The following is a 144,179-nucleotide window of genomic DNA, read 5'->3' on the forward strand; positions in this document are numbered from 1 at the left end:
AGCCCCTGCAAGCTTTAACATGTCTTCTAAACCATCCAATAGGGCATTAAATCATCAGAGGAACAGATCATCCTCCAATCCAACAGGAGACTAAGTCCTTCTCTGTGAATGAGGGCTATGTGGCCTAGGTCTAAGTGAAGGGGGATAAGTATGTTTCTAGTGGGTAGGTTAGTGAAGAGTTGTATAAAATGGTTCTCCACCAACTCCATATCGCATACATTCTTGTGCCCCCAAAGTTTCCATCATACAAGGATCCCCCCAGTGCTAGTAGGTTAAAATATGTGGAGGGCTGAGGATATTGGACAGAAGCTGGAGCACTGGAGGGCCCTCAAGATGCCTCCGGTGTAGTGCTCTAGCCTGAGTTTACCCTCTTATATCTTGAGCCAAATTGCTCATTGAGAGTGTACCCTAGGTATTTGAATGTACAAACTCTCTCCAAGGTAATGCATTAAACACTGGGTGTAATCAAGTGGTGTGGGAAGGGTTAAGACCGTGGTCTTATTAAGGTTGTTCTCCAAACTTCTCTGCCTGCAGAAAACACCAAACTAGTCCTAAATTGTTAGATACTCATAGGGGATTTTGAGACCAGTGAGGTGCTGGGACCTTCCTGTTCCCAAAACTCAGGGTATCATGGTTACATAGCACAAATTGGGCCACGAGGTCATTAATATATAGCAAGAACAGGGTTGGGGCTAGAACACCCCATTGTCTTACTCCTGACACTGGGATATGTTCTGTCAACTCCCCATGGGAGCCACATCTGACCTGGGCATAGTTGTTCAGGTGAAGCCTAGTGATGACATCCTCAAGGTATTTTGGAACACCCAGGTCAGTCAGGACTTTCCTGGTGGCCTCCCTTGGGACTGTTTCCAGTATGTTCATTGTAATCAAAGTACTTGATCAGTAGTGCTGGTCCCTGCCCTGAACCCAGCTTGCAAGGGGGGTCATCACACCTATGTCCTCCATCCGATCATGAAGTCTATTTATCAAAATTTGTCTAAAAAGCTTCTGTGAGCTATCAATGAGACTAATTGGTTGATAATTGAATAGAAGAGACCTTAGACCCTTTTTGTAGATTGGGATGATCTCAGCCTCTGCCCACATATGGGGCATTGGTTGCCCGTTCATAATGCTACTGAAATACAGGGCAAAGTACGGTCCCCATATCTCCTTCTTGGCTTTGAACAAATCCCCCAATATCTTGTCCAGCCCCGGCGCTTTCCCTGGGGTGAACCAGTCTATGACATTGGCAATTTCACTCATAGTAATAGGGCAGATTACATTCTCATCCCGTCTGATTGGGACTGTCCCAGATGATGTGTTAGATAAAAAATCTTCTGCTACCGGTTCTACTGGCACAACGTTACCGCATTCAGAATGGGGCACAACCATAACTTCAGACAGCCCACAACGTGAACTCATAGCAGTTCCTGCAGCTGGTAGAGTGTCCATCTCATGGGACACCAAATCACAGGCCTGTAAAATGATCAACCCAAGCAGCAGCTGTGTGATATTATTTGTAATATGAAGCTGCAGGTTCTGGGCCCCTATCAGCCACAATTTGCTAAATGGATCTATGGTCTTTCCCTTTTACTGCTGACAATGGTGAATCCCATTTGGCGATTACATACTCTTGTTTGCACTTGTCTATTGTTGCCTTGTAAGAGGCCCTGGACTCCTGAATTTAGGCTCTTATTCCACTTTGAAATGCAACTGTCATGGCACGCTTTGCTAACCTGCAAACCTTGGTGTACCATGAACCTGCTTTGGCCTGGTTGCGGAGAGACCTATACTCCACCATAATACTCAACTTTAGGGAGCAGAACAGGGTGTTATAGAAGGAACTATAATCCTCCCACAAGGCAGTTACAAGAGCAGGGCCAACACTGCATCCATATCAGTAACAAGTACATCATACAGCTGCATCTGGATAGTAGTCATGGTAGAATTAACATTCCACTTCAGCTTATAGTGGTTGCTGGTAGTAAGAATCCTCCCGTCAAATTGTTCATAATCATAGGATCGTAGTCTTAACCAAGTGAACTCAGGGATTGATCCACAGCATTATGGTCACTATATTGCAGCGGAATCACCTCCATATCTACTACAAGTGACCTTAGCCTAATATAATCAGTATATAATACTTATGGCCAGTGCCTCCTTTTTGATTTAAGGTATCCTTCCCCTCCTTATCCGATAGTGTTCTCCAATTGCAAGCTCTCAGACCATTGTTGAGGGTTTAAGCATTTATTTTCAGGGCAGCGTCAGACCCTTTTTTAATGAGTGTAAGGGAAAGCCCAGGGACTACTCACACTGCATCCTCTTCTTCACTAAGTATGCTAGTAGCAATGCCAAGGGGTTCAAAATTACAGTTTAAATCACTCAGCATGTTTCTAAAAAGGAAGGGAGGGATAGCAGGGGGGCATGAACCATATCAATGGTGGCTACATTGGCCTTATTGCCTTCATACCTATAATAACATTAAACATACACAATGAAACCCCAGCAAAGAAATGTTAGATTACACACAATACATCAACCCAACCCTCTTTAATCTTTACAGGACACCACTTCTCTCTCTGATGGCCGCTTTTGATGTTGAATCTATTGCATACGCAGATTACACTCAGATGATCCTCACGCTTGACAAAAATTCCACAGTGGTGGAAGAGAAGTTTCACCACTGTCTTACAGCAGTGATGGATTGGATGAAATGGAATCCTCTTAAATGTGATAGCTCTAAAACAGAAATCATGCTGTTTGGAAAGACCAATGTAATTAGGCCCAATCAGTTGTGTCCCTCAAACTCAGATCCTCCACCCACAACAGTAGATACAGTCAGAAATTTGGAATAAAATTCGACCCCATACCATCTTTCCACAAACAAGCACTGGCTATCGCAGGCATGTATTTTCAAACTATAAAAACTCTCCGAAAATTCTTTGACCTACTCCTGATGCCAGCTAGAAAGCCGGTTGCAGCAGATCTAATTTTATCTCACTTGGACTATTGCAACAGTCTTTATGCAGGAAAGAAAATTACAGTTGTGAAAACATTGCAAGTGGTCGCGACTAGTACTCAAACTGCCTAGAGACACCTCCTCAGCAGCAGCACTTAAAGCGCTTCACTGGCTACCGGTACATAAGATGATCCTTTATACAATCCTGACCACCATTACATACAAAGCCATAAGCGAAGCTGTACCAGAATATCTAAGATCCAGAATCAAGCCATACACCACCAAACGTACTCTGTGGTCTACTGCAGAGAAACTGTCAACAGTACCCGATTTAAAATTGAAAACCAGGGGTAGAACGACTTTGGCAGTACTAGGGACTAGGGACAAAAGCCTAGAACGTTCTACCCACTCAGCTGAGGCACACACAAACTGCAATCCACTTGTTAAATTTAAGGTAATCACATTGCTGTTGGTCTAAATCGAACTGGGTCAGTGTTGATATATATGAAGCAGTAAGAATTTCCTGTTTCTCTCCAGTTGTAGCAATCCCTTCACTGATGAAAATTCCAGATTGGTCTTGACACTTCCTAGCCACAAAACCTAGAAGGTAGTGTTTGGATATACTTTACAATTTGTCTGTAAACTTGGGTTGGTGACCATCAGCTTCTTAGATCCAATAAATGTCACACATGTACCTGATCTGAATCATTTTCAAAATTTATTTTTGAAACTTTCTAAAACACCTTCCTAATTTCTGTTCACTTACCTTCTTCTTTTTGCACAATGTTTTTAAAGAGAACATCACTTTTCAGTTTAACTTGGGATTTCTAAGGACACATTTAATACAATACTGTGTATTAACACATGCAAAATTTGATGATAACAATTATGGTCCTGATTTCAACAACTTTCTGTTGCAGCCTTGAGGAAGTTACTTTTCAGAAATGAAACACGTGTCGGCTGCCAGTTTCATCTTTTCCTTTCTGGGATTTCAGCACAGAAGGATCTTTGGCAACAGCAATTTGTGTATTATTACAAAGGACTGCACAGAACAGATATATATATATATATATGTATATATATATGTAGAACAAGTTTTAAAACATCAAAACCACTCTATGTTTTGGATGTTCTCTCTATGGTGAAATATTGGTGCTGTGTATGTGAAAAATCGTTGGTCTTGACTCCCTAAACATGCCAAGATAGGGAACAAACTCCCCTAGAAGCATTGGCTTGGGATCTGAGTGGAAGCTGACATCTGAGGTAGTGGGATGTCAAATTTTACCTTGAGGGGCACCGTTTTTTGCATATCAAACAAAATTCAATTGATAGTTTCATTTTTTTTTACAAAATCAAACACAGGATTGGAAAGTATGACAATCTAAGCCACCACTACCTTTGTTGTGTTATTGACAAACTGAACCTACTTTCAGGAAGCTCCTCAAAACATGGATGTTTGTTACCCCAGATCACCTGGCGCTATCTCTTATTTAAATGCTTCACTCAGTCTTCCCCTCATCTGTGAAATCTACTAGATGTTCTTTTCCGCTAAGCGTCAAGATGCTCCTTAGAGTGAACATCGCGCTATACAAAAACTCTTTCATTCATTCATTTATTCATTCAGGAGAGCCTAGATCAATTACTTTAGATGCACAGACCAAGGTTGTGTTGGTCCAATTACAAGGCCCCCCAACAGCTGGCCTTTCCTAGGAAAGGAGGCAGGTCAAGCAAGGCAAGCAAACCCAAATCAAAATGAGGGGTGACAGACAAGGTCTCCCTAAACATAGATATATCAAATTGGTCCACAAAGTTTCACCAATCTGAACAAGCCAATGTTTCAGGAGAAAAGCTTAGAAAGAGTGTTGCCATTGGGCAACACGTCACAACTGGTGGACTCACCAGGACCATTAATTGCAAGGGATTGGGGGCCATAACCTGCAAGAGATTGCAAAGTATTGTCAATGGGGAGCTATGGGCATCAGGAGCTGGATGTGGGAAATCAGCAACATCAGAGAACGGTATTGCCTGCCTGTTGGTATACCAGGTGCCCTCTGTTGGTCCAGAGATTGAGGAAGTCAGTCTTTAGCATCCAGTTCTGAAAGGGGGAGATATATATTGTAAGTGCCGGCAATAGAAGCGCCAAGTGCATCCACTCAATGGAATAAGATCCCTCTCTCTCTGGGGTCACTAGGTGGGATCGGTCTGTAGAAGTAACCCAATAGAACAATACTTGCTGCTGCATCTATGTTGCCTGGACATACAACCAGTTTTTTTTTTAAGTTTGAAAGCTTTATTAGAGTAAAATCAGATATTACAATAAGGTGACATCAGCAAAAATATAAGAAAAAGTTAAAGATTGGGATAATTAAACATAGGTAGCCAATATCACAGTGAAAAAAAAACTAAGCATTTTGAATTATTTACGGGGGGAGGAGGGGGAGGGGAGGGAGGTAAATAAAAGCATGGTATTAGGATAAGGAGTGAGTAAAAAATAGAGAATACAATAAATGTCAGTCAAAGAGTACAGTAAAATGCACAATATTTAGCGACTATTCGAAATAAGAACCTTTAGCAAAAAGGAAACAAGTATAAAGTTAAAAGAAAAATCACAATAGTGAAATTGAAACATCATAAACTATAGGCAAGAGTACATGTGTTCAAGGGGGTTTGAAATTATCCGAGGAAACTGGAGAATATGTCTTTTTGGCAGATTGATCTAAATATAAAGTGAGAGGTAACCAGTAAAGTTCAACATTTCGGGAGGGTTTGCAGGAGGATGCAAAGGCAACATCAAGTCTATGTGATTGACATACTAGATTCCACCAGGATTTCCAGTTAGAAACAATGTGCTATAGTGCAAGGGCTAACATAAGGTCAAAAAGGCCGTGAGAGTGTGAAGGGAGTTCCAAATCGTCTGAAAGGCTACCCAGAAACACAATGGAGGTGGAAAAATGGGTAGAGATGTTGAAAATACGGGAAAGGCGAGAGAATATCTGAGTCCAAAAAATGCGAACTGATGGACAGAGGAAGAAAAGGTGTAGAAGATCTGCATTGGGAGCATTACAGGTCCAGCAATTAGGGATAGAATTGGATTGAAAGCGAGAAATGGAAAGAGGAGAAAGGTAGAGTCTGTGATAGAAGAAAAATAGGGATTGGGTAAGAGAGGCAGTGCGGGAAATCTTCAAAGATCTGGCCCATATTTTGTCCCAAAGAGAAATTGACCATAAAGAACCCAAGTCCTTCTCCCAAGACAATTCTAATTTCGATTTGAGGCGGTCTGGATCAGGGGCTGAGAAATATTGATAAATAAGGGAAGCTTTAGGAACAGTAGAGAGGACGGTAAGTAGAGAGGAAGGCGAGGCTGGTAGGCTTTCAGGAGGAAGAGAATAATAACGATCTAAAATAGTTTCCATAAGGATGAGGAATGTCTTTGCAAAAGAAGAAGGGCAGTGGAATTGAGATTGGAATTGAGGAAACGAACAGGGGGATGAGCCATCAAACATATGACGTACCCAGATGATACCTTTCACTCTCCAGGAGGGCCATGCAATAGGTCTGTTGTTTATTAATATGAGTGAGTTGTACCATATAGGTAATAGTAGGAAGGATTCCTGAGAGATCGAGGTAGAGGAAACTAAAGGCCGTAGAAGAGAAGAGGTATGCTTGAATAAAAGGGGGTTAAGACATGGGGCTTTAGAGGTGAAGCGGATTACCTCGTGTAAAGAGTAAGGAAGCAATAACTTCTGTTCGACAGAAAGCCAGAGGGGAGAAAAAGGGGAGGTTTCCTGAGATAGCCAGCGGGAAGCTTGTCGAAGTGAGAAGGACTTATGATAAAGGCGAAAGTCTGGAAAGTTGGTTCCACCATTAAGTTTAGATTTACGAAGGTGTAGGAGAGATATACAAGCCTTTTTCTGTTTCCAGAGAAACTTGGACAAAACAGAGTCAATGCGGCGAAAATATGAATTTGGGATACGAATTGGAAGCATGGACAATAAGTAAATCAAAATTGGGGCAATCATCATCCTGATGGAATCAAGACGACCCCACCAGGAGAGAAACAAAGGATTCCAAGAAGCGAGTAGTGAATCTATTCTAGAAATGGCAGCGTTCATGTTGAGTTGAATAGAAGAAGAAATAGAGTTAGAAAAAAGAACACCAAGATATTTAATTTTCTTAGAGTTCCAAGCAAAGCCGTTGGCCGTAAAGAAGTGGGGAAGGCAAAATTTGGTTAAAGGGAGAATTTCTGTTTTGTCAGAATTTATTTTATAACCTGAAACTAAAGAACATTTTTCAAATTCACTTAATAAGGAGGGGACAGAGGTGACTGGGTCTGAAATAAATAAAAGGATATCGTCAGCATAAGCAGATAATTTAAGATGTTGATCACCATACGGGAATCCAGAAATGGAGGGATTGTTACGTATGGAAGTAAGGAAGGGTTCAAGAGCCAAAATAAATAAAAGAGGTGACAAAGGACAACCCTGATGAACTCCACGTTGAAGTGTGAATGGGGAAGTGAGTTGACCATTGACGAGAATAGAGGCCTTGGGCATAGAATATATTAAAGTAATATAGGAGATAAATTTAGGACTGAAGCCATGCCATTTCAAGGAAGCCATGAGAAAGGACCAGTCAACCCGATCAAAGGCTTTCTCAGCATCGACTGAAATGGCTGCAATGGGAATTGATAGTGAGGGGGCTTTACTTAAAACATTAAGGAAGAGTCTGGAGTTATCCGAAGTAAGGCGGCCCTTAACAAAACCACATTGCTCTTTCCCTATGAGGTGTGGTAGGAGTGGGTCGAGGCGAAGGGCTAATAATTTCGCAAAAATCTTATAGTCCACATTAACTAAAGAGATAGGTCGATAATTTTTACAAAACTTAGGATCTCTACCGTCTTTAGGGATAAGGCACATGGTAGCGTCCTGAAATGAGCCTTGGGCCGATCCAGTAGAACAAAAAGACTGAAAAAGAAATAGAAGTTTGGGTAAAAGGAGATCTGAAAAATGTAGATAGAATTCAACTGGAAAGCCGTCAGGTCCTGGGGTCTTGCCTTTAGTGAGGGAGGATAAAGCAGTGGACAACTCTGAAATAGTTAGATCAGTATCAACGGCCGAAAAATTAAGGTGGGAGGTGTCTGGCTGAGGTATGTTATCAAAATAAGATTGAATAAGTTCCGGGGTGGGGGGGTTCTCAGGGGTATATAAAGATTCATAAAAAGAGTGAAATTGTTCCAAGATTTCTGCATCTGTATGAAGAAGAATGTTAGAGGGGGAATAGATAGAATCAATATCAGTTCATTCTTTACGCGATTTTAGATAGTTAGCCAATAGTTTACCTGATTTATTGCGACCTCCATAGTATCGGGCGCTGCTCCGAAGGAGAAAGGAGGAAGCTGAATCTGTAGTAAGCTTGTTAAAAGCAATCTTAGCCTTAAGGAGCTCAGGAGACATATGTTTAGTAGAGGAAGTATAGAATTGATGTTCCAGCGCTTTAATGTGTGCAAGGGTAATTTTACGTTTTTGAAGGAATTTTTTCTTCTTTTTAGAGACAAAATCAATATTAAAACCTCGGGCTGTGGCCTTGAAAGAGTCCCAAAGAATATGAGGGGGGGGTATCAGGTGTAGAGTTAAGTTGAAAAAATTCAGAAGCAAAAGAACGAAAAGAGGAGGAAAAAAGAGGATCAGTAAGAAGAGAAGGGTTGAAACGCCATCGAGGAGATTTAGGAGTAGGAGGAAGAAGGTCAAAAACAGTAATAATAGGAGCATGGTCAGAGATAACAATAGGTTCAATAGAAGAGGATATAAGGTGTTGAGATAGAGATGAAGACAGAAAAATGTAGTCCAAACGAGAGAAAGACGCATGAGGAGGAGAGAAAAAGGAAAAATCCATAACGTCTGGGTGAGTGAGTCTCCATGAGTCCACAAGATGAATTTGAGTGATAGTGTCAAGGAATTGTTTATGTGGTTTGTGAGGGGAAAAACGAACAGAAGATTTACGGTCTAAAAAGGGGTCAATGATTTGGTTACAGTCTCCACCTAGTAAGAAAGAATCATCTTTATATTGAATACATTTTGCTGTAATGGAGGGCCAAAAAGAGGAGTCAAAAACTGTAAGGCCGTAAATATTGAACACAGTAATTGGGATAGCATTAATGAGTAGTTTGGCTAAAATCCAACGCCCCTCATCGTCTTTTTCTTCTAGCAATACTTTACATTGAAGGCGTTTATGAATCAAAATAGCCACCCCGTTCTTTTTCTGAGAAGCAGGAGAGAATAAAACAGTGCCAACCCACAATCGCTTTAGTTTTAAGGATTCAATATCTGAGAGGTGGGTTTCTTGAATAAGAACAATATCTGGATTGTAAGAAGATAGGTGTGAAAGTACTCTTTGTCTTTTGATAGGGTGATTAAATCCTTTCACATTCCAGGAAACAACTTTGAAGGCGAAATAGTAGTAAATTTACATACTGTACATTTAGTAATTCAAACTGTAGAGAGATAATAACCATAACCATAACCATAGAGATCATTAAAAAGGTAGAAGGAAGGAGAGGTAGAAAATGAAAAAGAGAAAGAAAAGGGGAAGAGGAGAGGGGTAGAACAAAGGAGAGAAGATCAGTAAAGGAAGGAGAAGGAAGAAAAGAGAGAAGGCATAGAAGACAGTACAAATCCAAAAGGATGACTGTATTGAACATACCTGGAGGGGGAAGTACACACAGGGGGAAGGTGGGGAAGTGGTGATGCGTTACAAGACGGACGGACCAGGATCAGGAGCAGAACCACACCGAGACCGCACAAAAAGGAACACAGGATGGGATAAAATGGTGAATGGAGCGTCCAATACATATCCATCTGGGGGAAAAGGAAAAACTGTTAACATACATACGGAACATGTGACATTAAAAATAGATCCAGAATTTAGAAAGAGACGATAGATGAATAAAGAGACGCAAGAGAAAGACAATCAAGGAGAAGATAAGGAATATGAAAAGGTGAAGATTGAGATAAGGAATGTAGAGAGGTACATGAATTCAGAGAAAGATTACTAGAGAACAAAACATGAAGACAACAAAAGTCAAAGTTCAGCCACTGGTCGAAGCAGAGGAGGAGGCGTCCATTCCTTCTTCGGTTTGTAAAAGGAGAAAATTCCGAAGCTCTCCAGGTTCCTGAAATGACCAAGTCTTATTACGATAAGTGACTCTGAGAGTACAAGGGTGAAACAGGCCATATCTGGCTCCCAGAGAGCGTAGAGAAGGACGCATAGCCAGAAATTCTTTACGTCTTGATGCAGTGACATTAGAGACATCTTGAGATAAGTACACTCGTTGACCTTGCCAAGTCACTTGTTTTTTGTTCCTTGCTGCTGAAAGAATCAAAAGAAGATCCGTGTACTTCAAAAAGAGGATGATGACTCCACGAGGTTTGGAAGTAGAATCTGTTCTTGCCCCTAATCTATGAGCCCTCTGTATACTGATGGATGTAGAAGGGGGCAAGTCCAAACGTTTCGGTAGGAAGGTGGTAAAGAAAGACACTGGATTGTCACCCTCAAGATTTTCCGGAAGATTGTAAATACGTAGGTTGTTTCTCCTATTGCGATTTTCCAAATCTTCTGTATGCTTTTGTAGGGAAAGGACAGTCTTTTCCAATGCCACAATGCGCTGTGTGTTGGATTGAAGTTCAGGGATATGAAGCTCAACATTAGAGATTCGGGCATCCATGGATTCCCATTTGTCTTTCAAAAGCAGCATATCCGTACTCGTCTTTTCAATAAAGGGACGCATTGCTCGCAGTTCCTCCAAAATCTGATCAATAGATGAAGCCGGAGGGTTATCTTCTGGTGTCGGAGAATTTTGTTTAAGGCGCTTGCCTGAAGTAGCCGGTGGAGAGGGCTTACCAGCAGATGAGTGAGCCAAAGATGATTTTTGAGACGACATTTTGGCAGAGCAATGCGACTTAAGTGTACCAGATGAAGCACCCACCAAAGTGTTCACAGAGGGTGTAAATACAAATTGAGGTTTACGTATCCGCACCATAGAAATATTTGATCGTGCCAGTAGGTAATCTCTGCTTCGAGAGAGTTGAAGCGCCGTGGGATAGAAGACGTTCCCAAAAAAGATAGCAGATGTAGAGGAGAAAGTGGAGGTAGCTCCTGAGGAGGCGATTGTAGTCGTAAAAGAGAGCTTCAGGGAAGTGGGGTGAAAAAATACTGGCAGCTGAGAGAGATAGGGTGGTGCGTCATAAGGCAGCTGAGGCAGAAAGCAATGCGTAGAAAAAGTCCCAAAAAGAATTAGGAAAGCACCATGAGGAGGAGTATGAGGAGTAGCGCTGAGGGTTGAAAAATGCTCACAGAAGAAAAGGCGGGTCTCCAAGGTGAACCGCTACGTTAATGTGCGTCAGCAACTTTGCCTCAGGAAAAGGAGAAAAAGGAAAAAATACGTAGTAGAAAGTCACCACATGTGAATTTGCTCACCGCCTAAGGCTGCATATCGTGGGTCGTTGGTGTCCAGAGACACGTCGTGTTGTTGTGCTGTGGCGAGGTCCGAAGATAGAGGTCCGGGGGATGAGGGGACCTTAAAATGGCGGCTCCGTGAGGAGCAGTCGGCACATCGCGAAGACGGACGAAAACGGCACCTTCAGAGCCGAAAAGCCGCTCCGCTTATTCCCCCAAGGCTCCGGTAGCTGAATCCGGCAACGGTGTTCAAAAACAATCCCGTTCACATGGGAAAGTTCGTTGCGGCGCTAAACGGTGTAGCGGAGCTCTGCAACTAGCCGGCCATCTTGCGCGGCACCTAAGCCACGCCCCCCCATACAACCAGTTTTAACCAGGTAGAGTTCCATGACTGGGTACTCACAGTTTATTACCACACAATCTCCTTCATATGTTATAGCTGATTGGCCAATCCACCCGTCCTCCTCACCAGTAGTATGTCCTTATACTCAGAATTGTCAAAGGAAGTGCTCTGTGAAGGCCAATAGCAAAATTTACTTTTAAGTACCAAATATGGTTGCTCGCTATTAGATGGAAGTTACTGTACTCCAGCCAATACCGCCACATATGGGCAACATTCAGGGGACAAATTCAAACATGACTGAATGCAAGTCGAATGTGACTGTGGAGATGGTCTGTTTGTACTATAACTCCAATAGAGTCTTTTTGTCAATGCCCAACTGAGTATCAGCTTGTTGTGAACATAGGCCCTGCCCCAATGCTGAAATAGGAGTTTTTACATTTGGAACAGACAATTCTCCAGGGGACGGGAGCTAGTCCCTTGGCTGGGAGGTTCTCAACCATGTGGTTGCATGGTGGCTGTGATTGACTGAAGATAGTTCAGTTTAGAAGATATTTCCTGAATAGCCCCTTCCAGTGTACACAGCCTCTTCACAAGTCGAAGAAATCACAGATGTCATAATAGATTTAACTTGATCCAGAACACTTTCCCAAGTTGATTTGGCCCCCCATCTCTTGCATCAAAATTAGTGATTGGTACCAATTCCACGTGCGGAAGATTTGGGCCAGCGCATTTCTGTCGACTGGTAGACAAACTGGCAATAGACCCCTGCTTCTTGAGGTGACCAGGGATAGCCCTTGTTTGGTTTTCCTCTACTTCTTTGCAGATGGCTCACAAAACCTAGTGTTCACAGGCACTTCTATAGAGGGCACCTTATCCAAGGTTATCAGGGAAGCATGGGTGGCAGCCTTCAAAGGGGGGGGTTAGAAGTAAACAATTTACAGGGGCTACCTCTGAGGTACCAGAGGTGCCAGATGATGATAGATCCCTACTTGATGAAACAAAACTGGACTTCTCCCAAAATCTAAGGCAACTACACTTACTGCTTGAACCAGGAAAGTGTCCAACATTGGGCCAGCTTGAACATTGACATTGGCACTATTCTTCCCTCCAGTCACTTTGTGCTTGCCCATAACTAATAGCTGTCTCAACAACCAAAGAGTCCAGTCAAAATGGACTGACCAGGATAGTTGCGGTGCAACAAGCGCTTTTGAGCACATATCCTCTTGGGCTTCCCAGGCCCAATCTGCCTGGATGGAGTCTGGGGATGTAGTCCCATACAAGACCGGGCGACAACCAAGAGTTCAGGCAGGCAGCGAACCATTGTCATAACCCTCTATGGAGTATTTAACCCCTCCCATGCTGGTGACGAACCCCAGCCGTCACGCCCCGTGGTGGGCGTGTGCAAATGACGGCTGGGGTACATCACTGCCCCGCCCTGTTCTTTTGTTTACCGCACAGCGGTAAAATCGCGGCCGCAGCGAAGGGGTTAACATTGATGCATCCCCTGTAAGTGATGCTCCAAGAAAGCTCATTAGAAGGTACTTGTAAATATTTATTGATAATTATGTGTATTAGCTTTTACAAAATAAATGGACCTTAAGATAATATGATTTTTTTAAGCAAGAAGGCAACATTGGTGATAAATAAAAGTCTAACTTGACATACTTAATAAAATGATCAGTAAAAACACAAATATTAGAACAGTAGTTTCAATGTATTTTGACCTGCAGCAGCTCAACCTACTCATACAGCCGCACCACAATCTGGTGTAAAGCAGGTCTTTAAGGTCCACTGTAATGTCCGGAATAGAAGAAGTGCATGAAACTATCCTTATAGCAGTAAAATGCTAATCATTGAAAAAATCTATGAAAAAAATTCATAGAAAGCAACAGAGGGCTACCACTGAATTGAGTGGATGAGTATCAGAATTAGATAGAATAAATGGTAAAATTAATGCAGCCATTATATCTGGCTTCAAAGAATTAAAAATGACCTGACACTGCCACTGACCTGGGAGGTCTCCACTTGGGCTCCTGGACTTCCGCAGCCCCAGCGCTGCTTTGCTGCAATAGACACCAGGCTCTCTGCCTCCCTGCTGCCCGCCGCTTACCAACTATCGCGGCGAGGCGGCAGAACGGGGACTACATCCCCCAGCACCGCTTGCGCCTAGGAAGGCGTGCATCCTGTCCCACCCCCGGAGGTGCGCTTAAGGTCAGCGCGAGCCCCCGCGTCGCGGGATCGCGCGCGGGTCGGCGTCCGGGGCTAAGCCCGGGCAAAGGGCGGGCCCTCTGTGGCCCTCAGCGGCACGAGGAGGACGGGGACGGGCCACTCCCCTTGGCATCAACTCCAGAGAAGGTATAGTGCCTAATCTTATTCGTCTGCGACTTATGGACATTCTGTTTCACCATCATAGCCATATTACATAAATCATGCCATCCAAGGGGGCCTATCAAAACTTCTTTCAAAAACAACGCCCGGCCCAGGAAATGGCCACGCACACTCAGAGCCATAGGACCCTTACCGCTATCAGCGAAACAGATACTGATGATTGCCGTCAACCCCTAGATCCAACTCAAACCCTCCGACAAGCCCCTGACAGCCCGGAAAAATTGTCTTACTGGGAGGAACTAAATGCTTTGTGCGGGACTAATTTTCTTCCAGTTACAGCTCCTTCCCCCGTAAAAGGCTCTACTATTGACACTTGCGCCGATAGACCTTGCGATCCACCCCTATCACCCAAGGAGGATAGCAGCCAAGCTATTGGATTGTCACAGGGCCAAAGTGCGAAAAGGAAGCACGACGGGGTTAATGATAATGATTATTAAACAGAAGCTAAAATACAAAAACTTTGTACTAACCCCTCATCATCTGCCATAAATCCTATCTTTTTCAAGGTGCACACTGAAACTCTGAATGATGAAGTAGCATCCCCCCATCTGCAACTATTGCCCCAGCTTGAACTGATGTTAAGATCTGTAATAGCACCCCTGCTTGATCAAATCAACATCTTAGGGGATAGGTTGACAAGCTTAGAGACTATCATTAAAGCCAACTCTTCCCCTCCTGCAAAGATTGTAACACCTAATTGTTCCACTCTCCCTACTGCTCCCAAAGTGTCTCACACTACAAAAATTGTCCCAACTGTAAGTCAATCTCCCAACTGCCTACCTCTAACAGTTACCAAAATCGCCCACAAATCTGTGACCAATACAACAAAAAATGTCCCAACCAATAGACAACCTCCCAAGAGACAACCCCCAACTGCCACCAAAATTGCCCGTAAACCTGCGTTAACCAACTACTCTGCTATTAGAGCAGAACCAAACAGAGTAGCTTGTATAGATTTGCCTCCAGAAGCCGCCCCCTTTGTGCTTGTTCTTGCAGGAGTACCTGCACCCATCCACGGGAAACCTGAAAGGCATCAGGACCTACTGTATAAGGTCCTGTTTTGGTTATCAAAAAATAGACCCCTCCCACCCAACAAAGACGGTGGCATCCTGAGTGTTAGAAGGGTGGGCTGGTTAGGTTCATCATCTAAAGAAATTCCCGGGGACCTAGTTCTAGTTAAATTTAGGGACAGGCCCACAGTCCCCTACCTACGATCCTCCCAGCCCCACGAAAATGACGGCTCCATCTCCGTTTGGGATTTGTACGATTTTTACCCGAGTACCCCACCTATCCCCCCACCAAGATCAACAGCCCTACACAAATATTTCCTAGGTAGGGGTACCATAAACTCTCCTACCCCCTATAGACCTGACTTCTTTTACAAATATTGTAACGTTTGAGAAGCCTTAATAAAGGGACAAGTTTACATCTCAACCCAGTCGGTAATGCTGTTTTTATGTACCTTCCCTCCGAAAAAGAAAAAGGTTCCCATAGGCTGGGTATATGTCTTTTTTACCTTGTATATATCATTGTTTATATTATTTTCTTATGCTTGTATGCTTATATTGTTTTATATGTATGCTTTTATGATTTTAATCTCAAATCGAATAAAGCCAAGTGAAAAAAAAGACTATAAAGTATAGGTACACACAAATGGCACATGACAGCAGCATACAGGCTTCAACAGAGACAGATGAGCCTTCGCTTCCAAACATTCGGATGTTCTGTGTGGTAGAACTGCTAACTGTGTGTGGTAGAACTGCTAACAGTCAGGGTGAACTAGAGGACCACATTAGTGGTGTAGTTTGGAGTTTAGCTCAAATAACAAACACTTTAGAGGAAATGAACACTACGGATGCCGGAATTAGGGCAACGTAGTTGATTAGGGAAGACAAGGAGGACTCGTGTGAAGCTGTATTTCAGTTGGTGAGCCTGCTATATCGAGGAGCACTACAAGCGTAGGACAGCAAAGTAAGGCCACACAAAGTTCCATAGAAAGACCATGTATTGGATAACAGCGGAGCGCATAGAAATGTTCTGAAAGTTAAACAAAAAAAATTTATATTTTTGTTAAACAAAAACATTTCTCATAATCTGAATCAATATGGTCATATTTAAACTGTGTTTCATCTTCAGATGAATCTATGTATAAATAGAAATAAAATATATACGTTTTGTTTTCCCAACATCATCTTCACTTGCAAGATCCATTGTAAAGTCTCTCCTGGGTGGCTAAATTTTGCAACACGTGGCTATGATTTTAAAAGTGGATAATATTTTAGGGCAAACACACTTTTGTGCAGACATTGTAATCTGCCTTTGAGTAAGCCAAAGGTCTGATCTATATTAATTATGAACAGCCTTCTCCCGCCCTTGTCTAGATGTTGGAGGGTTAATGTATGCAGCCATTATCCAAGGTCACCATATATATGCACTGCAATGGAAATTTTACAAACTTACTTTAGATTTTTAATAGGATCCAAAAATTGACATAAAGGTTACATTAAAATAGCATTTACCTAGCAAACCAGCATCTCCAATCTCTGCTTTTGTTGGTCACTTATTTAGTACACAGTTTCTAAAGATGTAAGAGTCATGAATGCTCCCTCGTTGTCAAGCAACTATGTCTGTGATTAGGGATGTGAATGTGTGGGTGAAGAGCGCACTCGATTAATGAGTTTATACTGTGTATAACGGTATGTGTGCAATGTTGGAAATATGCCTGCGAGCATATATAATGTAACGTAAAAGTGGCCTAACCCCAAATGGGGACTAGGGCTCCAACACGCACTACTTATTAAACAATACACATATTCGATGCAAATACATTTTTTATGCACAATTCTCTTAAATTCATTTGTGTTACATACACATGAAATTTTCCTGAGTTTATATGTTTTTTTCACATAAAAACAATAACAGTATTATAACAGACTTTGAACAAAAAAAAATTAGATGGAATGAGTTGCAATAAATTGCAATGACTCAATGCATTTCGGGACTCAAGGTCCCTTCATCATGGGTAACTTTCTTTTCACAGCTGAGAGCTGTGGTCTCAGTGCTAGATACCACTCCTGGAAATTTCAATCGATACAGATAATGTCGGACAACACCTTAAAGGAGCTAGTCAAGATATCAGACGCGATGATGACACGAGAATCGTGTATGTGAAGCTCTACAATGTTCCTTTAGTGCCAATACGCGTGGAGATGGCGTTTACTTCTGTAGTCCTAAACCTCCGATGCCACCTTTCTAATACTCTGCTTGACCGTAGAATGCTCCAACCGAAAAAGTGTGCTTGCCTCTCATCTTGCCTCACAATCTTATGTGAAAAAAACATATAAAGTCAGGAAAATTTAATGTGTATGTTACACAACTGAATTTCAGAGAATTGGACATTAAAAATGTATTTGCATTGAATATTTGTATTGTTTAATAAGTAGTGCGTTTTGGAGCCCTAGTCGCCATTTGGGGTTAGGCCACTTTCACGTGTGATTAGGCATGTGACTTTCCACACCATTTGCATATTTATTGAGTAGTAATTATTATTATTATTATTATGTTTCTTATATAGCGCCTGAATCGACCCCCGAAGGGGTATCTCCGCGCTTGCCTTGGGAACCCGTCCTGGCTTTTCCCTGTGAGATAGCCCCTACAGGGCATCCCCAAGGTGAAAGCCAGGCATCCCGCCGCGGGGGGGGGGCGTTGTGGAGATTAAGCAAGCTTAACGGCCAGAGTTGCAGAGTGTGAACCCATGATTAGGTCAGGCACCGAAGCGAGAATTATCGAGTCCATGGACATTTGAGCACAAGACCCTGCCGCGTCGGGAATTGAACCCTGGTCCCGGGTCTGACCTCTGCTTCAGGGTCTGCCTGCTCTAACCAGTGAGCCACACTTCTCCACTCCACTCCACTCTTTCTATTCCAATACACATAATCTACACACATACATGGAGTGGTCTGGCTCACTGGTTAGAGGCGGCAGACCCGTAAGCAGAGAACGGCCCGGGACCAGGGTTCAATTCCCAATGCGGCAGGGTCGTGGATCAGGGTCAAACGCACTTGATATTTCTGCCTCAGTGCCTACTCTAACCAGGGAACACACTCGGTAACTCTGGGCATTAAGCTTGCCTCATCTCTACAACGGCCCCCACAAACTGCGGAGATGCCTGGTTTCACCTTGGAGATACCCAGAAAGGGACCATCTCACAGGGAAAACCAGGACGGGTTTCCCAGCGGTCTTCAGCGCCACGATACTCCATGGAGTCGCAGTGCGCTTTACAAGTACACCCACATTTACATTTACATTTACATTTACATCAAAAAAGGCATTTGGTCAGACAACTTGTCCACGACAGAAAATCAAATAAAGGTGTCTGATGAGAGAATAAGAATGCTCAGGCATGAAGCTTTTGCACTCAAATTGTGGATATTTGCAAAGGTGAGAAGGATTTTCTCAGTTCAAAGTCAGCAAGAAAACTCTCTAGTGCACAAGAGTGTGCAGGAGTCAGAGAAGAAAGGAGTCCTCCTTGTCCAAAAAACACACACTACTATATTTCAACAAAAACACTGATTGCAACATTTCAGCTCATCCTCACTCTCTTGACCAATCAGTTTTCTCCAAACTGTGGGAGCAGGTATACTCCCTAGTTTCATGTCTATACAACGGTCAATGCATGGCTATGTCCTCGTGTTGTTGCACCAGACAGACGTTTAGCGACAGCCAGCTCTTTCCATGAGTATCCCCATCTTCTCCTCCTCCCAATGGGAACCTCACTATCAGTTACCTAATACATAACACATGTATATTCACTAGCTAAGGACAAGGCAACTGGAAAAATAAATGGGCAGATTTACAAGCTCCTTGAGCCACTTTTGCGTCACTTTTCCCATGTTAAAAGTGACTTAAATGTGGCGCAAGGAGCTTGTAAATCTGCCCCAAAATATTTGTAGTGGAAAGAAAAAACGCATAACATGCAAAGCAAATAGATACAGATTGAGCAGGCCTTTCAAATGTAAAATCAATATTTAGACTGGTATTAATATTAGGCTCACTAAATTCATTTAAACAGTATTAGCTCATGTGTTGCTTATAATGGCTAAATGCAGTCAACTATGCTAAATTATATGAATAATGTGCACAAATTGTACGACATGTTAAATCACACTTTGCTAGTAAATGCATTTGATTATGCAAATGCTTCACCACTGTCTACACAACCAGTAACGTTGAAAATGAGATGGATTTTTGCAGCTTCCAACTTAGCAGGGGTACTTGGAAATGCAATGTCAGATTTAATTCTTGACAACTTTGCGTCCTAATTACCTTGCATAAGGCACTCTAGGATATACCTCTGCTACTGTGCTAAACTGTGTAAGCCACACAAAACCTGTGGGGAGGAATTTCTCCACTGCTTTGTGTTACACTGCATAGCATGGATTCCAATTCATTAGTTAAAGTAAGTATGACATCTGCTAAACCTGGACTTTGCATACATCTCCTCTTCTTTTTGGTAAAATAGAGTCACCCTCTGTAAGAATAGTGTCTCCCTCCTCTCTTTCCTCCTGCTCCGTTGGGCTCCAATAATTCACTTCCACATCAGTTCTCAATAGAGTGCAGCCACTGTGAATGACTGTAATTCATTCTGAGCCTCTTTTTCTATTTTGGATCTGGTTACTACCAAATTCTAATTGATGTCATTTTGTTAAATGTCCTATTGCTTAGACAAGCACTCTAGATAATACAATCAGTCGTGCATATAGGGCAATATTCCATCTTCCTAAAAACTCTTCGCCCACACAAATTCGTCTTGAATTCGGATTGCTGAAACAATCAGTGGAGAGGAAAGGTCAATATATAAAAAGCTGGCGTAAAATTAAAGAGGCCGAGCAAGGATCCTTAAACGCCAACCTATAGATTGAACTTACTGCCAAAGAAACTTCACCAGCAAGGGCCTACCTAACCAACTCACTGGAGAGCCTAGGCCTAAAAACGCTCTGGGAAACAAGAATGGATTTTGGGACCTTTACAAAAGCTGTGTCAAAAGTCATCAAATTGGTCTCATCACTTGAGTCAGTGAGGTGGAGGCATAGTTGTCTTTCCAGGGGTGAAGCCTGGACACCGATCTGTCCACTTACTGGCACTCATTATTAATAAATGAATGATGACACTCAGCTCAAGGATAGGTGGGTAAAATGTTGTTTTATCAGTACCGAAAGAAATATCTGAAAGCCACTCCAGATGTTATTACGGAAACGCTCTCAGTCTATAAGGGGTCATTTGAGGACCGGCAAACCTCGTTTTAATCCATGAATGCACCTGTGTTGCTGCTTAAAAATCTATGTGAATAGTTGTCCCTCTTTAGGAGAGTTTGGGTCTGCCTGTGCCCCTCACCGGTGCGAGCATCGCTCTCAGTGATGCGGTGCCCGGGGTTATTGGGACTGCCACACACAGCTGAAAGTGAAACCCTGTTCTTGGCACTGCTTCTATGCCTGGTGTGGGTCCGTTGAGTGTGGCTGTGACGGGACCAGGCACTGCCCTGGGGAGTGCTGACTGTCCTATGTGCCAGGCTCCCTATTGATGGAGTGCCCGGGCCCCAGCCCATGAGGTAAGGGGTCCAGACTAATTCCAGGATCCTAAGCGCGCCTCACCGAAGAGGACATGGATCAGGGGCCCATGGGGGCCATGGGTCGACGGGCGAGGGTGACACGCCCATGACAGATGCTGGTCCACCGCTGAGGACACTGGGTCGGTCTTCAGAGCTCACCAGAACCAGCTCTGCTTCTGTTCCGACAAGAGTTAGAGGCCCTTTACTCTTCTGAGCGCTATTCATCACGTCGGGGGCTTGGAACATGCAGTGTTTTGTTCGCTTACACGGGCAGCTATTGAAAATCAACCATGGAGGACACCTGTGCTAACACCTGAGTCCACACACGCAACAACGGGAGGCACCCCTCAACCAAGTGCAAGAACGTGGCATCCATGTGGTGATGCAGCGTGAGGTGAGCTTGATGTACATAATTGAAGTGAGTTAATTTTAAACGAGCATTAAGGTAAACTCGCTCTAGAGCCATGCACCATTGCTAGGAGGTCAGCTCCAAGCCAAGGGAAGCCTCCCATTTAAATGTGATCTGGATCAGTGGGTCCATGCTTTCCCCTGTAAAGCCTCATAAAGAGCCGAAATCACCCGACGGCACAGCCCAGGTGTCAAAAAGCATTGCAATCCCCGGTGTAATTGTGGCTCCACTTTTCCTGGAGCCCATACATCCTCAATGACTGTCATAATGACTGGCGTTCAAGATTATGCCTAGATGCATCAACCTTTTTAGGAAGTGCAAACGGTGCCAATCGCAAAAATCGGCCGTTTGCACTTCCTAAATTGGTTTCTGGGATGCATCAAGCATTTTTGGAAAATTGCGATTCCTTAAATGCAATGCATCATTCTCAAAACATTTGCTATTTTACAAATTGCAAGTGCAAATTACCACGAAGTTGAACCTCGTGGTAACTTGCAAAATTGTTTAAAAACGCACAAAAATGCATTTTTTAAACTGTTAAGTTACAGACACACATGTCCTTGGGACATGTGTGTATGTAACTTACAGGTAAAAGTGCATTTCATGGGTGCAGGGGGGGGGGTCATTTGGACCCCCCTCTCCACCCTTGAAATGCTTTGTTGAATTCCGGTTTCAAATTGCGAATTCGCAGTTCCCATTCATTCCTATGGGCATTTCAGCCCATAGGAATGAATGGTAATTGCGAATTCGCAATTTGAAAATCGCATTTTTTATGCGAGTCGGTAAAAATTGCGATTTTTACCGAATCACAAAAAAAATGCGAAAAAAATGATGCATACCATTTTGAGATTCCTAATTTGCGATTCGGTAATTTTCGCAAATTAGGAATCGCAAAAAAGTACTTTGATGCATCTGGCCATTATAGTGTAATCTCTGTTTTCCAGGTAAAGAGGGTTTGTTTTATTCGCTTTTGGTCCTCGTTTGGAAGAAAATTAATTGACAACACGTCTGATGTTTTATCATGCTTCAGTGCAGGTTGATTGGACTGCCCCATCATCTTTTTGCATATTCATATTTACTACTATCTTGTCACCTTGGATGTGGTTCTTTCAAGTGTGGCCCCTCTGGGTGGCTTCATAAGGGTTTTATTCAGGTTTGTTGCTTGATAATGTAATTATTTGATCACCCGATGTTTGACCTTGGGTGAGGTCTTTCATAATGCCACTGCCTTGCTTTGATGTTGAATGGGCATGATCAGTTGGCATGTTTAGTTTGTACTGTGGGTTTCCCTGTGTTGCAGGGGACGCAAACCTATCAGCTTTTAGAATGTGGGTGTGTTGCCAAGAACACTTCACCTTTGTTCACTGTTGCAAACGTTCACGAGAGTCTGAATGTTTCCCCATGCCTTCTGCAGAATGTCTGTCTGTTGACAGTGGTATGACACATGTTAGATTAATCAGAATTCCTTGTTCCTGACCGGGTTCTTGTGATAACAGAAGTATCTCCCAATAGCCTAGAGGATGCAAATACTGACATTGACATCCACTGGATCAGGACTTCCGAGCTGCTTTCTTGAGCAATGAGATCCGAGAGGCTGTCTGCTGGGTGACCCTGCTCCCGCTGACAGACACGCTACCTATTCGACTGCGAAGGGCACTGCAACAAGCACAAAACAGAATTTTGCTCACATGGAGAGGTCACGCATGAGGCGGCATTGAGAGTCTGTGACTTGCATTAAAGCTGCTCTTTAGAAGGTGGGCGGAGTGCCGAACCGGACCCAGTGGCAATCTCCAACCTGAACTTACCTATGCGCCCCTTCATTGAGGTTGTTTATCTAAAACCAAGTTGTGAACTTGAGCTGATTCTTGTCCTAATCTTTCCTCATTACCAGGTCATTATAGGAGGGTTGGAGCTTCAGTCACTGTGCTAGACCGTTGTAGTGAAATAGGAACTGACACAATTTAACCAGGACTCTTCAGTGGGTGTTGGGCCTTTAAACAATGGTTTTTGCCGGAGTAATAAGGGTAGCTGAATCCATTTACCAAGTGTAGCATTTATTTGTGCTGTACTATTACGGTGCTAGTCTTTTGGAGAGGTGTGGTGCAGCGGCCAGGGCAGCTGACTTGGAGCACAGGGTTCAGGGTTCGATCCCCAGCTCCGGTGGCAGCTCACCTCAGCACCATGTGACTCTGGGCAATAGCTCACTTAATTTCCACGACAGCCACCAGCGCCGTGAGGCCTGTAAGGGTGAGTAGTTTGCGATTTACAAATACGGATTTATTTATTTTTGTTATGATAAGAACTGGGATGTGCAGTACTGTTGAGTTTCATCCCCAGCACTTATTCCCTGCCTTTCACTGCTCGCCCTCTCTACCCTGGGAGTCCAGTGCAGGGCAGCTGTACTGGCCCAGGGCCCCAGAGACAAATGACGCCAAAAACCACAGCTGTGGCCCAGTACTCCCTGCCTACCATGTGCTACCCCACATCCCAGAATGGTGTCTGACAAACATTTTGATAGGAAAAATGAGAAAATTAGGCGGCAAATATTTTTTCATAAAATAAATTATATATTTTTTTATGTGTTTATTTTATATATTCTACACAACATTACATCAGTTTACAAGTGATTGAATATTAAGCTGTTGAAAGGTATTACAACATCAACTAATCACACCCAATCTGCTTAAGAAAGCAAGCTGCAGACCAGAAACAAACATGACCTCATATCATTGAATATCTTTGTTGCCTTGATCCTCATTTTGTGGTATATTTATTTGAGGAGTAGAGAGAAGGTTTGCAGGCCCAGCATCAGCGTATTTATTGTATCCTGGGAAGCAGTTACTGGCCATGAGGAATAAGCTTTATTTGATCTCCAGGATCTTAAAAGCAGCATACAATACATAATTAAAAAAAATAGTCATACTTCAAATTATACATGGCTGCATAGTTAAAACTTTCTATTAAGTTTGAATTACTAGTTGTGTTAGCGATAATTGTCTGAGAGCAGAGAAGAGTCAACCTAAAAGGACAATCCTTGAACAAATACTCTTAGTCAAACAGGGTCTCTCTCTTATATATGCTATCTAGACTACCCTTACAAGTATTAAATAAGAAAAAAACAAAAAAACAGCACTACGACCTGCGTCTTACAACCTTTTAAAAGGATAACAAACACCATGCCAGTGCTGATTAAAGTTAAACAGTAGTAGGATCCATGTGCAAATAAGCAGAACGTGATCTTCAACACCTGTCATATGGTATAGGTTTAAAAAAAAGTCATTCTATTCAGAGTGCTATTGTAATTAACATGGAGCTCACCGAAGGCAAACACTGATGGTCTAATATTTGATATATAAGGTCATTGCAGTAATCAAGAAACAGCAGTTGATCAATTTACGCTTCTATCACAGGCAAAAAATATAACATTTATATATTAAAGTATACACTTGGAAAAAATTATTCTAAAGTACGTAAATGTTCACCGTCCATCAAGACCAGTAAGAAGCATGACTGCAAAGTGGTAAAAAAACCTCTAAGAAAATAAAAAATAAACCGCATGTTGCCACCGCAGGGGATTCCAGGTGGTACTCTGCAGAACAAATCATTGATGCACATAGAAAAGTGCTAATCAGTAACAGAGATCAGTCTAAGGTTAACTATTGGGTATTTTTAGCCTGGTTCCTTGCAATGAACTTTAAATGGAGGGTGCTAACTTTACAAATTAAAGCAGCAGCTGCTTTTTTTGTTGTTGTTAAGATCCGATTGTTGTGACCATCTATGGCGGTTACCTTATTTTCTAGTGAATTTATTGATACTAATGGATTACTTAAACTTGCGATATGCCTGATGGATAATGTGCGTAAACCTAATTATTACAGCTGTGATCTCTTGCTTCAAGGATGCAATGTTACACTGCTTGTAAGTCCGGACTCCAAGTTTGTTTCCCTCAGGCCTCAGTTTTGATCTACCCAAGTGCAACAGTGCTGAGCAATTGCATACCACATGCATCAGACAATCCTCTAATTGTCCACAGCCCCTACACACCACCTCACCTGAGCTTTTAAAAAATGGCACTCACCCAGTCTAAGCACCAAAAATCTCAGTTTTAAATGTATAGCATATGTGCAAGCAAGGTGAGGCAAAGGTGGGCTGACTGATAAGATTGAATTACTGCCCATGCGTGCTTTTGTTTAGCTAAAATCTCTCTGTCAGACAAACTGGAGCACACTTCAGTTCGCTTCTTGGGGCTTACTTTAGAGGCTTCTTTACTTGGGTTGAGAACCCACAGTTTACTTGCTGTTAATGTTAGCAGGCATTCATAAAAAAAATTATTGTGTGACCCACCAGAGTTGCTGATGCTGATGTCAGTCCATAACAGGGACTGGAGAGAGCCAGCGCTAGCCTACCTCATCTTGTGGCACGGGTTAAGATAGGCCCTCACACTTTATAAAGAGTAATTTACAAGACCAAACTCCAGACGAATCTGGACAGTGGACAAGATTTTTGGTAGCCGCTGCACCTTTTTGTAGATTTTAGACACATGTTGTTTGAGTACAATACTTAGCTTGCCCAAAGAGATCTCATAACCGTACAACAAGGTGAGAGCTATATTGGCCTGCATTACCTCCAGCAATTAAGGTCCAGTCACTCTTTTAGCAAGTTTGGAGAGATTGACTTGAAGTGCCAGGGCTTTTATGGCAATTTGACCACAATGTTTTAATAAGGAGCCTCTTGAATCGAAGTAGAACACCAGATACGTATAGGTTTTACCCATCGAAATTTGAAGGTTGTTGTACGACCAGCCGTCACCTCTACTATAACACTTCCTGCCAAATATAACTACTTGAGTTTCTTTAGATTATTCTCTAAGTTGTTCATTGTGGAGTACCTATACAATGTATTCAGCAGGCGCTGTAGTCCGATTCTCGTATGACTGAAGAGAGCAAGATCATCGGCATATAGGAGATTGCTGATCTGCGTACCAGCGATCTTAGGGGCGTGGCTATTTATTGAATTCTGCTGAAAGGTCAGATAGAAACAGGTTAAAAAAGCAGGAGGGCTAACACACATACCTGTTTTACCCCCTTGGAGGTCTGTATTTTTCTGTATAGGTGTGAACCAGAGCCTATCTTCACTTGATTCCAGGTGTTAGTTTGGAGCTGGATGATTGGATTCAGTTAATTGGACAGAATTCCCCATTTCATTAGTTTGGCCCATAGCGCCTCCTTTGGCACGTGATCGAAAGCAGCTTTGAAATCAACAAAGCAGCAAAAAAGTGACTGATTGATTGATTAAATTACATAGATGTGCTTATTATTCTTTAATACTGACCCCAGTTTATCACTGACTGCGTACACGTCATTTATTACACTGCTAACATATTATATATATGAACTGATGAAACACTGTGCAATGGCATGATTATTGGAATGGGACCATGACCATCACTAATAGGTGAAATTAATTCAAGTATTCCTTCCATCACTTTGTTGGTTGGTGGCTGTGGTAGGAAGGCACATATATTGTTGCAATGGTGTGCTTTGTAACGTAGAGTCATAGAGGGTGCCTATGGAGGTGTAAGCAAATCCTATTAGTGCAATCCTTCTTGATAGAAAGCTATCCTCCCTATATATCTTTCATTGTGTTGTATGCCATATCTACGTTTCATAAACCTTGGATAAAAAGTAAGATGTTAAAGGTTACGCTAAATGTCAAGTTTGCTCACATTGAGGTGCCGGATAATTGAGCAAAATATGAAAAAGAAAATATTATGTGGCCAAAACATCATGGTAGGAATCTCAAAGACAAGATTATTATGAAGATCATGTTCCCTGGTAAGCAAAGTTTTGCCATGGTTAACTCCACATATATGTGCCTTAGGGTTATATGTTGTTGTTGTATAAGCTTTATTTCGACAATTAGTGTCATAAAAGCTAAAAAAAACGTCATGGATAACATACACCATAAACATATCATACAGCAACATGATAACATAAAATAAAAATTATATGCACAAGCCACCCATCAAAAAACAATATGATCCCATTGACATAAAGTGCTGTTGTCAAGAGCAATTAATTAGGAGTTAATATATATCACTTTGGTAAAAACGTACATTGAATTCAGTAAAAAGGAAAGAGGGGAACAGCATAATAGTTAATCGTAATAAAAATCCTTATAATAGACTCAATGACAGTCCCTGCTACACCTGCTAAAAAGTCCCTGTCCTTCTGTGGAACCACAATACAGGGGGTTAGAGCATCAAGTGCGCGTGCTTACAAAATGCTTTGTAAACTTGGGATACCAGCCTTAGTGCCCTGCGGTAGATAGATATATATTTATTTGTTGATTAATTAAAACCGTTCCAAAAAGAAAAATACAAATCAAACACACCAACTAATTGAACAAGTATGGATACAGTGCATAGATTCAATTGTCAACAATATATTAACATTTTCCAGTTAGGGATTAAATTGCAGCCAATATTTTCACAGGTTTGATGGCAGTCTTAAAAAACCAAGTAAAGTGCAGGGTGCTCAGATAGCAAAGGTCAAAGTGAAATTTGCTAGCAGAAAATATTCAATAACAGTTTAACTGTTAGCGTCCAGAATACAGCCATTTTCAAGGTCAATACTAAAGTGACTTATGCGATCAGCAAAAAAAGTGAACAGTGCATTAAGTGCAATAAGCTAGCAGCAATTATTCAATGGCAATAAGCAGCAGAAAAATAACAGTTTGACAGAATGATTAAAACTAAAACCACCTAAAATACATTAGTAGTTCAGAATCAAAACTAAAATGACTTGTGCTATCTGCAATTGCGTGAAAGGAACATTGAATCTTTCACCAGCCGAGCTAAAGTGCCTTATGCTAGCAACAAGATATTATTGTTTAATTTTTTATAACAATCTATACTGTATGGCATCTTTCAACTTAAAATTGTAAAATAGTAGGCCTGATAAGCGGAACCCTACTATAAAAATACACTAAAAACATGCAATAAGTCTTAACAAATTTAACATTAACTTTGGATGTCAACCTTACATAGTTTCTTTTCCACTCTAAAAATGAATTGGACAAATTGATGTATAGTATAAACGCTGACACCACTTAAGCAAAATATTGATGCCGATCTACAAGTTCTAACTCCAATTTCTTTAAAAATTGGCCTTAAAATTGTCTTCGTTTCCTGCAACATTTTTGGGCATAGTGTTACCATGTGCTGCAGAGTTTCTTCATGCTGTCCGCAAAGCCTACAAATATTTGATGCCCATTTATACTCCCATTTAGGTGTTCTATCTTTGATTGGATATATTCCAAACCTTAATAACATAAATTTATTTTTAATTAAGAGCTTTTGATGGAACAATAAATAAGGTTGGGCAACCATTTTCTCAAAAGTATTGGCAATAGACAAAAAATGTTTTGTTTTCCTCTGCTCATCTTTATCCAAAATTTCTGATAACAGAGCAATGGTTGAGTACATTAATTTTTTATAAGCCGTTTTACTCCTCTGGCCAATACATAATTTTAACTTTAAAAATAGTATTAGGAATTCCATTGGGGCCAGGTGCTCCATTCGATCTAATTTTGAGTACAACTTTTTTAACTTTATCCACTGACCATGGCTCAGAGTCTGAAGAGCCTAATGTCTCACTAATACTGGGAGGGGCACCCCCTTCTACTGGCTCCAATATACAGTTATGGTCAAGACGTTCAAACTCCTCGGTCACTTGGTTTTGGGGAGTTGTTTTCGCATTACTAAAACAATTATCCAGCTTAATTCGTCTATACTGGCACTTCTAAAATTTCCATTTTCTAAGTTATTAATAATGCCCCAAAACAGTCTCAAATCCTTAGAGTTACATGCAAAGAGCAGTTTAGCCCAAGTTTCTTCATAATATAGTTGTTTCGCCCTCCAAATTTCATTCTTGTAACCCCTCTTTAAATCTCTAATTTTAAGTGACAGTAAAAAGTAGGAAGACCCATTTGCTTTTTTATATAATGATCTTATTGTTTTATTAAGAGATTGTTTCAAATATAATAAGCGGTAGGAAAACCAACCTGCGTTCTTTGGGTTCAAAATTACTCCCTCAGACGGTTCCCTATTAGGGAATTTATTCAATAAGGAATCACATAAGGAGGGCCAAAGTGCAAACATTGAGTTTCCTTCAGAATAAGAGGCCCGGGCATCAAGAATTAAATGCGAAAGAAATTCAGTAATGTCTTTCTCGGTTTTCTCACTCCATATTAACCATTTTGATTAAATGCTGCCAGTGCATTTCTTAATGTTCTAGCTACAGGTAAATATTCAAAGGGAAAACTAATCGCAATAACTTGCAGATTATGGTCACTCTCAATCCATGGAACAACCTCATAACTTTGAACAAAATCTGAGAGTTCATCTGACAATATTGTATAGTCAATTATAGAAAGACTGTCAGTTTTATTAAATATTGGGAAATGCTCTCTATCATGCAAAATCGTTAGGTTATATTTAATAAATTCACAATTGGACCATTGGGCTAAAAGATCTGATTGAATTTCCCGCTTTTTATATGATACAAGATGTATGTTAAAATCCCCTGAAATGATCATCTGTGAATCCCTATGATCATAATATAGCACTTTCACCATTTCCCATAACTGGATAAGTTGTGATGATCTAACCCTTTTTTTTAAACTTAAATAAACGTTTAAAAAATCAACGATTGACTAGCTAAAAATGTATTGCACTGAATCCATTTGACTTGAAGTTCAATCTTGTAATGTTCAACATTAAGATTTAAAGAATCATATATTGAAAGACCCCCACTTGGTCGGCCATAAGCGGTGTCCCTAGATGCTGTATTCAAGTATTCATAAAACCATTTGTGTTCCAAGAACAGAGTTTAAAAGCTGTAGGAGCATTATCCGAAATACCCCAACATCAATCTTGCTTTACTGAGTTTTTTCTTGATAGGATTGACGGAAGTCAACTCCAATCTTCAACCACCTCGGGAACCCCTTTTAATTCCTCACACACACGTAATCTGGGCTGACAACATTTGATGTTAATGCCACATAACCGGTTTGAGTCTGAAGAAGGGCCTGAGGCGCCTTTCAATACTCTACATTGTTTAACCTCATCTAATTTTGGGGCATCCTTCTTCACTATCGGTATTAATGGGGTCGGGTATTGCAGACCTTGGAGTCTCCATACTTTAATCCCCCAACTTTCAAAATTTTTGGAATTCAGTAATATTTTTCTAACAATGTCATAATTTAGCCAAGTTGTGATGGTTATCTCCCTATTACCACCATCTTTCTTAAACTCTATAGAATCCAGATCTTCAGATGCAACATCCTTAAGGTCTGAAAATGCTTTTAGTAGTTTCAAGATGTTCCCCCTATTCAAGATGTCATAAGTACCTCGGGTAGAGTATTGGGGACAAAAAAACACTTTTCTCTTTTCAACCAGCAACTCAGGGGATTCCATATCACTCCTTAGACTTGAATCGGCTAGAGCCGTCTTCCCGGTAATCATTGGCAAGGCAGTAGTCGGCAGATTTAAACGTTCAGACTGCTCTCGCTATGATTGGACCAGAATACCAAGGGATTCATCCTGTTCATTCTTTTTAAATTGCTGGTGATTAGGATTTTCTAATTTTCCATTTCCATTAAGCGGATTATGATCTTGTACACAGGGGTATTCTCTCTGGCTAATCTGGTTATGGTGCGTATAGGTGGGATTTACAATTTTTTCATTAACCATATTTTGCACTCCCTGAAGGACTGCTCCATCATCTCTAGACCAAACTGACCTTATTTCCCTTGGATTTTTTTGGGTATTATCTTTAGACCCTGCTATTTCTTGGATAGGGGTTATCTGATTCAGATCACTAAGGGTTTGATTACCAAGCTAGGAATCTGAATCTTGAACAAGTTTGACATGAACTCCTAGATTCTCCCTGGCTGCTAAGTCCTGGGTTTCAGTCCCCACATTTGGTTGTGGCTCCTCTTTTGACCCTTCACTCCCAAAGTTGTTTACCCTTTTTATTACCTTGAGGGGTATTCGTAGGTCTAAATATGGGAAAGGGAGCCACGGGTCCAGATTTAAAAGTTAAATAGCAACTATTATTTGCTTCCCCACTGAGTATTTTTTTATCCTGGGCTGATTTCTTGTGTGCCTTTCTTAACCTTTTTCTCGCCCTTTTTGATAAAACATCAGGTACAACCATTACGTCTGTGGCGTTATTAACTATAGAGCAGCTCTTATTCAACTCTGGGGTTCTCTTTGAATTGGGGGAATGAAGAGACTCTGGAGGTACACCTTTGTTACCAGCTACCGGCTGGGAAGCCTTATTTTTGTCATTAGTAGTCAGTGGGAGGGAAAGTTTTAAAGCTAGAGTGTTTTTTTCTATAGATCTAGGATTTATTGAATCATCACTCCCCTCGACTTTCCTACCAGACAACATTTTGACTTCGTGGACCATAGAACTAACGATTGACGGCAGGTCCGAGATTTTATCAATCAATTGAGCACAAGTGCAAGATATTAACTGATTCTCTTCATCAGCTTGTACTTTAGAAATCAACTTAGTTAGTTGAAAAAGCTTTGCAGGGTGTTTGTTATTGAGACCATGGTAGTAAGCAAACAATCCGATACTCCACGCTCAGGGTTGCTAAGATTATTTTTCAAGGCATCTGGTTTTGCCTGAAAATTTCCATCAAATTTTGTTAACAAAGATAACTCAGCAGAGTTAAAAGATTTACATTGCTCATTAATATCGACCTTAGGGTTATTACGGCTACTAGCCACACCTGGAATCAAAACTGACTTATTAATATAGAAACTATTTTCCAAGATTATACTAGACTGATCCAAATTAAAAGGACGTACGTCCCCAGTTGGGGAAGGCTGCTCAATAGGGCCTAATGCTAAGTCATCACTGCCACCTTTGCTGTTCAACTTATCAACATGATGATCCGACCCTGCGGCCGGATCACTCACGTTATGAATCGAACCTGAGAGATATCAATTACTGAGCATATAGCTTTTACACTCTCTATCGTCCTTTTGATCGGCTCTTCAATTTCTGAACTTTGTGAGTCCTCAACCAGGATTAGCCCGACAGGGTGATCCATCATATTTTGACAGTGGATATGAGCTTGAGTCTGCAGCCTGCCGGGGTGCATCAATAAGCTTTCAGACGGGATGAGCGCTGGATCCTGTGACTCTTTATCAGGCTTTGGAGTCTTCTTCTTAAGACAACTCGCTTCCTACGCCATAGAAGGACCCGGGACAGGTTTAGATTCTTTCAGTGAACTAAAGTGGCCAGAAGTAAAGTTCCTATCTGGAGAATCCATCTTATCACATGACCTTTCTACTGCCGAGTCTATTTTAAACTTTGTACTTTCACAAAGCTGGACACTATTTAAACACAGTGATGGTAACGGAGATGATGAGTCCGATATTTTGCAATCACCACTGGCATTGATATTCTTATTTGTATTTCTATTTTGCTTTTGAGTATTGCTGTGGTGATACTTAAAGAAGAAACTCTTAATCGACGGTTGAGCGTCGGTCTTGGAAATCTTTTGGATCTTCCCGGGGGTTTTGGGGGATAAGGGTGAAGAACTCAGCTCCAACTACTCAGTCAAGCATTCCCTTGATAAGGCTCCACCACTATTTGAATGATTAAATCCACAGACCCCCTCATTTTTCCCATCTGACATTAACTGACTCCCCGCTTTGTTTAGTGCGTCCGACTTCTGTCTATGTTTTAGACTTGGGAGAGCACCGCGTTGACGGCCGGATCTCATCTTCAACTAACTCCTGATTGGGACGGTAACATTTGGGAATAAGAATGGCCTTCAGGTCCTCTGGATACTGAGGTGGCTAGCCGTAACACCGACGATTGAAGCTCGCAGATCCCTCTGCCAATATGAGGTAAGCTTTTCTCCCCCACTATTATTATATGGACAGTGTTGTGGCTACCTATCGCCACGCTCTTCTGCTGGAGCAGCCCAGTTTACCGCTGCAATAAGGCCCTTTTGTAATGGGGAATTTAACTGAAGCAGCATGCGAGCTGAAAAATGAAGGAAGCCTGAGGGTGCCGAGGATCTGCTCCTGCTTGCCACTGACCCAATCAAGTGCAGTAGCCCCGGATGCAATTGACTCCCACCCGCGATTTCAGCCGTATTTGGACAAACAGCTCAAGAAAGAGAGAGAGAATCAGAGGGGTGACCACCGGCTCCTTAACAGTGACTTAAAAGTCTAAACTTTTCTGCTTTCAGCGAGGAGGTTTTTTTCAAAAAGTCTTCATTTCGGTTCAATACAATTAGCAGCCCCAACCATGACAGATTGCCCCAGCACCTCTTCGCCTCCGCCACGACTAGACTGCAAACTACCAAGGCCGCAATGGAGGGGTTTCTATGTGCAGTACTTGCCGTTTGCTTCTTTTGTTGCTTATACCGGTCTCTTGCTTCGCCACCTTGTCTGCCACCTGTTTTTCATGACGCAGCTCGATGCGCCACCACCCGGCTTCTGGCTTCACTCCACTCCACTCCACCACTCCACCACTCCACCACTAAGAGCTACCACTGTGCCTCTGGGCCGTTATGCATTTTCTCGCTTCACCACAGCTGCCCACCGCCATCTATTTGCCACGGCGGCTACGGCAACGGCTGCGACTTAGGTTCAAGTGCAGGTTCAAGTGCAGGCTTCAGGCTTTAAGCTACTCCGCTGCGACCACAACTCGGCTTTGGGGCGTGGACCGGGTCTAGGGCTGTTCAGCCTGCCTCGGCTCGGCTGGTGGTTTTCTTGCTCTCTTTCTCCACACCACGCCGCTCCGCGTTCGCCGTCCACCGTCCCTGCAGTAATTTTGTCCCACCTTCCTTCGGCATGGGGTAAGTAACCTTTATTGCTCAGTTAATTAAAACCATTGCAATCAGTAACATATAGTACATTAAATACCAATAGATCTGATGCCGCCAATTTTATAAATACAATTTTAAAAAAGTTATGTAAAAGGGCATTAAAACAAATTTCATGTGGCTAAAAAGTGCTTTGTGAAGGGATTAAGCTTCATTCACGCTGTACGAAGATTAAGATTAGAAAAAGTCATTTGTATGGCCTGAAGTGCCTATGTCAAAATCTTTGTGCCTGCATTGTCTTGGGGCAGGTTTAAGCAGCACTGTCAAATTGGAATGACACTTGGAAGAAAGGTTTTCGAGGGATTTTTTGTGGCTCGTTACAGACATCTTCTGCTGTTTTGTTGCGTGCAAACTTGCATTAATGAATTAAGGTGATTGTTCCTTGACCGTGCTGAAAAAGTAATTATTTGCCGTATGGGTTTGCTTCGTCCCATCCCTCCTTTCTGTCATTCTGTTTTTTTTCTGCTTTTTCCAGAAAATTGACAAAATGGCTTACTAATTGGATGTTTTTGCCATCAAAGCATGCCTTGACTGCCTGCCAGCATGTTCTTATTCATAGCTTCTTTAGGGACTGTTTTAGATGATGTCTGCACTCTTTTTCCAGACCTTTGCAGATGCATAATAAATGGAGGATGTCCTCTTTTGAATTCCCACATAAACAGCAATTCATTGTTGTGTGGGGCCTTTCCATGGTGGAAGGTGGCTTTGTGATGGAAGTATGCCCAGCCGTAGGCCTATGAACCTCTCCTTTGTACACCAAGTGAACCAGACTCGTAAGTAGCTTTGGCAGGAGCTGCTGGTATAGTTTTGGATGACTGTCCAGCCATGTCAGGGCTTTCCACCTAATGGATCATGTGTGGCTAGGAAACTTTGCCACATAGCATGCAAAAAAGGGTCTAGGATCAGACCTGAAGTTACGCAAGGCTTCCCGATAGTCCTGTATACCCAGTTGTCGGCAAATCGGTTTTAGCCATTTGGTCCTCACAATGTTATATGCTGGGCAGGCGAACATAACATGGACAACACTTTCCAACGGGCCCTTTGAACATTTTTGTGTGACATCACCATGACCCTAAAGAACTTATGCTCAGACCTACCTTGTACACCTGTCTTCCTACCCCAAGTGACTAGGGTCCAAAATAAATTGGTGTCCTTAGCTGAACTTGCTTCCCTGAGTTGCTGCCAGCAAGATTCATCCAATGCTATCCTGTAGAGCTGCTCTATAACTCTTTCTGGCATATTTAATCAAGAGGCAATGCTTATCTTCAATTGCTGCAGCTAGGAACAGTCATTTATGCCTACAATCTTTTGTGCACCATGTATAGGGCCCTTTTGTTGGCATGCTGGGCTTATTACCCGGATTGGGAGCAAACAAGTGTGCTCTGATTCGGGTGACGGTGCGCCACTAAACCATGGGTACATCTATCGACCCAGTTGCGCTGGAGGCTGCACCATGGAGCTCTAATGTGCCTATAGCCAGGTCATGTCATATACCAGCAATCTTATAATTGTGCAGGGCTACCTTCCACCATTTCAAAAATCTATTACAGTTGGAAGGGATAATCTCTCTGGTGGTGGTCAGTGCTGGAGAGCTCACGGGATAGTAGTGAGCTTCCCACAGGGGTTTCAGAGCTCAACAAAGAGGGTTGTGATCACTGTCTGTGGTGGAGCCTACATTCATATCAACCTGGTCCCCCCATAGCTTAACATCAATGAAGATATAGTCTATGCGGGACGGGCAGCTAGCTCTATGTAAGGGCATTGAGTTGAAGCACCAGCTGTGTCCATATTTGAATTGGTGGCAAGTTTAAATGCCCATTTGTTGTCATCACCTTCGATTCCAACAAGATCTTCTTTGTCCAGGGGTTCAAAGGTGCAGTTGAAATCTCTTGCAACCACTACTCTGTCATGAGGCAAACATTTAGCTTAAGTTCTCTTCCAATGCTGAGATGGTAGGTGAGAGTTTGCCCCCCTTGGTCACTCTCGCATAAACATTAAACAGATCAATTGTGGGTCCCCCCGGGCCTCCTGGGGTTATAAATATATTTACAATTACGCTGCCTGAACTGTCACACAAAAACTTTGCCAACAATCAATAGATCGTGATCTATTTAAATTCAAGGATCGGGGGATTGTACTGCTACCTATGGTTTTGGTTTCAAGATAACATCCAGCAGCAGGGCGAGGGTTTAAAGTGCACATGAACATCATGCAAGCCAGTGGAGTCTGGGAAACAAGATGGGACAGTATAACAACAAGGCAAGCCATTAATGGAAAGCCATAACCTGTGCTCATTTATTGGAGTGAAATGATTAATTTTGACTTTACAGTCAGATATAGTATATATACAGGGACATTACTTTTCTGAAATGGTGCCTGCAATGAGAAATATCTGGTAGTCCTTTCTTGCCAGTTATGACTCCAAGAAACCATCACATGCGGAGTATGTATACACATGTAGGCACTGAAGAAGGCTTATTTGCTGAAACGCTATTGCAAATAAATGTGGAATTTGTAACCCGCAAGTTCCTCGTATCTGTTGCAGCTGTGAGATAAGACGTGAGCCCTACACTCAAGATGATAAGGCAATCAATGTAAGAGTTCGACTGCATCAGGTGGGACCCAAGCTGTACAGGGACATTACCTTTCTGATATGGCGCATGCAATGAGAACCATCGGGTAGTCCTTTCTTGCTAGTTATGACTGCAAGAAACCATCAAATGCGGACGATGTATTCATTGTCTAAATGAATTCCATGCTGTGTGCAATCTATACACATTTTGGCACTGAAGAAGGCTTATCGCTGAAACGGGTCTGCAAATAAATGTGGAATTTGTAACCCGCGAGAGCCTTGTATCTGTTGGAGCTGTGAGATAAGACGTGAGCCCTACCCTCACGATGAAAAGTCACCCTAAGAGTTTGACAGCATCAGGCGGGACCCCAAGCTGTAATATATATATATACTAGCAGCCCGCCCCTGCGTTGCCTGGGGCAGAAAGGGGCTGGGGGCAGCATTTTAAGCCTCTGTGCCCCCCCCCCGACATGGCCCAGTCCGCATCCCTCCCGCCTCCCGCCTTCTGCCCCGACATTGGCTATACCGCCTCCCGCCTCCCACCTTGAGCCTGCTGCCCCCCGCCCCGACATTGGGCATAGCGCATAGCGTCTACCGCCTACCGCCTCCCGCCTCCCACCTCCCGCCTCGTGCCTGGAGCCTCCCGCCCGCCTCCCGCCTCCTGCCCCGGCTTTGTAACCCCCCCAGGTCCAGACTTACCTCCCCGCGCTGCCACTGCTCCTCCGCTTCTCAACGCTCCGCAGCTCCTCCCGGCGCTCATGTTCTCCCGTATTGCTGTTGCTGGTGCACTCCGCTCCTCCCCTCACGCAGACGCTCCTCATGTCTCACTCTTCCTGTTGCTGATGAACGACGCTACTCCCCTCCCGTATTGCTGTTGCTGGTGAACTCCGCTCCTCCCCTCACGCAGACGCTCCTCATGTCTCGCTCTTCCTGTGAATGACGCTCCTCCCCTCACGCATACGTCGCGGTCGGCGCTACTTGCAAGGGACTACTTTATTTATTTATTTGTAAATATTTTAAACAACGATTATTTTTTATTTTTATGTAGCCTATGTCCTTCTGCTTGCCCTGAGGTTTTCTAAGATGTCTTGGGTGTTCAGATTGGTGGTGTAGTTTTCGAGTTTACCTGGCCAAAAGGTGCAAGTTCTCTCTTTATAATAGTAGTATATATATATCCACAACATTCTATTTGGAATAACTTTGGCGCCGGTGGACGAATCTTTGTGAATTTCTCCAAGAAAATGGCCTGCTCCGCTCCGCTCCTTCCCTAATAGTTTGGGGGTGTTTCACACAAAAACTGTTTGCTAGGGTAATATTGGATCATATCCAGGGCTGGATGGAAGAAAATGATCAGCCCATACCAGGCAGGATTCAGGAAAAACACCTTCACACTCGACCAAGTATTTAGATTTCAACTTATCACATGGAAGACAGTATCAATGGAGGGTGGCAGCCTCTACTTGATATTTGTGGACCTGAAAACCGCTTTTGATCTCATCCCCAGACCCAAATTGTGGGGGGTTTTAAGAGATATGGGAATCCCTGTCTACCTACTTGACATACTATCAAGTTGCATGATAACACCTATGCCGAAGTCAGATGTGGTAAGGGGGGGATTAACCAGCAGACTTCTAGTTGGCAGTTGTGTAAGGCAGGGCTGCGTGCTCGCACCGACCCTGTTTTGCCACTTTGTCAACGCACTAATTCCGCTCCTGGCCGGGGTAGCAAACAACGATGCCCCAAAGTTAGCTAACACCAAGGTGGCGGCATTGATTTTTGCTGACGATACCCTCCTCCTATCAAAGACACCAATGGGCATCCAGAGGTTACTGGATAGTTCTGCCCTATTTTGTAGTAACAGGGGTTTGGCGATCAATACTGCTAAAACTAAATTCATGATTGTCAACCCTCCCAAGACAACCCGCCCTAACCCGCAATTGAATGGCACTTGTCTGGATAGGGTGTCAATATTTGAATACATTGACGTCACCCTACCAGAAGACATGCAGTGGGCACCCCAAATAGCAAAAGCCAAGCTTAAGCTTTCACAGATTGCTGGGAGTATAGCCAAACTGGCCAGGGAGTCACCTTTTAAACCCATTGGCCCCACGCTTGAAATGTACAGGGCTCAAGCGCGTGGTGCAACTTTGTATGGGGCAGAACTATGAGGGCATTCTTCACCTTCTACTTTAGTTGCAACTGAGAATAGATTTTTAAGACAAATAATGGGTCTCCTGGCGAGTACCCGGCTAATCCCTTTGCGCTTAGACTGGGGCATTTCCCCGATCGAGGATGAGATTGCCCTAAAACCGTTGATGTTTTAGCGAAGACTTTGGGCAACCCCCGAATTAGCATCATACCAGACAGGCACAAATGAGCTTCTATCTTACCCAGGCTTGTTGAAAAGGGTCCCTTGGCTTGCCCATGTAAAGCAAGTTTGCGAAAGGCTTGGCCAGCCCTTTATGTGGAGCACTCCAGGTGACACCTGCCTGTCAGTTCCTTGCGCCCTAGTGCCCAAGACTTTTCGTACTTTAAAGCTTGGAGCACTGCAAGCAAATCCCAAACTAGTCTCCCTCACAACACAGGTTCTTGCAGTGAAGGACAACTATAAGTTAGAAATTTTCATGGATGATATCCTCCCCCAGGCTGCAAGAAAGCTGTACGTACAGTTCAGACATAGCACTTTGCCTGTACGTGCGGTCACTAACAAATGGGTCGGACAGAAAGAGGAGGGTTATCCTGTATGCATTACACATGAAGAAACAGAAATGCATGTTTTATTTTTCTGTCCTGGCTACCAAAATGCAAGGCGCTATTGGCTTGTGCAGCTTTGTCGGAACCTGGGCTTTGAGCACTGTAGGGAGGCTTTTAGGGTTTTAAAATATGATACATCCAAACCTATTGTGTTTTCTGTTTCAAGATATTTAAACACAATGTGGCGCAGTGGGTGGGCTTTTATTCAGAATGGTAAAAATGTATAAAAAGTGTATTAGCAGCTTTTTATGAAAGTGACTACTGTGTGTACAGTTTCTGTTAGATACTAATGTTAGCATTAGACTATCTTGTATATAGAATTGTAAATAGTATTAATGTCTTTTATTTTATTGATCTATTGCTGCTATTCTCTCTAGCTGATGGTTGATTGCATCACATCAATTGACACCATTTTTTCCCGCAATGTCAATCTATTGCCCCTCCCTCCCCCTCTTGGCTATTTGGTAAAACCCATCGTACCCGCTTCTAAATTGTGTTCCTTTTTAATCCTGATATATAGTATTTTAATAATGTGTGTTATTCTGTGCCTGTGTCTGCTTTTTATGGTCCTGGTGACCGAAATAAAAGTTTTTGAAATTATATATACATATATCTATATTACCTACTGGCGGTCGCCAGTAGGTAGTTATAGTTAAAACCTAGTTTCCATAGGAAATCCACAACATTCTATTTGGAATAACTTTGGCGCCTGTGGACGAATCCTAGGGAATTTCTCCAAGAAAATGGCCTGCTCCGCTCCGCTCCTTCTCTGAAAGTTTGGGGGTGATTCGTCAAGTGGGGGCCGAGAAAAAAGGCTGAACGGAATTACACCAAATTTGGCAGAGAGGGACAGTTCGGTTCGCAGATTGTACTTTTTGTTAAATGGTGTAAATCCATTCAGTAGAAAATCAAAAGTAAAATTATAGTGATATCTAGAGACGAAGTTCAGTACTCTGTACTGTACTCTGTACCTTCCCGAGCATGAGGTGCAAGCTGATTGGATGTCAACTGTCTGTCAACACTCCAAGCCAGGAAGTGTTGGCAGCCATCTTGTTCCTCAATAGAACCAGGCACAAGAAAGCAGTGAAACAAACATGCAAAACACGCAAAGGGGGCGGGGTAGAAACACCCTGACCCCCTAGGCCTGCCCAGGGGGTCCCACAAGTACCCCCAAGGTCCTTTTTTATTATGTCATCAGAGATGTCACTGACCATGTCATGAGTGATGTAATATGTGACATCAACAGCAGTGCATTGCGAGCGCGAGAGTTATAGTTAGCTGAATTACCTATAATGGGGGAATTTCAATGGTTTTGTATGAGTGAAATGTCCAGCTAACCATACCATGTGTGAAACCTATGGTTTTTCAGTGAATATATTATATATGTATATATATATATATATATATATATATATATATATATATATATATATATATATATATATATATATATATATATATATATATATATAACCTACTGGCGGTCGCCAGTAGGTAGTTATAGTTAGGATTTTTTTCAATGCAAAATCTCAAAATTCAATTGTGAATAACTTTGGCGCCGGTTGACGAATCTGCCTGAAAATTTCCTCAAATTTGCCTCGCAGAGCTCCGGTCCTTCCTTGAAAGTTTGGGGGGGACTCGTCAAGTGGGGGCCGAGATAAAAGGGGGTCCCAAAACGTGTTTTCCCCATGTTAATTTCCATAGGGCAGTCGACATCACTTTTAGCCCGAACGGCTGAATGGATTTCCACCAAACTTGGAAAAATTGTAGGGATGGTAGCCCGATGTGCCTTTGCTATGTCTCAAGAAATGTGCTCCAGTGGTTTTTGAGTAATGTAGGTTCAAAAAAAAATATATATCTATGGCCGCGCCCTGGTACGCACACCGGGGCGCGCTCCGGGCGCGCCACGCGAGGTGCGCACGGAAAGCTGATTGGCTCTCGGGTGTCTGTAAATATTCGAAACAGTCCGGAGCAGCCGCCATCTTGTGTCTCGGTAGGATCGAGACACAAGAGGTGGCAAAAATAAAGGGGGAAATAACCATAAGGGGGCAGAGTAGACCCCCCCCCCCTGACCCCCTAGGTTTGATGTGGGGGCTATAAAAGGGCCCCGCATGGCAAAAAAAAAAATATTTATTTTTTTCAATTTGCGCGGGGGGAGCGCCCGGTAGGCGCACCGGGGAGCGGACCGGGGAGCGTTCCATGGGGAAAAAAGAATGATAGAGTTTTCAAAAAATGTAGCATTTTTTTATACATTGAGGTAGTTCTAAAAAGAACTGTGTTTTTTCTTCTTTTTGTTGTTTTATATTTTTTTTCTTCTTTTTAGAACATTTTGTATTTTTTTGGACTTTTATGAACTATTTTGTATTTTTTTTGTTATTTTTATGGGGAGAAACAAAAAACAGGGAATTGAAAATGGCTCAACTGGAGTAAAAAAAAATAAGGAAAAAATTAGGGTTTTTTGGGGCAATTGTGGTTGTCACCAGCAAGGAGAATGAGCTTTAGGCTCTGCTCACCATAGGAGATGGTCTTACCACAAAAAATACATGTGACCCTAAATTCTCCAAACCATGGTTGTATGCAAGGGATTGTCTCCCTTGTCTCTGGTCCCGATGGAGTGGGTTGTTTTCGTTTGGAGGTGCTGGGTGTAGATTGGGGAGGGTTGCTGGCCAGTTCTCTCATCTCTTCGGCAGCATAGTTGTTAGGATGCTTGCGCTGCATGTGCCTAATCATGGTATTATTCCCAAATGAATATTTTTTATTTGGGTTACCCCTTGAAAGTTCCATGTCACAGATAAGGCAAGTCACCTTTGCCGCATTCACTTTCTTTTTTCCATCAGGGATGGAAAAAAACTCCCATACAATGTGTGGCTTGGGTTGGTGTGGGGTATTGTGTTCTTCCAGCCACCTCCTCCTCCTCCCCTCCTCCTCTTCCTCCTCCTCCTCTTCTTCTTGACCACCAATGTGATGTTGTGGTGGTCCTCTTGGTGGTGGTGGTGGTGCAGATGCTCCAGCTGATGCTGCTACTGTAGCCATTTCAAAGTACAAAATATACCTCAAATTTCTCAAAACAGTTCTTTCTCAGTCAAAGGACAAAGTCAGAATAAGGCAAAAAGGTGGGGGCTTTCATCATTTGGGAAAAAAACTGTTCTGAACCAATGAGAAGTGTTATTTTCAGGTCACAAGATCAGGGGTTTCATCATTATGAAACCAAAACTGTTCTGCACCAATTAAAAGTGTTATTTTCAGGTCACATGACCCGACGCACTTACGCGACGCGCCCGGGGGCGCGCCACGTAAGCGCGTCGGATGCTTACGTTGCACGATCGTATGCGCTCGAGTGCTTCCAGGTGCGTTTACGCCGTGCGTATCACGCGTACGCGGCTACGCGGTACGTCACAATGATGTTGTCGGCTGCGGCATTGGCGCTAACGGGACGCTCCCCGGTGCGCGACCCGGGGCGCTTCAAAAGACTACGCTTTCCGGGGCGCTCACCTGGGCGCGCCCCGGGAGCGCTCCAGGGCAAAAAAAATATATCTATAAATATATATACATTTAAAAAGTTGTTTTAAATACAAATATAATATAGGATTAATTCATTTTCAAAAATATTACATTTCATAGCTATAGACATTTGCTATGAACAAAACTTTGAAATTCACTGAAAAAAACATAGGTTTGGGGCATTATATATAGTTAGGAATTAGCATTTAAAAAACCTATGAAATTCACTGAAAAAAACATAGGTTTCACACCAGTTATAGTTAGGAACTAGCATTTAAAAAACCTATTAAATTCACTGAAAAAAACATAGGTTTCACACCAGTTATAGTTAGTTGCAAATTTTACTGACATAAAAACATTGAAATTCCCACGTTATAGTTAGTTGGACTCACTATAACTTGCGCGCCTGCAATGCACTGCTGATGATGTCACATATTACATCACTCATGACATGGTCAGTGACATCACTCATGACTTCACTGATGACACCATCCTTGTGACAGAGTGACAGACCTGTTTTCAGTGCAATGTAACCCTTGAAACACATATTCAAAAATAGAAACTAACATTTTCAAAAAAATGGAGATACCCATACTAGTTACAACAACCAATTCAGTAATTCCACCATCTATATACACGTCCACTCATTCACCAACAGTTCTATATAGTCACTCATACATATACTCACTCATCATATGTAGTGATACACCTATACATCCTGTTACACACTGACAGTCATCCAAAAGTTACTCACACACATACTCACACATGCAAATAAACTATTGAACATCCATTTATTTGCATATACAGCTATACACACACTACCACCTTACTTCTAAGGAAACATACACATACTTACTCTCTTAAACAATCACTTATAGAAACACATACTTATTTAAACAGGAACTCTTACAATCTCTCACTCTCACATATACTCACTTATATACATCAATATTCACATATACTAGATTAAAACATATGTCGTTACTGATAAAGACACTAGTGAGACAGTCATTCACTCACTAACACACACATATACACACTTATCCACCCATACAGTCCTGCACATATGCTGTCTTCAAAACACATACAAACAGTGAGTCAGTCATTGATGCATCTATGTGCTAAGTAACACCCCCACCAAACCATACAGACACTCATACTGATACTAAAAAAACCATCTAATAACCCATATACACACACATGTAGCTACTCACCAACCCATGCAGCCACTTATACACAACGTGAAACACTGATACAAACATTTAAATATTTAAACAATACTCGCTAATATATGTATTCACTAAGATACACTTAATAAGCCAGTTAACCAATCAATTTTTTTTTTTTAAACATCCATTAAGACACTTATTTAAACATTTATTCTTCCATCGACCTTTACATAAACATATATAAAACATATTTATTTTTCAGAAAGACACACATTCACTGGATGGTGTCATCAGTGATGTCATGAGTGATGTCACTGACCATGTCATGAGTGATGTAATATGTGACGTCATCAGCAGTGCATTGCAGGCGCGCAAGTTAAAGTGAGTCGAACTAATTATAACGTGGGAATTTCAATGGTTTAATGTCAGTAAAATTTGCAACTAACTATAACTGGTGTGAAACCTATGGTTTTTTCAGTGAATATATATATATATATATATATATATATATATATATATATATATATATATATATATATATATATATATATATATAGGATTTCATAAGTCCTACTACCTACATTCAGTGATTACTTATATTTTCTACTGCTGCTGTGGAATTCCAACTGTGCCTCGGTGTTACCAGACATTAACAGTGGCTTAGCAGTTCGGCCTGGACTGCTCTTATGAGGAGCAGTGTCAGGATTGATTTGATATGGCTAGGTGCAAACTGAGGTGGAATGGTGAGCAAAAGAAATATGGGTTGGCGCGCAACCCCATGTACGGACCAAAGTGGCATGTGTATACCCAGACGTGAGTCCTATGCTCACTATGTCACTGGAACCTAAATGTACCTAGCAGATGAGCCCATAAATAGGGAGAAACCATTCCTGGGTTGTTTGTGTTCTTCTTCAGGGAGGACCTGGCTTGGCAGTTGTGACTTGCCTGTTCCCATGAGGAGCACGGCCAAGACTGATTTGCTTATGGCTATGTCCAAACTGAGGTGGCATGGTGAGCAAAAGAACATTGCATTGGAAGCCCACCCAGAGCTATTGTCAATGATTAGACTTATGGCAAGCAGCCTCCCATCACCTTTTGTGTGTTTCATTAACAATATTTATCCAGATAAGTCATACTGAAAATAATTAATGTTCTCAGTATTTCGTATGAAAACATTGTGTACACCTCAATTGGCATCAGCCCACAATTGATCCTAAATTCAGCCTTTATGTGTTGGAATTTTTGCCATTGGTACTGCATAGTTTTAAAAGTTTGCTCTCAGATTGGATGTGAACCATTTTACCTTGCGTTACTTCAATTACTATGTTGTTACAGTAAATGATTCGACTTTAGCTTTATGGCCCCTTTGATTGCACTTTTCTTTAATTATGACTCATCATAATGGCGAATGCCATTAACTAATTTACTCCAAGATATTGGCGATGACGTATTTCTCAAATGAGAAATAATTTACCTCCTTGAGTAAATTGCTAACAGTCGGCACTATATGCATACGACCCTTGTGATAATTAATTGTCTTCTGATGAATCAGTAGTTAAAAAAAAATGGCTGTTTTCAGCTTTTAAGGTAGGTGACCGAAGAGGATTTTAATGCAAGGTTTTTAGGTGGCCGCGTGTTTTATCATTGCAATCTCTTATGTTGTGGGTCGCAGACATTTATTTATATGAGCACTTTCTGGCGCATGCTCGGCAATGCAAATCTAAATACCCATTGTTTCCTTCTGGCTTGGACAACCCATTGCTAGATTTTAGAGCCAGTTACATATCCATATAAGAAGGGTCAGTGTATAAATTCAGATTGCATAAAACGTTTAACTAATGTTGTTCTGTGTTCCCAGTGTATTCTTAATATTGTATGTGATGGTTGTTCTGTGTGATGTATATTATAATAAAAGACATATTTGAAATTGACCTGGCAAAGTCAATTCGATTTGGAAGAGGTACATTTTAAGATACAATGTTATAACACAGATTACTCCTTGACAACACATTGCATTTGTTATTATTTCAAACCGCATTGTGCTATATAATTGGGCAACATGGGACCAAGTTATAGGTAGGGATGACTTATGTGGCAATTTGCAGGATTGAACATTACCTTTATATGATAGAAATATGTTCTATTCCTTTCTTGAATTTGTATGATTCCTTTCCAACTTTCTCAAATATATATCATTGTTTGTTCAATAAGAGGCTGTTATTTTTGTCCTTCTCGAGTCTCTAAGGAGAATTATATAATGAAAGTGAGAGACAGAGCATTAATGAAAATAAATGTGCTGCCACGCTCCCAGCACATCTTGTGAATTGTAATGTTTTACAAGAGACATTATGTTTATCGCAATTGAATTAAAGCAGGCACCTTTCGCACACTTTAAATACAACAGCTAAGGTGTGAAGCTGCTCCAATCCAACGATGGACAGAAATCACACATCTATATGTCACCTTGCAAATTCTATGTATATAGTTTCCCTGAATGTAAGGGATATTTCCAGTCAAAGTTAACCTGGAAATTATAGTGGGGTTATTTTTACTTTGCAGAGGAGACAGCTGCGTCTGCACAGAAGAATCTACATATTTCGAAGCATTTGAAAATGTACGTTCTTGCGACAAATAACGTTTTACTTTTTTATTTTTATTCAGCATGAAACATTTAGATGAACTGAGTAGAATCAACATGAGGGATAAACTATTTTACATAACCTGTGCCTTTTCCTCTTTCATAGTTTGTTTACATGTATAAGTTTTAGTGTTGCTCGACTATTCATTCACTTGTTGTTCAGATAATAGCTTGTCATGCTACCTACTGTCCTACGAAAACTGTATCCTAAATGGATACCCAAAGGTGTAATTAGTAAGGGTGGGCGTAGTTCGTGAAGTAGCGCTACGCGAAGTGCACTTTGGACTACGCGAAATTCATGTAGCACTACGCGAGCTGCGTAGTAGTATGCATGAACTTTGCAAGATGCGTTTTCAATGATTGCACAGTGCGAACAAGCAACTGGCACTGTGCAATTATTGAAAATGGCATCTTGCACAGTGCGAGCTGTAGTTTTCTGCTGCTCGAGTAGATTTTTACTTGAGCGGCAGCTTTCTCAACGCGAACTGGTAGTTTCTCATCGCGAGCATGCGCAACCACTCGCAATGAGAAACCTGACCTCCCCGCGTTGAGAATCTCGCCAGGATGTCATTTTGCTGCTTGCGGTCGCCAACATGACGTTGAGGACCGCGAACAAGCAAAAAATGACTGCTGCACTACGCTACGCTGAACTGCACGTGTTCGCACTGTGCTACGCGCAGCTCGCGTAGTGCAAAGTTGCGCAAACTTCGCAAACTACGCGAGCGTAGCGTAGTGCTTCGCCCAGGGTTAGTAATTAGTTGTCGTGGCCACGTGTCCTGTCAGCCAGGTGAGATCTAGACTGCGAGACATTTAAGATGAACTGAAGGCCATTCGGCACTTTTTGCTACTGACTATTCTTATCAAAATGCAAACAGAAACTGCCAAAGTACTCATTTTAGATATGACACAACGTTGTATTCCATAGAGAGTCGTAACTCTTGGGGTGATCAGCCTTCCTCCCAAGCAGTGATGTATTGTTATTAATCAAACGCTGAAATTAAGATCGTAAGACTAAAACCTGGATATGCAGTCTCAAACATTATGTCGCTGACGATCATAATTTAAAGACTGCAAGGTAAATGCCATGCCTTTGTTTCTGATTTGAACCCTTTGCCAAGCGTTATGGGACAGAAAAGGCAGAAAGGCTCACCAATGTAGCAAAGCTGCACAGTTTATGGTCGTAGACTGAATATTCAGCCTTCTTGCGAAAATGGGATGCAAGTTATAAAGATTACAGTTAAGAAAATAGAGAATGGCTCATTCGCAGCAGAGATACATTAAAAAAATGCATTCACTGTAAACATTACAAGTATGCTAAAAGGCAAGGGACACATTTCAAAACAATGGCTAGATTGCTGGCAACATGAATTTTACAAACATTTAAAATTTCATAAGGGCTGAGATATCAAATTTTTGGAATAGAAACCTTGGAACAGGTAAACATTTTATAAGTATCTAACAAATCAATAACTTGATGGTTTGTCTCAACATCAACAGCAAAAATAATGCGATTCAAAAGGATTGTTACTTAAACATTGAGTACAAATATCAACTTTTAAACTTATGTAAAATACAATAGTATCAAAAAAAGGGCCACAAGTATTTTTTAATGATTTCAAAATATGGTAGTTATTTGCGACCACCGTTTTTGGGACCACTTATTTATTTTAAGAACCAACCCAGGTACTAATAGGTCAGTTTTTAAAATTCCAAATTGCTTTGGGTTGGAATCTGATGTACTCTGTGAATCTTTACAACTGGAGGCCATCTCAAGGATGGTCACCATGTCTGTGATTGATTCCTAATAAGGCAACCTTTTCTAAATGCAACCCTACAAGTTTAGGAGTTTGAAGTGGTCTCCTGAACAAATGCCTACACTTTATGAAGCTTTCCTTTTACATTCACAAAGGGGAGTCTCCCTTTGCGAATGCATTACCTCCACCTTTAATGTGTCATTAGAATATCAATATTTTATGGTCAGGTTTCAGTTGGAAAACATTGATACATAAGATACGGATTCAGTATTTAAATTGGAAAGGAAGATTACACCATACCTCTTACAGATACCAACTCATTGTCCATCCAGAATCCTATTTTAGGAGTCAGAAAATCTTTTTGACTCTTAAAATGGGATAAGTGCATAACAAATGCAAAATTGGAGCATTTGAACTCTTAAAATGCTTAGCACGTCTGGTTCAAAATAGTCTCATTACAAATATTGGAAAAATGTTATCAGCTACAAACATATAGAAACCAAAACATATCACTTTTGCAATGATACAATTGAACTGTACAACAATACTGACAACCTAAAGTGTGTTCAAATAACTATCGAAGAAACATTTAAAATGTATATATTATATTTTGTGGGCAGTTTTATATAGCGCAAACTAGACCCAAGACATTGGGTATCAGAGTGCTTTACATGAGCACCAGTTTCTTTACATGAGGATACATTCATTGTTGATAGGCAGAGGGAGATTAAGGGATTTGCCCAGAATCACAGGACGTTGAGTGTTGTTGCTGAGACTTGAACCCGGTTCCCCAGCTTCGAGGTCGACTGCTCTAGGATGTTGCCGTAACATCCTCTCCCCATTTTAAACTGAAATAAATAAATAACCCCTTTTATGTAGAAAAAACAGAGTTGGAAACATATATGTAACATACAACAACATTCTATGAATAATATATAACCAAATGTGGATAAAACTAAATTGATGGTGTTGCACAAACACAAAGTAACCAAGTCAAGGATTGTTATGAATAATGAGCCATTTGAAAAAACAGATTTATTTACTTACCTTGGAGTAAACATAGGCCACAACCTAGACTGGAAACCCCAGATAGAAATTATGGCGCTTGAGCATTCCCAGCTTGCAGGAGTGATTTTGAAAGAACACAGGCTCTCCCAGACTCAGCCTGCCGGTCCTGCACTTAAAATATATAATACCAAGGTTATGGCTTTTATTCTGTATGGGGCAGAACTTTTGGGTTTTGAAAACCTGTCTTCACTAGCACTGCCCAAAAAAGATTTTTGAGAAGTTTGGTAGGCCTCCCCCAAAGTACACCTCTTATACCTTTATATTCTGATTTGGGGTTCTGTTCCCTGGCAGAGTTTGTTAGGTTTAGACAATTGGCCTACTGGAGAAGACTTTGGTCTACCCCGGAATTAGACCACTAGCTCTCAAAGACATCAGAGAGGCCGATACCTCTCATAAGATCAGATGGTTACAACAGGTGAAAAGCTCCCTTATGAATATGGGCATGAGGCATTTATGGGAAGACCCGGTGCTTAATATTTTTCCTCCCAAAAAAGCATTTAAAGAAGCTTACTGGACTATGATTAGAACTGGAAATCGGTGTTATTCTAACTCATCATCCTTGACCAGTACCTTTCTGGACCACAAGCCCGAACCCCTGTATGAAGACTTTATAACCAAGCCCACCGACAAGAAACGTTTTTTCCATTTCTGGATAGGAACGTTACCGACCAATGCCTTCACCAAAACCTGGTACCATTCTCCAGATATTAAATGCCCACTCTGTCAGAGTATGGATGAGACAATCATTCACATATTATTTGCATGTATGCCCAGCATATAGTTCTCCACAGAGCGAATGGCTCAAACCAATTTGTCTGAACTTGGGTACTAGGTTGAGTGCTACTTCTCTGCGAATAATAAAGACACACAAGAGGCAATTGTGATTGCTATAGCGAAGTTTTTAGGCTGGGTGTGAAGAATTAGATGATTGAAAGCAAGCAGACTGCGAGAGTGCTTAGTTAGACACTGTCATCTGTTTATCTCTTCATACCTGGTTTTTATTATACTTCCTAACCAGTATTGTTGTCCGCTGGTATATAATACTATATGAACTGTTATTAGCCTGCACCGATTTTATTTTTTTACTGTAAAAAAAGCCTTATAAGCTTTTTTAATTGATATATAAATTGATTGTCTTTTTAACATGTTTTATCATATTTATATGTATAGTCCTTGTTGATAACCAGATTTTAAACTTGTACTCTTTGGTGATGTTAAATATATATTGTCTTTTATGATCAGTGTGGTCGAAATAAAGACCGATAAACAACGAATAACCAAACACAATACAAAGAACTACTAAACCAATTACATTTTGTCCCCTGCCCAGGTCAGACTATAATGTTGGCCTTTTAGACCAGCAGGCCACAGCAGCTGGTGCTTATCTTAATTTGTGCACAAGTTATGAAGGGCTAGGCTGGTTAGCTTGGAGGAAATGCTATGGCTTCAAATCAGCCATAGCCAACCTGCTCATCATCGGCACCTAGTTTGGAAAATAAGATTCATGCCCCTCAGGTTAGGGGAGTGGCCCTTCCTTAACCACTTAGACACTCAGCATTACCCCAGCAAGAGCATAACCTGCAGGGGCTGTGGAACCAGCAATGAATCACTCGAACATGTAGTATGCCTCTGTCCAGCCTTGCTTAAAGAATGTTGGGCCAGCTTACAAAGAGAATAGAACAAACTCAATGTCCGTACCTGCTGTCAATGCATTCATCGCGTCTTTGAATCCAGATAACATGGTGCTTAATATCTTGTTTACCAAGTTCGCCACCACTTCAACCAATAAGTTCAGCCGGCTTGGGGACTAATAGGCTGTCTTCTGTAACCCTGATCTCTGACACTTTTTAGCTTGCATTTTTAAGAGTGGACCACCTGTAAAAACTAACAGTTTCATAGGGGCTCATTTGTATAGTGGGCGGATCGCCACCACCCATATGGTGGTGGCAATCCGCCCACTAAAAACCACCACCCGCTCCCAAATTCCCCCTGCCAGATTACCATGGTTGGGGGGATCCCGGCGGGTGTAAAGACCATCCGCCCGTTTTCCACTAAGTCGCAGAGTCGACCGGGCGGAAAAGCAGCTAACATGGTGCCGATGTCTGGGAGACGCTGCCATCCATATTAGCATGCATGCGGGGATGTGCCTTTCTGTGGCGGCAACATAGGCAGATTCTGCCATTGGGGGCCCGTTGTGGGCCCCCAGGGTCTCTGGGGTTTGGGGGATGCACATGGGAGATACCTATGGTACCCCCCAGCAGTTCCATGCACAACATGGCAGGCACCGCGCGGTGCCTGCCATGTTGTGCATGGAAGTGCACAACATGCCTTCCTGGTATTGTGGTGGGCGGTGTTGAGTGCACCGCCCGCCAGAGTGTCAGGAATGCAGGATGCACCTGCCACTGTGGTGGAAGTATCCTAATGGCACCCACGGGACCCCTGCCCTTATGGCGGGCGGTCCTATTTCGCGACAGGATGGCGGGCGGACAAAGTCCGCCCCCCATCCAAATGGGGCCCATAGTATTTGCACTTTAATGTCAGCCTATGCTGCTATACCTTAAGACACCCATATATAAGGCAGGGGTTGTAATTTTCTGCATCACTGCAATCTAGGCCAAGGGAACTTTTTGGTTTATGAGTCGATTATCTGCAAAAACGAGCTATCTTATAGCATTTGCACTTCATTGACACCATGTGCTGCTACAATCACAATTGAATGATGCAATTGAATAGACTAGTAGCATTTGCAATTTACTTAAACTCCATGGTTTCTTAGTTAGTTAATTCACAGGAGATCACCGTACATTATTTGCACCTTAACAAACTCACAAGCTGCTACAACTCAGGATCTCTCTGGTGTTTTCATCCATAACTGAACTTTGCGATAAATAAGACCATAGTATAGTATTTACAATGTTCAGAAATCATATGCTATTACCATTTAGGTCTTCCTTGCTGTTTTATATTTAAACTGATGTTCCAAGATGTTGTCACTATATTGCATTTACAGTTTTGTCCATTTCCCATATCGTCCAACATCTTTTTACAACAGTAATAAATACATATAGTTGTTTTAAGAAATGTGTATTATATCCTTGTTACTGCAATCGAGGAATACATTGTTGCATCTTTTAACACACAGTAAAACAACTTTCATTAAGTGTAAATTGCATACTAAATTTTCTAACGCACTTGCATTGTATAGAAAATTAGTGCTGCTGTTTCTATCCACAATTAAATATGCCTGCATTATTATTAGTGTTATTCACAAGAATTTGACTGTTTGCCCATCTTTGTTGCCCAAACTGCAACTGTTAATAGGAAAGCACTGTAATTATCAAGCTCTATAACAAAACAAGAAGCAAACCAATTAATGTTACTGCACACCTAACTTGATGGAAGTGTACTACTTTGCCCTCCAAGCTATACTCAAGGAAGTACACATTGTTTAAATTTACCAGTATAAAATAAGCAAAAATAAAAACTGCTCTTCAAATATTATATTATTTTCATTTATACTTATTACCTTCAATATATTCTACATTCAGAAATATGAAACAGTATAACAGAACATGTAATGACTTAATAGAGAATCACATTTTTATCGAGTAAGTACAACTGACATTCTATTTAACATATTACATTGACCTTAATGCAACAGCTCCTAATTTCAATTCATATCCTAATAATTCTACTTGTTTGTAATTTAAATATCACCTACTGATCCCATTATAAAACTACAGATTTCCCCTGGATCATACTTATGTTCTTATGGGGGAACGTTAAGGGAATTGCATTAAAAATGTACATTAGCTTTGGTAAGACACACATTTTCACCAGATTTACCCACCCGTAGATGATCAGAGAGGTTTTTCCAACTGGCGAAAAGGTAATCAATTTCCTTTTCATTTTTTCCCAGATTTATCAAAGGGATTTTGTTCAAGTCCTTAATGATTTTAACACCTAGGTACCTAAATTCTTTGCCGGTTGGCCACCTCTATACACAGTGTTCCAGCACATAACTTCAGTTTTTGGCAAGGTACCCTGAGATCGAACCGAATTCCTTCAGCCTGGTTTCGAGTCGTGGAATGGAAAGCTCTGGATCACTGACGTAGACTATCACATCGTCGACATACAGTGCTTTTTTACACTAATAATTTTGTGATTTGAACGGGCTGATAGTGTTATCCAATCTGATAGTTTGCGCTAAGGGCTCAATATAAATATTAACTAAGAGGGGGAATAGGGGACACCCCTGTCTTGTCCCTCTCTAAATGTCAAAACTTGGATTCAGGGAACCGTTCAGGAGGATCTTCGCAGATGCACCTAAATAACAATTCACTAAAGTCTGCACAAAGATAGTACCCATACCCATGGCCTCCAGAACCCCCCAAAGGTACCTCCAATACACTCGGTCAAAGGCCTTAGCAGCATCTAAGGCCACTACTGCCAAGGGGTCCGAACTTATCTCGGCCAGATCGATGTTGCCTATCAATAATTGGGTTTGTTCCTGGATTAATTTCCCCACCAGAAAACCTTTCTGATCGATATTGATCAGGTTTGGTGCCAACTTCGCCAATCTCCCTGCCAGAATGCCTATAAAGATCTTATAATCGGCATTCATCCGGAGGGTCCTTTCCTGGCTTCAATATTATAACAATTGTGGCCTCCTTCCAAGATCTGGATATCACCCCATTGGAGCAATAAACTGAATTGAATAAAGTATGGAGTAGAGGTAAAAGTTCATCAAGTAACAGTCTATATACTTCATTGGGGAGAGCATCAAGATCGGCAGCCTTTTTATTTTTTGATCTCTTTATTTGAACCCTGATCTCTTCAATGGTTATGGGGCGCATAAAGAATATCTCTGGAAGCTTCAGCGAGAACGGGTAAGGATTTATCCCTTAGCCAGGAGAATATATGATCCTGGGAAGGGTCTAGGTCCTCCCTGTACAGATCTGAGGATAGAGATAGAAGGTATTTTTGCATCTCTTCAGGCTTACTAGAATTGATCCCACTACCATCAATGATGAGTTCATTGATATTATTTTTTGCCTGGTCTATCCTAGCCTTCCAAGCCAGTAAGGCCCCTGCTCTTTCCCCATATTCAAGGATTTCCATGTTTCTTGCTTGCCATTGAGCCTTACATTTAAAATCCAGGAAACACCTAAGGTCCTGCCTGGCCTCCTCCAGATTCCTTCCTATCTGCTTCAATGTTTCTGTATCCTCCAGATTAGTGTTGCCCCTTTCCAATTCTAGAGCGGTTATCCTTCTCTCCAAGGTCTGTAGCTCCAATATCTTTATTTGGTTCTCGGAGCTTATTAGGCCATGTAGCATGCCTCTCAAACTGGCCTTATAGGCATCCCATACGTGGTCTATTGATGTGGAGCCTAGGTTAATAGTGAAAAATTCAAGAGTGGACTCTCTGATGGACTGAACAATTCCTGGATCTGATAACATTGTTCTGCTCAGTGTCCATCTTGATTGCGGGCAATTGCTGTCCATGTAATATAGAAACAAAAGGGGGGCGTGATCAGATAAATGACTCGGCTGAATTGATATATTAATAAAGTTGTCTAATATTTCTCTATTAACCAACACGTAATCTATTCTGGAGGAATGGTGGTATTTTTTACAATGGAAAGTGAAACCTTGGGCACCACCCATCCTATCCCTCCAGAGATCTACTAGGTTTATATTAAGTATTACATTTTTCATAACCCTGCGTGATCGCGGGGTCCCTATAACGTGACTCAAGTTGGATCTGTCTTCAACAGGGTCAAGCCGGATGTTACAATCACCTCCTATTATCAAGGGAGGGTTTGCCATAATCAGACTTTCTTGTAATTTAACTAAAGAGACAGGATCATCAGTATTTGGACCATAGAAAGATGAACAAGTCATTTCCATCCCCTCAAAATCCAACAGGGCTACGATCCATCTACCTGTTTGGTCTGTCTGAACTGATTTAATCCTACAAGGAACCCCCTTCTTCACTACAATTGCTACCCCGCGACTACTTATTGATTGCTGGGAAAAAAAACCACTGTATGCAGGGAATTTTGGAGAAAAATATCTGTGACTCAGTTGGATTTAAGTGAGTTTCCTGCAACAGAAAGACCTGTGCTGGTGAGAGTTCTAAGTACTTTAGGATCAACCTTTGCCTGCGCTGGCATCTCAAACCGTTCAAGTTCCAAGAAATAAAAACGGATTTTACGACCCCCTTTCATATTACCTGTCATTGGCTTGGGCATCTTTTGCTGGAATTTGGTAGTGCTCCTTATTAAACAGGTGAGATGAGGAATATTGTTTTGTTATTTTTTTTCCCCTCTCTGCTCCCCACCCTGTGCTGTGGTAGGTAGCCATCTTAACAGGGAGGAGTGTTTATGGGTGGGAAGCCAGCACTACAACTCCCACTAGGCACCCTTGTTTCAAAGCTCAACAGGAAGGTACACCTCTCCCACTCATAACCATGTGTCAGCAATTTACCTCGACTGCGTCACAGAACAGGTAGGTAGACAGTGCATGCACGCTGCCATTCCTCTCAAAAAGCATGGAGCAATATGACCACACCAACCCTCACATGTCATCCAACTTAGCACAGATCAAAAAGCCACATCCAGTGTGCAGACAGCTAAGCGTATGTAACTGTCACTGAAATTAAACTATGACTCACCAAGTCACATGTGGAAGTAATTCAAGGCCCAATCATGCACAGCACTGAATGCTATGTGTAAGTGCCATGGTGTCAGAGCACGAAGGCCCATATGAACACAAAATATGCATGGTCAATCTGAAAAACAAAGTAAAGTACATGATATGAAAAAGGTATGCATAACATTACAATAGCCAGTTCTTGCTCAGATGAAACATCTGCCATGCAGGGCAAACCAAAAAAAACACATTACATAAAGCTGATGTGCCGCTAGTCGATAGATGACAACATGGCCTTGTAATTCACACAATCTGTACGTGGCACATGGTTTCTCTTAACATTTCACACCATAGACAAGTAATGTATGTACCTCCACATCATGTCATGATCCTCACTACCTTGCAGCCATATAAAGTGATTTCAATGTAAACTGTGTGGTGTATCACATGTAACATCCAAACGTCTAACACCAAGCTTGTGGAGTGCACTTCAATGACCATTACACCTCTGTTCAACAGTAGATCCACAAGCAACTGCTGCAGAAGACAACACCAACCTGCAGAGCCAGTCTCCCCCCAAGAACATGAACCCTCTGATGCAGACTCCGTACGTGTCTCTGATGAGGAGCAAGAACCTGGCCATCTGGACTTCCAGGGTGCACCACATCCCAGGCCCCCATTGTCCCCACCACCACCACCACCACAGCAACAACAACAGCACTGACCCCTGCTTCAACGACCTGTGCAACCTCAACTACCACCACCACCACCACCACTGCTGCCTGCAACACTCTCTCTGCCTCAGTGTTTTCCAACACCACCACACAATTAGAGAAGGGCAGGGAGAGTCTGCGGGTGCATCAAGTGCCAACGACACAGGCCCGGGACAGCAGGGCAGGTGGAGGGCACCTGGGGACAAATTTAAGAGGACACAGGGACTGGAGCCCTGTCCAACATCGCCAGAGTACTTGGGGCATATGAGCAGACCCAGGGACAGATGGGCCAGGTTTTGGAAGAAGTGCGTGAGCTTGGCTTGCTGCTGAGGTCCATGGACACACGTATGGGCCAAATTGTTGACCTCATGGGCCAATTCATGGGTATTCTGGGGGACAGAGCCCACAAGATGATACTCCCACCACTCAGTTGAGGCCACAAAAAGGGGTGAACTACCGCAAACTGATTTCTTAAACACCGCTGAGCCCGCCGCAGTGCCCCCCCTTGCTAAACGCACAAGGGGCCGTCCAAGAAGCATCAGGGGAGGATCATGTGACAAAGCACTATCCAAACGCTAATCGCCGAGCCAACCATGATGACACCTCTGTTCACCTTGACATAGGCTTTGTTGACTATCCTTACCCACACTGCCATGTTGATGGCAGGTGTCTGTTGGACTGTGTGACTACATCAATGTGGTGACTACTCTATTGTCTCATATACCATCATTGACAACTCATAAGTTCACTTAACACCATTTTGTAAATCATTAATTTTCCGTCACAAATACGAATTGTAAATAAACACTCTTTACACCTATGTCTTTGTGTCAGCTCCATGTTGATCACAGTATGTACAATGTCTGCTCAGATTCCAATGTAACACACGCTCCGATTATGACAAGGCATTGAGAGGGTGAGGGGACCTAGAAAGACACAAGAGATTGACATTTACTTGTCAGGTGATGGCATCACAGCAAGTACACACCACTAGCTATCAAGGTACACAAACCAGCAAACATTACAATGAGCAACAATATCAATATAGACATCATGTAGCTGGTCATAACTACCCTGTGCCACCCACATAGCACAGAGCAAACAACAGCCCGTAGTCAAAAAGCTCTTCTAGGCCTTGTCACTACCATCAAACATAGCAGACAATGTCACTGTTGCACAATGTCACTCACACTCACACTGTTGATGCAGATCAACACCTTCTCCTTTCCACTATCGTTGTCACTGGACATGTGTGGGTTTGCGGGGGGTGGTATCTGCTGCTCATCATCGTCCAGGAGCAGGGGGATCTCCTTGCGCAAGGCCAGGTTGTGGAGCATGCATCATGCAACTTCGATCTGACACACCTTTTGGGGAGAGTAGAGTAGTCAGGGCCAACTGGCTGTAGCCATCACTGAGCATTTCCCCAGTTGGATGCCAGTTTGGGGGCCGGTTTTGGGCCCATGGGGGCCATTTTTGTTATCGGGGGTCGGCAATATCGGCCCCCTGTAACAAAATCGGCTAAACCGGCCCTCGCAAAAAGCTTGGCTGCACCTCCCCTCACCATAAGGGGGCTGGCCGAGCAGTTTGCCAGGGCCGGTTTTGATGCCCAATCCGGCCCTGAGAGTAGTGCACCTCCGCTCTTGTCCAGACACCAGAATCTAGACTTCAGAAGCCCAAAAGTACGCTCCACCTGGGGTCCTGGGATTCCTTAGTGGGCTCAGCAACCATGGCTGGTTGGGATACGCAGAATCACCTAGGTGTGATATACACAGACCAATTTTTTAATATAAATAGTAGCTGAGGACAGCATGTCACACATACAGCATACTACTTGACTCTGCGTACTCATCCACGCACACTACAGATGCAGATGTGCCATCCGCTGTGGTATGAGTGATGTTACACAGTATGCAGGAGTCATGTGCTGATCCTTTATATGTGAAACGAATAGAGGGGTTAGGCCCATAGGGCAAGGGTCAGGAAGGGCCGTAATACTTATCAAATATGAAAGGGGGGGTACCTGACACCTTTAATACTTCTGATTTATCTCTTCATAGCATTAACCAAACAATTTCTTTTTTTGTTTGATCTGGTTACTATTAAACCATTCCCTTTAAGAATTGTTTCATATATTTTTAGCAATATTCAAAAGCATGAAAAGATGAGACACATACATTTCGAATGACATCAACAGACAATACATTGAACAATTCACAAATTACATTCATGAACAAAAAACATTGGAAAGCGACATTACTTATATGCAAAACAAAATCCAAACAGCTTTATTTTTTACACCATTCTATTTACCACACAGTAATCCTTAGGCCTGTCACTCAAACCCAAACTCAAGGAAATACTTAACAAAGGGAACTACTTTCTGCGTGTGGGGAGGGAATCAATTTTACAGTCCAGGTCCCTCAATAGCAAAAGAATAATATTTGACAGTTCCTCAATGTTTCTAAATGCCAAAATGTTTCTAAGCACAGGCTTAAAGTACTGTGCCTCTCATCAGTGCTTCTTATTCATGGGTATTCATGAAATTCTGAAAAATAAACGGTGCGAAAAAAACAGTGTAAGTGAGTGTGTACCTAAACTACATGAATTTGTTAAAAACAACTCTCCTATTCTCCATCAGGATCTAACACTTTCTGGACATAAATTACCTGATGAAAATGTGTTGAAATCATTGGTTTGCTTTCATGAAGGCAAACAATGTTGCTGGTCTGTATTTACTTTTGAAGTCGGGCAATTGGGCTTGTTGTTTTGCCAAAAGTTAAAAGTCATCACATGTTTATCTGTGACGACACAATATGGTTGAGCTCCAGCGATTACTTATTGTAGATCAATTAACGTTTTAAATGTTTTGTTTGACTTTTAAAAGACTCAACATTTACCTTGGCAAATGTGGAAGTATTGAGAGCCACTCGGACATCAATCCACACGCGTTCCGATTTCCTAAAATAATTGTATTAGGTAGTGTTTTTGCAGCCATACTGTTACACTGCTGTCTTGCACAGTCGGAGTCTGTAAACATCATTGCCTGACTATGTGATGACATACTCCACAATGTTTTCACGTGCTCATTTGTGACATTACAAAGGTATGTGTTCCAGAGGGTAATGGAGAATGAGTGTACAGTTTTCATATTGCCCCCATTCATATGTGTGCATTATGCACAAGAGTAAAATGCCTGATTGTAATACTTTTGGTGGTAATTCACCTATGATGCATCACATAAATGTAATTTGGAGATATCAGCTTTCCATGACTTTCATTATGTATACTGACTCGCATGTGTAAGCACTGTTTGCCCTCTCATATTGTACATGCAAGTGAATATTCTGATGGCCCACGTTTAACCTCAGTGTGAGTCCCACTGGACTGCACTGAAACTGCCCACATTAGTGAATGGAAAGAGTGAAACATATGTGTTGTCTATGACCCTATTTTACAATGAGCTATCTGAGGCCTGATGATTGGACAAGACAGCCCTATACCTTGTGAGAAGAGTGTGAGAATGTAAGATCATGGTCCTAAATGTGACCTCCATTACACAGGTAGGCATTCACTGGCCAAGGACATTGAGGGGTATACACAGTGAGTCTGCCCCAATACATCATTTCAAATGTATTGTTTGTCTTGCTCACTCACATACTGCATCACAGATGAGGGTCTTCTTCACATTGGTTTCTGTGCTTGCACTCTGCATGTGTATGAGATGGCCATGTACTGTGTCCAGCCTCATACATGTGTACATTTCTATGAAAGTATGTGAGGCAAGAATACTACAAGCCATGCAGGATGGCCCCTAATCAACACTTATGTCTTGGTGTGCTCTATTTTTTCATGCTCCTGTGCTGACACACAGTGGTACATGAAACGGTGTCACTGAAGCTTCCTCTCCTTGTCCCCCATGCCTGCAGCTTAAGGTCCACCAGCGTAAGGCCCTATGGAGGGCCATTTCACGCAAGGTGGTGGCTCTGGGTGTCTCCATCCAATGGCACACACACTGTCAAAAGAGGTGGGATGACAGCTGCTGACTGAGCAAAAACATGCCAGAGATGACGCTGGGGTGCTCCCTCGGACTGGCAGGTTGGCGCGCAGCAGCATGATACCACTAATGGCCCACATCTTGGCAGTGACACAGCCAGAGCTGGATGGACATTTGAGGGCACATCAGCAGCAAGTTGGGGGTGAGTATTCAGCGAAGGGTGAATTTGGGTGTGCGTGACTGCATGCATCCCAACCCTGAACCAGTGCAGAGCTCTCTGATGTTTCTACTATGATGCAATGGCTTCTAAGTGGCCTCTGTGTTGAGTGCAGCTGTCATGCATTTTCACAACATGTAGTTTCTCATGTGTTTAATACAATGGCCCTTGACATTGCAAGATGAGATGTGGCCTTTTGACATATGCTGCATTAGGAGTGTCATAGACATCAACTGGCAGGGAACAGCAGTGAGCATCATCTTAGTGTTCTTTAGTAGATGTGTGCTGTGCACAACTTAACATTTGTGAGAACTACACATCTGACCCCAATGTGAAACTGTAGTTATGCTTCAAAGCACAACATGGTGGATATCAGGAGCTTATGGCTATTGCAAAAGGACATGTGGGAGTCCGTATCTGTGTTGTTCCCTTACACCGACTCCATATGTGATTGAGGCGACAAGTGGAGATGTACATGTTTCACACCTACAGGCACGTAGGTATGCTTAAAGAGAATGGTATGTTAGGTTACAAGGAGGCACAGGCCAGCTATTTGGCTGTCTAAACGTCACATGGGGCATTGATGTCAACTATGCATGTTTCCATGCATCTTCTAATGATTTTATAAAGGTTGCACATGCTGACTGTACATGGTGGATGGCAATACAGGGGTATAATTCTCAATTGTTGTGCGTTGCTTCCATTTGATGTTTTTGAGTATAGCACTATACTTAACTTACATCTCTGTCTCTTACATCATCTATTGAGGGCATGGAAGGACAGGGGACCGACACCAGTAGGGAAGCTTCTGACATGACTGCTACACATGAGCTCACTGATGTTACCAGCGCCTCGGAGGGGGACAGGAGTGCCCTGGATGAATCACACCAAGAAACACAAATCTCAACATCATCAGACTCCAAAGGTCACTCCTCAGTGTTTTTGAGGGCACAGGCAGTTTGAAATCTGCCTCTACTTCCACCACACATCGTCCAGTGCCCAGATTCTTAGATGCTCCCACAAGTGCTGTCTGTGCCTGCAGCTCTATGAAGAGTAGAGTCTCCTTCTCCCATGCCCCTGTCTCCCTGCTGCCCTAAATGTGGAGGCGGTGGACCTTGTATGCCAACTGTGTATGGGTCAGGCTGCTCTCTTGAATGCGTTCCAGGATCATGACAAGAAGTTGGCACAGGCAGTTGCCTTCATGGAGGGCATGCATTCTGTCATGGGTGAGAAACACCTAACTGTCCAGTCGTTGTCCTCCACAGTGACAGCAGCCATTCAGCTGTCACAGGCTCCCTGTCCAGATCCAGTCCCTTCAGCAACCACTCTGCCAGTGGTACCACCTGACGAGAGTGCCCACACACAACAACTCTGAGGCACCAAGTCCTTCACACACAGCACACAACAGCAACACTCCAAGCGGCACAGACTACAGACACCATCCCCGAAAAACAAAACAGACAAACAGGAGTGCAAAGGGAAAAGCCCATCACAGGACACTCGGGGTCATCAGGCCAAGAAACAGGCCTCAACCTCACATTCATCCAAATCACCCTCATCCAAGGGCACTCCCATCCTCACACCTGCTCCCACAGACCAACAGTTGCCCTGTGTGCTGTGAACCTGGTGCCTGCAATGACTCAGTGCAAACACTTCTCTAAGGCGCATTCACCCTCAACCTCAACTCCCACCCTCACCCCTGTGAAGCTGGGACTGGAGAGCAAAGTGGGGGGCTCACCTGAACAACAGGGGATGGAGAGGAAAAGGCAAGGCTTCCACAAGCATACCACCAGATCCAGCAAATCCCCATGGGGAGAGCCACCTGCACCAGCAACATCTTCGGTGGAGAGTGAGGATGTTGTGCCCACCTCACTTCCCTCTCCGGCCAAGACAAATGTGGGCTATCAAATCCCCAAGAAGTTGAGCCCTCAACATTCACCCTCTCACACTGTCTCACTGCAGCATGTCTCCACCTCCCCGTGCCACAACGCCACCCTGTCCAAGCAGCCCTTAGGCTTCCACAGCCACTGATGCCTCTGCCTCAGCCAGTTCTCTCTCTCCAACGTCCAGTCCTCCAACTGGCCCCAACAATCAGCCACCACCCAGTTCAATTGACAAACCCCATTTTCATCAAAGTCCCCCTCCCAACACCATCTCTTCCACACCGGGACTGCCCATTTGTATCACCAGAACTGGTGTGAATCCCATGGCAGTGGATGGCGTTACCCATTCCCTGTGCAGTTTCTCATGCACACATGTACATACTTTGAATTTGGACTGGCCAATGGCCTTGCTTTTTGTCACTTTGGATGCCCATTCCCTGTGCAGTTTCTCATGCACACATGTACATTCTGTGAATCTGGACGGGCCAATGACCGTGCTGTTTGTCACTTTGGATGCCCATTCCCTGTGCAGTGTCTCATGCACACATGTACATACTGTGAATTTGGTCTGGCCAATGGCCTTGCTGTTTGTAACTTTGGATGCCCATTCTATGTGCACTTTCTCATGCACACATGTACATACTTTGAATATGGACTGGACAATGGCCTTGCTGTTTTGTACTGTTGATGCCTATTATGTAAAAAAGACAGTTACTCCTGTTATCTGCTTCATTAATGTTCTTGCTAAATAAAAAGGTTTTATGTATGGGTATTGGTTCATGTGACACATTAACATTGCCAATTGCTTGATTTACTCTTTTCAGAGCTTTACAGAGGTAACAGGCACTTTTGTTCTTCTTGAGTCTGAGACTTCAGGGTGCAATAATGGTTGTTTTGATGGTCTACTCTTCTCCTAATCAGTCTGTGCTCAGGTTTTCTAAATTTTACACAGGTCATGTCAGGAGACAATACCAGGACAAAGGTGAATTATATCCACAGTTTTACTTGTGGTGTCACCAGGGTCCGGCATTTCTGTGGGCTTTTTAATGATGCGTGCACAGAAAAGTTGGTGTGTAGTCATCTTGTGTGTTCCTGTGTTCATAGTCACATGGGTACATTAGAATGTGTGCACTTGAGTAGTCATACACTGTGAATGTCCTTTCATTGTCAGAAGTGTTGATGTGTATGTGCCCCTGCAATGCCAACTACACAAATGTATGACCCAGGTAATGATGCCTGTTTGTTTATATTGTCAGCCATGTGCTTCAGATTGTGGGCACATGTAGGAGTTGTAGGTTGATCACTATGCAGTGTGTTGGGGTGTTCTTGCATTCCTGGGGGACACCTGCTTTTTGTTGCTGCCAGTTGTGAGTATGCAGAGTGTGTGACTGCAAAGTCTGTGTTGTGTTTTGTTGATGAGCCATGTGTCTTGTTTCGATTTGCGCTCACTGTGCTGACCTGCTAAGGCATACTGACAATATTTGTGAGTTTTCTCAGGCATTGCTGTCATTTGACCCATTTTTTACTCCAGTTTGGTATGTGGTATGAGGAATCATATCATCCCCTATAAAGGTGCTTCTGATGCCTACACATTGTGAGTTGACCCTCTACGTGTTTGTGGACTGTACACTCCTCACCTGTCCACTACTGATGTACAGGGCACGACTGGCTGCAGCGGGTACTGGGCATTTCCAAGGGGGGCTGCTAGGGCTAGGGGGCCAGTTTTGGGCCCATGGGTGGCCGATTTTGTTACAGGACCGTTTTTGCAGCATAGCTGCAATATCTGCTGTAGTAACGAAATCTGCCAAAACCGGCCCTGGCAAACTACTCAGCCGCACCCCCAACCCCAAGGGAGCTGGCTGAGCACTTTGCCAGGGCCGGTTTTGGTTCCCAGTCCGGCCCTGTTGATGTACACACCACTTCAGTCTATGTCTTCCACCCATGCCTTGCCAGTGTTTGAGCCTCCCCACCACTTCATAGTGAGTTCAGTGAATTCTGAACCTGGGTCATAAAGGTCATGGTTCTTTTACGATTTTGATAACAGCGAACCGTAAACAGTGAGTTCAGCAAGTATGAGTGTTTTCGTTATGTTACACAGATGGATTCACTATGTATTTGAAGATTTCATTCTGAACCCTTGGGTTCCATTTTGTGCATGGCAGCCATTTAGTGGTTGCCCTCACATAGGCTGATGACTTTAGCTGACTCCTGGATGACCTGAGTGAACTGACCCTGTTGCCTGAAGCTGACCTTGTTAGACCAGTTCCTTGCCCAATAGCTGATCAAGATTAAGGATCAGAGCACAGGAGATTGTAAAGTTTGGTATACACATACACACCCCTTATCCTACTTCTAATCTGTTTCTGTTCCCTCTTTTATGGCTTGTTTACGATATGGGTTGTGGTTTTTATTATGGGTTTGTCCGGCTTGTGTAAGAAGGAATGTTGGGCTTTTTGCATGCTTGCAAAAGCTAGGACTGCCCATTACTTTTATGCTGAGTTTTGTAACCCTAAGCATATAAAAGGCCTCTGTTCTCTGTATTCCTTAGACTGCCTCTTTCAGTTGCTAAGGCAGCTGGGTGACGTAGCCTCACTTATTGAAAGTTTAATAAAGATGTCTTTTCATATTTCAGCTTCTGTGGCAAGTTCTTCATTGATATTAGTAACACCCCTGAGAATGAAGATTTTCCATTTCCTCAATAGTGTGACACTATACTGTGCGAGGATGGTCTGTGTACAGGACCAATGTGCCACTCAGGGCAGTTTCACAATTATTTCATGTTATTTTCCTTTTGCAATCCTGGTTGGTCAATTGCAGTGCATATGTTTGAGCAGCACAGTCCTCCCATCATGTTGTTTACATCTGGCTTTCACTGAGTTGTACATCTGTGGGCAAAGGCTAGGCTGTATGTGTGTTTGCTGAGGCTATACTGCCCTTCCTGAGTGTGATGTTATCTGTATGCTTTGATGATTTTTGTGCGGGAGTTCATGGTGGGGCACTCAGGTATGTGTGCTACTGGTTTTGTAGTTGTGAACACACAGCTTGGAGTGCATGCAGTGCTGTCAGTGTATGTTGCCTTGTACTTGCTTGGTGTGCATCCCCCTGATGTCCAAGTGAGTTTGCTATGTAATGGATTGGTATGTGCATCTGTTGTGTTTTTATTGTGGATGTATGCAGTGTTTGGCCTGTGTTTGCTCTTTCAAATAACAGGTGCAATGTTATGTTATGTTATGTTATATTATTTTTATATAGCGCAAATCACCACTGATCTCTAAGCGCTTTTAGAGAAGAGAACAGGTCGCTAGAGTAAAAAGTCTAGCGGGAGCGGAGGCAGAACTTAAACTGATGTTAGTGTCTCTCTAAAAAGGTAGGTCTTTAAGAGCTTCCTAAAGGTAAGCAGAACCGATTCCTTTCGCAGGTTCTCTGGTAGATCATTCCAGATCTGTGGAAGGAGGACCGAGAACGCTCAGCCCCATTTAGTTTTAAGATTGTACCTAGACGAGGTAGCCTACACGCCTCATAAGAACGTCTAGCCCGCCCGGGAAGAGACTTCTTCACTCAATCTTTTATATATTTTGGTGCATCACCATAGATACAGCACGTAAAGCCCAGTGTCCTTTGCAGTGGCATTTAAATTAATTTGCCCTGAGGAAATTGCCTGATAGAAACCAAGGCAATGAAACATGTTGGCTGTAAGTAGGGTGTGAATTGATTGGTAGTATTCACATCCTTCTTTTTTATGTTTATGTGTGTACTGTTTGCAACAAAAGGAACATGAGTAAAGTTTTTTGTCCTGGTTGCACAGTAGATTAGATGTTAAATGTTCAATGTTGTAAGTTTTGTCACATATAAGTTGTGTCCACTGCACCACTCACTGTCTGTTTTGCTTTCCTCACCTTTTTGTGTTGTCATTTAAGGTGATTGTGGGTTTTGTGTTGGTCTAAGTTTGTTGATCAGAGCTGGGCTGTTTTTATAAAGGCAATAGACTGAGGCATCCTTTATCGCCATGACAAGAGATTTTTTGGAATAATTGATTTATAACTAATGATGTCTGCAGATCAATAAATGAGAACTGCCTTGAAAACTAGGACATTTGTTGTTTGATGGCATCCCCATAGATAGCCTTGTTGGCTATACAAACACTCTTCAATTGCACGCGCTGTTCAATGGGCTGCCAGTGCAATTTATGTAGTAATAGAGTGGCTCGCATTCTCCTAGGGAGTCTAAAAGTTAGCCTGGCCGCATCAGTTTGTACAACTTGTAATCTCCTGAGGAGCTTCTGGGGAATGCCCAAATAAAGGGCGTTCCCATAATCCAGCTGAGAAATGACAGTGGCAGAAACAATTGATTGTAAAGCAGAAGTAGAGAGGAGAGGAACAAGTCTCCGCTGTTGCCTAAGTAAGCCCGTGCAGATTCCCACAACTGAAGAAACCTGGCAGGACATGGACAATTCTAAGTCAACTTTTAGTCCCAGGCTTTTTACTACTGGCACTGGGACTGGGACTACACCTAATTCTGGGGGCCAAAAAAGGTCACACCAAGGGCTATTATGAGTAGTGTGTGTGATGTTCTATTGGCATGACATTGTGTGTGAGTAGTTTGTGTATTATGATACATTCATATGTGTGTTGCATGTGTAGTGTGCATTGCGTGTGTGTATGTCACATGCAGCAATGTGGATTCATGTTCATGAATTTCTTTTGAGTGCACAATAGTGGTTTGACATCCTATTTTTGGCCTGTCTCTTGTCAGGTTAGTGCATGTTTGTGCTTGTGGTACACTATGACACCATGTTCACTTGATGATTGGTGTGATGGGTATGTGTGTGAAAGCTGATTTGGCCCATTGATCGCAGTTATTGTTCATGATTGTCTTTTGAGGGGGCAATTCTTGTTTGTGTTTGAGTTAGGTGTCTGTAAATTGGTCCAGAGTGACAATGTTGTGTATTCCTGTTCTGTCTAGGGTCACATTGCCTTTTTCACTTCTTGGCTGCACATAGATGGGCTTTTTGGACTTCTGTGTATGTTGTTTGTGAGATTTGTGTTTGGATATTGTTTTTGTGTCAGCATTGGTTCAGGCATACCTGAGTGTGAATCTGACATTTGTAGATGCACCCCAGGGTGTGTGATTGATTGTCAGTGAACTCACAGGACATCATTTGCACCATAGTTTGTGTGTCTCACAGATGATGAGGGTTGCAGGTGTGAGATGGGTAGATGGATAGATGAGGGGCATGTGTGAAGGTCCTACTTGTGTTTGACAGTCAGGGTGTGTAACAATGAGCCTTGTGTGTTGTGATGTTGGCATACACATGTCAAGTAAGTTGACACAGATGTGTTGCTGGTCACTGTATGCCTTCTGATACTTCCTATCATTCCTGTGCCTATGCATGGCTTGCATGGATGTATTTCTGAGTTGTTGCACAAAGGTCACTGTGGTTTAGTTTCCCACACTCTACCACCCATGTCTGATTTGATGGCCTACGGGTGGTGTGATATGTTCTTCCTCTTGCATGTGATGTACATATGCTATGTGGCTTGTGCCATGGCTTTCCAGCACTGTCCACTTCACCTTGGGCTAGCACATGTATTGGTCTCCATTGCTGCTGACCTGTGGTATGTGTATGTGAGAGAGTGTCAGTGTGGGGTCTTTTAGAGGGACTTGACAGTCAGTGAAAACATTTCAGTGTTTTTTCGTATGGAGTGTGAGTCTTCATTTCTTAATTATACTCAGTTTGATTCACATGAGTGGAAGGTAGGTGTGAGGAGGAAAGTTTTCCAGCCCCGGACCTTATGTGCAGGGTGTTCATCTTCACGCCCACCTTCCCAGTCAATCTACTTTGCCCTTTGATGTGTGAGGTGTGAGGTCTAGCCACACCTGGCTGGTAAATTATGCAGGGGTGGGGCGGGCACAGGAGGTGCACACAGAATGAACCCAAATGGGTGTGGGAAGCGTAATGTGGGTAGGGTGAAAGTAGAACCCCATGAATCTGACCAGAATGTCCATGCCTAATATACTGTTTGCTTGTTTTCCTGTGTCTTTACCGCTGCAGTGACTTACCCAGGTCATAGCAGTGATTTCACGGTTGATGGATGACTGGATGAGGAGGTGTGGATTTTTAACAGGCAGGACATGTGTGAGTACACTGGGGTACATGTTCCTATCTCCACCAGATTGTCTGATGTGGACAGGAACCATATTTAAGCACAGGTGTTATGTGTTGTGGTTGTATGCGGAGATGTGTTTTAACGTACCTGCGGTGTTGACCGTGGCAACATCTTATTTGCTGGTAGTGGATGAGGTACAGCAACGGAAGGGCTTGAAGAGCTGGATCCATAGTGGTCAGGACCACATGGTGGTGATCGGGATTCTAGTTTCGTTTTCCGTAGTAGTGTTTCTGCCGTCTCCGGGTGGCTGGATTCTCCGCTGCGGTGCAATGGGCTGTTTGGGGCATCGTGATTTGTCCGGCTGTAGGGACGTCATTCCGCACAGTGAACTTTCTCTATTGGCTCCCTCCACCACCATTGCGGAAGGAAATTTTGGTGGATCACGTACCTCCGCAGCGGATGGGAAGTGGGCTATGTTTGCACATTGTAATATGACGGATTTGAGGACCGCCAAAAGAGTGCGGAAAAGGAATTTTTTCGTTATATCACATTGTCTAAATGTTTTTGTGATTATTATGTCTGTATAAACAACTTTCATGTCTATAGTTCAGGATTTTCTTACGGTAAGGGCCTAGAAAATATCATATTTTTACAGTGTCTGTATGTGCCTCCGTCCACCATCGTAATGAACCCAAGAGGAAGGTGAAGGCCTGGCTCTATAATAGTACACAAAAGGTAAGGCAACTGTGTAGATTTTACTCCGCCGTCCCTATCATTGGCAGGCTTGTTTGCTTTTTCCTCCCAGCATGGTGTACCATCATCTCCCACTCTTAGTATCTCTGAATGGTCTCAGGATACAAACTTGAGTTTTGGGGTTCTCTATCCTAGTCTCAGAGACTCCATCTCTCCATAGGAGCCCTCCCTGGTGAATGAAGAAGAGTCAACATAAAGGGCATCTGCCTACTCTGGAACACAATCCTTCAAGGAGCTGGCTGTCCTGGATAGATCTCAATGATGCATTTCTTTCAATACCAGCTTACCCAGACCACCAATCATTTTTAAAGTTTCAGTGGAAATAATAAAGGTGGCATCTCCCCTGTCTTCCCTTTGGCCTTTCCTCTGGCCCTTAGTACTTCCCAATCTCTACAAGACTGTTGCCAAAACCTAGGTTTATTAGCAGTAGGACTCGCTTCACTGACAACTACAAAACTCTTACCCTAAGCTCAAGATTTCTCATACCGATCTCCCGTTAACATGTGAGTAGCTGTGGAGCACAAGTGCAACTCTAATTATCTGACTTATTACTTAAGCTGACAGAACTTTAGAACAGCATGACCAAAATATAGTCAAGAGAACGAATGTCTGATATAATATCAACGTCGAAAATATTGACGTCAAAAATATCGAAGTCTTATCTACATTAAGGTAAGTCCAAAAATATTGACGTCAAAAATATTTTTTTAAAAAATATTGTTTTTTTAGTGTTTAAAAATAATATAAAATTAAATAAATAACACATATAATTAAAATAAACATAGTTAAAATATGTTTAAAAGTATAAGTAATACATATAATGTAAAAAAATACATATAAAACAATGATATATACTTAATAAAATTTACAATTGTTTACTCTAATAACTTATAAATCGTTAAAAAACATTTGATAAATTATAAATGCATCCATACACATGCAACAATATTATAAATAAAAATATCAAAACTATATAAAATAAATGTACAAAAATAATTTTAAATAAATTAGACACTATATTAATTTAAACAGTAAAGATCGGATAGCATAGGGGTAAAAATTACTGTTCCAACTCCAGAGAGTGGAACAGTAGGGAAAGTGTTGGATAGCGTAGGGGTAAAAATTACTATTCAAACTCCAGAGGGTGCAACAGTAGGGAAAGTGTTGGATAGCGTAGGGATAACAATTACTATTCCAACTCCAGAGGGTGCAATAGTAGGGAAAGTTTTGGACAGCGAAGGGGGTTAAAATTACTATTCAAACTCCAGAGGGTGCAACAGTAGGGAAAGTGTTGGATAGCGTAAGGGTAAAAAATACTATTCAAACTCCAGAGGGTGCAACAGTAGAGAAAGTGTTGGATAGAATAGGGATAAAAATTACAATTCCAACTCCAGAGGGTGCAACAGTAGGCAAAGTGTTTGATTGCGTAGGGGTTAAAATTACTATTCCAACTCCCGAGGGTGCAACAGTAGGGAGAGTGTCGGACAGCATAGGGGTACAAATTACTATTCCAACTCCAAAGGGTGGAACAGTAGGGAAAGTGCTGAATAGCGTAGGGGTTAAAATTACTATTCCAGCTCCAGAGGGTGCTACTGTAGGGAAAGTGTTGGATAGCATAGGGGTTAAAATTACTGTTCCAACTCCAGAGAGTGCAACAGTAGGGAAAGTGTTGGATAGCATAGGGGTCAAAATAACTTACTAATAATCAAAATAATAATGTGCATGTCAAAAATAATAATTTAATTATTACATTTCAACCAATTAATTAAAAATACCAATAAATAATTATTTAAAAATAATTACCAATTAATAATTAATTAACAATTAAAATAAAACAATTAAATAATAATTACAAATGTTTTACCAAATAATAAAATAAAAAATAAAACATATCAATACCAAAAAACAATAATTATTAAAAAACATTTAGCAAATATTAATTAATTAACAGTACGTTATTGATAAATACAAACACATTATAAAAAATCTAATTTAATAATAAATTACTAATTCATTATTTTTTAAACCAATATCAATTATTAAACATTTATTACCAATTATTAATTCATTAACAATAAATTAATTACCAATACTTAACACAAAAAAGACTTCATTACAATTAAATTACTTCCCACCGTATTAACCTATAACCTCACAAAACACTTCAATAATACAGTATTACACTTAATATAATTACCAACTAATCAATTAATATAAAAATATTACCAATTAATAAACAATAATTACCAATTAATATTTATTTAACATACAAATATTTAATTAATTCACTATAATTAAATTACTTCCCACCCTATTTCCCTATAAACCCACAACTCGCTACGGTACTAAAACGCATCATTTACTTAAAACAATTATTACGAACTTCTAAAAATGTGTTACATATATTTTAAAACTAGTAAAATAATTAACAACATTTATAAAAACAAACATATAAAATACATAATAAAATACAAAACACCAATATTAATAAGGATATTAGGAATATTGATATTTTTGTTATCGATATTACTAACTTCGATATTACCAAAAATGATATTTTTTACCTTCAGGTCGATATTCTGGTCGTCAAATTTCTTGATATCGATATTCTGTCCCTCCGAAATTTTTAACTCAATATTATTGTATGTCAAAATAAAGAAGTCAATATTTAGACTTTTTACCCAAGAGAACATTATAAGGAGTATGAGTTTTTGAAAGGCAATAATGTCACATTTTATCTGATTAAAGTAATCTGTAATCTTGTGTTATACATTCACATGCCTAAGGCAATGACATTTAGGGAGACATTTAATGAATTAGCCATGTTAAAAAGTAAAATCAGTTTACATTTGCATGATTGTCCCACTGCAAAGAGGTGAGACAAACCCTACCTTCATACAATACTAATTTAGTTAAAAAAACAAATAGAGCAAAGGGCAGAAAGAGACAGATAGGGATAGAAAAGAGAACAAATACAACAGAACCAAAACTAGATTTTCAAAATACAATAATGATAACCAAAGAATGCTCTGTTATGAGAAGCAATTACTCATTTGAAATGCCATCACCAATGACCCAATTTCCTGGAAAAGATAGTTAATGGAAGTCAAAATGGACATTTCATGGTCACTGAATGTTTTTTACCTATACATGCTTTTAAATCAATCTGGTTTTTTAATGCTAATATTGAGCCAATGAGACTGTTGTGAATGATTCCTTGCTCAAAAGACCATTTGGGAACTCAAGGATAGTGAGACATAGTGGCAGGTATTAACTTTCCATTCCTGGTGCTGCCTGTTGCATTTGAAATGTATTTGTGAAGAAAATATTTCCTCCAAAAGCAGTAAGTGAAGGGTTAAAGGTGGCAACATACGGCAACAGTGCAATTTACATGAATCTAAACAATATTTCTATAACATGAGCACTAATAAACAAATTCAAAAAGACAGTACCTGTGAATTGTTCAGGTAAGATTTGAGCACCAAATACATCTTTTAATAATATGTACTTACTTGTTTACAGAGGAAGAGCCATAGAGAGTAAGACTGCTATACATACTGTCCTGAATATGGCTCCCTGTACTAATGACTACGTGCTGTGGCACTCTGCCATCCTTGGCTGACAAATCATCCTATAAATACAACTGCCCTAAGACAGTCAAAATATGTGGTTCTGCAAAGGAAGATATTATTAACCTTGTCTGTATATGCCCCTTTTCAAATTCAGCACATGTTTTACCATTAAAAAACAATCCAATCTTCTAGGACGGCTGTAATTAAAGGACTTGATCCATCCAATCCTCAGATCAACAGCAAAATGAGGAAATACCGGAATTCATATAAAAATACTGTCTTATCTGAACATTCTTGACCTACAGGTCAATAGGAACTTATGTTGGTCGATGAACATAGGCAGTGTACACTCAATGTTTACAATGATTTTATTTTAGGAAAAACTATCGTGCAAGGTAGCCCTGTGGCACTTTATCATGACCATCTGCTAACAAGTCTAGGTGACTGTATAGGTTTCAATAGGACTGCTGCACTTTACTATGAACAAATTGGAGATTTTTAATTTCTAAGGAGGGGTCGTGGCCACCAGCCGAACATGGCAGACGTGAGCTGAGCTTTCTCCGTCTAACATCCTAAACATAGGCTAATTATTCTGATATCCCTGGCACCAAAACCCCCTAATCTCAGACCACTGATAGTGTGCCGCGTTCGGGAAGAGTGTGGCAGATTTTGAAGATCACGGAGGTTGTGGACTTCCGAAGCCAACACTTGGTGCTCGAGAGGCCTGCCTGCAGAGAGAAAGCCGCGACCCACAGTGAGGGGAGGAGCCACAAGACAACAGCTGGCAATTCGGCGTCTGTACTCCCAGGACATACAGGCGAGCTGTGAATGGCGGAGGTTAGCGGGAGGAAGAGTGACAATCCCTGCGCAATACGGCGCGAAGCGAGGACAAAGGAAGCATAACTTACCGACGGGGCGCTGTCAGAGACCCGGTGCGTGAAGGGGAGAAGGGTCCACATAATCGAAGACGCAGTAAAAAAAGTCCTGTGCGGGAACCCCAGACGGGACACCGGAACGAGCCGACGGGAGCCCCAGCACCTCCCCGCTAAGACCTGCCAGTCATTACCAGATCGTCCGGGAACCGCGGGGCCACCCGACAACAGAAACGCTAGTGAGTACAGGCGGCGGCCATTTTTGCACGTCATACTTGGGAGAGGTGCGGGAGCATAGGGCAGAGGACGAAATTGGAGCATTCGATGCACCGGATCGCAAGACAAAGGCACCCAGGCGGGGACACACAGGCCGCCCGTGAACCCTGAAGAGAAGCTTTCCCCCCCATGGCCGATATCGACACCGTGCATGTTGAAACGGCTGAGGAGGGCGCGAACATGGAGGTGGCTGTAGCAGGGAGCGGTGTATAATTAGGCCGCCGAAAAGATCCGATTGGGGGGCCGTGAGAACGTACTCGGACCCTAAACAAGGCCGTTACTTGCCATCCACGCATGATTGTACATAGCGGCCAGCAGCAGGTCGGGCGGAGAGGAAGCGGCGGGTCCCGAAGTAACATAAGACTGCGCACAGGGAATCCTTACCCGCTGGAACTGCAGCAAGGGGAGTGACATAGACTATCATTGCGCATTGGGGAAAACACTGGCCGACGCTCTGACACGTGCCGACTGCGGTATTGGACTGGGATAAAACTCGGAGCCCTTAAGCCCAAATACTTAGGGGAAACGAGAAGGATACAAAAGCAGGCGGACCTCTAACGCCACAGCGGGACGACTTACCCCCCTAGAGCAGATTACACCATGGTGCGCAAAGGACTCAAACAACCAAATTCAGCGGTGAATGTCATGCTCCCGTCCACTGGTTCTGAAGACCCTCTGGCCTCCTCTAACGACAATATAATCCCGCCAATGGGCATGGAGGCACAAGAGGCCAAGCTGGACTTGATCCTGACTGAAATCAGGGCCTCCATGGAAGCGCTAGAAACGCAAATGGATGCAATGTCCACGGGGCTGTCACTCCTGAAGGCCGACCACAAAAAACTGGCGGAGTTACTGAGCACAAACTCGCCTTGGACGACCTGATCCCCCAACAAACAGAGCACTCCACGAGACTGGAAGAGTTAGAACGTCAACTCAAGGGCCTGAGGGACAGAGTGGACGATGCCGAAGGGCGTTCGCGCAACAACAACATACGCATACTAGGCGTTCCGGAACGCAGTGAAGGGGCTAACCTCACGCAATTTGTGGAAGACTGGCTGAAAAAACTGGTGCCCCAGGCAGAGCTTACTCCAATGTATAGTGTGGAACGCGCGCACAGAGTACCCCCAAGACCACCTAGACCAGGGGCGCCCCCGAGACCCCTGATAGCACGCCTGCTACACTATAAGGACAGAGACAAAGTACTGAAGGTGGCCAGAGAGAATGCCCCGGTAAAATACGAAAACAGAACGGTGTCGATCTATCCGGACTTCAAATCAGCGGTTCAGAAAGCCAGGTAGACCTTCCTAGGGGTAAAACGTACATTGCGGGATCGCAATCTGAAATATGCACTCCTCTTACCAGTGCGGCTTAAAATTATACATGGACACAAAACATATTTCTTTGATAGCCCGGAGGAGGTGGCTGAAGGGATAGAGGTGACACTCATACCAAACCCATCTCAGAACTCTACGGCGGGGGCGCTTGGGAGAAGACCCTTGGGCAACCTGGGCCTGCAGCAGGAGCCGAGGAGTACTGCCACCTGGAACCACCGCTCGGAGAGGAGACGATTACCGATCAACACAGAAGGTGCCCCTGAAGCGGCCCTGCCTGCTGATGACAAATGCGCTGGCAGCACACGAAGCCCGAGATGGAGTAGAAACGGACAGCCAGGACAGCTCACACACGGCTGATACGGACTCGGACACTAGTTTGCAATTGTTTCCGCGCATCACAGCTCAAGTGGCGAATGACTTTTGAAGTCCCAGGATGAGGACGTAGAGTGGTAACGTATACATGCAGAGGCTCGGAACATTGAGGGGGGAATGATGGACCAGGGTCATTTTGACATAAGGGTGATATGTAAAGAAATTGGAATACAACAGTTGAGAGGGATTAACTGGGTTCACCCCCCCAGGCAGAGGCACAATTGGGTTCTATTGCCGCCAACGTTGGGTGTTAATGTTTGGTCCCCAGCAGTTCTTGAGCGGGGACCTTCAGGTTGGGAAGTTCTACATGAGGGAAGCACTTATACAACACGTTGTAATGAAGCACAGATCAGAAAAACTGCTAATATCGCACGACACGGGTACTCCTAGACATGACGACTCCAAACACATATAAGATCTGCACCTGGAATGTGCGGGGTATGGGATTGATACATAAGAGACATAGGATACTAGAGCAATTAAATAGAAGGCAAATTAGTATTGCATGTCTACAAGAGACCCACCTAAATAGGTCTGAGGGCGACAAACTGATGAAGAAGTGGAAGGGTCAAATATATGCTACCGAATACTCAGCGTTCTCTCGTGGGGAGGCCATCTGGGTTAGGACGAAGCACCGCGTTAAACCTCAGAAGGCTAAGTCAGTTACTGCTGCACGACGATGCGAGGGAAGGTACTGAGGGCTGCATATCGCTGCACCTCAAGAAGGCCTTTGCCTCCCTGAGATGGGATTACACATTTGCAGTGTTGTGTAAATTTGGCATACCACCCGAGTATATAGCACGGGTAAAACTACTGTATCTGCATTACATGGCGCATGTCCATAATTATAAATGTATATCAGGACAATTTATAATAGCTAAGGGTACGCGACAGAGCTGCCTACTGTCGCCCTTGTTGTTTATCCTTGCCCTGGAACCATTATTGCTTAAAGTGCGGACCCTTGCACTCATGGAAGGAATAAGAAGGCACTCGGCAGTGCACATAATATCGGCCTATGCAAATGACATCATATTATACATTAGAGACTTGACAGGCCGACTGGAGCCGCTGCCAGAGATATTCCAGGATTTCCGAGCGATATCGGGCCTGTCAGGTACGGCTAAACGTTTGAGCCGGTACCTCACTCCCACAGAGCTCCCGACCGGATCGCTGCTAGGTTAATTAGCCAGACGTCCTGATGCTACAAATGGTGGCTGCACGATAAAGCAGGGTCGGGGGAGCTCATGAAGCCCTAAATCAGCGTGCTTCGAGTTTTTATTCGAAACTACACGGAGAACAACAATTTTTAGAAATCACCTGTTTGTGATTTCACTCATACATTTAGGCTAGGGCAGGATACACCTTAGCGTGTGTAGACCACCCAACCTAATACTCACTGGTCCTGACGAAAACCTCTATAATTACACAAAGGTTGAAACATGTAGACCTCACCACTTTTTAACTTACTCTACGTCTTTTTTTAGACACCACAGCCTACCTAACCAGGCAAAGGTGCCTCATGTAAATACAAATGTATACATATTTTAATGGTTGTTCAACCACTCCAGAATAAAGTCTTCGAGTGGGTAGTGTTGAGACAACTTTTAACCATACCTTTCTATTTCATATCACATATAAAACAAAAATAACCAGCTCCACTGTAATCAGGTGTCGCAGCATACCTGGATGGCATTCGGCTGTCCGGGTGGGACCCCGATGATGAGGCATGTCACCAACTAGGTTGGTGAGTGAGGGGTCTTCTAAGGACAAAGGATTTTCCCCTTTTGGGTCGCAGGGCATGCACCTAAATACCTTAAATTAATAAATATACAGGTATTCAGTACCCCCAGTGGTTACTCCTCCATTTGTTTAATTATTATATCTTAGGGGACCAGGAGTTCCTAATAGACCTTTAAGGTCTAACCACCCTTTCTCTCCCAACTGTTTAAAAAGCCCTATGCGACGCCACTATACAGTATACTGGGACTAGGACACACGGAAAAGAAAAGGAGTCCCGCCACACGCTTTTTGGATACGGCTCTGCTCTTAGCGAACATCTCATCGCTCTGCTAAATAGCGATGAGATGGAAATCAGCTAGACCCCCAGACATAGAAGAATGGCATAATGAGGTGACACGGTGGGGAAGAGCAGAGGAGTGAAACTGCAGCGGGAGGAGCGTAGAGGTCTCCATAAGACACATATATCCCTAGACTGGAATGCAATGTTGTTGGACTTTGAAACACAGACGGAGACAGATTTGGATTAGGGATATAAGGGCGGAGTAGCAGAACTATTGGGCTACTTGGGGTACAATCACTTCATTTCGACAGTCCCACATTTTTTCTTATTGTTAAACTACCCCGGGCATATCTAAAGGAACGCAGAATAAGTTCACATGTAGGAAACGTAATTCTGATGGAAGGAGGTTGTCATAGGAAGTTACATAAATTTTGCAAAACTGAATGTGCTTCATTGGCAAAGAAAAACATGGACGTATGATTTGTAAGTGCTAAGGGATCTGAGGGTGGGGGGAGTTTCGAAAATGGGAAAGTTGTTGAAAAAAGAAAACTGCGCTGTGAAAGCGTATTCAATGTATACAAATGCATACTGAAAGCGTTAATCATGTATTTAACGTGTTAAAAATTGTATGACTATGGAATTGATGCAGAAAAAAAAACATTGAAAAAATTACTGTTTTGGATGATTTTTAAATGCTGGTTAGGTGCTAATAACAATATGGCACTTTTCGTTTTTAATGATATCCATGATGGCTCAAGTTTAATCAAATATTTAGTAAGTCCCATACTTCAGTAGGCAGTATAGACTCAGTGTTTACATATCATGATTTCTTCTTAAAAAACCTATGACACTCATGGGCATATTTGCAAGAGAGTGGAGAAGCGTGTTGTTAAGTCAAGAATACTAACGACACGCTTCGTCCCTTTAGATAATCAGGGCTGCACCTCATTTACTAGAATACGGTGAACCCCTGCATTTCCCCTTACGCTGGTGCTAAATTTAGCTGCCTAGTGCCATAGTGCAAGGGTGCCTGTGTTGAGGGAAAGATTATTTATGTGCAGGAAGGTCCTCCTTCCTGCACATAAACAATCTTGAAATGCTTTTTAAATGATTGTTTATGTGCTGGAAGCGGAAGATTATTTATGTGCAGGAACGTCCTCCTTCCTGCACATAACCAATCTGGAAATGCTTTTTTTTTTAAAACATCTTTTTATTAAGCAATAATAAAACATAACATAATACACAACCGACCAGAGCGCTTTGAGTGTCTGCCAATGTATACAATGAGAACATAGACCTCCACCAGAAATAACTTGACAGAATACAAAAATGTAAAGAACTGGCGTAGGTGTCCTCCGGTTCCACATTATCAGGATCTACATCAGGTGGTGTACAGATGTCACCCTGGAAGGCATTCCACGCTCCCCAGACCTTGATCCACTTGCGGGGTCGTCCCCTCGACACATACACGGATCTCTCCCGGAACATGCACCAGTCAAGGTCCTCCATCCACTTCCCAACCCGAGGCGCTCGAGCAGCACCCCAGAGTTGTGCAATATTACGTTTTGGCTATCGCACAAGCTAGTGTGACCCAAAGTTTGCCATGAATCGAGAGGTCAGAGGGCTCCAAAACATTCAACAAACAGCGACGCGCCTCCAACTCTATCCGCACTCCCCAAACTTCACTCATCTTCAGATGTATCCTGGCCCACAAATCACGGACCCTTTCACACTCCCATAGGATATGAAGGACCGTACCAGGCATTCCGCACCCTCTCCGACAATCCCCAGATATGGCCAACCCCATTTTCAACAGTCCAGGGCCTGTGGTGTAGGAGCGGTGCAGAATCCATAGTTGGACCAAATGGAGTCTCATCGGAACGGCCACTACCCTAGGGGATGAGACCGCCTCCCTCCAATCTTCCTCATCCAGGACCAAGCCATCTGCCACCCATTGTTCCCTTAGCCGCACCAGGGGATCCCCAGAGTGGTTAATACGTTTCCTATAGGTCAGTGATATTGCCTTGACGGGCAAATGACCATCCAGCAACCTATCCTCCAGCGGGGAGGCCACTGGAGGCGTCACACCACTGGGGATCACAGCATGTAGAGCATGACTGACTTGAAGGTATCTAAACCGTTCCGTTTCATGCAGCTGATACTTGGCCTGCAGCTCCTCAAATGTCAACACCCTATCTTTGCCCAACACATCACGCACCTGAGTAATTCCAATCAAATCCCAACGGTCAGACCCTTTCGTTTTCCAAAGAGTGCCCAACATCTCCGAACTCCACAGAGAAGTAGCTAGCGTTATTTGTCCCTCCCATTTGATGGCCCTGTTGGCCTCATGCCATACCCTCGTCGCTGTCAATGGAAGACCCACCAAAGAGAAATGACCGCACCTCGCATACAACACTCTGGTATACTCTCCCCCCGGGCACCTGGCCACGATCCATCGCATAGCCCGGGTCAACCGGTGAGCCATAGATAGCATGGTTGATAGGAGCCAGTTGGGACGCCCAATAGTATTTCCTGATATTAGGGAGACCTATGCCTCCATCTTACCAGGGCAACATCAATTTTGACAAAGCGATAAGCGGTCTCCCCTCCCACAAAAGGCCGCGCTGCAAAGATTCTATGTTGTTGAAATACGACGGAGCCACAGGGTCAAAGGAACTCTGCAGCGCATACAAAAAGCGCGGGAGGGCCATCATCTTGAAGAGGACCGCGCGACCCAACATAGAGATCGGCAATCCCTTCCATCTAGCGACATCACCTCGAAATCTTGCCAGTGGGGGAAGTATATTTAGGCTGAAACGTACCTTGGGGTCTTTCGAAATCTGGATCCCCGGGTAACGAAAACTGATCAATTCTAGCTTCACCGGGCTGTTCTCCGGCACCCTCGGCAGATACCCGCTTAACACAAAAAGGACTGACTTCGCCCAGTTAATGGCGAAGCCGGAGTGCCTCCCAAAAAGAGCAAGGATATCCATAAAAACCACCAGGGAACTGTGGGAGGAGGTCAGATACAACAGCATCAGCATAAAGTGAGGTCTTATCCTCCCACTCCGGTGTCCAACGCAGCCCTCTAATCAAACGGTCCCATCGTATCCAGTGCAAGGGCGAACAACAGCGGTGAGAGAGGGCAACCCTGACGAGTGCCCCTCCCAAGTGAAAAGTAGCTGGATCTATGGTTGTTAACGACCACATGAGACAGGGGAGCAGAGTAGAGAAGACGAACCCAACCAATAAATTCGGGGCCGAATCCCAACTTCTCCAGAACCGCAAAGAGGTACGGCCACTCTACTCGATCAAAGGCCATCGTGGCATCCAGGGACAACAACCCTGCCGGTTCATGGATGCGAGCTGCACCCGCCACCACCCCGTGAAGCAGTCGAAGATTGAGGGCGGTGTTCCTACGCGGCATAAAGCCGGACTGGTCCGAATGCACCAGCGTCGTGATGGCCTTTACTAGGCGGGCGGCGAGCAGTTTGGCCAACACTTTAGGCTCTACATTTAACAGGTAGATCGGAAGAAACGAAGAGCACTCCAGGCGCAACTTGCCTTCCTTATGAATAAGCACGATATTGGCTATGCGTTGATCATATGGTAACTCATCGCGGTCCCTGCTCTCAAGATACATGTCTTTCAGGAGCGGGGCAAAATGGTTGGCGTGAAGCTTAAACAGTTCAATGGGGAGATCGTTTGGGCCTGAAGCCTTGCCGGAATGAACCCCCCTGATGGCCATCGCCACCTCGTCGTTTGTAATGTCGGAGTCCAAAAAATCCCCGTGCTCTGCCGACAGCACCGGCATCGGAATATCCTGAATCATGTTGGCGTTTTCTCCCTCCGTGAAGTCCCCTGTCGAGGCATAAACCTCCTCAAAGTAACAGGCAAATTCGTCTACGATTAACTGAGGGTCCGACGAGACCGCCGCACCCACAATAAGCAGTTCTGGCACCAATCGAGATTCCCAATCACCCTTTTCCAGCCATGCTATCAACTTCCTGGCCTTGTCACCATGTTCATATATTCTACTCTGCGTGGTGGCGTGCTGCGTCTTTGCTCTGTCACATGTGAGGGTCCTGTACTCATCCCGGAGCAACCCGAGGCGGTGCCCCGCCCCAGGGTCACTCACGGAGGAGACAGCAGCCTCCAAAACCAATAACTCTGCCTCCACCACATCTATTTCCGCCCTGCTCTTCTTCTTCTGCCCAGATACAAGGGAGCGAACCTCCCCCCTTGCAACAGTTTCGTACGCCTCCCACAGGGAACACTTCGATGCAACCAAGCCTACATTCTCCTGAAAATAATGATCAGTGACACGTACAAGTTCCTTCCTGACAGAAGGGTCTTTCAGATGCCACGCATTAATCGGTGCCACCTTACCCACATCACCCTGTCCCATCCGCAATCAAAGCCATGTCGGTGAATGGTCAGACACCCCCCGCGCCAAATGAGTCACTTCCTGAATAAAGGCCGCCTGAGACACCGGTAACAAAACATAATCTATCCTAGAGAGTGAGTGATGCGCTGCAGAGGCATGTGTATAGCTAACATCGCTGGGGTGCCGAAGGCGCCAACCATCCACCAAGCCAGATGCGGCAGTAAAATCTGCCAGCCATCTATGGGAAGGAAACAGCACACAGGAGGGGTGCCTGTCCAGTTCACCATCCAGTACAGAATTGAAGTCCCCTCCTATTACTATAGTCCCAATGGGCAAAGTCAAAAACACATGGCTCAAATCGCGGAAAGTATCCACCTGTAACGCTGGGGGGACGTAAATAGACAAAAAGGTGACAGTCCTACCCTCCCATAACCCAGAAATTCCAACATATCGGCCTCTGTTGTCAGACCACGTCGACTGGATAGTGAGGGGAAAAGAGTTCTTTACTAAGTTCCCCACTCCTCTTGAGCTGGAAGTAAAGCCAGCATGAGCCACTAGTTTATAGCCTCCTCTGTAAAGTGCCATACAACGCTTACCCATGAGATGAGTTTCCTGTAGTAGCGCCATGTCAGGCGAGTGCCTCCTAATCAGTTGACTCACCATAGTGCGCTTGATCTTATCACCCAGGCCATTCACATTCCAACTAAGGACGGAAAACCCCAAGCCCAATCTAACGGAGGCCATTCCTATCTCCAAAAAAGAACAGAATATCCTTAGGCACCCATAGCGAACTCTGGTCACACAAAACAGACAACTCAACAATCAAATCCTCCCAGATAACAATCCCCCAACTCGCAGTGTGCCTGTCACCCCAAACTAACTACAGGTATCTAAAAGTAGAAAACGGAGGAGGACCTTACAACAGGCCCCCACCACCCCGAACCAACCATTATCATACACAAAAAAGGAAAACCACAAAAAATAGTCCAGGGGGGGAAATAAAAACAACCCTGACCAGTTCCCTTACGTCACCAGTGATATTAATGCTGTATAGTCACAGCGACAAGTCACTATTCTCCATCATCTGTCAGGGCCTGACCCCTGGGGTCCAAGCCCACAATCTGGTCCAGCCAGTCCGCGGCAATCTCAGGATTATAAAAAAAACAAGTTTTCCCTTCATGTTCTATCCGAAGACGGACCGGAAACATCATCGAGTACTTCATCTCTCGGTTCTTTCAAGCGTCGCTTGATGGCCATAAAGTTCTGCCGTTGATTCTGCAAAGTCCGGGAAAAATGATAGTGAAGCATTCTCATAGGCCAACGGGCCCGTGGATCTTGCCGTTTGCAGGATAGCGTCTCGATCTCGAAAGTGCAGGACCCGGGCTAATATGGGACGGGGAGGTGCCCCGTCTTCAGGTGACCACCAGGAACTCTATGAGCCCTCTCAATCCAAAACAATTTGCTGAGGCCCTTAGGCTTGAGATGTTCCAGGACGAGTTCCTCAACAAAAAGGTCCGGAGTCAACCCTTCCGACTTCTCCGGTACTCCCAAGATAATAAACGTTGTTGCGGCACGCCTGTCCTTCATATTCGTCGTGTTTCCGATCGAATTGGGTCCCGGCCGCCTTGAGATCCCGCACCTCCTTCTGGAGCTCCGATACATCCTCGATGAGGCTCGTCGTCTTGATTTCCAGGCCCTTAACTTTTTCGGCCGTTTTGGTCAGGTCAGTCCTTATGAGGCCCACCTCGATCGACACTGAGTCCAATTTATTGTCCATCTTGTCCAAGGATGAGCGCACCCCGGTGATCGCTGCCATTAAGTCTTTAATTGTAGGGTCCTCGACGACCGAATCGACATCTCGACCACCAGTCGGGGTACACTTCGCATCGGTCGGGGACCCCTTAGAGAGGGCATTCTTGTCGATTTTGTTGGTCTGGATCTGCTGGTTACTCTTCAATGACCTCGACTGGGGCTTCTCAGTGTCTCCTTTCGAAGCAATTGCCACCACCGATAGGGTCCTGGCTACTTCCTCAGTAGTGTGACCCTAGGCCAATGTAGGTGGACTCAGGGCACCCCAGCCAAGACACTCTCGCAATGGACCAGGATCCGACCAACCAAGACCGGTCCCAGAGGCCGATGTTGTCGCACTCCACTACGGACCCCACCAAACTTGGGGTCCCGGCTTCCACGTACGTAGGCCTCAGAATTTCAGATGACGATAGTAAAACATCAGAACGTCCGATCGAACCAGAATTTCACCTAGTGACTCAGGTGCTGGTCCTCTACCCGATGGCAGGGACGGGTGTCAGGATAATATGCCGGATGGCTAGTCAGGATGTGGCGGCCGGCGGAGCCGAGACTCAAGCGGTCATCTTGGTCGCTGGCGCGGCTCCTCGAAATGCTTTTTAAATGATTGTTTATGTGATGGAAGGGAACTTTCCTGCACATAAACAATCATTGGCATTTTGCTGTTTCCATGTGTGCTTGCCAAGGCAGCACACATGGAAACAGCAAAATCGAGTAGAAATAAAGCATTTCCCCTCGTTTTGCCTGTTTAAGACCAGGTTTTCCCTGGCCCTAATTTTGGCGATGCCTCCTAAGTGGTGAAAATCCCACCACAACACCCATTGCCCGCCCCTTTCACGCTAAGTATAACGTGAAAGGTGGCCTTATTTACAAGGCAACATTAAGCCATGTTAAGTGGCTTAACTCTGCCTTATAAATAAGGCGAACACCTACCACCATCGCAAAGTCAATAAAAGTGAAGTTGTGGTGGAGATAGGGTCTTGTAAATATGCCCACAATATTTACATTCGATGATTTTCTTGTACAGATTATCTATGGGGCAAGGTAACTCTATGGCGCTTTATTATGACCATCTGCTATTAAGTCTAGGCAATTCTATAGGTGTCATTGCTATTGCAGCACCTTACTGACAACAGCCTGGGGGGTTTTAACTTCTAAGGCCAAATACTTCTTTGATCAATGTATAACTACTGCTTAGGTGCTAATAATATTATGGCACTTCATTTTTGATAACCTCAATGGTTCAACTTTAATCAAACATTTTGGAAATCCCAGTCTCCTGTAGGCAGTATACACTCAATGTTTATATATGATTTGTCTTAGGAAGAACTATGACAGAAGGTAACATTACAGCACTTTATCTTGACCATATGCCAATAAGTTTAGGTGAGTTTATGTTTTAATAATACTGAGGCACTTAACTAATAACAACCAGGTGAGTACTAAGTTCTAAGGACAACATTTTTACTGATTAGTTTTGACACTAACAGCTATACTTCTCCTTACAAAATATGAAAGATACCATAGAAGCCTTCAAACTATCTAGTGCGGCTGGCCCAGACAATCTTCCCGCCATTATAATTAAAACAAAAATTTACTGGCGGGCAAAATTCTTCCTTTGCACATTTTGGGGTTTTCTGTCTACTGGCCACATCCCTGAAACACTGGAGGGCTCATTTATAAGATCTTTCCATAAGAAAGATGACACAAAAACCCCAATAACTATAGACTGATCAACTTCCTTGATGTGGGTGAAAGATTGTTTGCATAGGTCATTTTGGGAAGTCTTACGGAACTGGCAGAACTCCATAAGATTGTTCCACCAGAACAAGTGGGGTTTAAGGAAAGCCAATCAATGACAGACGACTGTTTAAGCCTGTGGTCATGTGCTATGAAGGCAGTGGAAGAAAATGATACTTTGTTCTGTTGTTTGTTGACTCCTGCGCAGCATTTGATTCACTCAATTGGACAATACTATGGGAAACAATGATTAAAATAAAAATCCCCCCAAAGCCTTGTAACTGTCATACAGGTTCTACACTTTCGAAATTAGGCCCAGGTAATTATTGACATGGAGGGCAGATTGACCCAAAAGACAATCAGGAATTGCCTATGTCAGGTATGTGTTTTGGCCCCCTTGATCTTCTTCTTGTTTATCACAGACTTGCCAGCAGTGTTAGCTGAAGAGAACGGCCTCAGCCCAAAAATGGATGGACCCATATACCATGCCTCTTATATGCAGTTGACCTGGTCATAATGGATATGACGAAACTAATTTAATACATTTCTGGACTAAGGTAATAAGAAAAAACTTGTGATAAACATGGATAAGACCAAAGTGTTGGCATTTGGGAAACTGACAATCAAAATTGCATGGTATTTGGTGTCTAACAAACTAGTAACTGTGAATAAAATATAAAAATTTAGGGGTCTGGCTGAAAAAGAGCGTGCCATGGTAAGAGCACCTTGAGTCCCTAAAAGGTAGAACCATACATCAATAAGCGTCCTCAAACATATCACAAATACTATGGCGAATTGTCTTTACTACCTGTGTTGACTGCTTACATGGCTATGACTCGCCCGCAGTTCCATTACGGCGTTGAATAACTATGTATAAGTGGTAAAATGAACTGTAAAGATTAATAGGAAAATTGCCTGAAAAGCTTTCTGCCACTACCAATATCAGCATGAACCACATAATCAAACTGGAAATAGGATTGCTTAGCATTTGTTAACACAATAAGAATCTGGCAATGTCTAAAGATGGAAGAAGGGCTTAAGATCTTGTTGAGGTGCAAAAATGAGATTCTGCACAGTGAGCTGCAGTGGGCCAAGCGTGCCAAAAGATTTGGGTAAAGTATGCGGGCTCCTGGGGCTAGACTGCTCTAAAGAGAATCTGCAGATACGGATCACAATGGGTGTTCTTTGCACCTTGGTAAAGAATAAAACTAGAGTACAAGACATGCAGCATATTCGGGGGAAATCTTCTGTTCAATTCATGTTAAGGTCCTGATAGAACGTAGAGTGATTTTCTTATATTTATAGTCTACCAAAGCCTACACTAAGAGCAGAGATGTTAAGGCTTGAAATTGGTATAAACCTGTGCCACTGTAAATAGTAAAGTGAAGCATGCACCGTAAAAATGCACGTGTGGGTTACATGTAAAGTGTGACTGCCTGCATATTCTTGTAGATTACTTGAAGAGGCAAACACCTAAGAAGACAATCCTAAATTCACTCTTTCTTAAGTATGATATTTATGAATGGATGCAAGCAGTACTGTTGCTAACTGAAATGCGTTTTTTAGATGTGACATGAAACTTAGAAGATTTGTGGTGGGTGTCAAAATCATTTTACTTGATTCTAAAAAGAGGTTTTTTTAATAAAAGAAAAATTATGGAATGTTGAAAATGTATGTATAGTTGGGTAAAGTGATTTTCATTGGTTTCTTATGCAAGATGTGAATTTGGATAATAGTGATTTTAATTGTTTTCATATGTAAGTTGACGATTTTGTATATAATGTGGTTTTACGATGTTTTAAGACAAAGGAAAACAGTAAACATTTTGACTGACTATACTTCTACAATACCATTTGTAATCAAGTATTGTATATTATTTTATTTTATGTATTATTTATGTGGTTTTTGTATGTATGGCAACATTGTTATGGTTTTATTAACTTAAAACAAATCAATCTAAATTGAAATCTGTTATCACAATAATAATGTCTTAGTCCAAATCTGTAGAAAAAAGAGGTATTGAGTTAGAATGCACTCCTCCCCTTGTCATAGTCTGTAAACTTCATTATTCAAAAACAAGATATCTATGAATGCGTGCGATCAGAGCACGTGACCCGCCCCGGTCACATTTTATATATAAGTGGAAAATTGGACACGAACTGCCGTGCCCATCTGTTGCATTGTGGAGTGGGAAATCATTTGAGATGTCATCAGTGATGTCACTGACCATGTCATGGATGATGTAATATGTGACATCATCAGCAGTGGATTGCGGGTGCGCGAAATATAGTTAGTACAACTAACTATATAGGAGCAATTTCAGTGGTTTTGTATGAGTGAAATGTCCAGCTAACTATAACACCCCTAAAACTTATAGTTTTTTGAGTGAATTTCAAAGGATTTTTCAATGCTAATTCCTAACTATATAAGGCCTGAAACCGATGGTTTTTTGAGTGAATTTCAAAGGTTTTTTAAATGCTAATTCCTAACTATATAAGGCCTGAAACCCATGGTTTTTTCAGTGAATTTCAAAGGTTTTTTAAATGCTAATTCCTAACTATGGGCCTCATTAGGATGGCGAACGGACCTGCGTCCGTCCGCCACCCCAGAGGAGGAGGGACCGTCCGCAGGTCCCTCCGTGCTGATTAGGGTGTGACCACCACCTTGGCGGTCACGGTCACATCCTGTATATTTAACATTGCAGCGGGTGCTGCTTGAAGCAGCACCGCCTCAATGTTAAAAAAATCATGTTTTCCTTTGCGTGCCCGAAGCTGCAGGCTCCGTGTGGTGCCTGCCGCTTCGTGCACGCAAAGGCAGGGGGGTACCATAGGTACCCCCCATGTGCACCCCCCCCCCCCTTTCACCCCTGGGGGCCTGCAATGGGCATCCAAAAAAAAGTCCATAACCTTTCCACGTGGAAAGGCATAGGACCACCGACATCCTAATATGGCTGGCGGTGTCTGATAGACACCGCCAGCCATATTAAAGCTTTTCCGCCACGGTCGGAAGGCGACCGCCGCAGAAAAGCGGCGGATGGAAAAAAGATCCCACAGCCATCCTAATCTGGCAAGGGGGTCTTTTTTCAGTCCGCAGCGGTTAATCTGCATCCTCCGGGCCGGCGGTGGCTTCCGCCGGCCCGGAGGATGCGGATTAACCGCAATCCTAATTATGCCCTTAATAAGGCCTGAAACCTATGGTTTTTTCAGTGAATTTCAAAGGTTTTTCAAATGCTAATTCCTAACTATATAAGGCCTGAAACCTATGTTTTTTGTGTGAATATATATATATATATATATATATATATATATATATATATATATATATATATTAACATAATCATCGAAAGCACAGTGATGGTTTGTTGCAGGAATTAATTCTTCTTTTAAACAAGTGCTGTGTGAATGACTTTCAGCATGCTAATCCAGCATGTGTGCTGAGACCTAGGACCCACCTTTCAAGTCCCCTGCTATTTGCAATTCGGACTGTCAGAAAACCCCTATCATGAGTCAAAAATACTTTTCTGAGTCATACAATGAATAAAATGCATGTTGTGCTCACAACCCCTGAGAGTTTGATAATCACATGCATTGCATCTGCAAAGTACCTTTAAACATAAATACGATCATAGATACGGCAGCACTGTTAGATGTGAAACTTCGGTAATTTGAGAAAATTCTAGGTGGATTTTAAAGATAAGTCTAAACTTGTATGGAGACGTGGAAATTCATATTTCCATCTGCTGCCTATACTACCTGAGTTAGGGACTGCTGTTGTAATACTAAATATAGAGGCGTTCATTTAGAGATAGCTGGAAAATGTATAGTACTGCAATGATTTTATGTTGATTATGTTGATTTATGTTGATTTTCCTGCTCTGTCTGGAACCTCCACTATAGTCTCATATCCTCCTTTCTTTACTGGCCTTGGGGAGCAGAGAGCATTCATTTGATAAGTGAGCAGGAAACGATAAAGATTAAGGAAATGATCCCCCGCATGGTGCAGTACGTGTAGGATGTACTAGAGCCAATTATTGTTTCATAGTGTTGCTTTATTCATGATAAGCATTATATTCTATACAGTCTCCCACTTAGTGGTCCTTGCAGGGCAGTACACACCAACAGGAGTCATGTTTTTAGCGTGATGTTCTACTTTTTAAAACAGTTCCATTTTCTGGTTTGGGACATATGATTTCTTTTGTATTTATGTCCTGTATATTTTTTCCCTTAGTGAGTCACTACTCTTGTAAGGTGCCGGAGACTTGGCACTGACATGTTCCAGGTGACTGATGCACTTGCACAATGGGCTGAGTCTTTACACATGCATGGTAAAAAGGCTCACTGTATGCACAAACTGAAGGTCTCTGCGCATGGGCATCCCAAAGCACTTTGTGCATGCACATCCCATTGGACTCCATGCATGGATAAACTGAATGGCCCTATGCATGCATATCTGAGCAGGCTCTGCGCATGTGTGATTCAAGAGACTCCCTGAGAGAGAAACTATGGGGTAACCCATGCCAAAAGGAGGCTACTTTTTCAATCTCCTTCATCCTCATGTTCTGGCTTTCACTCTCCCGAAAGACATAGTGGAATGAGAAGTGTGGAGGGAAGAATCGAGAGAAATGTTTTGGGGATGCCTACCTCACTGAAAAAGAAGGATAATAAGAAGGACTTTGGAAATAGAGACTCTGTTCCCCTGGATGGGAGATCAGAAGGGTAAATATATCTTTGAAGATTTTTTGCTTGAGCTCTTGATTCATGTTAGAGAAAATATTGGCATTTCCCCATGCTTCCTATCCACCAATTTGTCATGGATGTGATTATGAATGAATGGAAATATCCAGATAAGATTAACTCCTCACAGATATGGAGCAGTTGGGGCTCCATCAAAGAATACAAGGGCCTACACACAATGGCGGCCACACATTGGACCTTGTTTTTACCAACATAAATAGGCAGATGTATCATCCGTTTTTTTTTGTCGCAAACGCTGCGATTCGGAAAATAGCAGTGTTTGCGACAAAAAAAACGGGATTTGGAATGTATCATGCAAAAAGCCTCGCAATATTAAGGAATCGCAAATTTAGCGATTCCTTAATATTGCGAGGCTTTTAAGAAATGGCAAATTGCAATTTCTTATTTGAAATGTATTAAGCATTTCAGTGTTGCGATTTTTGACTAAGAATTCGCAAATTACCATCAACTTGTAGTTGGTGGTAATTGGCGAATTCTTTTCAAAAAGCACTTTTTTTAAATTCTAAAGGTGCCATATGACGCTCATATGTTCGCCATATGCATACACATGTCCAATTCAGGGGTGCAGCAGGGTGTCCTTAAGACACTCTTGCACCCTTGAAATTATTCTCAATTTGCGATTAGCAAATTGCTAATCGCAAATTGAGAATAATTTCACATTCATTCCTATGGGCCTGGCCCATAGAAATGAATGGGAAATTATTCCTTAATTGCGATTAGCTATTTGCTAATCGCAATTAAGGAATTTTAAGAAATCGCTAATAAATAGCGAAATTCTACATACATACCATTTTGCACTTCTCAAATAGCGATTCCTTAACAATCGCTATTTGAGAAGTGCAAAATGGTATCTTGATACATCTGCCCCTGAGTCTCTTAAATATGATCTTTCACAGCCCCTTATCTGGACTGACCATTTGATGATGAAATTTACATCTCTCCTACCAGTTCAGGGTCCAGATGTTCTACTGCACAGAGACCGTGAAATAAACTTACCCCTCAAGCTTTTGAGGAAGCTTTCCGGACAATCACACAGTCAGAAGACCGGAGGGTAGACAATATGCTGACAGGTTTCGACGAAGGGTTGAACAAAGTTTTTGATGTTATTATTCCGATGAAACATAAACCCAGACTCACCCTAAGCCGAAACTCAGCTAAATGGTTCATTCCTGAACTGAGTCAGGAAAAGTCCTCATGCAAAAAGCTGGAAAGACAGTGGCGACGAAATAAAATGGTGCAATCAAAACAACTTTATAAATTAGCTCTGGCAACATACCATCGAAATCTAAAGGTAGCACGTTGCGTGTTTATGCCCGCCTAAGATCATGTCGCTCCTATCTCACATTCTGGCACCCACAGTACAAAAGATTTTTAACCTTTCTATCAGGGAAGGGGTAATTCCAGCTCCTTGGAAGGAAGCTTTTGTTTTCCCCATTTTAATAAAACCCAGGGCTAAGCCGTCAGACTTGGGCCATTTCCGCCCTATTTCCCTCTTGGGAAAAATATTGGAAAGTCTGATTAACAAGCAGTTAAACAGCTATTTGGAAACAAACAACATCCTGGACCCCTCACAGTCTGGCTTCGTCGGGGTTTTAGCACAGAAACGGCCCTTCTATCTGTGACTGATTCCCTGAGAACAACAGTGGACGCAGGAGGATCACTTGTTTTGATTTTGATTGACCTCTCTGTGGCCTTTGATACCATCTCCCATGCTAGGCTCGCGGAGAGGCTAAGCTCCTGCGGAATTCAGGTTCCTGCCCCTAAATGGCTACGGAATTTTCTTGGCAGATAACTCACAAACGGTCATAAAGGGCCCGCAGCAATCAGAGAAAACATCACTTGACAAGGGCGTCCCCCAGGGCTCCTGCCTTAGCCCCACCCTCTTTAACATCTATATGGCCCCTTTGGCTAAGGTGGAGGAAGCCCTGGGGTTCGAAATAGTCTCATATGCAGACAATACCCAGCTGCTATTCAACATCGGCCTCAACCCCGAAGCGGCCAGACTCCGCTTTGCTACGGGAATTGATGCAATTTCCAATTGGATGACCAACAACTGTTTACAGTTAAATCCAAGCAAGACGGAAGTTATGCTCCTAGGGAAGGACTCAGCAGTCTGGTCAAATGATTGGTGGCCGGTACAACTTGGCCCGCCTCCAACGCCTAAACTATGTTTTAACAACTTGGGCATAAAACTTAACAAGTCTCTGTCCATGCAAGATCACGTGGCCACAGTATCAGAGTGTGGAAATTGAAGAACTTGATGTACATAAACAGCATTCATTTCCCTTTTTTTCCCACTCCTCTCCCTGCGCGTACCATGAATACCGTAAAGCATTAACTACATCCCTCTGCCAGCAAAGGCCTGTACTCCTGTGTACATGACAGCCATTTTAGGCACCCTGGCCTTTTGCCCGCCTAAGATTAGACTCACCGGCTTCCCTTCTGCGTGTATTCGAACTCTCTCTCGTGCATAAACCATGAAACCCTCTCCCTTTTGCGCGACCCTGCCCCGAAAGGCAGCCCTTCTGCTTGACCCACGCAAACCCCCCCATTTCCCTCTTGAAAAAGCATCCTTCGCCTCAGCTGACATAACCCCCACCCCAGCTGTATCTGACTGTCCCCGTTCTCTCATGTACGGGTCATAAGACCTCTCTCTCGCTGTGCGACTCTGTCCCTGCGCGCACCCTGACCCCCTCCTTCTCCCTCACATGGACAAGTCATAAACCTTCTTCTGCAAGACCCTGTCCTTGGGAGTCACGGCCGCGCCTGACCAACACCTCCTTTCCCTCCATGAATGCCCCTCTATTGACAAAGCACTCCCTCCGCACTCGATTGTCCACGCGGCATGAATGCCACTCCTTTGATGACCCCTTCCCCGAGTCCGACTGACCACACATGTCCGAGGCCATCGCCTGAGCCAGAGGATACCATTTACTGCACTTTATTGTATGAAGTCACTCCCCTTCAAAGGACCCACTATTGATCCTGGTCTCCCCACCCCCTGGGCTACGATCAGGCGCACACATCCTAATAATCAGCGGAACATTCAGCTGCGTCATTGCCCCCTCTCCTATCAGCAGGTCAAGGGTCCCTATTGTGAACACATGTGGGGTAGGATTGACACAAGGATTATGGGGTTATCTTTTCTTTGTTTCACAATGTCTTGCTTGTAATACCAAGTGTTTTGCAAGGTATAAAAGACGGAGTCTCAGCTCACTTGTTAGAGCACCTCCCGATGACACCTTGTTTCGTGTCTGAAATGACTGGCTCTCCTCATGAGAAATAAACTCTGTTCTTGTGATTCCTGCTCCCAGCGCCCGTCTCTTTTTTGGTAATTATTCAGAATGGAAACTAATAGGCGACTTGCGCTAGCCATCCGGGCATTGACACTAGCATGTCGCTCTCTTTTTCTACAATTGGCGTCCCAACGCGGGGTCCATCAGTGACATAAGGTCCAGTAAGAGAGATCCAGACGATGAGGTGAACATCTAAATGATCGGAGTATACCTGCCTTGAGAGGGCCCTCGTCCGGCTGCCGATTGAATGAACTTCACCTATTCTGAACGGACCTCTCTTGAGTGACCTACTGTCCTGACTGGAATCCCACAGGACTGCTGCGATAAAATCATGGAGTAAGAGAACGATCGGGCGCTGGAAGGAGGAAGGCGAAGAACTGCCCACACGGTCCGGTCCGGGTAAGGTCGCGTAAATGCGACAAATTGTGAAATGATTGTTTGTTGGATAATACTAGTATTACGCTTTGTTGAAACCCTCTGGAGATTCACTGTCTGCAAACGGGGAAAAACAAACAGGCTCTCTCTTTGCAAGCAGTGAAGGATAGGTAACGCAGACTTTTGTCCCCGTTGTAATCCGTCGTGCCTATCTTCCTCCCCCACTGTTTCCCGAACTGTCGTTCGTGGATTATTGTCTGGAGATTCTTTTTCTGCAAACAGGGAAGAACAAGGTCTCGCTTTGCAGGTAGAGAAAGAGTGGGTAACGATAACTTTTCGTGCCCACTTATTCTCCCCACTGATTGTTTTGATTGGCCGATTGTTCGGTATTGGTTCATTTGAGGTATTCACTGCCGCCAAACAACGGAGAATAGAAATATTCTGCCTAGTCTTTGCCCGCCGTGATAAGATAGGTAATGCAGACTTTTGTCCCCGTTGTAATCCGTCATGCCTATCTTCTCCCCACTGGTTGGTAGCCTGTTTAGCCCGGACCGCTTATTGGGGTTGAACCATCCAGCTCCACTGGAGGGCACACCTAATAAGGACCTGTTCATTAAGTGTGGACTAGTCGCTATAGCTTATAATAGGTTATGGCATAAAAATACCAGAAAAGGAGTTGAGCGACATCAGTAGGCCACTGAGGAGTTATCAACTTCGCTAAAAATAAAATAAGAAATGTTAGAAACAACCCGTAATAGGAAACATAACAAATGGCGAGGGAAGACAAGCTTGACACCAAAGCAAGCCACGAGGTAACTAGGTTCCGTTGCCTACTCCTGCTCCAAACAGGTCTGCCTCATTGCCCACCACGCCCAAATAACGGTTACATGAAATAGATACAAATAAATAGGTACCTACCCCCATTCCGGAAGCTCCCGAAGTGCAACAGGTCCGCGGTTACGCCCATCCGGAAGGCGAGGCCTCGAGGCATGCGGGGCTCGCCTGGCCGCGGTCAGAAGGAGATGCTGTTGGGCGGACGGCCCAAAGAATCGTAATGACCCTTTTTCTTCTCTCCTCTACTGCTGCCCTGCAGGCCACGGGGGGGGGCTGTCTTGCCTCAGCCACCGACCACCCCCCCCTCTGTCTCTCGCCTGGACCGGCCCACGAAGAAGGCCGAAGCCAAAATGATGAACGGCGGCGCTTACATGTAGTCCCGCCACATGTCAACGCCTGGACAAGTGCAAGTAGTCCCGCCACATGCCGACGCCGGGATAGTTACAGGTAGTCCCACCACATTTCAAATTCCTGGAGAGTTGGAGGTAGTCCCGCCACATGTCCACGCCTGGAAGTTACAGGTAGCCCAGCCACACGACAACGCCTGGACAGTTACAGGTAGTCCCGCCACATGTCAAAAAGGGGGGCGGGGGGCTGTCTTGCCTCAGCCGCCGACCACCCCCCCCCATCTTCGATAGCCGGCACTGCCAATATCGAAACGACGGAGCCGAGGATCGGCGAGGGGTCGCTGTAAGGGGGAGGTGGCGCGAACGAGCCTCCCCCACCTCCCTCCAGGTGGAGGCTTCCAGCGACACCCCAACGCTCTTACTTAAAGAGGGTCCACATCGAAAAGCGGTCTTTTGCCCAGGGCGGGCACACGCCCCATGCCGTCTCTCCTCGACCTTGAAGATTCTATAAGAGCCGGGGGGCCCGACCCCTCTGCATGGGTGCCCCCGTCCCCCTCACTGGGACCCGCGACATCGACACACTCCTGCCGGCGCCAGCCTCAGTTTGGAAATGGCTAAAACACAGCCAAAGTACAGACTTGTTCAGTTCCGGTGGAACACCAGAATGACCCGGTAGGAAACTTGTTGTTGCTCTCCCCACTCTTTGACTGATGGTCCATTTGTTAGACTGTTACCACATTGCGAAAAACATTTTGAACTGCCAACGGAAGGTTCTGGTCCAACCATGAGTCATTGGAGACATTCTGACTATACCGGAACCTGCCTGACCTCGCCCAAAATGGCGCCGATACACGAAACGGAACTTTCGAACTCCCTGTTCACCCGGATTGCTCGAATATTGATGCTCTGAGATATGTATGCATTTTTTGGACAATGAAAGTCGATAAGATGGATAGTGATTATGTGCTTATAGAAGAAAAGCAATACCGATATTGATCACGTGTTTGGACAATGAACTGATTTAGGGTGGGTACTGATTATGAATGGGAACAATGAATTGGTGTAATTTAGACAGTGAACGAGCATCTGGATAATGAATTAATTTATTTTTTTGACTGAATACTCGACATGCATCATGCTTGCTCTGTGGTAAAGTTTTATACGATTTTATTGCACTGCCGCACTTTATGCAATGAACTGCCACCAACTTTGTTCTTCCTATGTACAGTTCCAATCTGCTCCGTGGCCGGTCCACTGGGTTGTAGGCCTGTATTTATACATCAACACTTTTTTTTATTAAAAGTATTTTGAAAAAGAAAGCATAGTTGTAGCGGTTGCATTAATGAGTTTTGGATCTTTTTCTACTGTGAGCGAAGAATAAGTATGATGAAAGCTGAAGGTAAAAAATAGCAAGCTACATTATGCGTCACAGGCAGCTGGAAAAATGTTTTAGACGCACTTGAAGCAACACCACAGAAATGCCACCTGACCGCCACCCTTGCGAAAGGGGTTGCGACCAAGTAACTCATGTAGATACGCAGATCGTCAATAATTATCTATCTGACCTTACTGGTCCCTCTGGGCTTAAACGCCGAGATGGTAAAGAAATGCACTACGTGGAGATAGGTCGAGTATGTGGTAGGTAAAAACATTTCCGGATTTGTGCGCGCTGATGTGGTTTGAATGCTGCACCCTCCCCCCCCTTCTTCTCCTCCCTTCTGCAGGTCACGTCGGAACCTTGGCTGAAGTATGGAAGGACGATGACCGAACCACCGATGAGAAAGGGAAGAAGGGAATATGAGCATGGTCCTTATGACAATAAGTTCTTAAAAAAGACGTAGACTTGACATGACTGTATCTCCTCAGAACATAGCGACTGGGAGGATGGACTGACATAGAGACTTGACGGGTACTGTATGACGAAAATTGACTCGAAATAACACGTTAAAGAATGTAACTAGACGTTTGACTAGGTAGGGAAAGGACGAAAAAGAAGTGCACGGGTAAGGGTTACCAAGACTGCACCAATCTGGGGAATTAGAAATGTTGCTGATGTTCAAAAATGTACTGCTTCCCCCTTCTCATACTCTTATAGATCTAGCCAAGCTGTCCGACTGTTCTCCCGATCAATACTTGCCGTTGCCTCAGCCCGGAGTACTTCCCACCAAAGGAAGGAACTGAAAAATGGTTTAAGATCCAACCATGGGTAAATAGCGCAACCAGGTTAATTTCTGATCGACTGATCGAGGTGTAAGTATTGGCAATTGAGAACGCTCGAAAAGATAACAGGCGAGAGGAAAAAGGGAGGGAAAGGTAGACAGAGCTAAGCACGTAGGTAAATAGGATAGTAAAAGATAAGTAGGATATAAAAACATATAGATCTCGTTGGCCAACTATTGTTTTATGTTTTTGTTGTGAATGTCTTATGTATGTAATACATGTACTGTCTTCCTTCGTCTGAGTGTGTGTGTGTGTGTACTGTAGGGGTTTGTGTTCTTTCTTTGTTTACGTCTCTCCGTTACCTGACCTCCTACTGTTCTGTGTTGTGAACGCACCAAACGACCTATTTTTGTACACGTCTCTCCCTTCCTCTATCCCCCTCCCCCACTCTCTCTCTCTCTCTCTCTCTCTCTCTCTCTCTCTCTCCCCTTCTCTTCTCTCTCTCTCTCTCTCTCTCTCTCTCTCTCTCTCTCTCTCTCTCTCTCTCTCTCTCTCTCTCTCTCTCTCTCTCTCTCTCTCTCACTACATGTCATGCGTGTACCAAATGGCTCGTTTAGATTGCGGACAACTCTCACTCTATGAGAGTCTCCTTATTTCATCTTCCTTCTTATGGTAAAATCGTGCCTCACAGGTACCAGTCTGATTGGGTAATTATTGAACACGAAGGTGTTCAGCGAAATTGACCAAAACTAAAATGATTGTACCTCGCCATATTACTACCTCTCCTTTCTGCAAAATAAATGAACTCGAATTGGCTGAGAAAGAAAGGACAGGTAAGATGACTAAGGTCCCCCAATCCGGCCTTTATAGGGGAACTGTATGTCAATGGCACCTTATTTTTCTGTTCATCAGAGACGAACGCCAACGTCCAGCTTGACCCCCAATGCCCAGATTACCCCACCCCTTTTACACCCAAGCGCGAATGCCCGAAGCGTCCCCGCCCCATTGATAGACCCCAGCTGCTGTCCCAGGTATAAACATGATGACCATGAGTCCCTCGAGAAAGACTTGTTTTACCTGACTCTCGATGATAGCGCCCCCGCCCTGTTTGATAAGGTTAGCCAGCCCTGAGGGGAAATGTTCCGAAAATGTCGAACAGGATGAAATGCACAGTTGATTATTTTGTCCTCACTTGAATTATAAATGGGACGATGAATAAACTTGGCATGAACTCAGTAGGAATGCCGACATATGCACTACTTGGTAATAGGCCTCTGACTGTGACCGATGAGCGTATCTCCCAAACGCGTAGAATTAAGGGAGGAATTCACATGCATAAATGTCTTCGTCTGTCAGTTCTCTAAAAGCTTGTTTTGTACCTATTCAAAGATTCACGATCACCGGAGGAGGGTCGGACGTGGCGTACAGCCTAGCTGCAGATCTTGAGACACGTGTGACCTCAACCAAGGGTGGAGCCGCAGAGCAACAAGATACGGGACGAGACAGCAATTTCAAACGTGGAAAATGAAGCTTGATGGGCTGCCCTGAAGCCCTCCGTCTGCTAAACCACGTGTGCCTGGAGTCTCCGTCCCCCTTCTTTGGGCCCGATTAATGGGCCTGCCTGCTTGTTATTCTTTGCTCCCTTGGTCCCTTTTGTGTGTCCCAGGAACTCTGACCCAACTCCACTCTCTCTCCTATCGACTATTTGAACCACACACCCACTCTTTTCCACGTGACTTATTGCCAAAAGGAAAGCCAAAAGGAAGAACTGCATTCAACTGGGAATAGGGTGTTGCCACGGAAATATGGGTGCCGAGCATAAGGCACCGCTGAACGGATTGTTTAGGGAACAGGACTGTGGTCTAACAGCAGAGGACTGACCGCACCCTGCAACGCGTAAGGATAGACCCGAGCTGGACCTATAGCTCCACCGCCGGTGCTCCACAGCACCAATGAAAGTACACGGACTAGAGCCTACCAGTGATGGCTCACTGCTAAAAGACACTGTGACGAAGAGATCTTGTATATTGAACTGAATTCCGCCCTCAACTGCTTGGTCGAGATGTTCATTGGTCACGTTTTTTAGTCAGAAACATTTATGCTATGTAGGGCTTTGAAAATGATAGGAACTCGACGAAATGCAATTTCCTATGTGCCTCATTCTGTCAAACACCTCAACTGTCCATGATTATTTGCCATATGTTAGTATTGACAACTGCTAATTCTTTGACGGCACCTGTTTATATGTACCATCATCGATTACGAAAATGAACGCTGTAATGTAAAAGGGGCGACTGTGGAAATTGAAGAACTTGATGTACATAAACAGCATTCATTTCCCTTTTTTTCCCACTCCTCTCCCTGCGCGTACCATGAATACCGTAAAGCATTAACTACATCCCTCTGCCAGCAAAGGCCTGTACTCCTGTGTACATGACAGCCATTTTAGGCACCCTGGCCTTTTGCCCGCCTAAGATTAGACTCACCGGCTTCCCTTCTGCGTGTATTCGAACTCTCTCTTGTGCATAAACCATGAAACCCTCTCCCTTTTGCGCGACCCTGCCCCGAAAGGCAGCCCTTCTGCTTGACCCACGCAAAACCCCCCATTTCCCTCTTGAAAAAGCATCCTTCGCCTCAGCTGACATAACCCCCACCCCAGCTGTATCTGACTGTCCCCGTTCTCTCATGTACGGGTCATAAGACCTCTCTCTCTCTGTGCGACTCTGTCCCTGCGCGCACCCTGACCCCCTCCTTCTCCCTCACATGGACAAGTCATAAACCTTCTTCTGCAAGACCCTGTCCTTGGGAGTCACGGCCGCGCCTGACCAACACCTCCTTTCCCTCCATGAATGCCCCTCTATTGACAAAGCACTCCCTCCGCGCTCGATTGTCCAGGCGGCATGAATGCCACTCCTTTGATGACCCCTTCCCCGAGTCCGACTGACCACACATGTCCGAGGCCATCGCCTGAGCCAGAGGATACCATTTACTGCACTTTATTGTATGAAGTCACTCCCCTTCAAAGGACCCACTATTGATCCTGGTCTCCCCACCCCCTGGGCTACGATCAGGCGCACACATCCTAATAATCAGCGGAACATTCAGCTGCGTCATTGCCCCCTCTCCTATCAGCAGGTCAAGGGTCCCTATTGTGAACACATGTGGGGTAGGATTGACACAAGGATTATGGGGTTATCTTTTCTTTGTTTCACAATGTCTTGCTTGTAATACCAAGTGTTTTGCAAGGTATAAAAGACGGAGTCTCAGCTCACTTGTTAGAGCACCTCCCGATGACACCTTGTTTCGTGTCTGAAATGACTGGCTCTCCTCATGAGAAATAAACTCTGTTCTTGTGATTCCTGCTCCCAGCGCCCGTCTCTTTTTTGGTAATTATTCAGAATGGAAACTAATAGGCGACTTGCGCTAGCCATCCGGGCATTGACACTAGCATGTCGCTCTCTTTTTCTACAAGAGGCATACTATTACAGGCTCAGATTACTGTGAAAGATCTTACCATTCATCCCCACGGAACATCGCAGAATAGTAACCCAGGCCCTAGTTATGAGCCGCATGGACTATGGGAATGTACTGCTAGCCGAAGTGGGAGCTACATCTCTGAAGAAACTACAGGTAATTCAGAACACGGCAGCCAGGTTGGCCCTGAATATTCCAGCCGGCACTTCCTCTCAACCACTGATGAGAAAGTTGCACTGGCTTCCGATAAAACAGAGAGCCTTTTTCAAAATCTGTTGTCTCACTTTCTGTGCGCTTCAGGGTCAGGGGCCAGTGTATCTTCAAAACAAATTGAAAAAATACATCCCAACTCCCCGTCTGAGGTCCGGTATGCAGCAGTTGCTTCAGGTACCTCGTATTAGACGCCACAGATCGGGGGGCTTAGCATTTCCTTACATTGCCCCCTACTTTTGGAACAGTCTCCCATTATACTTGCAAGAAACTCCCTCCTATCTCACTTTTAGAAAACATTTAAAGGCATTCTTGTTTTAGGTCCGTCCCTGTTTCTCCTTTGCTACTTACTCATTGGGGTGATTTAGAGTAAAGCGCCGATATGCCCCCAGGTGATTCGAGTGCTATAAAAAAAAGTTTAACCTAACGTAACATAACATAACAATGTTCCCAGACTTACAACTGAATTACATCCTTTGGAGGAAAGAGAAGGCAAGTTCTCTGATGTAGTTTGTTAGACAAAATCCTCTCTGCAGGATTACTCCCAACGTTTTTGCCTTGGACCCTGCAGTTTACTGAGTCCATTTTTGTTGGCTTTCATTTCACTGCAAACCAGTGCTAAAGTAGTTGTTCTCTCTCCTTCAAACATGATAACATTGTTTCTCATTCAGTTGTCCAATTTAATGTACTTAGTTTCCTAGTAAATTGGTGCTACTGGTAACAGTAAATTAAATCCTGCTAGTGGGCATTCTGCACTTCTTTTGCTACCAATTTAAGTAGCCATTTAAAAAATGTCTCAGGTTGGGCTTTACTGTTTGTGTATGCAGTTTTAAACTTCTATTTTGACGTGGCAAAATGTACCTTTTTCCACACATAAACTTTAGTTTTTAACACATATATGTCACCCCTAGGGTAGGCCCTAAACAGTACTTTGGGCAGGGTGCATTGGATATAAAAATCTGGACATGTACTTTAAGTTTTACATGTCCCAGGAGTGAAAAACTCTCAAATTAATTTTTCACTGTTGCAAGTTCTGCCTCTCCCATAGGATAACATTGGAATACCTTATTTCATTTAGTGCTAACTTTTATTTGGGAGTAGGTCGGAATATCTTGTTTGGTGTCTGAGGAATAGTAATTTAAAACACTCTCTAATGCTAAAGTTTGATTTCAAATCACAATTCTGAAAATGCCACCTTTAGAAAGTTGGCATTTTCTTGTTCTAGTCATTTGGTGCCTGCGGCCTGTTCCTGGGTCACATTAGCAGGGGTGGTTGGCAGCTGGCCTTTGTGTTTTTTCTCTCACACAGTCTCATAGTAGAGTATTGGCGGGATGGACCATCCTAACTTGATGGGGGGGCAGATCTATGATCTACCACACATGCATCACACAGGCACTCACCTGTTGCAACCTGACCTGCCTGGACATGCCTGAGCCCTGCTGGCCTCTGCTGGAGTGAATGCCTGATCCAGACCAGGAACCTCCCCGATCCTAGACCCTTGGCTTGGCATCGGTTGAGCTCCTCCATGAAGAAAAGGAGACATCCTGAAGTTTTGGACTTAAGGATACAAAGGAAAAGAATGTACCCAGAGCACTAAAAGGGCATATTCTGGTCCACATTTAGCCCTCTATGGTGGAATGTGTTGGACATGCACAGCTCATTCCATGACTTCTGACTTTAAATCTCTTTTCAAAGCAGTCCAAAATGTGCAAGCATGTACAGATTTTTGAATGGTTTGGAGGTGCAGGTGGAATTTCTATTCAACATTTCTATCAACATAGTAAGCACTTGGCCTTTTCTTATGGTGCCTCTGTTGTTGCTCAGAGGAACCTGTTTCTTAACAATTGTAATACTGAGTGAAAACAAATACTTGATGCAAAGGGAATTGTGTTTTTGGTGCTGAATGTTCTTCCAAGAGATCAACATCATTTTTCAGACAATATTCAGGAAGATACTAAAATAAGGACCATAATTCAAGATGTCAATACAAACTTCACATTGGAAAAGTTGGTCGAACAAAGGATCCTCATTTTTGACAATGCCAAAATTCGGGAAGTTGGTAGCCAGTGTTTACAGGTGGGTGGAAGGATCCATCAATTCCTGCCATAATGGAAGGAATCCACTTCAGATGTGTGGGTCTTGAATATCGTCTGCAGCGGGTACAAGAAATAATGTATTTCCTCTCCACAGGAATATAGGATCACTCTTATACCGCATCAGAAAAAGCAGAAAGGGTTGAAAGGCATAGTGGGAACTCTAACTGGCAATAATTCCAGTTCCAGAAGTAAGGAGTGTACTCAAATGAATTTATAGAAACAAAAGCAAAGGGGAGGCTCTTGAATTGTGATAGACCTGACAACATTGAACACATTCATCAAGGATCTCCCCATCACAATGAAAATACTCCAAAGGATAATTATTTTCATCCCAGCAGACCATCTCATGTGTAGAAAGGACTCTATGTATACCCTAATGTTCAGATAGCAGAAGTTCCTTAGGTTTTCTGCCCATCACTGTCAGTTACAAGTTCTCCCCTTCGGATTCAAATCTGCACCAAGGGTATTCAAGAAGGCAGTTGAACCTCTTGTCACTTATCTACATCTGCAATAAGTTCCAATCTTTCCAATGTTGGACTTTGGCGGGGTCAGGTTTCTGTTTCCAGTCTATGCAACATTAGAGAAAGTGTGGGACTTTGAAGGGGTTAAATTAACAGCTGACCCCACCGAACTCAAAAACTACCGCCCTATATCACTCCTTCCATTCCCGGCCAAAGTCATCGAGAAAGCTGTCAACAATCAACTCGCCGCCTTCCTCGAAACCAACAAATCCCTTGACTCCTCACAGTCCGGCTTCCGAGCCAAACACAGCACTGAGACCGCTCTCATCACTGCAACTGACGACATTCGATCTCTACTGGACAACGGAGACACAGTCGCCCTCATCCTCCTCGACCTCTCCGCAGCCTTCGACACAGCCTGTCATAGCACCCTTCTACAGCGCCTCAGAAACGTCGGAATCCAAGGTAAAGCACTGGAATGGATCACTTCGTTCCTCACCGGAAGAACCCAGAGAGTCCACCTCCCACCATTCAAGTCAGAGTCCACTGAAGTCATTTGTGGCGTGCCACAGGGATCTTCTCTCAGCCCCACCCTCTTCAACGTATACATGAGCCCCCTTGCGACCATCGTTCGCCAACACAACCTCAACATCATCTCCTACGCTGACGACACTCAACTGATCCTCTCACGAACCAAGGACCCTAACACCGCCAAAACCAACTTACACGAAGAAATGAAAGAAGTAGCCGAGTAGATGAAGCACAGCCGTCTGAAACTGAACTCCGACAAAACAGAAGTCCTCATCTTAGGCACTTCCCCCTCCGCCTGGGATGACTCTTGGTGGCCAGAGGCCCTTGGAAAGGCACCCATCCCGACAGACCACGCACGGAACCTGGGCATCATCCTGGACTCCTCACTCTCGATGACCAGACAAGTCAACGCCATTTCATCGTCTTGTTTCAACATTCTCCGCATGCTCAAAAAAACATTTCACTGGATCCCCACCGAAACTCGTAAAACGGTAACCCACGCACTGGTCACTAGTCGCCTGGACTACGGAAACACCCTCTACGCCGGTACCACCGCAAAACTCCAGAAAAAACTCCTCCCACCAAGCCCTTGCTGCTGTACCTCGCATCAACAAAACTACCATGGGAGGCAGATCCTTCTCCTACCTGGCAGCTAAGACTTGGAACTCCCTTCCCACTCACCTTCGCCTTACTCAGAGCCACCTAGCATTCAGAAAGCAACTTAAAACTTGGATATTCGACAAGTAATTCCCCACCCCTCCGTAAGCGCCTTGAGACCCTCTGGGTATGTAGCGCGCTATACAAATCTTTTTGACTTGACTTGACTTGACTATGTGTGATCCAACATACGCAAAAGTGTTGGTCTTTGGAAAAGTTAGATTTACAGCTTCAAATACATTCTTAGCAACAATACATAAATTAATGGATTTTAGAATGAAGAGATTTACTATTCTCACTCCAACTTTGAAGAGGTAAGATTTACTATGCCCAGTCCAACCTGAGCAACAGCAGGAAAAGCGATGGACTTTGTTTGGTCAGATTTACTTTTTCCACTCCAACATGAGGAAAAGTAGGCAAAGTGTTGGATATTGGAAGGGCCATGCTTACTATTCCAACTCCGAAATTATCCACAACAGGGAAAGGGTTAGACTTTGGAGGACTCAGAATTACTATTACAACTCTATCCTAGCAAAGGAAGGAAATATGTTGGACTTTGGAGGGGTCCAATTCACTATTCTAACCACAACAGAAACACAATTATGGAAAGCGTTGGACTTTGGAGGAGTCAGGTTCATTATTCCCACTCTACTGTAAGCAAAGGTAGGGAAAGTGTTGGACCCTGGAGGGATCAGATTTACTTTCCCCACTGTAACCTAGGGAAAATTAGGAAAACTGTTGGAGCAGCAGTAGGGAATATGCTGGACTTTGGAGGGGTCACATTTTTCCACTCCAACATAAACAAAAGGTAGGGAACATGATAGACTGTGGATGGGTAAGATATATTAGTCCCACTTAAATCTGAAGAAAAGTAGGTGAAGTGATGTGTGTTAAATGTGCCAGATTTAGGGATGTGTGGAATTATTGTAATTTTGAAGAAATTAAGCAAAACTACCTGTAACTACGTAAAATGTTAATTTGTCGTTTTTTACTTCATACTAGCTTGAAATGTGTCCTTGCTTCAAATTTTGGCACGAGGACGCATTTAAGCAAAAGCACAAAGAACCAAAGAAGTTCATGTTCAGTTGGTCCAGTGTGCTTGGTGAAAATTTGTACATTTTGACAGTGAATGACGCCCAATTATACAGACTGGGGTGATGGTGCTAATAAGACCAAGGCTGCCACACCTCTATCATCCACAATACATTTGAGGTTGTTAGCCACAATACATTTGAGGTTGTTAGTGGCCTTAGCCTTGAGAGTTTTGTACTAAGACCCTTTCAAGACTGAGACTGAGCTTCCCCAAGTTTCTGCTGGTCGGTGACTTAAATATCCATATGGATGTTCCGGACGCCCCGGAAGCCCGAAGGCTTGGTGAAATCCTCGAGCTTGCTCAGCTGAATCAATGGGTCACTGGTGCAACGCATGCGGGTGGCCATCTACTCGACCTGGTTTGCTCTAATTTTCCCATTCAGTCGGTTACTGTGGAAAAGACTACATGGTCGGACCATGATTTGGTCAGATTCATGTGGGAATTGCCCGAACCCAGTCTTCCATCTCTCATGAATCACCCTCAAAAGATTAATGTACTCGAGTTCAGACAGGCTTTGTCCAGCACCCGCCCAAAACTTAACTCATGTTTAGACACAGCAGTATGTGAGTTTAATGAGTGGGCTCGGGAGGCGACTATCGCCTCTACCAAGCATAGTACGGTGTGCAGAGCTAGGCGCACTCCCTCCCAACCCTGGTTCTCCCCGGAACTGAGAGAACGGAAACTGGGGTGTAAAAAATTGGAACGTGTTTGGAGACGTGGATATAGCTCTGAGGCTAAATCCGCTCTTCGACTCGCCCAGAAAGATTATTATACAGCTATCAAAGTAGCCAAGGGGAATTTCTATGCAGGGCGCATTGCTAAGGCCGATAACAATAGTAGAGAGATTTTCTCTATTGTTAAAAGTTTTTTGTCCCCTGTGGCTGATGCTGTCCCACTCCCGTCCTCTGCGCAATGGTGTGAGGAACTCTCATCTTTTTTCATTACGAAAATAACAAAGATCCAGCAGGACCTTCTAGCGGCCCTCCCAGCCGACTACTTAGCGGCTGATTTGGACTCTTCATTATGTCCAAACTCAGGGCAGCACCTCACGAACTTTGTGCAAGCTCAGGAGTGTACTATTCTCCCGCTTCTTCAGTCCCTGAAGTCTGGCTCTCCAGCCGATCCGTGTCCAGCCCGGGTGCTGTCGGAGGTGGCGGGAACAGTCTGCGCTGAGATCACGCAGATTGTTAACCTCTCCTTGTCCACTGGAGAGGTGCCTGCAGCCTGGAAACAGGCCAAGCTGCTGCCGCTTCTGAAGAAACCTGGACTGGACGTGTCGGTTCCTGGGAACTACCGTCCCATTTCCCTTCTCCCGGCACTTACAAAAATTTGTGAGAAGGTAGTCCTTCAGCAACTGGAGAACTTTGTTGACATCTCCAATGCCCTCCACCCTGCTCAATCAGGCTTCAGGGCGGCGTATAGTACTGAGACGGCGCTGGTGGAGATGACTGAGTCAATTCGGGAATGCTTGGACGGAGGTGGCAGAGCGGTCTTAATTTTATTGGACCTCTCTGCCGCGTTTGATACCGTCCCCTATGAGCTCCTTCTCCGCCGGTTGTCGGCCATTGGAATTGGGGGAGTTGTCCTAGATTGGCTATCCTCCTTTCTGTCTGATAGGACTCAGCAGGTCTGGATGCCTCCTCACGCCTCTGAACCTAAACCACTGCGTACAGGGGTACCGCAGGGGTCTACTCTTAGCCCCCTGCTGTTTAATGTCTATATAACCCCCCTGGTTTTTCTGGCAGAGCAGTTTGGGGCTAAGATAATAGGGTATGCAGATGATACCCAACTGTTGTTTACCTGGCCGGATGATAATCTGGATACAGCGGTTGTGCATCGGTGCCTGTCCGCTGCATTTCGTTGGTTAACACAGGCCCAATTGAAATGCAACGAGGAAAAATCTGAAGTACTTTTCTATGGCTCCTTCCCCACCTCGTTTAAGAACTCGCTGTGGCCACCAAACATTCCTTGCCCAAAAGAGATGGGGCGACCAGCAAAAAATCTCGGCATTTGGTTCACAGAGGATCTCAAATTTGAGGCCCACATTAATAAACTTACAGGCACCTGCTTCGCCACCCTAAAAATGCTCCGCAAATTCTTTCCTTTGCTCCCTAGGGATGCTAAGGAGACGGTTGCCAGAGCACTTATACTGGCTAGGCTGGATTATGCAAATGCACTGTTTAGTGGCATCCCGGCCTATTTGGTAAAACGCCTCCAAATCATCCAGAATGCGGCAGTCCGACACTTGTTTAACATCCCGAGATGGAAGAGCGTTCGTTCTGAGATGCGCACGCTCCACTGGCTTCCGGTTGCCCAACGCATTCTATTCAAATCACTGGTGCTTGCGTTTCGTGCTTCTCATGATCAAGGCCCCCTGTATCTGAGGAAGAGATTTACCAGCTATGTTCCTGCACGCCCCCTCAGATCCTCTACCTTGCACAAACGTTATCTTCCCCGCTTCAAACGAGCAAGACTTGGTGGCCAATCGATCTCAGTGATCGGGGCCCGGGCCTGGAATGCTCTCCCTCTCCAGCTACGATCTATGTCCTCAGTGGCTGTTTTTAAAAAACATTTGAAAACTCATCTGTTTAAGAGTGTAAGTTAAGTTTTCTTGTATGTCTGACTGTCTACCTCTCCTCTACCCGCGCCAGGATACTCTCCAGTAACGGAGCGCGCTATAAAATAATTTATACATACATACATACATACATACTGAACTGGGTGAAGAAATGAATATGAATATTTCTAGGGGAAGTTCATGGGCTGAATGATTACTATAGATTCTTTGGGACATTTATTAATATTATGGCACAGGGCAGCATAGCAAGTGACCTTACTGTCCTACCATGCATCACAGGAAAAGGGAAGGAATGTGCTGTATTTATCTAATATGGTGCACTCCTGTACTTTCTCTTGTGCTGGCTCCATTTTGGCAGTCTGGCACCAACACAGGCATTCATGCACCATGGTGAAGAATGCCTGTGCTGTATGCAGGATTGCTTTGTGTAGGAAGGGACACTTCCTGCACAAAATGCAGCACACATAGAAAGAGGAAAACACAATGAAAAATGGTAGTGCTTTCTCTTTTGAGCCTACTTTGATTCTCTTTTAGTTGCACATATTAGCAATTTTAGGCTGCTTCTGCTTCGCACAACCACACATAATACATGTGTTTTTGCGATGTGATATTAATTTAGGAATACACTGCATATATTATTTATTATTCAGTCTGAACATCTAGTACAAGGTCGAACATGATGAACTGTTTTCTTGTGCCTAGTTATCAACATCTCCTAATGTTTTTAGATATAACATAGTAGCACAGCTGCAGAATTCCAACAGAGTAGTTCTTATCATATCAACTAAATCTCACCCCTTGGGGCAGAGAGAAGAATTCCAGCAGAGAGACCAGTCCTGGAACAGAGGCAGCAGCCTTGCGTAAACAGCATGTACACCTATGAAGTGGGTGACCTAACTACACATGCCAGGTATGGGGTCTGATGCTAATCACAGAGATCAATAATATATCCCTGTACTCACATAGCGAGGGTAGGCCTAGAAAGATATATTCGTTGCCATGGTTGGGTTGTTCATTGTTCACAGAAGGATAGTAACGTTGATTATGTTGCTTAGTTATATTTGTTTACGTGTTGCAGCACAGTTGCTGTAATATAAACTGCAATAGTTTCAATACATATATTGTAAACTTCATTTGTGTCTTTCTTTTACTTACTGTAGGCATGCATGACTGGGAAAAGAAAGATGATGATCTATTCACACGATACCTTTGGGGACTAGAGGTTCATGTTCTAGTTTTGACAGAATCACCTGCTGCTCTGGAAAGGTTAGGAGTACAGGTGAGGCACTGTGAGCTAGCCATATTTGGGCCTACGGGTACTGATGTGTTTGAGAGTCTCAGGGCCTGCTTCACAAAAGTTAGACTTTTGGTCTAAGATAGACTTTTGGTATAAGTTTAAGCTAAATGTCTATCTTAGAACAAAAGTGTAACTTTAGTAGTAATAAAGTTGGACTTTTGGTCTAAGTTAGACTTTTGGTCTAAACTTAGACCAAAAGTCTATCTTAGACCAAAAGTGTAACTTCAGTAGTAAAGACATTTGGTCTAAAGTTAGACTTTTGTTCTAAGTTTACTTTCATGAATCATGCCTTCATTCCATACATTCTGATGTCCTGTTCTCCCATGGCACAGTTCTTCAAATTAGAATCCCTGCAACATGGTCCCACCAATGATGGCCTGGTACTTATTGAGCGGGTCTCTTGAATAGTCTTTGGGCTGCCCATAGTACCCTTACACCTAACACTGTAGATGTTCCTGGTGTGGGGGAAGTATTCTCCACAGTATTTTTAGGAAACTTTTTCTGTTGGTTGTTCAAGCTTAACCTTTAAGAGGATGACCCATATTTGTGTTTTTTTAGCAATGAGGTTTCTAGTTGGTAGTGAGTGGTAGCACCCTGCCCAAGTAAGAACCCTCATTCTAGTCAGGGTAAGTAAATTACATACCTAAGATAACCCATACCCACCCCCTTGATAGCTTGACACAGAGCAGTCAGGCTTATCCCAGAGGCAATGTGTAATGTATTTGTACACACACACAGTAACAAAGTAAAAACACTACAAAAAGCCTCCACATCTGCTTAAAAAAATAGATAATATTTATCTAGATAAAACAAGACCAAAACAACAGAAATCCAACATATACAAGTAGAAATATACAAGTACAAATCCAAAGTTTGGGGCCAATCAACATGGAGAACGAGCCAGCTACGGAGTCACGATGGAGAGCAAGCCGGCTACAGAGTCGTAGAGACCCCAGTTACAGTACCTTGGAAACCTGCTGGGGAGGCGCGGTGTTGGTTCCTTACTGTCAGTACAAGTCAATGGAACGTCAGTGCGTGGGATGGCTTAATCTCAAAGAAGGTATGGCATCAGTGGTGTGGCTCTCTGGTTAGAGGCGGCAGACCCATAAGCAGAGGACGGCCCGGGACCAGGGTTCGATTCCCGACGCGGCAGGGTCGTGGATCATGGTCAGCGGGCTCGATAATTCTCGCCTCGGTGCCTACTCCAGTCAGGGACCACACTCGGCAACTCTGGGTATTAGCTTGCCTCATCTTCACAACAGCCCCCCCAGACCGCCGGGGATGCTTGGTCGCACCTTAGGGATACCCATTAGGGACCATCTCTCAGGGTGAGCCAGGACGGGTTCCCCAGCAGTCGAAGCGCGGAGATACTCCTCCGGGAGTCGATTTCTAGCGCTATATAAACCCACAATTAAATCACTGAAGCAAGTGAGGCTTTAGTTGTAGTTAGTGAAGTAGTGTGGCTCACTGGTTAGAGGCGGCAGACCCGAGAGCAGAGTACGGCCCGGGACCAGGGTTCGATTCCCGGCGCGGCAGGTTTCTGGACCAGGGTCAGCGGACTCGATAATTCTCTCGCCTCGGTGCCCACTCTGATCAGCGATCACACTCGGCAACTCTGGGCATTAGCTTGCCTCATCTTCACTAACGGCCCCACCAGACCGCCGGGGATGCCTGGTCTCACCCTGGAGATACCCATTAAGGGACCATCTCTCAGGGAAGCCAGGAAGGGTTTTGCAGCGGTCGAAGCGCCTTGGGACCCTACGGGTAAGTAGTGCGCTATATAAATGCCTATACATTTACATTTAGTTCCTGGAGATGGTGATGCCCAAGAAGGTACAAAGCACAGGGGAGGTAATGCGGTATTTGTGGTGATGCGTCAGCGCTGCTGGTGGTGCAGGGTTGATGAAGTGTCGATGTCACATCACGGAGCCACTGGTACAACATTGGAGTCGGAGTCGAGAACCATGGACTTTAGTTAGGCAAAACGCTGGACTCCCTCAGTGGCGGTTCTTCGGAGGCACTGCAGTAGCACCGGGGGCTGTGTTGTAAATTGTTGCATGGAGTGGGAACAACGGCTCTGGCACATGCAGCGGTGCATTGTCAGAGAGCGTCGCCAGCTCTGCGGTTACACTTGAAGTCAATGTGTCTTCTTGGTGAACACAGAAAAATGCCTTGCAAGGGCCCGTGAACTGAAGTACGGATCTCAGCTGAAAAACCCACATGCTGCACTTGAAGGCTTTGTTGGCCCTGAGACTTCAAACAGGAGTCAAGCTCGACTCAAGTCCTAAGAGAAACTTTTAAAAGCAGGATGTAGGAAGGAAAGTACAGTCATTTCACTTCCAGGACAGAAGCAGCAAGCAGCTGGACAGCACAGCAAATCAATCTGCAAAGTGGCAGTCCCTCCTAACAGCAATACAGCTCTTCTTCCTGGCAGAATGTGCTCAGTCCAGAAGTGTTGTCAGTATGTGGTGTCAGAGTTCCAGTACGTATTCTCAATTCAGCCATTCAAGTAGGTCAACTTCAAAGGAAAATTGTTGAAGAGCACAAGACCCTGCCCTTACTGGCTCCAGATACACTACAGGGGGTGGAGACAGCTTTGTGAGGGGACAGGTACATCCCTATTCAGGTGCACGTGTCATCACCTTCCACCACTCAAGCTCAGGGGGACCCATCTGCCTGGTGTTGGGCCATCAGGATATGCAGGGAACACTTAATCTCCCTTTGTGTGTGACTGCCTTGAGTAAATTCAAAAAGCCCAAATGTCAGCCAAACCATATGTGTATTCTAGGGACAGTCAGGGGCACAGAAAGATTAAGCCAGAAAATGCCAACTTTCTAAAAGTGGCATTTTTAAATATAAACTTCACAAGAAGATGCTAACCTATTGGAGAGATAGGCCTTGCTGCAGTGAAAAACGATGTTAGCAGTTTTTCACTATCAGGACATGTACAACAGAGCAATACATGTCCTACATTTTAAATACACTAACTTAAGGGTGCCTTACATGAAATAAAAGTGAATGTTTTGGCTAGGCAAGTGGATGCATTTGCCAGCTCGAAATGGCAGTTTAAAACTACACACAGACACTGCAGTAGCAAGCCTGAGACATTCCTTGCAGGGCGTCTCATGTCTGGCCACAGATAGGCCAATCATGAAAAAACCAAATACCATGACTTTTGGGAAAGGCAGCACTTGCATTTTTGCACTGGTCAGCAGAGGTAAAGTACCAAGACTCCTAAAACCATCAAAAACAAATCCTGCATACAGTCAAAAACAGAAGATCAGAGGTACAAAGACAGAGGAAACCATGCCAAACGATGCAAGGTTTAAAATGTTCATACTTTGTTTCCATTACAGTTTTTATAAAGACGCAGCTGATACCAAATTATGAAAATTGCAGACATGCAGTCTTTGCACACGTAACTTTGCAAAGCCTTGGTGTTGGAGGCGGAGACGTTATCTTCATGGTTAAAGCCTTAGAAAGCTATCACTTAGAAATCTTTTTTTCTTGGAGCAATTTTCCAGCTGTGGATGCTTATGCAGGTGCAAGTCACAAACACATTAATGTTAATCCACCACAAAAATACAGAGCATATTTGCTATTAAAAATGCACTATCACATTGGGAACATCAAAATTGGGTCAGAGGAGCCTTTTACATGTACTTGCTCCTGTACGTATTGGTCCCTTTAGTAATGAGGTGACCACTTAGCCATAAGTAGCTTGATGTACCCCATTTCCTAATTTACAAAATCTCAGTGATAATGAGCTACGGAAATGATACATTGGTCTAGTTAGACTAAAAAGTCACTTAACTCAGCATGCTGCTTGCACCTTGCTGCCTGTTCTAGCAAGGCCAGGCCTGGCAGGTCAAGCTCGGTTGCCAGTAGTGTCAACCATAAGTCATGTGATTGCTCATTCAATTAAGAGCAAAATTCCCTCAAAATCATGAGGATATTCCTTTTTGCGTTGCTCGAAAGAATCTATCAAATTGAAGCCGTGTTTCTCCTTATTGGACCACAAGACAAGTACAGAATATTGACTGTATGCTTACCCCATGGGATGGTTCCCTTAACAGGTGACTGCTTCACTTGGAGCACAGTTTTTGCTGCGTTCTATACCATCACACTCTGTCTATATCAGTCTTGCCAGAGGTGTTAAAACAAATACAGAATGAACACAGGGCAGCAGCTGTCCTAGATTTGAGGATAATACTAAGAGGAAACGTTGCCGTAGTATCCTCAATGATTCTGTTTACCTTTAAAGGAGAGGCAGCTTATCAGGCCATACACCAGTGGCTCGTCCTGGATGCATCGGTCAAACAAGAACGTGTACTCCCTATACTTATTGGTGATGTGTATACTTCTATAGGACACAACAATTTGAGAATGAGACCCAGTAATCCACAACTTGGCAAACCTAGTTCTGACATGATACTGCCAAGCAGAACCTGTAGATTGTTACAAAACAAAGGGACCACCCCAAACCTGAAGAAAAAGCTGATTCTTGAGGAAGTTCTCTGACAGACACTATATTTTGTGTGATCTCACACAGTTGAAAGCGCTAAATAGGTATCAGCTTTCTTCTTCCTTTCTTTTCAGAAATCATCAGTAAAACAATACAAAAGAGGGGAGCTTTCTGATTGTGCATAGGAAGAGTACATGAAACCAAAGAGGGACACAACGCTCCTCTGATATGAAGATAAAGAAGGAGGAAATCCACCCCACACTTTAAGCCCCAATTAAAAAAAACAGAAAGTTGTGAATATAACAGCAAAGTATGCCAGGAACACTGAGAAGTCTCCTCCTGAACAGGAAGTGTGCTGTGACTTTCGTCAATAGCGCAGCAGAGGTCACTATATTGAACCAGAATCTCCAGGAGTTTCTCGCAGCGACAGCAACTGATAACTTTGTTATAGTTGAAGCCCCAGACAAGTGCCTAGGCCCTCCATATAGCTTATATAATTTGGATATACAAATCAAGGGTGAACGCAGTGCACCATTAAATTAATATTCTGAGAGAATGTTACATTATCATACAACATTCTTTTGGCGGAGTTTGGTTAGCGCCCATAGTTTGCCCAAACATCCCCAAAGGGTGAGGATGTAATACTCCTGTCTTATTTTGTGATTTTCTGGGATAAAATCTAACAAACCTATTCAGCAAGATAGGTGCTTGCACTGGCCCCAGCTTTATATCACAATCTTGTCGGCTGGGATAAGGACTCTCCTTATCATATAATACTCATATGTTCCAGCCACAAGTGCCTGAAAAATCCCATAAAACGGAATGCTAAAGCACCTCATAGAGAAATGCTCCCCTAGTTGGAGTAACAGAGAGTAATTGAATCCTGTGTCTCTCAAATGAATAATCCTCTTTTCCCTGTTTTGAAACCTTATCATTCATATCACACAGTCTTAGATTACAGACATTTAAACAGTCATACATGTACATTTGAAATTCAAAATACAGACAGTATGGCACTTATAAATAATTTATTCAAAAAATACAAAACAACCATGGGCATTTACAATGGTATTTTCTGCCAAAATATAGTTTCTGGAAGCAAAGATTAGACTGCCTTCTCGGCGGTTGGTTTTCAGTGTTGTTTTTCTCGGCTACAAATGGGGTATAAGAACAGTTCTGGACTGTTTGATACCCTCATAGTGTTAATTCTATAAGAGATTGACCCAGACGCAGTGTAGTAGCTAGGTGATATCTACCTAATGGATGATGAATTGAAAACATATTTGGCCAGAGTGGATCGCATATTATATTGGGATACACTAAAACCGGCTATAAGTTCAACTTCAAGAATCAGTGTTTCTAAGGGTTCTTATTCTAGGTTATAAACTTACATGTAGCACACCTTCTAGACAAGTGTGTTATGCTAGTGCCTCCAAACACTCTACAGAAACTGCAATCCTTGTTATGATTTCTTAGTTTTACCTGATTATGCACAATGCAATAAGTCCAGTGTTTTATTTAAAGTTTTTAAGACACCAAAGCATTTCCCTACCAAACACCGAATATGAGATTCATAGGAAAGGGTGGGATCCACCCATATCCCTAAATTCTTAGCCTCCTTACAAGGAGTGGGTGTGGTGACTAGGCATTGAGCCATTGAGGCCACCAGATATCCGTCCAGCTGAGTGTGTTCCCGCTTACCACTTCGGTCTTTCCTCCATTTAACTTTAGGCAGTTTTTATTCATCCAGGAGGCAAGCTCCTGCATGCATGCCCTAAAGTTGGAGGGCTCGGCTGAGGGAGCCTGGGATAGTGATATCAACAACTGGGTGTCATCAGTGTAAGAGACTAACTCCACTCCATATGCCTGCACCACCTCAGCCAGGAGGGTCATATACAGATTGAACAGAGTGGGGCTCAGGGCAGAGCCCTGCGGCACCCCCTGCTGTAGAGCAACCTCTGTGGATTGAAAGGAACCCCGCCGGACCTGGAAACTCCGGCCCGTCAGGAAGGATTTCAGCCAGCACAAAGCTGGGCCCGACACACCCCCTTGTTCAGACACTGCAGCAAGGTGAAGTGTGCCACGGTGTCGAACGCCGCACTGAGATCAAGCATAATCAGTGCCATGGTGTATCCGGCGTCCACTCCTTGCATGATGGTCTCCGTGGCTCTTAGCAGGGCCGTTTCCGTGGAATAACCCACCCGAAAGCCCGATTGAGAGGGGTGCAGGAGATTAGCCCCCTCCAAAAATGACATCAGCTGGGTATTCACCACCTTCTCAGCTACCTTGGCTGCATATGGCAGCAGTGAGATAGGTCTAAGATTTTCTAGGACGTCATGACTGATGTTAGGTTTTTTCCTAATTGGTAGGACTACCGCTCTCTTTCAGACCCTTGGCAGTGTCTGGGATTCGAAAGAGGTCTCCAGGACATATCTAATATAAGGCTCCAGAACCACCAGGCTACCTTCTAGCACCTTGGGCTGAGCTGGGTCTTTTGGGGACCCAGATTTAATGCTGAGGCAGATGTTTTTCAGCATTTCTGGAGCGGGGACTGTAAACTGTTCTAGTCTCATACCCTCTTTACTGTCTCCCATCACTTCCTCAAAGACCAAACCGCTCTCAGGACAGCTCGAAAACGAGGCATAGATGTTCCTAACTTTCTGCACAAAATGATCCGCTACTCTGTTGCACTCGGCTACTGAATCGTTGCCAGGTGCATTGGAGCTGGCCACCGTAGATATCTCTTTAAAGATTCTGAAGAGTTCCTTGGCGGAGTTCTCAGCCTCCCCTATTCTTTTTTTATAGTGAGAAGCCTTGGCCCCTCTCAATAGCGCTTGATATTTCCTATGGGCTATTCTAAACAATTCCTTTTCCTGACTGCCCACTCCCTTCCTCAAGCTCCTTTCTAATCTCGTGCATTCAGTCATAGCTGTCTGCAAGTCGGGGGTGAACCAAGGAGCAGATTTTCTAGGTCTAATGTCAGGTCTCATCAGCCGTGGAGAGCCACCTCATTGAGAGCCTTCAGGATGCGCTCATCTAATTTTTCATTGGCACTCTCAATATTAGCCCCTCCTGGAGGGCCTCCTTCCCTCAGCACCCTACTAAAGGCGTCCTGCGAGAAGGTCTTCCATTTCCTACAGGGATAATTCCTATGTCCCTCCTTCCGCAATTCTTCTGAAATTATGTTAATATTAAAAGGTATCATGAAGTGGTCCGACCAAGGTACTGGAAGCGGCATGCTCACCACCACCCCATCCCAACTGGCAAATACCGGATCTAACAGATGACCAAGCTTATGAGTGGGGGCACAGGATTTGAGTTCCAGCTGCATAGCCTGCAGATCCTGTCTCAGCTCTGCAGCCTCCTTGTGCAAGGAGTCCTCCAGATGAAGATTCAGATCACCCAGTACAAGAAGCCTACTCCGCCTAACCGCCAGGTGGGCAATCCCTTCTTGAAGACTCGTACTAAAATTGCCAAGCCCTCCAGGAGGATGGTAGATAAGGATCCCAGTAATGGAGGACTTAGGGCCAATCTTCAACCCAAAAAGACCTGCCTCGAAGTTATTTATCGCTAGTGGTTCTAAGCTGCATTCATAGGGTATCTTGCTAATGATTGCCATCCCGCCTCCCCTTCCCGTTGCTCTGTCTATCCTGGCTATAGTGTAGCCAGGGGGGAGGGCCTCTACTATGTCCGGGTCTGAGTTAGATCCCAGCCATGTCTCTGTCAGGAATAGTACATCGAGCCTTTCGTCTGTCAATAGCTCCTAAATCTGGATTTTAAATGCCTGCTTAGGGACCTGCAGTTCAATAGACCACCCAGGAGTGTCTTATTGCCAATCCCACAGTCCGGCTCTTTACTTCCCCAGAAGGGGCAGTGTATGCAGCTTCTAAGCTGCAATGCTCCCATGGAGTGTTTGCATTCCTTAATTACCAGTGGTCAAAGTTGTAACAGTTGATCTCTCCCGTAGTAAGTACGTTCTTGCTTAGTTTGAGCAGTGGTTTTGGCCCCGGCCCCCGGTCGGCCGCGGAGGGGCGCAAATGGGCTTGTCTTTGGCGCGCCCGCTTCACGCGTCTGCTGTGCGGCCACTGACCCACCCTCATTAAGTAGGGAGCGTAGAAGGGCAACTAGAGTGCTGACCTGTCTGCAGTGAGCCCCGAAGTGCTGGGCTCCTCCTCACCCTCTGCATGAAATGCCCACAATGGCTGCGGCAGAACGGGGCGGGAGTGCAGCATTTAAGTGACCCCACCGGGCTCTCATATCAGCCCCTATGATGTACAGTCAATAACGTGAGTTTAGAATTTAAAGTTAGAGCACAGTGATTTTTTAAAAAGCTAGCAGTAATCGCTAACGCAGTGAAATTAAACCAGCAGTAATGGCTTTAGCAACCACGCTCTTGATTCAGCGCCAAGCAATATCATTCACAGCATGCACAAGCGGACGGAGCCTGTCTCTGCCACCGGCAAGCTCGTCTCTATACACAGATATTCTCAGATCACTACAATCTGATTTGCTTGCAACACGTCATTACATATACTTGTCAGTACAACAAACCTGATAATTCGTGTAATTGCGAGTGCCATTGAGTTTATCTATGTCACCTTTAATTAAGGTGAGACAGTGCCCATTGCATATAAATCGCATTTATATTCCAGAGTGGAAATGTGATTTTCATCCACTGAAAGCATACTGACTGCAGTGCAGATGGATATACTTAAAGAGTAGCCACATGCACAATGGAAATGCATTATTGTTGTAACTTTCATTCTGGCCTTTTAGGCTGTTTCCAAAGCTAGCGTTCCTAATGCTAAAGCCCTCCATCCTAGATGGAGCCAATGGTCAACATCCTGAATAGCTGTTAATGTAGACTTTTTGACCTTCTTTTCAGACACAACAGTTTCTTCAATTTTGAGTATATTTATCCCATGCCCAGCAATATTTTGCTTCTTAATCAGTATAAATATATTATTTATAGTGATGGTTCAGCCAACCTACTAGAGATAACAAGCACCGATATTCAGAGGCATGCGCTTCTGTTCTTGGTGTTATGTGGGACATATATTCTCACCGCAAAAAACTTGCACACAGTTACAGTCCCTTGGATGAACTGAAAGTCTTGTTACTTGCACTGGAAAAAAAGATCCAGAATTTCCCACACTTATTGTGTCCCATCTTTTAACAACAATTTACATTATTGGTGCCAAAATGAATTTAAATATTCTAAAGGAAAATTCAATATAACATAAATCGCTTTGGGTGAATGTGGCAGAACTTAAAGATAGGTTACCACAGGGTCATGTTATTCCTATATTGAGTCATCAACCTGTGGGACCACACATTGAAATGAATGTTTGGGCAGATGAAGTGGCTAAATCTGAAGTTGTGATTGCAAAAGTTTCAGCAAATATTTGTTCTCATACAAGGGTAGACAACTATATACTAGCTGTCGTTAATGCTACATGGACGGCACCCTTTGCCTGAGGGTTTTCCAGCTAAATATACATATCATTTAAATTAACAAAACATACCTTTTGTTACAATTCCAGGAGTTAGTGATTGTTTGATTCCCAATCAAGACTGCAGTTTGGCCCTAGTGGCTCTGTAGGAATCAAGAATAAGACAGCAGCTTCCGACTGAATTCGACAAGCAACATTCGAGAAATGATTGCATGAAAAAGGAATGTGGTCCTTCATACCATGCACCGGTGCCAGTCCTTGGCATTCAATGTAGAAGAAATTAATATTGCTAGCGTTTGCAGGTTTGAAAGACAATTGTTTTGTCTTTATTGGTCACATCAAGTTACATCATGTGGCCAATTCTAAACAGCAGACCATGAGGAGTCCTTGGGAGTTCCCTAACCCCTCTTGATACCCTACAGGAAATTCCTCTGCAGCTTGTGAGCCCCATTGAAGCTATTTCTTGCCAGCTGGGGGGGCAGAGAATGAACTTTAATGACCAATACCACTATAAATTCCAGCCACACAACTGAATTGAGTATTATACTTACTATTGCATGTTCTGCAACTTGTGTCATTTATATTGACCCACCCCTCGTGAAATACACCAGTTTTTTACTTGTACCTGTGACTCCTGTTTTAAGCAAACTATTTGTGGTTATCATGTGGGACCCAATGATTTTTCATCTGACTCTTTTGACAGTTCCTCTGTCCTAGACACTCCGCCCACCAAACCTGTCTTTTCTTTTCATAGCTGAAATGCACTTATCCATCCCTCCTTGGATATATGTTTTGATGACACTTTCCTTGGTTTTCCTCTTTGGATTGGACTTTTTTTTCTTGCTGTATAATGGCCATTATTTTCCATAATGCTATGCCACAGAACTGGTCGGTGAGGTGTTCACGTCTCACTCATCTTCACATAACCTAAAAGAAGATTTGTCCTTTGTGAACATTTCACCTGTTCCAGTAACAGATGGAATTGTTTGGGATAAAGTGCCTTATTATATCTTCGGCTCTATAGAAATACTGCAGGTTCCTTATATTTTTAGAGATCTTATGGGTGAGGTTTTTGTACTGGGTTCACATTCTGATGATTGGGATGTTGAGACTGTACACTTCATGATCTCGGAGCTGGAAATCTAATCTGAATCATGTATCGACAGTCCAGCAGACCAAGAGATTAATGCCCCTAACATTCTTTTCACTGCCCGATTTGACAATTGACAACATTTAATAAATTACTCTGAACAAAAGCTTAATAGTATGTTACAGAATGGTACATTTAACTCCACACGTTCAGGTCAAAAACACATAGTTATTGTGGCCAGTGGACACAACTGTACGATATGCATGTTTTTTAATGCCACAGCGAGATTTAGGGCAAGCCTACCAGACCCTCATTATTACCATTCCCAACACTGAGGTATTGTCACCACCTATTAGGTAGGTAAATTGTGCAAACAATCTTTGGAACATTCCACACTGCCTGCAGTAAAACAACATCTTTCCTTCCCGTTGGAAGACATGGACCTATCTATCTTTTTAATGAGTCCAAATCTCCATGTTCAAAAAGTTTTATTTATGCCACATATAACAAAATTTGGAAACTATTACAAATAGAAGCTGCTGTGTTTGTAAGACAAATTGATCATGATAGTTTGGATAAAATGCTTGCTGTTGTTGATAAAATTAATATGTTGTCTTCTCTTCTGTTATTGATGTTATGCATGGTGATAGGTTTTCATTATACCATGGGCAAAGACAGCTTAGATCTATTGTGCAATTTAGTTGGACTCTTCAGGTCCTCAAAAGAGGCCGCTTACCATGCGCTACCAAATTCTACACACCTATTCTTATGTTTCTATCAGACACGTCTGTCACAACTCATGGCCAAGTAAGACAGTTCTTACACAATGTTGCATCTCGAGAAGTTAGATCAGCTTCCATTCAAAAAAGCGGAGACACCTTAGGCAGTGTGGTTAATACTAGGCTTAACATCTTTGCCAATTTCAACATTTCAGTTCACAGCTTGCATGAAACATTTTGCGGTGAGTACATATCAAGCCCAGGAGGGAGCTTTATACATGAGTTTTGGCCAATCCCATTCTCTTATCGATGTGAGCATGCTCAGAAAGAGGTATTCCTTACTGCAAAGGAATGCAACTCTTCTGTTGGTCACTCACTTGTCTGTAAACATGTTACCATTCTTGGTGCATGCAATTCTTCAGTAGTGAATTTGGCCCAGTTTTCGAACAGGAATACCAGCACCCTAAATTCTCCCCCTCATTACATTCCTTTCAAATGGAGGCTATTTAATGTTAAGTGACTAAGACTGTGGTGGTATTATGGCCGGAAACTCATACATTTTGAGGTCTCCAATACAGGGACCTGCTGCAATAATGTGCTTTTCCCATCTACACATACAGTCTCTGATAGTTTGTTGTGGCCTTCAATGCCAACTTTCAAGGCACACTTTAACCAGCTAAGCCGGGTCAAAGAGAATGTTTTAAAAAGATTGTGCATTAACATTTGTCTGGAAAACTTCTCAACTGCAGGTTGCAAGAACGTTCAGTGAAAAACAGTCCTTGTTGAACACAAATTTCCCATTACACGTCTGAAAGCTTGTGCACCATATCTTTAATGCTTTCCAATACAGCTGGTATAGGATACTTTTTAACAAATATTTGGAACTGGGTTAGTCAGTTCCTTCCAGAAGATCTTTGGAGTAATACCAGCATGTATCTATTCATTATTTTCCAGTGTGTTCAGGGGTGCACTCTTGTTATTATTGCAAATTTCTGCCATTTAATTTTTTTACTACGCAATGGACAATCTGTTTCGAAGTCCATTGGTACTGGAACTACCAATGTTCCAACTGTGACGTGTATGGATAATATGACACTTTGGAGTCCCCCTTGTTCTTGGAACTGAACTGGTCATCGTCATTCTGACCCCCCTGGTTCACCTGCATGCAACCTTTGTTTTATTGCCTGTGGTGCCTATTCAAATGGGCACCCAATTTTTTGGGGCTCTACAATTGCCTGTCCCTGTGAACATGAATCTGCTGATACGTCCGATAATGAGCCATTTTTGGAATTGTCCCATGAACTTGCGTCTAATTCAAGATGCATGGAATGAGATATTCCTTCTGAAAGAGATGGATGTTTCAGCACAATGAATACAAAACTCTGGCTCTAATAACATATATGCGGGTCATCAAGCTTCTTCTTCAGCGTCGCCTGATACAGAGGATTCCTGTTTGCTCTTTGGAGATTTTTAAGTTTTAAGGGAAATTGTATTCACCTAAAAATGGCACACAATAAAATAATAACAAGCAAATAAACAAGAGTTACAGAGCAGGCAAGGTTCATACTGGTAAAAACTGAAGAAAGAGAGAGAAGAGAAAATTAATTACATATTAAACAAGTCATTACAGTCTGATTATTTGTCATCATTTCAAACTTGAGAGAATATCAGGAGATATTTAATAAAAATCTCCAGAAAGTTTTACAACCTACCTCACTTTCACACAATATTTATCTTTGGAGCTTTTAGGTGGGGCAATTGCCAAATTATCTTCTGAGGAGACAGCATCCATTCTGGTTTACTAAACATTTATCTTGTTGAAGAAATCTTGGGCGCCGCTGGTTCACCTTAATTTGGCCATGTTTTAAAAATGTTCATGGCATTATAATTTTTTGTATGGCATGCTTATTAGCATTGCAATGAATTTGCTTATCTTGTGCTTTCGTTTTTATTTTTTAGTTAGATGCTAAGCTACTTTTCTGACCACGGAGGGGGTTTTGTGAATTCCCTTTTGGGCTCATTTTGGTTCCCCCTTAGTTGCAATTATTAGCCGTGTTAGGCTGCCTCTGCTCCAAACAGCCACGCATAATATATTTATTTTTGTGACATGAAATTATTTTAGAAATGCCCTGTACCTATTATTTGTAATTCATTGACCCTTGTTGGGATTCAGTCTGAACATCTTGTAAAAGATCAAATAGCATGATGTACAGTTTTCTTGTGACAGATCTGCAACATCTCCAAATGTTTTTAGACATAACACGGTAGCACAGCAGGAGAATTCCAACACAGTAGTGCTTATCATATAAACGGGGTCTCACCCTTTTGGGGCAGATAGGAGAATTCCAGCAGAGAAACCGGTCAGGAACCGAGGCACCAGCCTTGCATAAACTACATTTACACCTGTGAAGTGGACCACCTAACTACGTATGCCAGGTATGGGGTCCGTTGCTAAGCCCAGTGACCAATATTATATCCCTGTACTCACATAGCGAGGGCAGGCCTAGATGTATATATTAGTTGCCATGGTTAAGTTGCACATTGTTTCCAGCCTGCTAGTAATGACGATTATGTTTCTTAGATGTATTATTTTACTTAATGCAACACACTTGCTTCAGAATAGACTACGATAGTTTCAATACATATTTATAAACTTCACTTGTGTCTTTCTTTTGTTTACTATGAACATGCATGAGTGAGAAGTGAAAGGTGTTTCCACGGTTCCCTTGGGGACTAGATGTTCATGTTCTCAGTGTGCCAAAATCACCTGCTACTCTGGAAATGTTAGGAGTTCGGGTGAAGCACTGTGAGCTAGTCGGATTTGGGTCTACAGGTATTGATGTGGCCCTACATTCTGACGTTGTTTTCCCAAGGCACATTTCTGCCTGCAAGCAGAATTTCTGCAACTAAATTAAGATATTTCTCCTTGTTACACCTCTTCTGGGAGGTGTATCTTTTTAGTGCATTGCCAAATTTACCGGTTCTTGTAAATCTGGGAATGTGTCAAAATCCATGGATGTTGTGTGGGAACACCCAAGCAACACCCATGGAAAGGCCTTCCTGGCACAGAGTAAGGTTGCACAGCAATTTGAGCTACAAATTAACACCAACAATGCCTTAAGACAAGTCTACGGGTTTGCATCGATGTGAGAAACTGTGTTGTTGGTTGAATGGAGCGTGGACCCTGTTCAAGTAATAGTCACAGCCCCGGTCAGGGCGAACCACAAAAGTCACTAAATTAACCTGTGCTTAACCCTTGATAGCTTGGCACAAAAGCAGTCAGGCTTAACTTAAAAGCAATGTGTAAAGTATTTATGCACAAACAGTAATAAATTGGAAACATAACACAAGAAAAATCCCCAACCAATTTAAAAAATAGAGTAATTGTGATTTATTACACCAAAATGATAAACATCCAATCAGTAGAACCAGAGTTATGATCTTTTAATGTTTTTAGTATAATTTGTGCCTAAAAGTTCTCAGTGCCTACTGTGGACATCTAGTCACGTGAGAAAGGGTCAAAGTAGAAAAATATTGCCAACCGCAATGGAGCACATGTCGGCTACAAGAAGTGGATTGTGCTCATACAGAGCTTACGTTTGGGCTTGGAAGACATTTTGAAGAAGATAAAGCTCAGCAGGGTACAGCTGGAAATGCTGTCTGAGGAGGGTGCGTCATTGTTGTGGAGCTGCTAGAAGAAGTCTGTCTGCCGAAACCTAAATACCCTATGACATAATGAGATAACCAAGATCTAAGTCCCTCAGTTTTTCTGGGGGAAAATGAAAATCTTCAGTGGGACAACGTTGGAGGCTGTACCTGACTCCACCGCAGTACAGCTGAATGGTATATGCTGCTGGAGAAAAAAACGTAGAGTGAGATACTATAAAGTCAGGTGAACCTGATGAGCAGGTTGGTCCCAGTCTTCCCGTGGTTCTCAGAGCAATTTCTTGCCAAAAATTGTCTAAATGCCAAGTTTGGGATTTTAGCAATGTAGGCACATTTATCACCACCACAAACAGTCCAGGACTGCAGGTGCATCACTTGGGGAGCTAGCACTTACTCAGACTGTGTAGCGTTGCGGGTTCAAGATGGTGGATGTCAGCTATGTCTTTGTGACTTGATACAGGTGGCCCTTGGATTTTTGCTTGTAGTCCTGAGTTCAAGTGAAGAAGCAGGGCTCAAGCAGCAGGGCAGGCCTCTGAGGAGTAAAGGAAGACTCTAGGTAGCACGTACTCCTTCCAGGTTCATCAAAGCAGTCTTATATAGTACACATTGGGCCACAGCAGCACGCAGACCCCTGAGAGTCCCTCAGTAGGTCCAGAAAGTAAACTGAGGAGTGAGTCTGGGGGTATCTTTTTTAGCTTTTATACCTGGTCAAAGGATGCTTGTTTCCGGTCTAGGGAGGACCTGCCTTGACAGTTCGGTCTGGGCTGTTCCCATGAGGCACAGGTTCAAGACTGATTTGCATATGGCTGGGTCCAAACTGGGATGGCGTAGTGGGCAAAAGAACAATGGATTTAACCCAGATTTCTTGACTGGGGTAGAAAGCTTGAATCATTCAGCATTCCGTCCATCATTTGTTGCAGTTACACTTTTTGCCCTAAGTGGGATGGGTATGGCCAGACGTGGGTCCCTTACTCTCTGTGCCACTGGATTCATTCTAACCTGGCAGATGAAGGGTGATATACCCTGAAACCGGTCCCAGGATGCTTGTTTCCAGTTCAGGGTGGACCTTGCTTGGAAGATCGGTCTGGACTGTTCCCATGGGGCACAGGGTTAAGACCTATTTTGCATATGTCTGCGTCTAAACTGGGGTGGCATGGTGAGCAAAAGCATGACGGATTTAACCCAGATCTCTTGACTGGGGGTGAATGTATGAGTTATTCAGCATTCTGTCCATCATTTGTTTGGGTAGCACGCAATGTGAAAAGGAGCATGTCATGCATATCTCTACAATGCATGGCAGGCACTGCACAGTGCCTGCCACCTGGTACAGGGACATGTAGCACTCCCAGTTCACCCACACCCCCACCACAATGGGGGACCACAATGGGCCCCAGGAGACATACTCTGCATTGATTTCCATGGCGGTTCCACTGCCGCGGAAAGGCTGGCTACTGCCAGCATCATAATCATGCCAGCAGAGCGTGGCCCTGCACCGGACCCGTTGTAGCTGTCTAGTTCCACCCGCCAGGCAGGCGTGGGGACTGCTACCGGCAGAAAAGTGGCGGGCGGATTTTCTCACTGCTGCGGTCCTCCCCGCCATGTTAATGGGACGAGGCAGGCGCGGAGACTGCTGCCGGCAGAAAAGTGGCGGACGGATTTTCTCACTTCTCCGGTCATCACCGCCATGTTAATGGGACCAGCAGTTTTCAGGGTTGCGATCACGGGCGGATGTCTGACGCTGGCCTTGCAGTTGCCACCGCCGGCGGCGGCCATCCATCTCCCATCCTAATAGACCCCTTAGTCTCTTACCTATTTTACAGGGGGGGGAGATATGTAACTCTACACTTTTGAATAACTTTACACTCAGATAGTGTGACTAGTTAAAATTAGAGAAGTTACCCAAAAGTGTAATAGTAAATTTCATGTGTAAATTATTCACACAAGAAAATTCCCTTTGTGAATTGCCCCTTAAATGTGTATATGTTTATATTTGTCTATGAACAGATGTAACCTTAAAATGTATCTTAAGTCAGATTTGCCCTGTTTGTTATGCATATTAATATGAATATGATTGCAAAGTACCAAAGAAATATTATTAATAAATAATTATACAGATGATGTGCCACAATAAAGTAATACTTTTTATATTTACTATATAATGTTGTTATACTTACATTATTTCAGATGATTTAACAATTACCAATTTTTTATTTTACATTATTCAATTTTTTAACAAATATTATTATAAATACATGCATTTTTTTACCCATCATATGCTCCTAGTAATTCCTCATCTCTACTTAAAACATGTACAAATATACTAACTAATCATTACACTAAAGAAATAAATGTTACTTTATTTTTTCTAATAAAAAACATAAAAATACAGCTATGAATCCCAACAAACTGAAACAAATATAATTTAAATGTTTTTTTCAAAGATTGTTAACATTACTATTAACTAATTATTATAAAGAAATACATTAAACACAATATTTTAGTACTGAGTATATTGAAATTCAATATTATTTTTGAATTATGTACATATCCTTAATATTTCATTCTTTGGAATATTGATACTTATGATGTTTTGAACTCAATATTATGATCCATTGATATTTTGGCTCTTCACCTACTTCCACTAATGAATCCATTCCGCTGAAAAAATAAATCATGGCAAAATGGACATGCTGTATCTCAGAGCATGGCGATCCCCCACCCCATAAGTCAGTCCCCTAATCAAATGATAACTACACACTAAACCATAGCAGGCCATATTTGTTTTGTTATGTTATGTTAGAGGTTTAGAGTTTAGGCAATCAAACAAAGGTATAATGAATGAATTTCCGGTACATAAAGAAGTAGCTCTAGAAGAATACTAACTATGGAATCTATAGGGTCCTACTGAGATAGTAGTTGATAGTAGAGATTCAGAACTTAGGGCCAGTTGTCTGACCGTTTACTTTCGCGAGTAGCAAATTGTGTTGAAAAGCGGATTCTCATTGCGCCAAGGGTTGTCAGAGACTGCTGTTCCTGCCTGACTGCCTCTCTTCCTCGCCTTTCACCTTTCGCGACACCCGCTGCGCGGGTGCCGCTCAGCTGTTCCCCGGGCCGGTCTCCCGCTAGTGTGAGCGGCTCTGCGGTCGGCAGAGAGCACACGCGCTCCCAGCAGAGGACAGGCCGGGTGAGTGACTACAATTGCAAGCAACGCGTTGAGCCTACCGGGGGACTGCGAGGTCCAGCAGCCTCTGCTCTCCACAGCTGGTGCCTCTTTCCCCGGCGGCCACGCCCCCAGCATCCAGCACATTTAATCGCTGTTTCTACCGGCTGTGTTGGGTGCTTTCAAGCGGATTCTCATTGCGCCAAGGGTTGTCAGAGACTGCTGTTCCTGCCTGACTGCCTCTCTTCCTCGCCCTTCACCTTTCGCGACACGCGCTGCGTGGGTGCCGCTCAGCTGTTCCCCGGGCCGGTCTCCCGCTGGTGTGAGCGGCTCTGCGGTCGGCAGAGAGCACACGCGCTCCCAGCAGAGGACAAGCCGGGTGAGTGACTACAATTGCCAGCAACGCGTTGAGCCTACCGGGGGACTGCGAGGTCCAGCAGCCTCTGCTCTCCACAGCTGGTGCCTCTTCCCCCGGCGGCCACGCCCCCAACCTCCGCGTATATCCTGTCTCGGGCATTCCCGCATCGCGGGACGCACGCGGGACGCAGGCCGGGGCGAAGACCGGGCAAAGAGCGGGCCGTTTGAGGCCGTTCGAGTACGTAGAGTCCGGTCCGGGCCCTGTCTCTTTGCCGGCCACACCGAGGTTATTGAGAAATTACCAACATGACTACAAGGGAAACCAGGAGCAAAACATCTTCCCTAGCTGCGGCCGGAGCTGTCAAAGGCCCTATCGACACCTACTTTGCCAAAGCGGGTTCTCTCCTGATTGAAGAAATTGAGGTCCTCGAGCGAAGAATTTCCCAAGAAATAGACTGGGTAAGGAGATCTTCTATGGGCCCGATGGCTCAAGCTAGAACACCCGAAGATAGATCGGGTTTACCTACCAGTAACTGCATTGACCAGGTAACCTGCCCACCATCAAATTCTACAACCAACAACCCAGAGTTTACCATCGAGGTTCCGAGTGATCTCGAGGATATGAGCCTTATGGCTCTACCCAACACCCAAACCATTCAACCGCTCCCAATAGAGAATACAGACGCAGACAAAGTCACAGAACCCATTAAAGAAAGCAATAGGGGGACTAGAGAAGGGGCCATACCAAAAAAAAGGAAGCAGGGTACACCAAACATAGATGATGACAAGATCAAATCACCCACACCGAAAAAATCCAGAGGTAAAGGGGGGAAGGGGGCCACCTCTGCGCCTATGCTAGAAAGATCAGCAATGCCAACCTCTCCTAGCACTGTCAACCAAACTACACTACCACAGTCCATTAACAATGTGCAATTAGATACTACCTCTGATGACATTACACTGGAGGATATAGGCACTCTCCTTAGGTCCTTGTCAAGTCCCCTTGAGGCTAGACTGATCAAAATCGAAGCGAGATTAGCCACCATCGAAAAGGCAACTGTGCAATTGGCCGACTCTAGGAAAAGCGACAGCAACGGGTCAAAAATAGCGAAAGAAGGTTTGAGTCCTAAACCCACTAAAGGCAATGGACCCCCCACAGTAACAAACAATAAGCTCCCCCCCACAAACCCCAAACCCACACAATCTATATCTAACAATACTTTGCAACCATCAGAGGCCAACAAGGCCTTTATCTCAACACCTCAAACAGCGACTGCCACTCCAAAAATAAATTCGGCAGCAAAAGATAAGGCCTTGCCACTGACTAACACCAAAGGTAATCCACCACCGACTAGAGAGAAATCAAACCCCAAACGTAGATCAAAGCCTATAAATCTCCCTCCTGAGGTAGCCCTTCTGGCGGGGGTACCGGAATTAAACCCCTCCACATTTGAATCTATGACTTCACTGAAGAACAAAGTCATAAATTGGCTCTCGGAAAACAGACCACTTCCGAGAGGAATAACTAGTGACATTTCTATGGCTAGGAGGGTATCGTTGGTGGGGTACACTGAGAAATCCATCGGGGGAGACTGTATTCTGGTCACTTTTAGAGACCCGAACACTGCCGCGTACATATGTACTTGGGCTCCCGATGAGGATTCTGGTACTGTCGTTCAACCACTCCCTCTCTCATTCTTCTATCCTTCCAATCTCTACAACACAGATGACTATAGATGGGGGCACCACCAAGAGCTGTTGGAGGGTAGGGAAAATTGTTATAGAGAGAGATTAGACCATCAGCAACACAGGGGAAGACCACTAGAACAGTTTTCTTCATACGGCAACGAGGCCGGTTGGGAAACCGTCCCGAGAAGGAGGGGGGGGTGGCGGCCACATGAGAGGAATCCCCGGGCCATACAGAATACACTACCCTGCCTATCTCTCCACGCACAACAGATACAGTAGCCTAGAAACAGTAGACTGACAGGAGGTTGAGGAGCGGAATGCTTTACGGGCAGTTCCCATGAATGGGAGTAGAGCTTTTTCCGATTCACTCAGCATAGTTGAACTCAGTCACGTTTGTGGTACGACGAATCTAATTACACCCCCTGTCAACAAGCCTACGGGCATGAATCATTCCCCTACAATCCAACAGGCGCCCATTGAGCTTACTCCCAATAACTCCGCCACTCCTGGTCAAGCCACTACTGTTTTATCACAAATAACAGTGACCTCTTGGAATGTGGCAGGCCTCGCTAGTAAAATTGATTGTATAGAGTGGGGCTCTTATATTAGCTCCAAAAACATACTTCTCTTTCAAGAGACTTGGGCGCGGGAGGAAATATCCTTCCCGGGCTTTGCCTCCTTCTTCAAAGCTGCCAAATGGGGGGGAAGGGGTAGGCCGTCAGGGGGACTCACGACATGGGTAGCTACGGACCTAGGATGTCAGGCCTCTTATCTAGAAACCGCCTCAGACGACCTATTGGCTGTTCTACTTGAGTGGCCTGACTCCACGAAGCTGCTAGTTATCAATATTTATTCAAGGCCGGTACCAATGCACAAAGAGTCTGGTACTATAAATGAGTTAGCAGGGCTTTTAGAAGACATCCCATGTGAACTCGCTTGCCTGGTAGGAGGGGATTTTAACTGTCACTACGAACCCCTGCCTGGACTGCGTGATGGTCCCTCCCACGAGGAAGACTCATGCTGGCTCATCCCAGAGACGGCGGCACCACCTCCAAGGGCTTGGACCCCCCTGGCCCTGCAGATAACTGCCCTTACCCTCAATCTAGGTCTAAGGGCCTGCAATGGCCGTTGCAAATCAGATATACCCAGCCTTCATACCTATAACAAAACTGGCAGTGAATCTAGACTTGACTACATAATGATCAAACTATTTATGTGGCCAAGAATAGTCGACTTCCAAGTCACCGAAAGAATGGACAGTGATCATAACGCCCTGGAATTGACTCTTTCCCTGCCCGGTGGTGAGGTTACACCCCACGGATCAGGCAAAGACAAGGAGGGCCTCCTACTTGAAAATAATCGGAGGAAAGTCAAGTGGGAGAAATTGGCCAACAGTATAGACAGGATACCCCGGCTATATGAAAGGATCATCCCATTCCTGGAGAATGCCTTTCAGGTAGGGAATGAGGTCCAAGACATTGCTAGCAGAGATAAGCTTGCACAAATACATGCCAATATGATTAACACCTTAGAAGAGGACTTATTTTCATCCTCAGGGAAAAGGAAAGGCCCAAAGCCCAAGACGTCCTGGTATAACGCCACTTGCAGGGAAGCAAAAACCCACCTGTTACATGCCATAAAAGAACGCCTTAACAGAGAAGAAATCCGTGCCAGGAGAAAAGCGTACAAAACCCTCCTGGAGAACGCCCGGGCTGAATGGGACCATGACTATTGCGAAAATCTCACCAAAGCACTATCAACAAGAGATTCCCGCAAATTTTGGCGCATAGTCGCGAATGGCACGGAGGACCTATCCTCCGCAATAGAGCCCAACATATCCCCTTTGGTATGGCACAGTCATTTTGAGGCCTTGTATGCGGAGGGAGGGGGGGATCAAAACACTGATGGAATTACATGTACATTCAGCGCCACTGGAGCTCCTTTTAACGAAAAAGAAGTGAGGGATGCCATAAAAGGTTTAGCCGCAGGGAAAGCCCCGGGACTAGACGGGGTGCCAGGGGACCTGTTTAAACAGGAACCTGGGATATGGGCACCTTACCTCACATTAATATTCAATGCCATCTTGCGGGGAATGGAGGTGCCTGATACTTGGAGGGGAGCTGAGGTGGTCCCAATCTACAAAAAGGGATCCCCTCTGCTTCCCTCGAACTATCGACCTATTAGTCTCATCGACATATCCCAGAAACTTTTCGGTAGACTGATCTTGAATCGATTACAAGCCTGGATAGAAGAGATGGACATCTTGTCCCCCTACCAGGCAGGATTCAGGCAGGGTGTCTCCACCATAGATCAAATCTTCAGGTTAAACCTACTCTACTGGAGAACAGCTGTAATCGAGGGCGGCACTCTATATACCATCTTTGTAGACCTACGTGCCGCCTTCGATCTGGTACCCAGAGCGAGGCTGTGGAGGGTCATGGAAGAGCTAAACGTCCCCGGGGATATTTTGGCAATCCTGATGAGACTTCACTGTAACAACTACGCCTGCGTAAGGTGTGGCAAAGGTGGTAAGCTAACCGAAAGGTTCCCCGTTCGCAGAGGAGTGAGACAGGGCTGTGTGCTTGCACCGACCCTGTTTTGCCTCTTTGTGAACGGGGTTGTTGCCCACCTAAATAGGATTGCCAATACCGATGCCCCAAAGCTGACAGGCAGCAGGGTGCCTGCAATTATGTTTGCAGATGACACCCTGCTGCTGTCTAAATCCCCCATGGGAATCCAACGCATTTTAGATGGCTTTCTAGAGTTTTGCTCCGAACGTGGATTGGAGATTAACCCACAAAAAACTAAATTTATGATCTTGAATCCTAACCCCCATAATCGAGCCCCACCCAGGCTAGGCACTGTCCAATTAGAACGTGTGCACAATATTGAATACTTGGGGATTACTCTAAATGAATACCTAACTTGGACGACCCACCAGACCAAAGTGACCATCAAACTGGCTCAGTTGGCGGGTGGCACGATGCGTCTGGCAAACAAATCTCCTTATCGCCCATTAACCCCAATTATTCATATTTACAAAACCCAAGCCTGGGCGGGTGTCACATATGGGGGTGAATTGTGGGGGCATTCCAAACTACCAAAATTACAGCTAATTGAAAACAAATTCTTGAGACAGGTTGTCGCTCTACCTCAGAGCACCCCCCTACTTCCGCTCAGACTAGACCTGGGAATTCGATCTATAACTGAGGAGCTGGGACTTAAACCGCTAACTTTCTGGAGGCGTTTGTGGTGTAGCCTAGACCTCATAAGCTACAGAGAGGAATTACAGGAATTTCTAGAATTAAGGAACGCCAAAAGATTTCCGTGGATGAATTATGTCAAGGCAATGCTAGAGGAGATGGGTCTCCCGGAACTATGGAGGGATCCCTTAAACTTTTGTGTAAAGACTCCAAAGAAGGTTCTCGTGAGAGCATACTATGATCTGATGCTGAAAAAAGCTATTGATGCCACGAGAGAAGGATCCCTGACACATCTGTTCCTCAAAGCGAAAGACTCTTATCATCTTGAAAGTGCTTTAGACTCAATCTCCCCCACACTAACGAGAAAATTATTTTTACAGTGGAGGTATGGATGCCTCCCTCTAGCGTCATTCACAGCGCCATGGCAATCTCGCTCCACCGCAGAACTCTGTCCAGTGTGTGCTCACCCGAAAGAAGATGATGTTCATGCCGTCTTCTTCTGCAAGGGCTACGAGAGGAGCAGGAAATACTGGCTAGTCCCGCTATTTAAAAACTTGGGCTTCAGATCTTTTCAACCTGCCTACAGAATTCTAAAGACAGACCTCTATCCAATTGTGGTTTTTGCCCTTTCAAAATTTTTAACTTCCATGTGGTTCACTCGGAGTCGAGCGCTGAAAAGACTTGTATAATAGTACCCCCGAAATTTTACTGCTTTTATTGCACCCTATGTTTCCTTTTTAAAATTCTCTTAATCATTGGATCACACCATGTTTAATCACTTTTTACTGTGTACAAATACTATGCATCTTTTATGATCTGTGATCGAAACAAAGATTTTTGAAATGAAATGAATGTTCAACAGTGTATCAGACACTGTTTGCGATTCCCATTTGAGTTCCAAATCGCATATCTCATTAATATTCATGAGGCAAGGGTAATTTGCTACCCCACTGGGAATGGCTAGCACTCACAGGGATGGTGGCTTGCTGGGGTCAGCAGACCACCAGCTCTGTGGCCATGTCTGAACTGGGGTGGCAGAGTGGGCTAAAGAACAGTGATGGATTAAACCCAGATCTGTTAACTGGGTGTGAGTGTTTGATTGGTTCAGATGATCCGTCCATCACCACCCCCTTTTGTACCGCTTTGTTCGCCATAAGTTGGCAGGGTATGCTCAGACGTGAGTCCCTTGCTCACTGTGCCACTGGATTCAAGCAAGCCTGGCTGAAGATGGCTGGAATGCCAGAAACCGGTCCTAGGAAGCTTTTTTCCAGTCCAGGGAAGGCATGGCTTGGCGGTTCGGGCTGGACTGTTCCCATGAGGCACAGGGTCAGACTGATTTGCATATGGACATGTCTGAACTGGGGTAGCACAGTGGGCTAAAGAACGGTGATGGATTAAACCCAGATCTGTTTACTGGGTGTGAGTGTTTGATTGGTTCAGATGCTCCGTCCATCACCACCCCCTTTTGTACCGCTTTGTTCGCCATAAGTTGCCAGGGTATGCTCAGACGTGAGTCCCTTGCTCACTTTGCCACTGGATTCAAGCAAGCCTAGCTGAAGACGGCTGGAATGCCAGAAACCGGTCCTAGGAAGCTTGTTTCTGGTCCAGGGAAGGAATGGCTTGGCAGTTTGGGCTGGACTGTTCCCATGAGGCACAGGGTCAGATTGATTTGCATAGGGCCATGTTTGAACTGGGGTGGCAGAGTGGGCTAAAGAACGGTGATGGATTAAACCCAGATCTGTTGACTGGATGTGAGTGTTTGATTGGTTCAGATGCTCCGTCCATCACCACCCCCTTTTGTACCGCTTTGTTCACCATAAGTTGGCAGGGTATGCTCAGACATGAGTCCCTTGCTCACTTTGCCACTGGATTCAAGCAAGCCTGGCTGAAGACGGCTGGAATGCCAGAAACCGGTCCTAGGAAGCTTGTTTCTGGTCCAGGGAAGGCATGGCTTGGGAGTTCGGGCTGGACTGTTCCCATGAGGCACAGGGTCAGACTGATTTGCATAGGGCCATGTTTGAACTGGGGTGGCAGAGTGGGCTATAGAACGGTGATGGATTAAACCCAGATCTGTTGACAGGGTGTGAGTGTTGATTGGTTCAGATGCTCCGTCCATCACCATCCCTTTTGTACAGCTTTTTAAATAAAGCAATTTATTTTTTTCAAATGTAGCCAATTTTCCTTAATGGAAAACGGGATGCCTTTAAAAAAGGAATTTTTTTTTTTTACGTATAATTTTTTAAGGGTCAGGATGTTGTTCCTGAGACTAATGAGTGCTCTTAAAAAATATTTTCACAAACACTCACAAAGAGTAAGGGGTTCCCTGGGGACCCCTTCATGTTTGTGAGTGGTTTACCACCTACTTGAACCAGGTGGTAAAGTGCAAGTGTTTTGTGGCCGCAAATGCGGTTGCAAAACAATAGTACGTGGCATTGCGAATGCAAAAAACATTGTACATCTGGCCCATTATCAATTAAACAAAAGGTATAATGACAGGTACTTTAATTGCACAAAAAAAATAATAGGTACTATTATAATACACACTATTGGGTCCACAGAGTTAACTATGCAGAAGAATAGAAATTCTCAGTCTTAAGTGGAGGTAGAAACTCACTATGCTAGGTTCAGAAGCTTTTCTGTAATCTGGGACCTGCAGATTAGTCTGTAATACTTGACTAAGTAGTTCTTGTATGCAAATTTCAGTTATTTGTTATAGCCCCTCCAAAATCTATTTAGCCAATTCCCAGTCAGTGTCTCTAAGGCACTGTTTTATAACCTGATTGTGGTACTCACTCAGAACATCCAAGAATGGGTGTACAGCTTCTATCCATATGGAGCAAGCAGTATGCTTGTATAACCTGAATGGGCCACTCAAGGAAAGGTAAACACTCCAGACCTTGTATAGGAACCTCCCTTTCTTCAATGAATTTGCTGATTTGCCCCAATTCCCTTACCATCAACTAAACCAATGCTCAGGAAGAAACCCATCAGCAATCCCATTTTAAACAGGACATATGGAATTTTTAAAGAGAGCCCTGAGTCCTTCCCTTCCATGTGTCACTCTTTAACTGAGGAATTCAAACAATACACTTCCACTGTCTAGGGGGACAGTATGAACAACACCATTTTATGACCGGTCAAAGAAAGGGGCAGTCCAAAATGCATCCCACTGGCTACAGCATATATGCACTTCCAAGCAACATGGAGCCTCACTAGCAGGCAGATTGCACACATCCCCGACAATATACACACAGGGATGTCAATGCAGGATTTGTGCATGACACACAAGCAGACATTGACATGAGATGTCTTGTTGGCATGGTGCTCTTTCTTGAGAATGCCTCCCACAATTAACTATGGATTCGAAAATGTCATGCTTTCACCACCACTCTCTGTGCATGTCCCACAGATGCAGACAGTACTCTTGTGCAAGTTAAGTAATCTATTCTAGCTGTGAAAGTACAATTAGTCTCTGAGTTTGTTTTTCTCTGAACAGCTTTCACCTAAATGATAGTGTAACTGCGCCACTAAGTCTATACATTCAGCACATGTAGCAGGGGAATCGACTACATATGCCTTGATAAAATGTAAAGCCATTACTCTTCAGGACATCTATTCTCAGCAACTAAACAATTGGATGTGGTAACATATAACGCAGCAAATCTTGATGTCCCACTTTTCAATTTAATCATTCATTATTCAGAGAAAAGGAATGCAAGGTTCTGTCATTTGCTGAAACAAGTCAAACAAATCATGAAAGGGTACTTTGCAATTAGCAGTATTTATATTGAAATGTGATTTTAGAAAATTTACTTTGGTTTGAACATCTGGAAATATAATAGGTTTGCATATAGAAATGCAGACATGATATTGACACTGATTAATGAATAGTGCGTAGTGCTTAGCATCTCCTGAAAATCTTTCCGGGGTGCTAAACATTTATTGGGAGTTACTAGAGTGTAGGCAGAAAGAATAGGGCTTGGAATCGTGTGACAGTGGTGTAAAGTCAAAAGATCTGTGGTTATGGATTCTGATTATGACACACTTGTCCACTACGTTCTTTTTAGTAACTCATATACCTATTTTTTTCTGTTACTGCAAATTATTCGGATTGTATGTCTTTATTTTCAGACTTTATTGAACTTGCCTTCTGTTACAATTTAGTAAATACATTTCAAATTTGAAGCAGATTAGTCTTGGAATCCATCCCTCAGGTTAAATGATACAGGAAACATCCTTTACAACGCAACCTTTACCACGCAGTGCTTTTAAATCGCATGTTTTACAACGCAAACCATTACAACGCATTGTGCTGGGGGGCGCTCTAGGATAGGGAATAGATTTAATTTACTATCCAACACCTTCCCTACTATCAACGGGGACTGGAGTTGGATTAGTAAATTAAGCTATTCACTATTCAGCGCCCCTCAACACTATGCGTTGTAAAGGCATGCGTGGTAGACGTTGCGATGTAAAAGCATGCGACGTAAAAGCATGCGTTGTGATGTCATACATCCGATGATACCATGGGTGACACAAGTAGTATGTGCTAACCTTCAGATACAACAGGAGTAATGTACATTGTCATAATTCTTTGAATCCACAGACACCAATATGCCATATTTATGTTGTAGGTATTCCATGATCAAGATGATACTTTCTGTGTTCTCATACAAACTTGGTTACAGAATTGTGCAACAAAAATATAGTTCTATTTTCCTTAAGGCAAACTCAGAATTAGTACTTCAACTATTGTTTTATTTCCCAAAGACACAATTTAATCGTTACAATATTTCCATGCATTCAGATTCAGTTTCCAAATGACTAATCTCCAAGGCTTTAGCAGATTTTGATAGCAAGGCAATGTATCTTGATGGTCTAGCAAGCATGCCTCAAGCTATGAAGAAACATACACTCAGACTTCAATATGACTGCTGCCATTTCAAATCATTAAGAGAGATCAATTGGTTTGAGGGTAATGTAGATTGTAGTTAGATATCAATGCTTAGTCTGTCCTCCAGACATCACGCACACAAAAGGTGCAATTTACTGATTGAGACAGCATTCCTACCCCTAGTTCTGTTGTTTCTTTTCCTCTGAGGCGGAAGCCGGAGGTTTTCTATGCTCGCTTGCACATTGTGAATGATTAGAAGGTGATTGAGCTCCGAATCGCTTTTTAAATCCCCTCTGAGGCGGAAGCCGGAGGTATTCTATGCTTGATTGAGTGTTAAGTGATTGATTGAGAAATCGCTTTTAAACACTGTATCATATTTTAAATTGTGCTTTTTTAAAACATTTGCCCCCACCTCAAGGCGAGATTAATTCGCCGAGGCTCTTGCACTCTGCTTCCCACAGCGCCGCTGTTACCAGGCCCTGGGAAGCCTTGAGCACAACTTTAGGCGCCATCTTGGACAGGGAAGGCTGGCCGGAGAGCTCTGCGCCCCTCCCGCCCTCCCAGGATACTTAAGGGCGCTACCCTCATTCCCCCGAGGTTCTGTTGTTTCTTTTCCTCTGAGGCGGAAGCTGGAGGTTTTCTATGCTCGCTTGCACATTGTGAATGATTAGAAGGTGATTGAGCTCCGAATCGCTTTTTAAATCCCCTCTGAGGCGGAAGCCGGAGGTATTCTATGCTTGATTGAGTGTTATGTGATTGATTGAGAAATCGCTTTTAAACACTGTATCATATTTTAAATTGTGCTTTTTTAAAACATTTGCCCCCACCTCAAGGCGAGATTAATTCGCCGAGGCTCTTGCACTCTGCTTCCCACAGCGCCGCTGTTACCAGGCGCTGGGAAGCCTTGAGCACAACTTTAGGCGCCATCTTGGACAGGGAAGGCTGGCCGGAGAGCTCTGCGCCCCTCCCGCCCTCCCAGAATACTTAAAGGCGTTACCCTCATTCCCCCCAGGTTCTGTTGTTTCTTTTCCTCTGAGGCGGAAGCCGGAGGTTTTCTATGCTCGCTTGCACATTGTGAATGATTAGAAGGTGATTGAGCTCCGAATCACTTTTTAAATCCCCTCTGAGGCGGAAGCCGGAGGTATTCTATGCTTGATTGAGTGTTATGTGATTGATTGAGAAATCGCTTTTAAACACTGTATCATATTTTAAATTGTGCTTTTTTAAAACATTTGCCCCCACCTCAAGGCGAGATTAATTCGCTGAGGCTCTTGCACTCTGCTTCCCACAGCGCCGCTGTTACCAGGCGCTGGGAAGCCTTGAGCACAACTCTAGGCGCCATCTTGGACAGGGAAGGCTGGCCGGAGAGCTCTGCGCCCCTCCCGCCCTCCCAGGATACTTAAGGGCGTTACCCTCATTCCCCCGAGGTTCTGTTGTTTCTTTTCCTCTGAGGCGGAAGCCGGAGGTTTTCTATGCTCGCTTGCACATTGTGAATGATTAGAAGGTGATTGAGCTCCAAATCGCTTTTTAAATCCCCTCTGAGGCGGAAGCCGGAGGTATTCTATGCTTGATTGAGTGTTATGTGATTGATTGAGAAATCGCTTTTAAACACTGTATCATATTTTAAATTGTGCTTTTTTAAAACATTTGCCCCCACCTCAAGGTGAGATTAATTCGCCGAGGCTCTTGCACTCTGCTTCCCACAGCGCCGCTGTTACCAGGCACTGGGAATCCTTGAGCACAACTTTAGGTGCCATCTTGGACAGGGGAGGCTGGCCGGAGAGCTCTGCGCCCCTCCCACCCTCCTTGCGCCCCCGCCATAATGTATATAAACAACAGACCCGCCCGACCGCACAGCGGGCGGGCGCAGCGGGTGCGCCGGCGGCGCGCCGAAGGCGCGCTAAAGGCAAGCCCGTCTGTGCCCGTCCGCGCCTGGCACGGGCCTAGGGCCACCCCCCCTGGTTCCCTACCGTTGTCCCAACGAATTTTTTACTCCGCTACCCAGCTCCTGCATATACGTCCCCCGACCCTTCAGGCTTGTCTCATATGCAACTCTTACTCCCTGCTCATAAATCCTATCACGTATTGCTCAGGGTGTCATGCTTTGATCCCTTTTACTCAGAAGCCACTGCCCGGTAAAAAGTACAACCAAAAAAAAACCTATTCTATCGCTCTTACGAATGTCCGCTCACTGGGCAAGCACAACCAAGATATCTACGAGCTGATCCAGGATCACAAAATAGACCTACTGTTTATGACAGAAACGTGGTTGGATCAGGCGTCTGATCCAGATCTAGCCATTGCCGTCCCCACTGGGTTTGCCATACACAGACTGGATAGGCAAGTAAAGAAAAAAGGCGGCGGTATTGGCATTATTGCCCGTGACACTTTTGCAGTAAGAACTAAAACCATTACTCGAACCTCCTGTGAAGCCCTAGAATTTGCGAATAAACTGTCCCCATCCCACACATTCAAGGGGATTCTTTTTTACCGACCTCCTGGGCCCAGGAATGAATTTATCGTTGATCTTAGGTCCACTCTGGAAGCATCTGCTCTTGACAACTCCTCACCATCCTAGGTGATTTTAACTTTCACTTTGATATACCAGACAACCCTGTTACCGTCACTCTCCTAGCAGACATGTCCACCTTTGGTCTCTTCCCCCTGGTTCACTCTTCCACGCACGAAGGGGGCCACACACTGGATGGCATCTTCACTAACGCCCCGGGTATTTAAGTCACCCAAATACTCCCCCTTACTTGGTCCGATCACCACCTTATCTCTGCATCCCTGTCAGCGCAGGATCCCTTGGTTGGCAAATCTAGCATCAACTCTCGCCAACCTTATCTGGCTTGGGACGATATAGACGTAACAAGGCTACAAACCCTGCTTGATGATACTTCTCCTACACTATCTACCGATCCCAACATTGCCACCTCTCAATTTCATAATTGGGTGAGCTCGGCGGCCACTGACTTGGTTCAAATTAAACAACGGTCTCGCAACAGACAGACCCCGTCGGCCCCATGGTATTCAGAGGCACTGCGCACTCAGAAGCAACAATGTAGGAATAGAGAGAGACTTTGGCGGAAAAATTATACAGACGAAGCCAAATCTAGATACAAGGAATCAGTGGCCATATATAAAACCATGATCTCTGAGGCAAAAAAAGTACTATTGTGATAGAATAGAAACAGCTAAAAACTCGAATAAATCACTATATGAGACCACTAAACAGCTAGCTGGTCTTACTCCTCCCCTCTCCCAGGCTCTTTGCGACGCGCTGTCCAACTTTTTCTTTTGCAAAGTTGACGACATTTATCGGGTTTTTGCCAATAATACTACTACCTCCTCGAGGCCTTAAATTCACCACCAGGGTCCCACATTTTTGCAGTTCAACGAGGTCACCTGCCTGCAGGTTCAGAACATCGTGTCATCCATTAAATCGGGCTCGCTCTAGACCCATGCCCCTTGAAGGTCTTACGTCCGATTATGGAAGCAGTTCTTCCGGCCATGACCGCAATCTGCAACTCCATGTTTTGCACAGGCATCTTCCCAGAGACGCTGAAAAAGACCTTTATAAAACCTCTCCTTAAGAAACCTAACCTCGACAAGGAAGAACTTAAAAGTTATCGCCCTATTGCTAGTCTCCCTCTGATGGCAAAAATAGTGGAGAAAATCATGAACTCCCAACTCTCATCCTTTATTGAGGATCACAAACTCCTAGATGAATCACAGTTTGGGTTCCGTCAATTCCACGGAACTGAGACTGCCCTGGTCAAAGCGGCGGACGATATAAGATCCATCCGGGATGCCGGAGGTACAGCTGTTCTTATCCTGTTGGACTTATCGGCGGCCTTCGACACGGTCGACCATGTCACTTTGGTCGACCGTGTCGAGAGCACAGGCATATGAGGCAAGGCTAAGAATCTTCTTGCCTCTTTCCTGGCAAATAGGTCCCAGGTCGTCACTGTCGGACCTTTTGAATCTTCCCCCCTGTCACTGCCATGTGGAGTTCCTCAAGGCTCATCCCTAAGTCCGACACTATTTAACATTTATGTGTCGGACCTTGCCAAAGTCATCAGGGCATACGGGATGAGCCTTACCTCCTACGCAGATGACACTCAACTGGTCCTTGCCGTCAAGAATGACGGGCTCAAAATAGCCAACAATTTTAACCAAGGCATGCTGGCTATTGGGAATTGGATGGCTCATAATTGCCTGAAATTAAACTCTGATAAGTCGGAGGTTGTGATTTTTGGCAATTTATCCCCGGAGTGGTCCCCCCTTTGGTGGCCATCATCCATGGGCCAGCCTCCGGACCCGACTAACAAGGTGAGGAATTTTGACAACCGCCTAAACTTTCTACCACACGCCAACCAGATCTCCTCCTCAGCTTTCCATAAATTAAGGCTTATTAAGAAAATCTTGCCTTTCTTACCTGAGAGTGCCGGAAAAACGTTGGTGAGCTCCCTGGTTTTGTCGACCCTAGACTATTGCAATGCTTTGTTTCTAGGTGCCCAGGAGAGAGTGCTATGGAAAATGCAGGCTATTCAGAATGCTGCCGCCAGGCTCCTAGGGCGCATTCCCAAATATCAATCGGTCTCACCCACCATAAGACAGCTCCATTGGCTACCAGTGAGAAAGAGAATTATGTTTAAGTCTCTTTGCCTGGTATACAAGGCTCTACATAATGTTGGACCTGCATTCTTCACCCAAAACCTCATCCCTTACTGTCCCTCAAGAACGCTATGCTCTTCCAGTCTGCATGAATTGGTGGTACCTCGAACCAAATCTGTCACATGGGGGGACAGAAGATTCCTGGTAGCCGCACCGAAACTGTGGAACACATTGCCACACTCAATCAAAATCAGCACCTCCCTCTGGTCGTTCCGCAAGCAACTTAAAACTTGGCTTTTTAACCAATGAACCTCTGCCCCTCTTGTGGGTTAAATACTGCAGCAACCTTAGCGCCGAGATGCCCAAGGGCCTTCGTTCGCACTTTACAAGTGCTTTTATAAATAAATAAATAAATAAATCGGTACGAATCGTATCCATTAAATGGAGGAGCTGCAGGGACCAAATG

This window comes from Lissotriton vulgaris, chromosome 4_1, assembly GCF_964263255.1.
Source record: "Lissotriton vulgaris chromosome 4_1, aLisVul1.2, whole genome shotgun sequence".
NCBI classification, from domain to species: domain Eukaryota; kingdom Metazoa; phylum Chordata; class Amphibia; order Caudata; family Salamandridae; genus Lissotriton; species Lissotriton vulgaris.